Source organism: Zingiber officinale, chromosome 6B (genome assembly GCF_018446385.1).
Source record: "Zingiber officinale cultivar Zhangliang chromosome 6B, Zo_v1.1, whole genome shotgun sequence".
NCBI classification, from domain to species: Eukaryota; Viridiplantae; Streptophyta; class Magnoliopsida; order Zingiberales; family Zingiberaceae; genus Zingiber; species Zingiber officinale.
The window spans coordinates 98,724,058-98,868,236 of NC_055996.1; the positions used below are offsets into that span (position 1 = coordinate 98,724,058).

The window sequence follows — 144,179 nt, forward strand, 5'->3', positions numbered from 1 at the left end:
CCCCCCCCTCTATCGAACCTATCGGTCTTACATATAGCATGTGGACAGTGGCCTTCATGTCGAGCGGCTATCCCGCTCGACCTGGTAACGGGTGACACTTGGACAGTAGACTTTCAGCCGAGCGACTATCCCGCTTGGCTCGACAGTGAATTTTCGGTTGAGCGGCTGTCTCGCTCGGTGCGACAGCAGACATCGCAGGGATAACAAAACTCCGGCCGAACGGGACATTCTGCTCGGCCAAGCAACATACACAGCAGGATATCTTTTGACATCCTTTTGGGAGCTAGTATCGCTGACAGGCGGCATGGTCAGACAGAGGATCGTACGACGGAAGCTTCCATTGTCACTTCAGAGATATGCTCGACTCGTTAAGGTACTGTGTCAGGGACACTTTACTGACATATCTTTTCAGGGAAAGCTTTGAGAGGCGTGCTCTCCTTGGGAAGCGTGCACGCGCGCTTCCGGGGCTCTATATAAAGGGAGTCCAAGCATCGGCGGAGATATGCTTTACACGCGATTTCTACTGTTGCGCTACAGTTCTTGCTTCTTATTTCTTCTTGCATAGTCAGAGACTGACTTGAGCGTCGGAAGGCTATCGCCGGGGACCCCTTCCCTGGCTCTGCACTGACGCTACTTGTGTTGCAGGCGGAAGTGAAATTCATAGGAGATCAGCAAGAGCACCATGTCCCCACTAGGAGTCGAGATGGTTATCTATTTTCGGACTTGTGTTTCCTTGTTAGTGAACTACATACTTGTGATGTGTGTGTTTTGCACTCTTGGATTTTATATCGTGATTCGGGTATGCTGCCTATGTTTTTCGTTGCGAAGGTTTTTCGTTATAGTGGTGTAGGTTTTTATTAAACTGCGTGGTTGTGATTGTCAGTCGAAGGCTATACTATATAAACTGCGTGGATGTTTGTTTATTTTATTATATATGTTCCAACTGTGTTGGGCGAGGATTGAGGGGCCCTGAGGGCTTATAGATAAGTTTCAGATTGTCATCCGTACAGGGAAGATGCTGGCAGAATTTCCTCTGGCAGAGACTTCTTGGGGCGTGACACTTTCTCTCTCATCATACTTTCTCTCTTCTCAATCTCTCCCATCACATTCGGTTTCTCATTTTTTCTCATCACACTTTCTCTCTCATCATACTTTTTATCTCTTCGATCTCTCCCATCAAACTCTCTCTTCTTATTTTTTCTCATTACACTTTCTCTCTTTTCATCCTCTCTCATCATATTTTATTCTCATCATATTTTTTCTCTCATCTTTTATCATCATGCTCTCTCCCATCACACTCTCTTTCCTCATTTTCTCTCATCGCACTTTCTATTTCTTCATTCTTTCCCATCACACTTTTCCTCTCATCAAAATTTCTCTCTCGTCATTCTCTCTTATCAAATTTTTCTCTCACATTCAACTTTCTCTCGCATCTAATTTTTTCTCTTATTTTCTTTTAAGGGTAAAAAAGGAAATTTTAATTTATTCTGATAGAAAAATATTCAACTAACCAAATATTGCTTTTAAGAGTAATATCCATGCTCATACACATTTCCATTCCACAATATTATGATTCTCATTCCGATTCCTATTCTTAAGAAAGAACCAAACACCCCCTCAATACCCAATACAATAAGTAAAAAATTTAAACAATCAAATAATCTTGAATTAAGAGCTTGATAACATCTAAATGAATCAAGTTTAAACTAAGTTTGAATTTAAAGCTAGATAACAGTTAAATGAACTAAGTACAAGTCAAGTTTCAAGAAAGCTCAAACTCATAAAAAATAAACTAAATTAAGTTTGAATAATCATTTTAAAAGCTTGATTCATTTTAAACTCGGCTCGATTTAACTAGATTACCTTAAACAAGTTTAAATACTCTAAGGGTGCATTTGGTTGGAGTTGGAGGTTATCCTTAATAATTTTGGTTATCCATCCAAGGTTATCAACGAATACCCTGTTTGATTCAGATAATCGATGATTCCCAAGTAATATTCCATGCCCGACACGTTAGTAAAAGGGGCATGCAACTTGGAATCGGAAAACTGAGGTTTTTCTTGATTCCGAGGTTAACAAAAAAAATAGAAAAAACATAAAAAATAATAAGAAAAATGTAAAAAAAATAAAAAAACATAAAAGTAAAAAATAAAAAAGTAATTTTTTTTTAAAAAAAATAGAAAAAACATAAAAAATTAAAAAAACTTTTAATAAAACAAAATATAAAAAAATGTAAAAAAGTTTAAGAAAACAAAAAAAAAGAAGAAAAATGTGAAAAAGAAAAAGTAAAAAAACATATAAAAATAAAAAATATACAATTTAATAATAATAATAATAAAAAAGTAAAATATTAAATTAGGTTATTCATTAATTTTCATACAATTTCATTACATTATCTAAGTTAAACCAAATAATATTTAATTATATTTTATTTTCTATTATTTTGATTATATAATTTTAAAATAATTATATAATTAAGATTATACATGATAATTTATTTGCTGTCGTTAACACGGCAGGTCATTTTGGGCCGTGGCGGCCCAATTCCGGTCACGGTCGGCGATTTTGCCACCCCTTCGTTACCAATAGGGTTTAGTCGGGGGAGTCCTCTTTTATCCTCTCCCTCCTCAGCTACACTCTGGTGAATGGCGGACAAAGCTGGAAAGGGATCTGCCTTTCCTGGAGGAAATGATCTAGGTTAGGTTTTCTCTTCCATTTTGTGTTGTTCGCGTCTTTGTGTAAAAAAAAATCATTTTTTTTACTTGAGTCTACAAGCTAATCACGTGTTCTGCATAAAGGTTTAATTTTAGACTTCAGAAAACGAATTCGTTTAGTGCATGTTCGAAGATTTGATAGTTTCATTGAGCACCTAAGCGACTAGGGGGAAAACGCAATTACATTTGTTCTCTTGTAAAATCGTGGCCTGGGGTTGTTGGTAGTCTCATTCGAGAAAGAAATCTATCGTTTGCAGCCTGAGAAAAAGTATTTTCCATCGTTTTTGAAGTTATCTGTGTGAGAGAAGGTTTCTTATGCGGTTGCATTTCTTTGGGAGGCGAAATTTCCCTTATCAGAAGTGTGGTCTATAGATGCGCATCGACAACCCTCTTTGGTGCCGACTCAAATTTTAGCCAAAGTTAAGACGAGTTCTTCATATAATATAATAGTAGCATACCTTCCATGGTGCGCTGCATTGTGTAAAATTTTGATATGTTTCAGTGACTATTCTATACTTCTAGTTATAGTATGATCCTTTATTTTTAAGGTTATGCATTGGTTTTGAATGCGCATAGGTTTAAAACAGCTTTTTTTATTCTTGCAGAATTTTAATAGCAGTATTTTTGGTGCAGGATCACTCAAAGGTAAGAGTGCTGCTGCCCTCAAGGAGTCGCATGTTGAAATTGAATTATCAGATTCTGATGGTGAAGGTAGTAATTTTTTTCCTTTTCTAATTTAGGCGTTAGTTGATATAAAGAACTGTTCTCACTAGGATAGAACATAGCATGCAGCGGAAACCCTAACTTTTCACTGAAGAAAAATCTCACCTAGAAAAAAGCAGGAATGCTTTTATTCAATAGTGAATATTATATAAGACAATGACGTTTATATGGGCCCAATATAAAAAAAAACTTAACAAACAATTACCCCCGGTATTTTGTTACCAATTCAAAATACAAACTACTTGAAGAAAATAACAATCGAATTATTTCCTTTTCTGCATTGGATATTTGTACATGTTTAGTTAGTGACATAGCATACTTGACATCTAGTTTTCTGATTCTTCATTCTTGGTTTTGGTAGGTGTTTATTGTTAATTGATGATTTGTTCATAATGTAGCACAATTTGGTTTTGAACTTGAATGATGCATAAGAACACATGCCAATTATTCAAAGTTAAGGTCATGATTCCTGCCAAATGTCACCGTCCTGGTTAATTGTAATCAATACCATAATTTATGTTCATTTTTTGTTAGGTTTTATTGAAACACCTCTTCCAAGTTCCAAAGGAAAATCATCAGCTGAGGCTAAATCTGGCAAGAAAAGGGTCTCTTTTTCAAGCTTAAAAACAAGTGGTAACAATCTATTCAATAATTCAACTGCAGGTTCATCCTTCCTTTCTTCTTCAAATTCTTTTAGTTTAATATATCACTTATTAACATAGCTCTAGCAGGTGCTATTCATCTTCCCTCCAACCTTTACTATTAAAACATACTTTTTGAGAAAGGTACCATTAATGGAATTTCACCTTGTTTTATTGTATAGGAGATCTTGGTAAAAGTTCCAACGTTGGAAAGGCTGGGGGAAAAGGAAGCTTACCACAAGCAACACCACTCGAGCCTTTGATAGCAGAAACACAATTGAAACTCGAACTAGGTCATTGATGGACCAATATTTAATTATTTTTTCAGCTTTTATTTTTCTTTAACATTTTGCTTAGTATTTTCTTTTCATATTTTTTTTCCTACAGATTGGAGTCAATTTTCTTTTAGTCCATAAAATAAATAGTTGTAGGTTTCATATTTGGCTCCATGAAAATCTCCATTTCTTTTTCTGATCAAAGAATTCATGTTTGTATATTTTTTGGTATCACTCACTCACTGCAGGTTAGACCTGACTATTTTGAAATTCGCAAACAGTATCTCTGTGTAGTGTGGCACTTACAACTAGTTTAGATATGTACATCATTCATTATGTTGACCATGGGTTGAATTAATGCGCAATCTTATTCTTTATATCATTTTTGAGTATCTTAGTTTTTCTCATTCTGACTTGTATTTTTGACTGTTCCGAATTTAGCAGTTGCAGCAACTACTACAGTCTGCATCAAGACTGAAAGTGCTGAATACCCTACCCATGAAATTAACTCTCCTATTACTGATAGAGCTTTTGATAAACAATAGCACTGCTATCTAATTTTCCCTGTATATCCTCATCTGTGCTGCATATCTTTTTGGTGATGCAATCACAGAGGGCCAAATGGTTAAAATAGATTTAAAAAATCTGTAATTTCTTATAATTTGTTTTGCTTAGAACCACTTGTATTATTATCACCATATGTAGGAATTTTGTGCTATCTAACGAACTTAGTTAAGAACCTTGTGCTAATCTGTTGGGGACTCATTTTTTTTGTTGTTGAACTTCTTTCAGAACTTCCAAAAGGTGCTAGATTATTAATGGATTGTGAAGCTGCAGAAGTTTTACAAGATATCCATGAACACATGACTGTTCTATCACAAGATCCCAAGATAAAAATGCCTGAGTACTAGCTCGCAATTACATTGGGACTTTGTTCTTTTCTCTGTGCTTTGTTTGCAGATTATTCATATTTTCATAGTTGATAATTGTTTTTCTTAATGATATAATTTTCTTCTTAGGTCATTTAGCAAGGCATTTCAATATTCCAAAGTCAATGATCATTATAACAATGCCAAGGCTGTGCGACAGGTTTTGGAGTATCCTTCAGTTTTAACATACTATTTTTGGTTAACTTTTGCATTATGTCATTATTTGGAAAGCCTTTTTTAATTGGACCATTAACTCAAGTTTCTAGAACTTTGAAACTAAATGCAGTCACTGATGGCGAGGTTTGTACTTTAGCTTAACTATTCTTGATTTATGCATTTTGATCCCTCTCTATATGCTTGCTTTTGACCCCCCTCGCTCAGATATGCTTGATGGGGAATGTTTGTCCAGAGAATGTAGATGAAGTTTATGCTTTAATACCATCCTTGAAGGTGAGTGTTGTAATTCCTCTCTTTATAGGTGTTGTTTTCACTTGGTACTCTTATGAGATCTGTCCTGCTCGTACACAGTTTAAACTGAAATTTTGGTTAATAAAGCAGAAATTTCTTGCTTCTCTTCGGTGGATTGTATATAGTTTATTCCTTTGACATTTCTCTGATATGATTCTAAGTCATTTACTGCACTTGTATACTTAGGGAAATATAGAAAAGAATGAAGTGGCACTCAAAGATGCCATAGCTAGTCTGGCAAAGTTCCGAACACCAAAATAATTATTGTTGCAGGTAACTTTTGAGCATATTCCACTGCTGGATTCGTTTTTGTTCTCATGCTACTATAATCAATTCAATAAATTGTTATGCCCTTTTGCTTTAAATTCATCTGCAGTTCACTGTGACCAGGATCAGATTTCCTATTACCAGTATCAAAATAGTGGTTCTTCACCTGAGAGTGATTTAGATCACCGCTCTATAAATTTAAGAAGCCACCTCGTTTGATCTGTTCCGGATTTTCATGGCCCATATGAGAAACTGCAGTGGTTTAAGTGTCGGTAGGTTGTGCCTAACTAGGCACAAGAAGTTGGATCTCTAAGTCTAGAACATGATGAGTTCGCTTGTTGCTACCTCTTCCTGTTGGAGCAAACTTACCATTTTATATATATTACTTTTTTTACTAGCAGTGACACTACTGAATGGGCTTGACTGAGCTATGGCTACTTTATTGCTGAGTCGAGCTAGGCTACAGGCAGCACTGTCTATTTGACAAATTTTGAGTCATATTGAAGTTTCAGTTTATGACAGGAATTATACAGTTTCGGTACCGTATTGTGTTATGGCGATATGATTTCGGTATTTTTTAAAATATAAATATATTAACTAAAAATAAAATATTTTAAAAAATAACAAAAGACAATTCGGTGCATAAGCCTCCTGTTAGTGCGAGGTCCCGGAGAAGGATCAAATCACATTGGATCTAGAGCTGTAAATGAATCAAGCGCTCGTGAACAAGCTTGGTGTTCGGTTTGGTAAAAATTTGTTTATATTCGTTTAATATACATAAGATTAATTAAATAAATAAATTTGAACAGCTCGTTAGGCTAAACAAACAAGCTTGAACACATATGTGTTCAGCTTGTCAACGTTCGTGAACAATGTTCACGAACCATATCATTAATAAAATTCTTTTCAATATGCTAAATAAACAATAAAATAAAATAAATAAATTTAAATTATCAAGCTTAATAACCAATCAAATAACTAAGGGGGTGTTTGGTTGATGAGTTTGGGAATGAGGGAATGAAATGATAGTAAAAGATAGTGTTTGGATTGTAAGTTTTGGAATGATTACTAGATTTATGAGAATCAACCAAACCCATATAACTTGATGGGTTTCATTTCCATTCCTATTCCTATTCCTATTCCACCCTACTATCAAACCCATACCCATAGTGATTCCCATCATTTAACCGAACGCCCCCTAAAAGTTTCAAACAATCAAACAAGCTTGAATTGAGAGCTTGATAACATCTAAACAAACTAAGTTTGAACTAAGCTCAAGCCAAGCTTGAATTGAGAGCTTGATAACATCTAAACGAACCAAGCTCAAGCCAAGCTTCAAACAAGCTCAAGCGCATAAAAAATAAACCAAGCCAAGTTTGAACACTCATTTCAAAAGCTTGGTTCATTTTAAGCTCGGCTCGACTTGTTTACCGTCCTAATTGGATTTATTGTACATAGTCTTATCTTGTATTTTGCAAGAGATTGTTTCTGTGACTTAAACTCGTGATCTCAAGGTCACATGACATTCATTTTACCATTGTGTCAAGGCTCTCATTCATTTAAAAAATAAAAAATATTAAAAAAAATGAGATTATGATACTTTCATATGGTAAATAAATAAATAAATAATTTATAATATATTTTTAAAATTAAAATAAATAAAATATATAATTAATGAGATAATTTTATTATGGTTTAATTAAGTCTATTTAAATTATCTATTATAGCTAGGAATTGATTGCAATTATTAAGTTAAGTTTATAAACTTATTAATTTAAAACACCTCCCACTCCACTTCCTTCCTGTCTCTTGATTTCCTCTACATCCAACTTTCGCGATCAACTCACACCTAGCTGCTGCGGACACTCTCCCCCTTCCTTTCCCATCTCCCCCACGTCATGCAACACCCAGCTACAATCAGTGCAGCCCCTCCTGCGGTGCAGGCGGATCCCCCACGTCATGCAGCAGTGATCGGCGCAAGCCCTCCCCCACGTTGCATGTCGATGGTGGATCACTACGTCCCCACGATGTGCAATGCTTCCATGACAGCCGAGGAGCTTCTGTTGGGCGTGTCAGTCAGTGGATAGAATGAAATATTTCACCCGTTTCGCTTGGTATGTCATGAGAGTTTAATCCGCGAGTATCTCAACCATAGCAGTTATGCACTCCCTATCTGAAGTTCTGTTGTTCACGGTAAAATCTCAGTTGTCTTTGTTTCTTTTAGAAGAATATCAATCAGTTCATTTGGCTTATCCTTTCAGGTTGAAGTTGCAAAAATGCTAATCAATGCTGATCGTAGTGAATTCCAAGTCCATGGGCCTCTAACTGACTCATTGCTCGTGGTTTCTGAGCTTGGTGATAGATCATACTCGTATGTTCATTATGCGAATGAAACTTGACTGAAACTTTTGTTCTCGTCAAATTATTTCTTGATGAATCATATTTGCACTCTGTTTTTCTATAGTTTTCTGATTGTTTACCTGTGCTTTTGATTCCGTTTACTTCATTTAAGATTGTTACTAGTAATTCATCATCATTGTTCTTATCCCTATTTCACTGCATCCAAATCTAAAAGCTTCCATGAATGCGGGTTGAGTGGGTAATATGAATTGCTTTCTACGTAGGATTCTTTGAATTGAGCTGGTATATTATGTATGCTCCTTGTGAATGAAAATTTTGTAATATCATTAGTCTTGTTTGTGGTTTGTAATCTCAAGCTGTGTTAGGTGAAATGGTCGAAATATATCATTTCGGTATATTATTGAATTTTGATATCCTTGGGTATCAAAGTTTAAAATCTCTAGTCGTCTAGTTGTGTTGTAGTATCTACTTGTGTTGTAGTATCGATCTTTGACTAAAAAAGTATTACTATTCTAGTGTTAAAGATGTTGAAGGATGGAGGGAGGTGGATGGGAGCTCATGGATGAGACCCGAAAGCCGAGGACTGTAGGGTCGACAGGTCAAGGGTGAATTGGGTAAATTTCACCCTGCTTGTACAGGTACTGTCCCAACCTCTCACAATGAGGTGGTGGGACCCACTATTTAAGTGTGGGTCTTACCATCCAAATGTGAGAGGTTAGGACAGTGCCTGTACAGGTAGGATCGAATTAACCGGCGAATTGCTAAGGCGGCTTGCGATAAATGATTAGGAGTGTGTTTCGTACGAGGAAAAAGCAATATTTGGGTTGAACGGAGTCTTGATTTTATTCGAAAGGATGACGAGAATGGATTCATGAGTAAAACTCACTTGCTCGTTGTGGGTGAAAATAATTTAAGCAAAAATTAAAAGAATATTTTTTTTTATTTTTTAAAGACGATCTCTGAAAATGATTTCCACCACTATATATATATATATATATATATATATATTAATACACTAATAATTCAATCTAAAATTCACATTTGCAAAGATTTTTAATCAATATTAAAGATTATAGAACTCAACTGTGTTTCCAGACGAGCGAATTTGCTTCGGAGCTCTGTTTCTTCTTCCTCCATCCAAGCATTCTCGTGCCGGACCTCCTCCCTCGCTCTCACGACCTGGTTCAGTTCTCTTAGAAGACGGTGGTTTGCCGACCGGAGATGTGCCACCTGTGCCTGAAGCTCGGAGAGCTGCTGCTGCTGACGCACACGTGCACGGCGCGCGGACTCCCTGTTTGACACCATTCTCCTCTGTTTCCTCTGCTCTGCAGTGCTCTGTTGCTGGCGGTCGTTGAATATTTCCGTGGCTCCGACGGCGTTGGGGGAGCAAAAGCTGATGAGATTGTGGAGTAGCTGAGAGTAGTTCTGGAGAGGAGGAGGATTTGAGGGAGAGAATTGCATGGTCGAAAAGAAACAGAGGAGCAAGTTTGAGGGCGTGGTGTTGGAGCAAGGATCAAGTCAATATATAAAAATGACACTAAGTTTCCATCAATACGGCGGGAAAAGATCTATTTTATATATATATATCTCATCTTACTTTATAAAAATTTACTTTTGAGACTCGAACTGACCTTGAAATCATGTAATAATAATTTTACGTTAAGAATGTTGATGGAGTTAATATATAGCTGGCTAAATTTGTTCATCGTAAATAAGACTTTATTTTAGAGGACATGTGACGGACAAAACAGATGAAATACATGACATGCATAATAAGATAATTTAGATGTTGTTTCGATTAAATATCGTGGATGATTAAATTATTAGCCAACGAATCTGTTGACGTGCCCATATTTCGGAGATTGTCGATGAAGATGAAAAGACTTGAGATGTGTTGAATATGTGTGAATAAAGAAGAGGAGAAAGATGATAGAAGTTCTATTGTGAATGAGACTTTAGTTTTATATTGGAAGTTTAAGGTATGTTGGTTAATTTATATTAATTCACATGTATTGAGGATGTGAATAACTATATAAAGACTATATAGTTGAAGAGAAATCGGAGTCCCATTGTCGTTATCTTCGTTAGTGTAATAGACAAAGTAAGGAAGATTCTTAGAATGCATTGTGTATTGAAATATTCGTAGTCTTACAAAGTAAGGATATTAGATCAAAACTGAAAGGATGCCAAGATTCAGTGTCAAGAGAGAGTGTTAATGATTGAGTCCGAGCCTAAGAGATGATGTCAGGATGTTGGGATTTAAACCTAGACAAGGGCCATGATAATTAACTTACCCCTGGTTATTTTGCATCCATAGAAAAAGTGCATTGGATTTAAGTTCCTTTTGTGTGATGAATTTGACTCTCCATAAGTTAAATCCATCGTACCTTAATTTTGACTGATAACACAGCAGACTTTTTATTCGATGGCACACGCAGAACCACAAAACTCCACCGTATCAAATGTACAGCCCTCACCTTGAAAGTAGACTATTTTTCCTCTTACTTTACTTATCATAAATTTGAAGTTCGACTTATATAGACTGCCGACTTAACCGTCGTGAGGCGGTGAAGATAAAGTTAGTGCTTGAAGTACTAGTTGCGTTTACTTTTACTTTTCGTGCCTATCGCATTAAGAATTCAATAGCACTTTATGGTTCTAGACCATGCTATTATACTAATATAAAAGGAACTCGACAAGGAATTTGTGATGATTAATTTATTAATTTTTTCTACAACCATGCGTAATTTGTGATTAGTGAGACGATTGAGGTAATCACTTTTCGTAAAGCCAAAAGCAATGACTATCATGCCAATAATTATCTAGTGGCACAATTGGTTTCGATAGGTTGAATACTTATTAGGCACCCTCAAAAAATCCTCTAGATTATTTGCTAAATTCTTTTGATACAATTATATTATTTTAGAGAATCGATCTTCTAATTAATCATGATTATATTATATTTTTTATCTACTAAATTTTTATTTTGACTATAAGAATTAAAGGCATTAAATCCCTTTTAATAGTGCTGTTTTATAGATCAATTGTTACTGTAATAATTTGAAAATTAAAAAAAAAAGAGTTTTTAATTGAAAACAAAAACAAAAATGAAGGATACAACAAATAAAGCTAAATTTGGGCAAACCCCTCTTTAATCCATCACATCGCATGACTTATTAGTTTTTTATAAAAAGAAATGCATTGGAATGGAATCTTCTTTTTATATTATCTTCTTTGTTTATCTTTTAGCTTGCTTAAGTGGAAATGGCTTTTGTATGCTATCAAGGTTCTTAAAATAGTGCAAATGGGCAGAAGGTTGGTGCAACAAGCTCAATAACTTTGAAAGACAATAAATATTTTTTTTTTTAAAAAAAACACTAATTCAATGTGCTCACAACTAATTAATGGTTATTAGTGGTGTTGTTGCATTTTAGATGGCCGATTATATTTATAAGAAATTAGTTGAGATGGAGCTAATTATCTAGTTTAATTTGATATTTCAACTACCAAATAAATCTGAAAAATAAGGTGGCTCCTAACATGACACTCCGGTGTCACTAATTATTCAAGCGCTACATACATGGATTGTATTATGAGTTTTGTATATTGATTGTTTGGGAAAATGACTCTTCCACTTATTACCCCACCATGCCTTAGGGGCGAGCTAATGTTGTATTCCATGATTGATTAAGATGTGTATTTTTAGATTTGTAATTAAGCATTTGAATAAGCTGAGATTTATTCATAGTTCTCATATAATAAGAATGATAATTGTTTAACACTAAATATTCATAGATTACTAAAGTTTAATCTGACGTTCGTTTAAAATGATCAATAAAATATATAACACACTTCTATGGAGTCAAAATTATCTTAATGCTAATTTGAACTGACACCGTCTGTATCTAACTTATCTAAGTCAGCACACATCTACATCACTCAATCCATCTAGCAAGATTGTCAAATTGGTCGGTTACTCAAGGCCAAGTGGATCATGGGCTCCGAAGAGTTGCCCGAGCTCGAGCCTAAGTAGGAGCACGCAATGATGAGTGTCTGAGTGGTCGAACTCCTGAGCATTAAGTGATGATAGTCTAAGTGACTGAATGTTTGAGTGGCTGAGCAGCCGAGTGGTCAAACACTCAAATGGCAAGGACCCGAGAGATCAAGCTCGAATCTGAATGTTCAATTGCTAGAGCCTTATTTCTGCACGAAGGCTAGTTTGACTCGGCAGTTAAATGGTGACTTTGAATCCACAATAAAATATTTTTTAAAAAACAAAAATATATTTAATTTTGAATCTATGATAAAATAATTTTACAAGTTTGTATATCTAACAAAATAAAAAAAATACAATCATTCATGTCTACGAAAATATGTTAATTTTTATAGGAAAATAAAATGACTGCCATCATAAAATTTAAAAACTAGTTAAATTTTTATATATAGAAAACTACTTTTACAATCATTACTTACAGTTCAATAAATAAAATTTTAAATTTTTATAAAATAAAAATAATCATATTAATAATGCCAACATAAATTACACTTAAAATGTATCACTTTCAATTAGCCGTATATGCCAATTTTAAAGAGATAGTTGGTGTGGAATTGAGGGAGTTATTCGAAACCACTTGGGGTAAATGGTTGTAGCCTTTGGAAGGACAATACCAAAATCAGATCGATTCGACTATAAGGGAAATTAATAATCATTCGAGAGGCCTTCAGTTTGCTCAAGACAAAGGACTTCAACAGATCATCTAACTTACGTTGGTTTATGCGCCATAGAGATAAAGTTTTTAATAGCTCAGTTAGCTATTACTTCTCTACTTTATGTTAGGAGGACAACCAATGCCGTGACTCACTCCTTAGCTAAGTTTTCTTATTCTTCCCCGCTACATTTTATTGGGAGGCTGGGAATTTTCCAAGTTGATTGGTAAAACTTGTAATGTGTGACATTAACATTTCAGAATAAAGGTTACAAGGTTACTTGTAAAAAAAAATGTATAACATATTGATCTTGCACTAAGACCCCTCGAAGGACGAGCCCCCAGTGAACTGTCTGAAATGCTGACGAAGTCGTCATGACCAGAGCAAAGGTGGGACCATCGGATATGTCTACGGAGCTGTAGAAGGAAATCATCAAGCCCACAGGGAGGGATGAATCGCTTGGAGAGCTTGTAAGGAGTAATGGAGCGAATGAGGGATTAGAATGGAAGTCAGGGGTGCCCCGACCCGTCTACTCCGACGCTCAAGTCAGTCTCCAATAGAGTATATGAAGCAGATAAGTAATACTACAATGAAATATATAAAAACTGAATGTAAAACATACTAGGCCCATACAAAAAATGATTAACCAGGCTGGGTAACGTCGAACCTGGGGTAACTGGCCTGCCCCCACAGAAGTTTCCCACCGACCACTAGGGTAAATCGGGAAGCGCTCGCAGCGGGCAACCCAAGAGCTCAACATTCTTTAGTTGCATGCCCCATTTGGAGGAAAAATTCCTACAAATTCGCCATATCTGGGACTCGAATCACGGGTATCTGGGTGACAACCTGGATGCCCTACCACCGCACCATAGCCTTAGGGGCAACATACAAGGCCCACAAGAGCAAGCTGGAGGTGGTGCAGGGTCGGAGGCGACACAGAAACAGAAGGCCGGTGACGAGGCTAGAGGGCCAGAGAGATCGACCTATCGGAACATAACAGGGACTTATAGGTTGAAACATAACAACGGCGCATAAGTCGAAACATAACAATAACTCACAAGTCGGAACATAACAGTGACACATAAGATGAAACATAACAGTGACACACAAGCTGAAATATAACAGCGGCGCAAAGGCTGAAGACTAGTCAGATCGGGGTTTGCAGGCCCAAAAGGGTGTCCGATCAGTGGGGCCGAACGGAGATGCTGGATATGTGGCACAATAGCAGTGTGAATCTAAGGTTAGATCAGCATCAGAAACATATGACAGTGCAGATCTGCGCTGGATCAATGTCGTATCTGAAGGCAAGGGCGCCGACAAGTTAGATTCGACTGCTAGGGGCTATGACAGCTGCCAGAGGCTAGATCGATGTGGAGCACCACAAGGGGTGCACAACATCGACAATTTGGGGGTCGGACAAGCAGCGAAGACTATCGGATTAGTGTGGACGACGTGAGGCGTGAAGGAGCGAAGATGGCGAAGGGGTTGTGGACAACGTCAAACCAAAGGCGATAGAGCCTTGCGAGTAGAAGAGAAGGGGCGACATTGGCGTTTGAAAAAGGGAGAGGTGGTGCGTGCCCCTATGACAACAGTGTCTCCCGGGAGGGAGAAGAGGGAGAGGTGGTGCTAAGGGAGATGGAGGTGGTGCCGGAGGTGATACTTGAGCTATCAGTGTGCAAAGGGAGATGGAGGAGACACTTGGGCTGCTGGTGCTCCTGTGAGGAGGCGACAATGATGGAGGAGGTTGGAGGGTGGCCGTCAGAGTGCCAGAGGGTCGGAGGTGTTAACATCAACTTCCTTGGCGACGACTTGTGTGAGGAGGAAGAGAGAGAGAGAGAGAGGGGGGGGGGGGCAGTGATAGGGGTGGTGATGGAGCGGATCCGACGGTTACTAGTGGCTAGAGAGCAGATCTGGCGGTAGGCTTCTTGTAGGCGGTGTACGCCCAATAAAAGAAAAAAGGGCCTCCTCTGCTTCGTTGAAGTCGAGCCCTAAAAAAAGGGGCATCATCGTGAAATGACCAAAATACTCTCACCCATTATGTATCCACATCCTTACCCCACATCATAAGTTTTTCTGTTGGGACCTTGACATCCGCTAGGGGGGGGGGGGGGGGGGGGGAATAACGTCTTACTCAAATCGTTTGCTTCCTATAATGTTAGTGCACAATGGAATACAAAACAAACTAATAAATAGAAAGCTAAACTAAAATAAGAAGAATGAAGACAAACAAACCACAAAGACACACTCGTTTACGTGGTTCAGAGATAAAGCTCCTACTCCATGGTTGTTCGTAAGGTGGACGATCTTGATCCGTCGGTGGATGACTCCCAGGAAAACTTTGGCTAGCTCAAATCTCCTTCTCGGTGGAGAAACCTCACCATAATCTTGATCCAAACACCCTTAGATCACAAGAGAAGCTTGAAGCACTTAGGAGACTTCTAATAGACTTTAACCAAATATATTTCTTCAACCTTACCCAACACCCTGAGCTCTATTAAATAGAGTTCGGGAGGAAAATATCAAGCTATTTTTTCGCCACCAGTCAACTGGTCCTAAGTGGAATTTAACCGTTACAAGCCAACGGCTCGATACCAATCGAGTACTATAGTGCACCAATCGACTACTGCAATGCACCAGTTGACTGCTACAGTGCACCAGTCGACTGCTATAGTACCCGGTTGACTGCTACAGTGCAGTTTGACTGCTACAATACCACTCGACTGTTTTCACACCCGTCGGGCACAGAAACATTCTGTGCCCTGCCCCAGTCAACTAGTCAAATTCTAAACCTAGGATTTGACCCCAGAATATATTCACTTAGTACTCGTCCTTGCTCGCACAACCTAGACCTAGCATTCTAGCATCCTCTATCAGCCTTGTATTGGTGCAGTTCGCACTAACGGTCTAACTCAGGTTTTGATAACTGATAAGTAAGTTAAGTTAGGTATTGTTGTGATCTAACCATCTTACCAAGTATGTAGGATATTAACCAGATAGGTCAAAGGGTCGACCGGATATCTGGTATGAAGTCTAGATAGGTTAATGAGCTGACCGGATATCTAGCAAGAAGTTCAGCTAGGTCAACGGGCTAACCGGATAGTTGGTACGAAGTTCAGCTAGGTCGACGGACCGACCAGATAGCTGGTGCGAAGTTCAGTTAGTTTGACGAGCCGACCGAATAGCTGGTTCAAAATCCAGATAGGTCGATGGGTTGACCGGATATCTGGCAAGGAAATCTAGTTGGGTCTGCGAATCGGACAACTAGTAAGTTGGTAAGTTAAGGTAAGTCACTGGAGAAGAGTGACCTTGTGAGAACGCGTCCCGGTTGAGGGACAGTAGACGTCGTTCTAGGTTAGGTCCATTTCGGATCCCTAATCTAAGACCTTGACTAGTTCCTGATCTTAGGAGGATAGAAACTAATTCATACTGCTCATTATTATTGTGCTAACATTTGTCTTGCAGGTTATTATTTTGTTTATTGGACTAACATGATCTTGTAGGACAAAGGAGCAAAATTGCCTTCAAATGAACCGTATCCGAAAGCGCCTTCAAGCTTGATGGAAGGCGCCTTCGTACTTTAATAGAAGGCGCCTTCCGCAGGATGAAATTTGGACTTCGTCGTGGATAAGTGACGGGTTGTTCAGGATCGATTTTTTAGGTTAGAGGTGGCTTCAATGACTATGGAAGGCGCCTTCCATGCTCTTTATAAGCTTGCTCACTCAAAGCTTCGATATAGAACACATATACGTGCTACTACGCATTCGATTGAGCTTCCGACTGCTTCTTCTTCCTGCTGTTACTCTAGAAAGTCTGTCTGCCTTTGAGCTACACTTCTGGGACGTCTGAATCATCTTCGGCAGACCGATAGCGACATACCGAGCTCTCTATTTTTGTTGGTAACCTTTTTATTAGTGCTACATTCTTAATTCTGCTGCTTTAAAAGGGAAGTGTTGATTGTTACAATGTGCATATTCTTGTACTCGATTCCCTCTTTCGGAGGTACTAAAGAGGCATTTAGTGGATTACCCATCGATATATCCACGATGTAGGATTGATGACGTGCTAGAGGGGAGGGGGTGAATCATGGCTAATTTGTTTGTTTCGGAAAACTCAGAATAACACAACAGAATAAAGAAGACACAAAAGTAATCACTAACACGATTTCTTTTACTTGATTTGGAGTATGTGACGACTCCTACTCCAAGACCCACGATCGTTAATCACTTTCGGTGGACAATCACTAATAGCTCGAAAATTCTTTACAAGTAAGTAATTACAAGTACAAAACTAAACAAAGTATACCTACAATATAAGTATAAGTAAAAGAGTCATTGAATGTCGGAATAACAGTTGAGCATTGTTGAAGTGTTTGGGAGTAGCACACAGGAGCATAAATAGCCTGATTTTCGGTCTCTCTCAAGTGTTGGTCAAGACCCCTTTTTATAGCCTCTTCAAACCTATCCAGATCCTTTGATCTCGGGATTAAGTTTTGACTTGATCCGGATCGGTCTACCGATCCTCAGGTTCGGTCGACCGAACTTGCTAAATCCTCCCGGCCTTCCATCCAGATGTAGTCTCTCTAGATGAGCCTTTGTTCGGTGGATCAATCCCTTTGTTCAGTCGATCAATCAGTTGATGGTCTCTGCCTTATTTGATGCGATCAACCTGGCTCAATCCGGTCACCGCTTATTCTCGGTTCAGTCGACTGATTTCTAGAGATCAAACTCGGTTTGATCTCTAGAAATCTGATCCTGCTATACTGGGGTTCAGTCGACCAATCCAACCGTTCGGTCAATCAATCAAGGCTAAGTTTGACCCTGCAAAACTTGTTAGTTTCCTGCAAAATAGAGTTAGACAAATAGCAATTAATATGTAAATAAATAACTTGACAACCTTTGGACTGCCCAGTTTTGACTTCGGATTTCCTCCAGAAACCCTAGGTCAAACTAACGTCTATTGTTCCCTCAGCGGAGAATGCGTCCTCACCTACTCCTATCAGGAGAAGTTACCTGTTGCCAGACCGGTCCTCCAGACCGACTGGACTTTTGCTCAGCGCCCGAAGCTTCAGGACTTTCTGATGGACGTCCGCTCCACGACCCGTCCAGACTTCCACCTGGTCCGTGACCACCAGGGTTTTCACCTAGAGTCCCCGATTATAGGGTTTTGTCCAAAGCGATTGATCCGCCAAAACTTTCCGCCTAGGGTTACCGCCCCCTAGGACTTAGGGTTACCACCCTTTAGGGTTTTCCACCTGCCTAACCGCAGCTAGGACTTTCCATCACCTAGGGTTACCGCCCCTAGGACCTAGGGTTACCTCCCCCTAGGGTTTTCCATCTGCCTATAATCCACTAGGACTTTCCATCACCTAGGGTTACCGCCCCTATGACCTAGGGTTACCCCCCTAGGATTTTCCACCTGCCTAGAATCTACTAGGACTTTTGCCTAAGACAACTTAGGACTTTCCTACAAACTCAATCAACCTTGTTAGATCACAAGACAACTTAACTTTGAATCCTTTGCCATAATCAAAATTTAGGTTCGATCATCTGGTGCTCCTTGCACCAATAATCTCTCCCTTTTTGATTATGACAACTTGGTTCAAAGTTAAGTAAAATATAACAATAATTAAAGGAATTTTAGCATGAGCATAAATACAATAATTTGTAAAAACAAACTCCCTTATGCTCCCTCTTTCATAAAAATTATGTTTACCTCTTAACTTTAACTTATGCTCCCCCTTTCATAAAAATTATGTTTTAACTTATAACTTTAACTTTTCTCTCCCCCTTTGACATAAATCAAAAAATAATATAAGTGGAGAGAAGGTTGTTTGACAAAAAAGTTTTTACTCTGTTTAACTTTAAGCTCCTCCTGAAGGGTAGCACTTAAAAAAAATTAGCTAATTTTTAAGCGTTGAAAGTGAGTTAGCTTTTTCAAAAAACTTAGCTAAACATAGATTTGAAAATAATTACTTTAAAAAACACTTAGCTAAATTAGAAATACTTTATTAAATACTTTAGCTTTCTGTAAAGAAATTTTGATAACAACTTTTCTTTTAAAAAGACTTTGATAAAAACTTAGCTTTAAAAGGATTTTAATAAAAACTTAGTTAAGTACTTAGTTTAAAAAAGATTTTGATTAAAGTTTAGTTAAGTAATTAGCTTAAAAAACATTTGATAAAAGCTTAGCTTAAAAAAAAATACTTTTTCAAAAATATTTGAACTTGCTTTTTCAAATACGGTTTATTTTCAAAAATAGAAAAAAACTAAACTTTTTTAAACATTTACAAAATTAACGTTGAAATCTTGAAAAACAATACTTTAATTAAAAAAATTAATTCCTTAAACTTCTTTGCACTTCCCCTTAATTAATGTCAAAAACAAATGAATGCTTCTTAAGGGTATCCTAGAGTCCAAGTATGTAAAATAAATATAAAAGTTATTACTTATCTTCCTAATTTTCCATCTCATCCATTCTATGTTATCAAGCATATTCAACTTATAAGTTTGTGTGAGATGGAGTTAAATATTTATGATATTGAAGAATAATGAATTTGAAAAATAAGTTAAGTTAAATTTGAATTTCAATTGAATTTTGAATTTCATAATATTTAAGTTTGAATTTTAGAATTTGTATTAATTAATTAATTAAAATTTTAAAATTAATTATATTTTTAAAAAATTGATCATAATTTGAAAATTAATTATGATTTAAAAATTAATTATCCTTTAAAAATAATTAAGATTTAAAAAATCTAAAAATTAATTATCATTTAAAAATAATTAAGATTTTGAAAATTAATTATGATTTAAAAATTAATAATCAAATAATTAAAGCTTTTAAAAATTAATTAAGATTTTGAAATTAATTATACTTATGAAATTATTAATTAAAATGAGTTAGATTAATTGAATTAATTTTTAGTTAACTTAATTGTGTTAATTATTTTTTATTTAAACCTAGGTCCATCTCACCCTTTTCTAGATTTTCAATGAGAGAACTTTAATGGTTTTATGAGATGGTTAATTTTATCTTCAATTTAAATTTAAATCTAAAGATTGATCTACATTTGAGTTAGATTAAAGTTTAACAATTAGTCAATTAAATATGTATTTCAATAGTTAGCTTCTAGGTTGTGGCGAGGCACTAGACCTTCTTGGGTATTGGATCATCAACCACTTTTAGACAAAACCTTTTAAAAAAATTAAATATTTAATTTCCTTTTTGAAAATCCTAGGTCTAACTAGTCAAGTATGAATCAAGTCTAAGTCCTTATCTATCTTAATCTAAGCATGAATAATAGAAAGCAGTAGAACATACATCAAACAAGTCTATTTTATGATAAAAATGATCCTTTTATTCGCTCCTCCTAGATCATAGCCTTGATAAGGTCTATCAAGATAATAGATTTGATCCTTAGGGATCAAATATTAGCCAAGTCTAGCTTGATTAATTAAGTTAGACTTGGGGACCCATGCTTGGACTATGTTTCTATTTGATCGATTTACAAAAGACAAATAAGATCTGAATTTATGTTTAGCCTTACATCCAAGTTTGGATCGGTTGTATACGACCCTTTGTTTTCCAAGAATTAGGTCAAGATTCTTGAAACCCAAAGTGAACTATTACAATGAGTCCTTGAGTTCTTTAACCTGCGTTTTTAAATTGGAATTCTCTTCCTGAATTTGCTCAATCAAAGAGCTCGAGTTAGTCGCTTCCTTAAGGGTTGTTACCTCCTATTGGAGTGACTTGACCCGGACGTTGAATTTGGCCAACTTTCTTAATAAATGTGCAACTAAATTTTGTAAGTCATCTATCTGAGTACCAGAAATTAGGGAACTTATAATGTTGTTTGACCCTTCAAAAATGGATACGAATCTGTGGCTTCTCTCAGACTCAGTTTTCGATTCGCTCTCGGTTTTGGAGTCGGACTCGGTTTCGGCAACGTACACTTGTACCGGTAAGCGAGGAAGCTTGTTTGCTTGTGTTCTTCTTCGTCCGACTCTTCTGATGACTTGGACCACGTTTCCTTCAACGCCTTCCTTTTTCCTCACTTCTATTTGAATAGTCAGGCTTGTAGTGTCCCTTCTTGTTGCAGCCATAGTAGGTAACTCCATACTTGACTTTCGTGTTCGATTGAGTCAACTTCTTCTGCTTAAGTGCTTTTCAAACTAGTTTGACTAGTTCGGTGGTGATATTATCTTCGTTTGAGTCCAATTCATCTCCTGACTCGGGTTCAATCTGGTACTTCTTCCTGGTTTCCTTCGTCTTGCTTGTACTTGCAACCAACGCAATACTTATCTCGGCCGAGCATGCATTAATCTGTTCGTATAACTCAAAATCGGAAAATAATTCATCTAATCTAATAATTGAAACATCCTTGGATATTTTGTAAGCATCTATCATCGATGGCCACAAGGCATTCCTTGGAAAAACATTTAGCGCGTACCTAATGACATCGTGATTCTCTAATTTTTTTCCGATCACGTGGAGGTCGTTCAGCAGATCTTGGATCTAGGCGTGTAGTTAACTTGTTGATTCTCCATTCTACATTTTGATGTTATGTAATTTATTTAACAACAAATCTTTCTTACATACCTTAGCATCAGATGTTCCTTCATGAAGTTTGATCAACTTTTGGCAGAGATCCTTTGCACTTCTAAATGGTCCAACTTGATTCAGCTCATCGTTGGTTAGTCCTCATTGTAGGGCTCGAGTTGCCTTTGCATCAGCCTCTATCTTTTTCATCAGGTGTGTGTCCTAGTTTTCGCATGACACGGGTGCTTCGGTGCTGTCGACTGGTAGGAAGAAGCCAGTTTGAATGATGATCCACATCTCTACCTCTGTCTTCAGATAGTACTTCATTCGACCCTTCCAGTAGCCGAAGTCTTCACCGGAGAAAAGAGGCGGACGAGTTGTGCTGTAGCCTTCTTGGTGGGCTATTAAAAAAGAGAAATCTCACATGCAATAAGAAAAATAATGAATGTTCCAAGACTTGGTCTTGGATTAGTAGTGTGAGAGAAAATAAAATATTTCACTAATTTTGAAAATAATAATAAAATATTAATAAAAAAATTATTATTACAAATTTTGGTAAATGTGATATTTTGCTAATACTGACCAATGGTGAAAAGATGAAAAGGAATTTTTCAAAGATAATTTTGGAGGGAAAAACAAAAATGATGTATAATTTTTTTTAAAAAAAACTCTCTGCTCGATTGGTGGTTTCACCAATTTAGAGCGGCATATCTCTAATACCAATTGTAAGATCGATGACGTGCTAGAGGGGGGGGGGTGAATAACACACATGGCTAATTCGTTCATTTCGAAAAACTCAGAATAATGTAGCGGAATAAAGAAAGACACAAAAGCAATCGCTAACACGATTTCTTTTACTTGGTTCGGAACCTATGACGACCCCTACTCCAAGGCCCGCGATTGTTGATCGCTATCGGTGGGCAATCACTGATAGCTCAAAAATTCTTTACAAGTAAGCGATTACAAGTACAAAACTAAACAAAGTATACCGACAATATAAGTATAAGTAAAAGAGTCGTCGATTGTCGGAGCAGCAGTTGAGGGTTGTTGAAGCGTTTCAGAGCAACACATAGGAGCGCAAGTAGTCTGATTTTCGGTCTCTCTCAAGTGCTGGCCGAGACCCCTTTTTATAGCCTCTTCAAACCTGATCCAGATCCTCTGATCTCGGGATCAAGTTTTGACTCGACCCGGATCGGTCGACCGATCCCTAGGTTCGGTCGACTGAACCTGCTCAATCCACCCGACCTTCTGTCCATATGCAGTCTCACTAGATGAGCCTTCGTTCGGTTGACCGATCCCTCCGTTCGATCGACCGATTAGTTGATGGTCTTCGCCTTATCTGATTCGATCAACCTGGCTCGATCCGATCACCACTTATCCTCGGTTTGGTCGACCGATCCGGAGGTTCGATAAACTGATCCCTCGATCAAACCTGGTCTGATCTCTAGAAATTTGATCCTACTGTACTGGGGTTCGGTCAACCGATCCGGTCGTTCGGTTTACCGATCAAGGCTAAGTCCGACCCTGTAAAACTTATTAGTTTTATGCAAAATAGAGTTAGACAAATATCAATTAATATGTAAATAAATAACTTGACAGCTTTCGGACTACCCAGTTCTGACTTTGGATTTCCTCTGGAAACCTTAGGTCGAACACACGTCTACTGTTCCCTTAGCGGGGAATGTGTCCTCACCTACTCCACTCAGGAGAAGTTACCTATTGCCAGACCGGCCCTCCAGATCAACTAAACTTTTGCTCAGCGCCCGAGGCTTCAGGACTTTTTGCTGGACGCTCCACGATCCGTCCAGACTTCCACCTGGTCCGCGACCACCAAGGTTTTCACCTAGAGTCCCCGACTCTAGGGTTTTTCCCAAAGCGCTCGACCCGCTAAGACTTTTCGCCTAGGGTTGCCACCCCCTAGGGTTTTTCACTTGCCTAACCACAGCTATGACTTTCCATCACCTAGGGTTACCACCCCCTAGGACCTAGGGTTACCTCCCCCTAGGGTTTTCCACCTGCCTAGAATTCACTAGGCCTTTTCATCACCTAGGGTTACCGCCTCCTATGACCTAGGGTTACCACCCCTAGGGTTTTCTACCTGGCTAGAATTCACTAGGACTTTTGTCTAAGACAACTTAGGACTTTCTTGCAAGCTCAATCAACCTTATTAGATCACAAGACAACTTAATTTTGGACCCTTTTCCATAATCAAAACTTAGGTTCGATCGTCTGGTGCTCCCTACACCAACACGCGGGACTTGGGTCTTGGAGTAGGAGTCGTCGAAGGCTCCGAACCAAGTAAATTGCTTGTGTTCTCTCTGTTTCATTTTTGTTCATCTATTTTCTTTTTTCTCCGCGCGTACTCGTGATTTTAAAACCAAGAAAATCATTTTTTCAAAACCATGTGATTCACCCCCCTCTCATGTGTGTCTCGATCCAACAAGTGGTATCAGAGTAGGTTTTGCTCTGATTTGGTGCAACCACCAATCAAGCCGGGGGAGTTGTTTTCATATTCCTTTGTTTTTTTTGCATTCTATTTGAATTGGTAAAACTTTACCTATTCAGATAATTTTTTTTCATTCGGTTTTAACTTGAGATTGGTGCAACACTTATCAAATTCTTCTATATATTTTTTATATATATCTCAAACTCTACTAATCCAAGACCAAGTCTTGGTACCTTCTTTAGTTTATCTTTTCAACATTCAAATGGCACAACTTGAAGGGTACACCACCGTACGCCCTCCACTCTTCAACGGGGACGACTTCCCAAACTAGAAGAAGCGGATGAAGGTGTATCTTAAAACTGAATGCGACCAATGGTTTAGCGTCACCAAAGGATACAAGCGCCCGTCGACAACGCCGGAATTATAATGGATCCGGAAAATTGAAATCCAGAAATGAAGAAAAAAGCTCAAATTGATTTCAAAGCCCTCAACACAATCCAGTGCGGGTTAACCGAGGAGGAGTTGAATCGCGTCAACCCACACAAAAATGCCAAAGAACTATGAGACAAACTCATACAATTACACGAGGGAACCAACGACGCAAAGGTAATAAAGAGAGATTTATACTTGAATAAATTATTTAATATAAAAATACAGAAAGGTGAGATTGTCAGTGTTGGAAATGGGGATAGTGGGGAACGTGGCCCATGTTCCCCACTACACATAATGGAAAAGTCCATTATGTCCCTAGTGTATTTCCCTATATAAAGGGGGTCCGTCCAAGGCTCAGGGTGTGTGAAATTGCTATTGTGCAACGACGAGAGTAAGAGGAGAAGATTCAAGGCGGCGGGATTTGGTTTGTGGAATTGCGGAGGGCTTTCCGATCTTGTGATCGCTCTTCCGATAGCGAGTTTCGCCATTGCCGATTGCGGATCTGCGGGAGATCACTGTAAGTTTTTACCGCATTTATTTTTAATTCGTCTTTCATGCATTTAGAACATATATTCTACATTGGTATCAGAGCGCGCGTAGTTATTTCTAAATGCTTATAGACGAATTATAATATTGCCGTTCGAATGTTTCCTCGTTTTGTCATTTCCCGTCGCTGTTTTGCATGACTAATGTGTCGTAGCATACACGTTGTGCCAAATTTGTAAAATCAAGACTGCTGGATTTGCCGGCGACGGCAGTCCGTGGCCGTCGTTGGCGTCCTGGCTGGCCGGTTATGTGTTGGTGGCTAGGACAGGCAGAACCACTGTCGGCGATCTCGTCGGGCCTAAAGATGACTGGTTTATGGTACCGGAAAGGACCGGCTGCCACCGGTAGAAGGCTGGTATGGCCGGCGACTATGTTTGTCGCAGTTGCGGCGTGGGCTACGTGATCGAAGTGGGCGGCTTGGTGGCGTGCGTGAGCGACGTGGGTGCGGCGGAGAAAACGGCAGAAGACGTGTTCGTTTATTTTTCTTTAATCTCTTTGAATAGGATAAGTTCTATTTAAAAGAAAAAAAAAAGGGAAACTGTATGTTTTTTGGTTCGAACAGAACAGTGCAAGCTCACATGCTTTAAAAACTATTTATATATATTAATATATATAAATAATGCATGTTAGAATTAATTAAAATTAAGATTATTGTTTTAATTTTAATTAATTAGATGGGTTTAAATTGGTGGGTCCAATTAGACCCGGTTTAGATTAAATCATTGGGTTTAATCAAATTAATTTGATCCAACCCCAAATCAATTTGGGTTGATTAATTGGACTTGGACCAAATATGATCAGATTTGTTCTAATGGGTCAGATTTGATCAAAACAATTAGATTTGTTCTAATTGGTCAGACTTAAACCAATGGCATTGGTTTGATCAAACGGACCTGAGTTTGATCAATAAGTCTGAAATTGGTTGAAATGGACTTAGAGAAAAATTAACAGAACATAGGTACAAAAATCTCTGTCCAATTAGATTAGTTCTAATTAAGGACAATGGACTGATCTTAGGATCTGGATCCCTAATCAACCGATCCGATGGGTCTGGCCAATTAGATTAGTTCTAATTGTTGACTTAAACTCCTGAAAATCGAGAAGATTTGTTTTTCTTGATTTATTATGTTGGTACTATGCCTGTATAAATTGAAATAAGCCGGTTTTGTACTGGTTAGTCGGTTTTGTACTGACTTATTTATTTTCAATTTTTCAGATGGCACGGACGATTACCACATTGACTCGTCGCGAAGTGCGACGAAATCAGCTCAGGGAGGAGATTCAGGAGATAGAGTATAACTCTGCTTATGGAGTCGACGGACACATTGGACGGCTTGATGATCTGTTTTGGAAACTTGAGCGAGAAGAGTTTCCAGTCCTGGACAGTTATAGGATTTGGGCTTTGATGCAATCATTGCTAGAAAATCCTAGGATGATAGCAGACTATATTTGGGGGCGTCATCAAGGACGCGTCACATATTCTATATTATGTGAGGAGCTGCTTCATCATATGACTGAAGAGGATCCGGAAGAGTTCGAAGAGGACCCGGAAATGATCGAGGAGGAACCAGAAGAGGATCCAATTGTGGATCCAATAGAGAGCCTTGAAGCTATCTTGCCTGGGATTACCCCAAATGAGTCCAGGCTGAGAGGGATTATATTAGCCAATGCACTAGTGTCTATCCTAGTGGGAGTGGTAGTTGCCTATCTAGTTTATTAGAGTTCTGTTATTTTTATTGTCGTTTTGTATGAACAATAGTTAGTCCATTTCATTCATGTCAGTTGGTTATATGTTAACAATTTGCAGCATAATTTTATATTAATGATATGTTCATTTATTTATGCTGTTTGCTTGACATGATGCATGATTAGTTCATGGTATATTAAATGATTAGTTCATTTAATTAAAAAAAACATGATATATTAAATGATTAGTTCATTTAATTAATGAATTCATGATATTATAAATGATTAGTTCATTTGTTGGGATGTATGTAATAGAATTGATTAATATTAATTTGATTGGTCATACGGATGATGAGTGAAAACATAGTTGTCACTTGATTTTGTAAACCAATTCAAAGTAATATTAAGTCAATCATAAATTGCATACATATGATTTACACTGAATACTAAATAATTTGTTTATTTATGATAGATTATGGCAACCAAAAACATAATAGCTGAACTCAACAAAGGTGAAAAAAATTAATGGGGATAACTATAAGATCTGGCACCTCAGGATACAATATGTACTTGAGGAGCAAGAAGTTCTAGAGACTGTAAATCAAGGTTGTACCAACAGATGGTCCCACTGCACAACACAGACGAGATCTTGATGCCTATAAGGCATGGAAGAAAAAGGACTTCACTGCAAAGGGTATATTGATTAGTTCAATGGTAGACGACCTAGCTTTTGAATATGAGTCATATCTTACGGTTCATGAAATCTGGGTTGCCCTTAAAGAAAAATACAGTGGAGTAAGTCTGAGCAAGCTTCGACAGCTGACAATTAAATTTGACAGCTACAAAAAGCGTCCGAATATGTCAATGGTTCAACACCTCAGGGAGATGTCGAACATGATTCGGGAGCTTAAAACTGCTGGTCATGAGTTGACTGATGAACAACAGGTTCAAGCAGTTATTCGTTCACTTCCAGATTCTTGGGAGACCATGAAGCAGACCTTCACTCACAGTGAGAGTATCAAGACTTTCACTGATGTCTCACGCCATGTAGAATTGGAGGCGGAGAGAGTTGAATCCGCAAGGATTTCTGGACAAGCCTATGTGGCTGTAGGTTCTGCTGGATCATTTGGATCCAAGAAAAAAAAATGGTTCAAGAAAGGGAAGGGAAAGAAGCAGGAAACTGTTACTGTGGGACAGGCCCAATCAAGAAGATAGTAAAAAAGACTAGAAATAAACCTAAAAACAAGTTGACTTGTTTTAACTGTGGCAAGAAGGGTCACTTCGCTCGGGAGTGTATTGAGCCGAAAAAGGTAAATCCAAGCGTGTCTTCTTTTCTAGAGCATTTTGTTGCTAGTTCAGTGTTGTTAGCTGATTCTTATCCTTTGTGGATTATAGATTCGGGAGCAACCAACCATGTAGCTTGGGAACGAGTTACATTTATTGAGTACCGTCGGGTACCAGCTGGCAACAAGTGGATCTATGTGGGAAACAATGCAAGAGTTGAAGTCAAAGGAGTCGACACTTGCAAACTCAACCTCCGCGGTGGTAGAGTTTTGTTTCTACATGAACTCTTGTATGCTCCTAAAATGTGACGAAATCTTATTTTCATTACGTGTCTTCTTGATTTAGGGTATTATATTGATTTTTACAGTCGGTGTGTTGAACTTAAGATTGACTCAATGTCAATTAGACATGATTTTTTAACAAATGGCTTTATGCTTCTTAATGTAGAACCATATGTCAATTATGCTATTGATGGTTGTTTTTCAAACATTGCTTTAACTAGTGATGCAGATATAACTGATGAGGTTTGGCCTGCTAGATTAGGACACATAGGATAAGAACGTATGAATCGATTAGCTAAAGAGGGTCTATTGGGCACTCGAGCTAAGATTCAATTGTCTATATGTGAGCATTGTCTTGCTGGAAAAGCAACTAGGAAACCATTTGGTAAGGCTATTAGATCTGAATCAACGTTGCAGTTAATTCATTCGGACATTTGTGGTCCAATGAATGTGAAGGCTAGACATGGAGCTTCCTATTTCATTACATTTATTGATGATTTCTCTAGGTTCGGTCATGTGTATTTGATTTCTCACAAATCCGAAGCATTAGATTGCTTCATTCGTTATATGAACGAAGTTGAAAATCAAACGGAACGTAAAGTTAAGACTTTACGCACTGACCGTGGAGGGGAGTATTTGTCTGATATGTTCAAGACAATATGTAATGATAGAGGGATTATTAGATAATTAACAATCCCTGGAACTCCACAGCAAAATGGGGTAGCTGAAAGAAGAAATAGGACTCTTCTTGAAATGGTTAGGTCTATGATGACGCAAGCTAATTTGCCAATTTCCTATTGGGGAGATGCATTATTAACTGCAGCCTGTATACTTAACAAAGTGCCTTCAAAGTCAGTTCCATCTACCCCATATGAACGTTGGACAGGCAGAAAACCAGATTTGAGTAATCTGAGACCCTGGGGGTCAGCTGCTTATGTTCATGATATTTCTCACAAGTATGGAAAACTAGGGCCTAGAGGTAAGAAATGTATCTTTATAAGATATCATGAGACCTCCAAAGGTTATGTTTTCATAGGTGAGCAACTAGATGAAACCATCTCCGAAATAGACTCGAGAGATGCGACTTTTCTCGAAACAGAGTTCCCAATCAGAGGTGATGTTGATAAAAATGTTCCTCTATTTGAGGAGGATGAGATATTATCAACAAAAGAGGTGTCAAAAGGGATACCTGAGTCTAGTCAACCGAGTGGGAGTGATATGCCGAGTCATGAGTTGACTTCTCAACAGCCCAACTTACGGAGAAGTGTTCGTAAGATCAAACCTAAGAAGAGGTTTGATATTGAGAATGAGGCATTGGTTACACTTCCAATTGACGACGACGAGCCTCAATCCATTGAGGAAGCATTGGGATGTAGAGTTAGAGAAAAATGGAAAGCTGCAATGGTTGAAGAGATGGAGTCCATGATTCAAAGTCATGTTTGGGACTTAGTCGATCTTCCTCCGGGCCGAAGGGCTATTGGGAATAAATGGATTCTCAAAATAAAGAGGAAAGCAGATGGATCGATTAACAGATACAAAGCTCGTTTAGTTACAAAAGGATATACCCAAATGGAGGGTATTGACTTTGAAGAGACATTTTCTCCCGTAGTGAAATTTGTATCAATAAGAGTTATTTTGGCCTTTGTGGCACATTATGACTTAGAATTACATCATATGGATGTAAAAACTGCTTTCCTTAATGGTGATCTTGACGAAGAAATCTATATGGTTCAACCAGAAGGTTTCATTGCTGAAGGCCAAGAGAAAAAAATATGTAGACTTAGAAAGTCTATATATGGGCTAAAGCAAGCGTCAAGACAATGGAACATAAGATTTAAAGAAGTCGTTTTATCTTATGGTTTTGAAATGATCAATGAGGATCATTGTGTTTTCCTGAAACAGGAAAAAGGAAAGTATGTCATTTTATCATTATATGTTGATGATATGCTGATAGCTGGAAATGACATAGGATATGTGAATGAAGTCAAGAAGTGGCTGTCATTACAATTTGATACAACAGATATGGGAGAAGCTGAATACATCTTAGGGGTGAAGATCATAAGAGATCGTCCTAAAAGACTTTTGGGTCTGTCACAAGAGTCTTATATAAATAAGATGTTACATCATTTCAGCATGTCTAATTGCAACATAGAACATACACCTATTGTGAAAGGTACTGTGTTGAGCAAGAGTATGTGTCCTAAAACTCCAGAGGAAATAGCTGAGATGAATAAAAAACCATATGGCAGTGCTATTGGTAGTTTGATGTACACTATGTTGTGTACACGTCCCGATATCAGCTATGTTGTGGGCTTGGTCAGTCGCTTCCAGTCAAACCCAGGACCGAGACACTAGAAGGCAGTAAAAAGGTTATTCAGATATCTGAAGGCGACAACAGATTATTGTCTCTGTTTTCAAGGATCAGATATGAGTCTGAAAGGTTATTCAGATGCAGAGGCTGGGGACCGGATGATAGAAAATCCACATCGGGCTATGCATTCTTGTTGAATGGTGGCGCCATCTCATGGAACGAAGAAACAAGCTTGTGTAACTTTGTCGACTATGGAAGTGAATATGTGGCATGTTCGAATTGCAAGAAGCGATCGGTTGAGAAGGTTTCAAGCATCCGAAAATTCGAGGATAGTGGGAGTCGATCGCTCATCTTGTGATCAGTAATAGCTTTTTCCAAAGATCCCAAATATCATAGCAAAGGCAAGCATATAGAAATTAAATATAATTTTGTAAGGGATATTGTGGCTAAAAGAAAAGTCATTCTTGAGTATGTCCCTACACGTGTTATGCTTGCAGATCCTTTTACTAAGCCAATGACTAAAGAGTCATTTAAAGAACATGTAAAGTCTTTGGGACTTCGTAGAATGTAACAATATTGAAATAACAATCAGACTTTGTGTTATGATTGTGTCATTTGCCATAATTTATTCAGTGTATATGTTGTATTTGTTACATTCATGTAAGATCTCGGTGAGCATGTTGGCAGGTGGAGATTGGTCCACTCACATGGACAATCATCTCTGTTTGTTAAGTACAAATAGGGGTAAGACCGTTACTTATGAAACAACTTACGTAGCTGAAATTATGAAATTAGAGACAGATTCATAAGTTGAGGTCGCCTTGATAATTGTGTCAAGATGAGATCATTTATGTGTAAATAATGATCGAAGTAAATGAACCCACCATTTACTAAACCTGTTGAAAGCCAGATTAGAATTCATATGTTGAATTCAGGATTAGACGTTAGGTATGTCTAGATCGAAATCTGTACGATGTTAAATTTGAAGACAACATGCACTCTTTTTAGTAAAGAGAATAACATCGTAGCATGTGATTCATACCACATGTGCTATTGCGACAATAAAGGTAGTAGGAGAATGAATCCCTGTTTCTCTACTATGTGAGACCTTTGAGATTATATGTTAATCTCAATTTTTGCCTTAGTGACTATTTAGCTGTTTACTTGAAGTTTTAATCAGTGTCTGCTACTTTAGCGTGTATCCTATGGCTATGGATGATTCGGTCTATGGAGCATAACTTGGAAAGCGACTGATTAAAATGAATTGATTCTAGCTAAAAAGGAAGATTAAATATATTTACATCTTTTGTTGTTATTCACAGGTCGACCCATTTCTGTTATGTACGGAAATGAATGTGAATATTGGATATGGAACATGCTCATGACATAATGGTCATTATAAGGGATTAGAGATGTTCATATCGATGTAAATGAAAATTATTTAATCTGGGTAAATAGCAAGACATGGATATCTTCAAGATAATGGTTGTGTGTCATTTGAAGATTGGATGGATCCTGGATAAAGGCTATGTGCCACCAGGAAAGTGGCTAAGTGTCATAAAGAGTGTGTCTCTAATTTATTTGAGTAGCTAAATAAAGTGTAACAACTTTATTAGTATTGATTGCTCAAAGAGCGACTAAGTTAAGGTGTAATAATCTTCTTAGCAACTATCGCTCAGTGTGCTTGCTGTCGCACGAACCATTTTCTCTAAGTATGGATTGGATGTTCTCATTTGGTCTATGTGACCAAACTCTCTAATAGTCTATGTGACTTATTAAGTCTTTGTGACTTACCTGAAAGAACTAGTCTTAGTGACTTACCTTGGACGAGTGGGAGATGTTGGAAATGGGGATAGTGGGGAACGTGGCCCATGTTCCCCACTACACATAATGGAAAAGTCCATTATGTCCCTATTGTATTTCCCTATATAAAGGGGGTCCGTCCAAGGCTCAGGGTGTGTGAAATTGCTATTGTGCAACGACGAGAGTAAGAGGAGAAGATTCAAGGCGGCGGGATTTGGTTTGTGGAAATGCGGAGGGCTTTCCGATCTTGTGATCGCTCTTCCGATAGCGAGTTTCGCCATTGCCGATTGCGGATCTGCGGGAGATCACTGTAAGTTTTTACCGCATTTATTTTTAATTCGTCTTTCATGCATTTAGAACATATATTCTACAGTCAGTCAGTTGCACGCGAGGATAAAAGATATCCTTAACGGACTTCACACAATCGGCCACCAGATGGAGAACCGGGATCTAATCAGGTATGTTCTAAACGCATTTCCTCGGAATGCACTGTAGGCATCCATCGTGGATGCTTATAAGATTTCGAGGAATTTGTCCAAATTAAAATTAGACGAACTCTTTTGTGAATTAGAGCTACATGAATAGACTAACACCAAAATCGAGAAAGGTATTGCTCTTATTGCAGGAACGTCGAAAGAAAAATCCAAGACCAAACTGGAACCTAAAGTCAAGTCTAACCCAGACTCAAAGGATGAAAAATACCTGGTGAACTTGGTAAGGAAGATGTTCACCAGGAGAAAGAAGAACTTCACCAACAAGGACCTGCAGAAGATCAACTCCACCTCTAACTCGAACAGCAAGAACATGACATGCTTTGGATTCAACAAGAAGGGGGCGCTACAAGACCGACTACTCGAGTCTCAAGAAGAAGAAAGTCCTGAAGGCGACTTGGGACGAATTGTTAGGGGAAGACTCAGACAGCGAAGAACCGAAGCACTCCAACTACCTCGCACTGATGACGTAAGAACCAGAATCAGAGAGTGAATCGGAAGACGGGTCCGAACACAAGTCGAAGCACGAGTCCACACTCATTTCTGAAGGTTCCGATGAGGTATATTTTGATTTAAGTATTTTTTTTAAAAAAAATCATTTTATGTTTAAATAAGAAATTAACTACTTCTGAAAATGAAATAATTGAACTAATCCAAGAAAATAAAATACTTAAAGAACAATTATCAGATCCAACAGTTAAATCAATTCAACCTAAAATCCCAACTCAAGTTGCAAAACTTGAAGAGGATAATCTTAGGTTGAAATGCGAAGTAGTCAAACTAAAAGAATTACTGGAAAAATTTACAACTAGATCCAAGTACCTTGACATGATACTTGGATCACAAAGAACTGTGTACAATAAGTTCAAACTCGGATATAACTCCAATCAACCAACAAAACCTTTATTTCTTTAGTTAACCAAAATAAAAATCAAATTAAGGTCTGAGTTCCAAAAGCGTGTCTAACCATGCAAGTAGAACTCAATCAATATTATATACCTAAAGATAAAATTTATTACATAAATAAAAATAAATCAAATGACTCTCCCTTAAATTCTAAAATTAAATCTTCAAAAATAAATATAAATTAAAAAAAAATCTTAAGTTAATTAAACCTAACTTAAATGATTACAACATAAACACAAGCTATAACCAAGTATAATATAACTATAAAACAAATCGAAATAAACCCAAATGTTCAATAATTCAGGGGAGACTCTAAATTAGTTGGCACCTCCAAAAATCAATAACTTATCTAGATGGGTAATAAGGACTAGTCTAAATAGGGACAAAAGTTTAACTTGACCAACGATACTGGTGAAGTTTTGAATGATAGTAGATTAGGGAAACTCTGTCTATACATGTCTAGGAAGATATAGCTTCGACCTGGTGCATTTGACTCAGTAGAACTAACTGAAGCTACCCCTTACAAATCCTAACTAGTTAGACTAAGGTTTTGTACTAAGTTCAGTGGATAGGACTATTTAGAAAACCTCGAAGACATGATTACTCTAATGATGTCCAGGTGACTCATCATGACCCAGAAGTTTATCCAAAGAATGTCTATTTGATGAGCCTAAAGCTAAACTTGAATCTAACACAAAGTTAAATCAAACCTTGAAATTGAATCTAACTCATCTCACAAAATTATAAGATTTTCTGATTGAAAACATAGATCGAGTGAGATGAATAAGGATTAAATTAAATTTTATTAAACCCTAAAATGAAAATTGAATTAAATTAAAAATAATTTAAAAATCCTTTTAAAAATAATTTAAAAATTACTTTAAAATAAAAATATATTTTAAAATTACTTTAAAAATATTTTAAAAATTTCATTAAAAATGTTTTTAAAAATTACTTTAAAATTAAAAAATATTTTAAAATTACTTTAAAATTAAAAAATATTTTAAAATTACTTTAAAATTATTATTTCAAAAATTATTTTAATAACTCCACAAGAACCTTCAAATTAAATTAACTTAAACTAAAATTAAAACTTAAATTAAAAATTTAAACTTAAACTTAAACTAAAATTGAAACTTAAAATTAAAAATTTAAACTTACATTTAAACTTAAACTAAAATTAAAACTTAAATTAAAAATTTAAACTTAAACTTAAACTAAAATTAAAACTTAAATTAAAAATTTAAACTTAAACTTAAACTAAAATTAAAACTTAATTAAAAATTTAAGCTTAAACTAAAATTAAAACTTAAATTAAAATTTTAAACTAAAATTAAACCTAAAACTTAAAAGTAAACCTTTTAAAAAAAAGTCTACCAAAGGCACCTCCAGATCAACTGGAGCACCCTCGGAAGAGCGGGAAAAATCTCGTCCTAATTGACCGAAGGTACTTTTTGAAGCACATGGAAGGCGTCTTCCATTAAGTTTGAAGGCGCCTTCGAGCAAGATTTTTCCAGCGAACAGAGCATTGCTTTGTTCGCGATTACAGAAGTGACAAGGTGCCTTCTAGCCACTCTCTCTCGCGATTTTTCATCCCAAAACCTCAAAATGCCTCCTAGGTATATCTTAACTTAGTTTATCTTATTAATACTTAGTTCATATGTGTTTTCTTTGTCAATTTGTGCTTATATGCTTGTATAAAATTAGGAAAAGACGACGAGTTGCTCCTAGGCCTAGTAATACTCCATCTACTGATGTCAGATTCCCCACTGAGCAACTTAGGTTATTTTTTTACAGCATATATATGTTGCCTTAAAATCTAGGTTTCTGAGTAGGACTTTTTTTACCCAGTACTGTGCACTGATCATAGAAATTATTAATTACTATAAGTTAGATAGACTAGTTTACTGCAACCATGCAGTAAATCTGGACTTATGCGCAAAGTTTTATAACAATCTAATTAAGATTGATGATCTGACCTTTTCCACCAGAGTTGGAGGAAAAGACTTTCACTTTTCCCCTACCTTATTATATGATAGCTTAGAACTTAGGAGATCTGCATGCATATTTTTGTGCTACCCTGGTAGGGATCTGTCATTTGACGAGCCCTACTCTCATATTACATTAGATATTATCTATATGTATTTTTTGGGGGAGGAGAGACTACCTATAGTGCATGACTTTAGGTCACTCTCTCTTAGGGTCCAGGACTATATCCTATATCGAGTCCTGGCTACCTGCATTATGCCAATTACATTTCACGATGTTGCGATGATGCGTCCATCTCATTCATTTTTTCTGTATGCACTATGCCAGCACCTTGACATTGATATTGCATTACACATATTTCACAATGTCATTCATGCATCTAGTCTCATCACTAGGCGTCAAGTTCATATGCCCTATTGTCATATCTTAACATACATATTTTCTACTATAGGAGCAGATATGACTCAGGGTACGTCTAGTTCCTTTAGTGCATATGACGAGATTGGTCAGTGTCAGCTAGCTTTATTACATATAGACATCACTGCTTAGGGGGTTCTAGCTTGGAGAGCTGGGTCGCAGCTAGATATACCAGGTGAGGACGAGGATGAGTTACCCAGCAAGGAGATGCCAGCATTCACGGTCGAGGAGCTCTTCGGATATCCTCTGGCTTCGACCAAGCCCTTGACCTCGACCTAGTCCTCGATGTCATTATCCGTCGAGGATCGACTCGCTCGACTTGAGGAGTCCTCCGCACAACTTCGGTAGTCAGTCTCGTATGGATTCAGCACACTCCGAGAGGAGATGACCACCGGATTTACTTCTCTCTGAGATGACATGACCACTAGATTGGAGCAAATTCTTCAGGTTCTGCGAGCACCTGAGCGACCCCTACCACCACCACCTGCTGACGATGATCAGACCTGATCATGTTACATACACTATTATGCATTATATATTTTACTTACTATCTACAGTTTGTTTTTCCCCTCAATCTATTTGTTAAATTAGGAATGTGTTTAATAGATTAGGACCACTATTTTTAAAATTATTTTTCAAATAATTTATAAATTTTAGGGTAAAATTTGTTCTTATATTGTTCTCAAAATTCCCTTATTTTTAGAATTTTAAAAATCAATTTTAGCCTTAGTCTAGATCAAATTCATAGAAAGTGTATTCCTATAAATTTAGGACTTGAGCATCTCACCAACACATTAGGGCTACCTTGTTTGTGTATAGCCAAACTTAGAAAGGGTGAGATGCATAGGCAGATTGTCTGGACTTAAGATGCTTATATCAGTGCATCAAAACAAGTCTAGGCGTAAAATACCAAATTCATAATAATCAGGTTAAGTAATCTGGTCTAAACAAACACTAATTGGATAAAATGACTTAACCTCACTAACTAAGTGAACACTGCTAGCTTATGTTAGTCTATTAGTAACTAACGGTTAGACAGTTAAGGATAATTTTTAGATGGTCAGATTTTTTTTTAATATCAGGTTCAGGGGGAGAATATTTAAAAATGACTTTCAAGATAATTTCTAAACATACTTTGAATAGATGTTTTCAAAAACATATTTTCAAAAACTCTTTTTCAAAATGCTTTCTTTGACAATCATTCTTGACACATTTTGAAAAATCACATGTTTTGAAAAATTCTAATCATATGTTTTAAAATTTATTTTGAAAACTGACCGCTTCAATTTTTGTAAACTGCTTTTAAAAGTTTCATTTTTTTAAAATCTAGTCATTTGAAAATTTCATTCCTTAAAAGTATTCCTTGAATTTTTTTGAAAAAGTTTCATTCTTACAAAACTTATTTTAAAATTTCCTTAAAACTTTCCATGTTTAAAGCATTTTTTTCTAAAACTTTCTTGTCCAAAGTATTTTGAAAAGTTAGTACCTGTTGAAAATTATTTTAAAAGTTTCTTAATAGCTAGTTTATGTAAAATATTTAAAATTCTTTAAACTCCCCCGATAACTCTAAAATTTTTATTATTAAAACTTCACTACTTTTTCAATCAGGTTGAACAAATTTTAACAAGTTTTTTTTACATTGTCTTTTTTACTCTTGTTTTTTGATGAATACCAAAGGAGGAGAGAGGGCTAGGGATTAAGTTAGTAAACAAAAGAAAAATCAGAATAACTTTACAAATGATCAAAACAATAAAACTAATTTACTCATGTTTTATTGTATACTTATTTTGCATATTTTTTCCTAACTTAACGCAGGTTGTCATTTTATCAAAAAAAAGGAGATTGTTGGTGCAGTTTACACTAACAGTCTAACTCAGATTTTGATAAATGACAAGTAAGTTAAGTTAGGTATTGTTGTGATCTAACCATCTTATCAAGTGTGCAGGATATTAATCAGATAGGTCAACGGACTGACCAGATATCTGGTATAAAGTTCAGATAGGTCAATGAGTCGATCGGATATCTGGCAAGAAGTTCAGCTAGGTCAATGGACCGATCGGATAGTTGGTACGAAGTTCAGCTAGGTAAACGGGCCGATCGGATAGCTGGTGTGAAGTTCAGCTAGGTTGATGGGCTTATCGGATAGCTGGTGTGAAATCCAGATAGGTCGACAGACTGAGCAGATATCTTGAAAGGAAGTCTAGTTAGGTTTGCGGACCAGACAACTAGCAAGTTGGTAAGTTAAGGTAAGTCACTAGAGGAGAGTGACCTTGTGAGGATGCGTCTCAGTTGAGGGACAGTAGACATCGATCCAAGTTAGGTCCATTTCGGATCCCTAATCTAAGACTTTGACTAGTTCCTGGTCTTGGGAGGATAGGAACTAATTCATATTTCTCATTATTATTATGCTAACATTTGTCTTGTAGGTTATTATTTTGTTTATTGGACTAACGTGGTCTTGTAGGACAAAGGAGCAAAATTACCTTCGGATAAATAGTATCCAAAGGCGCCTTCAAGCTTGATAGAAAACGCCTTCATACTGTTCACAGAAGGATCCTTCCACAAGATGAAATTTTAATTTCATCATGGATAATGTCGGGTTGTTCGTGATCGAGTTTTTCAGGTTGGAGGCGCCTTCCATGCTCTTTATAAGCCTGCTCACTCAAAGCTTCGATATAAAACACATATACGAGCTACTACGCATTCGATTGAGCTTCTAATTGCTTCTTCTTCTTGCTGTTACTCTAGAAAGTCTGTCTGCCTTTGAGCTACGCTTCCAAGACATCTGAATTATCTCCGGTAGACCGACAACAACACACCTAGTTCTCCATTTTTGTTGGTAACCTTTTTATTAGTGTTGCATTCTAAATTCTACTGCATTAAAAGGGAAATGTAGGTTGTTACACTACCCCTATTCTTGTACTCAATTCCCTCTTCCGAAGGTACCAGAAGAGGCATTTAGTGAATTACCTATTGATAGATCCGCGAGACCTGGGTCTTGGAGTAGGGGTCGTCGAAGGCTCCGAACCAAGTAAATCGTTTGTGTTCTCTCTGTTTTGTTTTTGTTCATCTATTTTCTTTTTCCGTTGTACGTACTCATGATTTTAAAACCAAGAAAATTAGTTTTTCAAAACCACGTGATTCACCTCCTCTCACGTTCATCTTGATCCAACACCTTGCGTCCCTCGGATGCCTCCCCATCCTTCACGTCTTGCCTTCTGGAGTTTCCATCGGCCTTGTAATCGTTGTCAGGTCTTCATCGCCAAGAGGCCACACCTCTAGGACTTCATCCATTGCTAAATCACACTTGGACTTACGTTGTCAAGACTACATGCTTGGACTTACACCGCCAAGAGTCACACTTGGACTTTCCTCCTTTGCCAAGATCACACTTGGACTTTCTTTGTCGTACCTGTATCCTGCACACTCACAATGTATATCAAATATAACAATAAACCTAACTTAAATCTTTGACCAAATATCAAAACCTAGGGTACCTAGATTGCTCCAATATTCCCTTCAAGTCTAGTTGAAGGAGACGCGAGCCCAACTGATAGAACTTTTATGTTGCGGCAAATTACTATCACAGGAGTATCCACAATTAATGAAGCAAATGAAACCCTAAAAATTGTAGTGAGCAAAGCCCTTAGAGTCGTAGGGGGCGAGACCCTTACGTAATGCTGAATCTTAACCACAAAGCTAGGAAAAGATTGTCAAGCCCTTCGTATGATGTCGAGAAAATAGCTATGGCAATGCCGAGCAAGCAACAATGGTGGTCATGCCATGCGGGCGACTTCGGTGGTCGACCCGAGCAGGCGACTGCATCAATGACATTGTGCTCAATCTGTGACTCCCAAAGGTCCGCGGCATCGAGAGAGAAGAATGATAAGGCTTAGTCGTGCGACTCCCAAGTGACCGTGAAGTTGGGGAGGAATAGTATTGATCGCTCGACTCCCAAATATCTACAAAGTTGGAGACAAAATAGTATCAATCCCTAGACTCCCTAGTATCCACAGAGTCGGGGAGAAAATTACCAACATCATGCTCCAAGGGAGCCTCACCAGCATAAGAGAATTGCAGGTTCGAGACCAGTGGATAATCGTTGGTCCAAGACCAATGGAGAATATGCTTGACCCCAAACAGGGGAGGTTGAGCTCTAAAAGAGACAATATGCTAATCCGCGACTAGTGAAGATATGCTGGTCCGAAACTAGTGGAGATAGCTCAACCCAGAATGAGGGAGGTTGATCTCTAAACAGGACAATGATGTGCGTAGATTTTATACATTTGTTTGGCATGTTTTGACGCACATTTTATATTTTATACATGCTTTGTCTATGCACTTTCATGCTTCTTGCTTAACTTTTAACATAATTACTCTTCTTTGTTCGGAGATTTGCTCTTGTGCATTTTCTATTTTCAGGAGTCGAATTTGGAGAAGAATTGATGCTCGTAATCAATTCAGCAATCAAAATGAAGGAAGTAGACACTAGCTATGAGGGATACACGACCATGCCAAGGGAAATGACCCTGGCCGTGTGGTGATGACAGGGTCGTGCAGCATCAACAGCAAAGGGGAATGCCCTGGCCGTGTGGAGATGACACAGTCGTGCCACCTTTTCAAATCAACCAGTACACGGCCGTGTATGGTTACACGGCCGTGTAGCCTTTCCAGAGCCAAAGAGTGACATGGCCATGTGTGCGACATGGTCGTGTGACACTTCCAGAGACGAAGACCGACTAGGTTGTGTGGATTTGCACGCTCGTGCAAGCTAGCCAGGGATAAAGCTTGGCACGGCCGTGTGAGGGTCACACAACCGTGTAACCTTGGCCGAGAGGGGGAATGCTAAGGCCGTGTGAATATCACACGGCCGTGTCTTGGGCCGTATGGCTCCCAAATTCCCTCTTCTATATATAGGGCTTCTTCCTCTTTGAAAGGGGGAGGCTCTCCCTTTTGGAAAGATCAATTCTTGAGCTCGGCTTCTAGCATTCAAGAGGAGTTTTCCGTCCAAGATTCGACTCCAAGAGCGGTGGATTGGTTCCAAAGATCACTCGTCGGATTGAGATAAGCATTCCTATTCTATCTTCTTGATTGAGATCGGAATGTTGACGATCTTCTTATCTTCGATTCTTTTCTTGTATTCTATGGAGTAGATCCTTTTGTTCTAGAATAGAGGGAGTATTTGCGATGTAAATTGATGTAAGATTCAAGGATTTGTCATCTTCTTGATTCAATGATGTTGTTTTGTTTCGTATCAATCAATCTTGTATGAATTATTTTATTTTGTACCTAATTACCATTCTTGATTGGTTGTTTGTATTTCTTGTGAAATTTTGTAGAGGAATTCTCTAAATTGTATGACCGAGGGGCGTCGTGACAGGAATGCCCTGCTAACGGACGTTTAGGGGATCACCTTGAGGGGTGAAACAAGAACCTACAAAGAAGTTGGATGGATTGACGAGCTGAATTCTATATCTTAATGTGAATTAATTAGTGATGTGTTTCTATGTTGTATGACCGAGGGGCATCGTGATAGGGTTTCCCTGCTAACGAACTCCATAGGAATCATAACTCTTTGATTGCTTAAGGTTTAGATGACAGTCCTTGACCGGTGTTTTCTGCAGGAGATAACCGGGGACTTCTTACAAATATATTGCAATTGAGGATAGGGAATTGGTAGGTTGTATTACATTAGTGAATATCGCAAAGAAACCAAAACTCCTAGAACCTTCACAAAATTGAATTTCTGCATTTAACCTTTACCTTTAATTCTTAGTCATTTTTTAGGTCATATAATTTCTTGTTCAATTGTTCAGCTAATTCGCTTTTGAGACATCCTTAGTGATTATAACCAGACCCTGTGAATTCGATATTTTTTTATTACTGACGATGTAACCATACACTTACGGTGCGTAACAAGTTTTTGGCGCCGTTGTCGGGGACTGCGTCTATAACATTAGGGATAATCATTTGAGTTAGACTAAACTTTTCTTTTCTATTCTTTTCTTACATCTAACTTGTAACTAGTTTTCTAATTCTTTTCTGAATTTTCTTCTTTGTATTCTTTCTTCACATTCGTTATTCTTTAATTCTTTTGTTAATCAAATTCTTTCCATTCTTTATTCTTTGTGAATCAAATTCTTTAATCTTGTTCTTGTATGCGAAGATCTAACTTTGCAGGAGAATTACTTCCTTTTGATCACGAAATTGATAGAACATTTCATAGAAGAAAAATCTGGCAAAGACATCAAGAAGAACAAGAATATTCAAATATGGCGAATAGACCACTTAAGGATTATGCAACACCTTATGCCAGAGGGTTCCGTTCAAGTATTACAAGACTCTCTGTTGAAGCAAATAATTTTGAGATTAAGCCTGCAATAATCAATATGGTTCAGTAAAATCAGTTTGGAGGTGGACCGCATGAAGATCCTAATCAGCATTTGGAAGTCTTTTATGAAATTTATGGTACCATGAAAATGAATGGTGTTCCTTCAGAAGCAGTGAGACTACTATTATTTGGGTTTTCTTTACGAGATAGAGTTAAACAATGGCTGAATTCTTTACTTCCTAATAGCATTACTACTTGTGAACAATGTGAGCAACAATTCTTAGACAAATTCTATCCTCCAAGTAAGATTGCTCATATGAGAAATCTTATTGCAAGCTTTAGACAATCAGATTCGAAATCTTTATTTGAAGCATGTGATAGATACAATAGTATGCTCAGACAATGGTCACATCATGGATTGGAGAAATGGTTGGTGTTACACATATTTTATAATGACATCAATTACCATACTAAGGTGTCCCTTGATTTCGCAGCTGGAGGGACACTTATGAACAAGAGTTTAGATGATGCCGAAGAAATCATTGAAAGTGTAGCGCAGAATCATCATCAATGGGCAACTGAAAGAAGTGGAGGCTATTCTTATACAAACTCAACAAAAGCATCAGGAAAATTTAATGTAGATGCAGTTACCTTAATGACTGCAAAGCTGGATGCCCTTACTAAAAAGCTAGAGAATATGGGAACAAATTCTAACACAGTAAATGTCCTAGTATGTGCTTGTGAAACATGTGGAAGTTCTGAACATTCTCCAGACTCATGTCCTTTAGGAGCAATATCTGCACAAATAAATCAATTAGAGCAATGTGATGCTATCATGGGTTTTAATCAGAGACAGAACAATCCCTATTCTAACACATATAACCCTGGGTGGAAGAATCATCCAAATTTTTTCTACAGAAATAATCAAGAACAAGGATCATCCATGGGAGACAAACCAAATTTCCAATCCGGGCAACAAAGTTTTCAGCAGCATTAACAATCTTCTCAGGGCTTTCAATTTTCTAAAATTGAGAAGATGCTTGAGGAAATTATCTCCAATCAAAACAAAATGAAGCAAGATATTTTGAAACTAACTTAGAGGATGGATAATTTCGACAAGCATCAAAAGATTCAAGATAGCCAATTAATTGCCCAATTAGCTTCATCATCTTCAAGAGCACCACGACAATTTCTTGGAAAACTTGATGTTAACCCAATAGAGCACTGCAATAGAATTGAACTTAGCAGTGGATGAACCTTGGGTGATCCTCAAGTGACTGCTCCACAAGGGATGAAAACTGAAGAAGAACTCTCTCCTCCAGCACGTGAACCAAATCAGATTCAAGATAAAGAGGAGAGTACCATTAAGGTTGAAGAGACTTTTCCACTTAACCCTCAAATTCAAGTAGTCCCTTTCCCTCAAAGATTAGATATGTTAAAGAAGGATGAAGAGTTTGACAGATTTTTGGAAAAAGTTAAAGAAATTTGTGTCGGAGTTCCTCTAATTGATGCAATCATACAAAAGCCAAAGTTTGCCAAATTTCTGAAGGACATCATGTCAAACAAAAAAAGAAGAGGAGAAATATAGCGCTTTATTTGAAAAGAACATTTCCCCAAAGCTTAAAGATCCAGGAAACTTTTATATTCCTTGCAATATAGGATCTGAATTTATAGAAAAAACTTTTTGTGATTTGGGGGCAAGTGTTAGCCTCATTTCATATTCAATCTGTAATAAATTAGGTCTAAAAAACTTTAAACTTACTACAATGACACTACAATTAGGTAACCATTCTTGCAGATATCCTATGGGCATTATTGAAGATGTACTGGTAGAGGTTGGTGGGAATATAATTCCCACAGATTTTGTGGTCCTTGACATGGTTGAAGATCCAAAAATTCCTATCATATTAGGAAAACTCTTCCTTGCTACAGCTGGAACAATCATTGATGTTAAAAACCATAAGCTTTCATCGGTAATCGGTAAGGAAAGGTTGAAATATGATTTATCAAATTCTTTTAACCATGTCTCTTCTCTCTTGGTAAGTGTTTGCAGTGATGTGGACGTTTACAAACTAGAGGATTGGAACTTCTATCCTCATGGGAGGCCACCGGATGAGGAACATGATCTAGCAAGTGATATTGGGAGGAGGCCTCCCGATAAGAATGAAAAATATATCTGCCCTCCTAGGGCAAGAAAAAGAGAAAAGGACTAAGGAGGTTGACCAAGCTAATGACCTTAAACAAGCGCTTCTTGGGAGGCAACTCAAGGGTTCTTTAGTATTTTTCAGTTCAAGTTTTCTTTCATTAGTTAGCACTTTTAAATTTTTGTTACTTTTGTTTTCAGGTTGTAATTTTGCTTCCATGAGCTGACCATGACAACTTCATCGGCATGGAAGCATTGGAGAAGTCGGGAAGGAGTAAAATCATCCAATATTGAGCAAAACAGAGCTCGCCCGTGTGTCAGACACGACCGTGTAAAGTTTACAGAGAAGAAAAGGTATAAGGCCGTGTGACTTGCACGGGCCGTGCAATCCTACTCGAGAAGAAGAACTGTTCGGTCGTGTTCCACACACGACCGTGTGATGATTCCAGAGGAGGGGATGCGCTTGGCCGTGTACTACACACGATTGTGTAAAAATCCAGAGAAGGAATCTGCTCTGCCCGTGCCATTCAGCACGGCCATGCAGAATTACCCGAGAAGAAGAAGGACGAGGCCGTGTCCCCGGCACGGTCGTGCGAACAAGACCGAGAGGAAGATTGCTGTGGCCGTGCAAATCAGCACTACCGTGCAGATTAAACCGAGAAGGAGGAGGTTAGGGCCGTGTAGATCTACACGGCCTGTGTGGAGTGATTTGCCTTGGTCGTGTCTAGAAGACACGGCCATACCCAGACCGTGTCGGCCATACACCCCCAAACCCTCAAGTCACCTCTCTATCCCAAACTCTTCTCTTCTTCAACCTTTCCTCTAATCTTCTCAGATCTGGATCTTAAACTCATTTCTCTCCATAAACTTATCAAGATTTAGATCTTAACAACTCTTTTCTCCTCACTTATCTCCAAAATCTACAACTCCTTGTTCCAAGAATCTTGTTTTTTTTAAAGATCTATTCTTACAAGATCTTACTTCTCCAATAAAACAACACCTTTCCCCACCTAAGATTGACAATATGTCTAATATTTTGAAGAAACTTCGTAAGGGAAGCGGTGGATCAAGCGGAGGAAAAGAGCCAACAAAGGAAAAAGGAAAGCCAACAAAGGGCAAAGGAAAGAGGATAGCACGCGACGAAGGTAACGATAATGAATTCAATATTATTTTTAGAAATGAAGATCATAAATCTAGATTTGAAATTCTTGTCAATAGAAAGATTGTGTGCACGCGTTACATGGACCCAACTGTTTTAGATATGTTAGGAATCAAGGATCATATAGATTGGATGATTGAGTCTCTTGATTGAAATGATATCATGTACACACATCTACCTACATATCCTCGTATTATACTAGAGTTTTTGAGTTCACTAGATGTTCACTTTGCCAATGAAGATGATTATATTGGCAAAATAACTTTTAGATTAATGAATTAGGAATTTCAGTGGCCATTTAGTGATTTCAATAATTGTTTTGGATTGTCTACCAGTAGCTCTCGCAGGTTCTATTCGAGATTCAACTGGAATTAATTTTGGAATTTGATCACTGGATTAGATCAACCTTATGTAGAGCCGTCAATTTGGGTTGGGCCCGTCGGGTTGGCCCGCCCCGCCAAATAATTTAAGCGGGTTGGGTTGAAATTTTATCAACCCAAGTCCGCCGTGGGTCGACCCGCCTAGGCCTGCGACCCGCGCGGGTCAGCCCGCTTGGGCTTGCCCGCGCGGTTGAAAAACACATGTAAACTAAGTTTTAGGCCAATTTATTATCTTTCTTTGTTATAATTTTGAAATAAAAATAGTACTTTTCATCAAACATAAGTACTCGTTTGAGTTCATTTATATTTAAAATACATGTTTATGTATACATTTAATTGTAGAATTTTTTTTTAAAGTAAAATGTTGAAGATATGAAATATTTTTTATTTTTTTTTAAATTTTTGATGGGTCCGCGGGTTGGCCCGCCAAACTCGCAACCCACCTTAGAATGGGTTGGGTTGGAAATTTCCCAACCCGCCAAGTTGACGGGTTGGCCCGCCCCGCCCCGCCCCGCCAAATGGTTAGCCCGCTACGGGCCAACCCGCCCCGCCACGGGTTGGCTCGTCTGATAGTTCTAACCTTATGAGCCCTCTAGAGCTAAAGCTTTCCATATGCAAAACCTCATTTTTAAGTATTTACATCGCGTAATGAGTAAAACTATTTTTGGTAAAGGGGAACGCGATGGAGTCATTAAGAGAGTGGAGCTTTATGTTTTATGGGCTATGTTACATAAGGTTGACTTTGATTCCGATTTCCATTTTTTACAAACTTTGGTAAGAGCTGGGAAGACATCCTCGGGATCGATTGTTTTTGGTGGTCTGATTACTAAAATTGCTATAAGTTTGAATCTTGATCTAGATGGGTTGGAGGTCATTCATGGCAATGACATGATCGATATTGATACATGTCTTGCTATGAAAATGATTTGTCGGGATGAGAATGATTTTACTTTTCCCAGGAAGAATGATTTTCCATTACCCCTTCCCTATCCCGAGAGGACCTCTATTCGCAACCCTGCTAATGGGTAATCACTGATATGGATCCTGAGAATGTTCCTTCCATATCCGGAGACACTGAGCCTCACCTTGAGCCCTCGTCATCTGGACACCCGCAGCCTTCCGGATATCCGGAACCGGCTAGACACTCTTTTACATATGGTACGGGTCATTCTAGATTTGACTTTTTTGATTTTCATGCATCTCTAGACTCGCTCCATAAGAAGCAGGAGGGCCAACGAGTAATGTTGGAGGGTCGCTTTTCCTTATCAGATGATCAGTTTAGAGAAGTACAAGATCATTTTCAGTTTATGAGGAATTTTCAAGGACAGGTGGCCGAATTTGCTCAGGACTATGATATTGATCAAGCTAGAATGAGAGAATTCATGCAGGGCATGAACATTACTAGTCAACAAGTGGATGTCCTCTATGAATATCATAAGATCCTGAGTAAGACTCCAGGTTTTCCTAGTTTTCCTATTGGTCGTCCACGTAGACCTCCTTTCCCTCGTCCACCTCCACCATCATATTAATTTCATCGGGATGATGAAAAGTTTAAGTCTTGGGGGGGGGGGGGGGTTGTAACCTAAATTTTTTTTGCATTTTTGTTCGTGTCTTGCATTTGTTATGTTTGTTTGGATTGTTTTTGACAGTCATTTGATTGTCTTTTAAAGTGTTTTATGGCATCCCTATTGAAGAAACATCAATCCTCACTTTTATGCTTACTTGTCCAAAAGCAAATTGTTAGCACGTCTGTATCTTAATTCATGATATTGTAAATGATGCTAGTATGTTTAGTGTACCTCTTTTCTCTATCTTGAGTAGTTGTGAGCTAAGTATCATATGGAAATAAGTTTGAGTTTTGGCTTAACCTTAAGGATCTTACCTTCACTTCACATAACTTGAGCTTGAATAGTTAATATCATTGAAATAGTCATGATTCATCCTATTTATTTAGTACTTGGTATCCATGATGACTTCTCAAACTTCATTTTGGTTACTGGATGAGACTCGAATTTTGTAAGCTCATTTGGAAAAATCAAAATATCCCAATTTATGTGCTTATGAACTTATGTGTTTAAGTGTTGCATAATGCAATCACTTAATGAATGAAAAAAAGTGGAATGAAAAAAAATGTTGAAAAAAGGGATATAAAAAATAGTTATCGTGAGTGGAAACTAGCAAGTCACCCCTTTGAGACCGAGTTAGGTTACTGGGGAAATGACTGCTATGGTTCTCTTGATATCGAGCACGCCTTTGAGACCTTGGGTTGATTGAGAAGTAAGAACCAAGTGTATGGCAGGTAAGTGTCTATCACTGGAAACATTAGGAACTCAATTGGATGACGACTTGACTAGGACAAAAATTGAAACTTGAAGGGTTTGGGTCATATATTTGCATTGTGCACAAGAGACTTATGCTTAAGCCATACTTGGGTTATTTCTTTGATCATGCTTATTAATGAAACTTGTAAATAGAGTTAAGAAAAGTGCATTAAGGATTATGATGCATTATTGAATACATGAATCTTGATTGAGATATTTTGCTTGAGGACAAGCAAAAGTTTAAGTCTGGGGGTGTGATGTGCGTAGATTTTATACGTTTGTTTGGCACATTTTTGACACACATTTTATATTTTATACATGCTTTGTCTATGCATTTTCATGCTTCTTGCTTAACTTTTAGCATAATTACTCTTCTTTGTTCGGAGATCTGCTCTTGTGCATTTTTTATTTTCAGGAGTTAAATTTGGAGAAGAATTGATACTCATAATCAATTCAGCAATCAAAACGAAGGAAGTAGACACTAACTATGAGGGCTACACGACCATACCAAGGGAAATGACCCTGGCCGTGTGGTGATGACAGGGCCGTGCAGTATCAACAGCAAAGGGGAATGCCCTGGCCGTGTGGAGATGACACAGCCATGCCACCTTTTCAAGTCAACCAGTACACGACCATGTATGGTTACATGTCCGTGTAGCCTTTCCAGAGATAAAGAGTGACATGGCCATGTGTGCCACACAGCCGTGTGCCACTTCCAGAGATGAAGACTGACTAGGTCGTGTGGATCTGCACGGCCGTGCAAGCCAGCCAAGGATAAAGCTTGGCACGACCATGTGAGGGTCACACAGCCGTGTGACCTTGGCCGAGAGGGGGAATGTTAAGGCCGTGTGAATCTCACACAACCGTGTCCTGGGCCGTGTAGCGCTCAAATTCACTCTTCTATATATAAGGCTTCTTCCTTTTTGAAAGGGGGAGGGTCTCCCTTTTGGGGAGATCAATTCTTGGGCGTAGTTTCCAGCATTCAAGAGGAGGTTTTCGTCCAAGATTCGATTCCAAGAGCGGTGGATTAGTTCCGAAGATCACTCGTCGAATTGAGATAAGCATTCCTATTCTATCTTCTTGATTGAGATCAGAATGTTGACGATCTTCTTGTCTTCAGTTCTTTTCTTGTATTCTATGGAGTAGATCCTTTTGTTCTAGGACGGAGGAAATATTTGCGATGTAAATTGATGTAAGATTCAAAGATTTGTCATCTTCTTGATTCAATGATGTTATTTTGTTTCGTATCAATCAATCTTGTATGGATTGTTGTGTTTTGTACCTAATTACCATTCTTAATTGGTTGTTTGCATTTCTTGTGGAATCTTGTAAAGGAATTCTCTAAATTGTATGACCGAGGGGCGTAGTGACAGGGTTGCCCTACTAATGATGTTTAGGGGATCACCTTGAGGAGTGAAATAAGAACCTACAAAGAAGTAGGATGGATTGACGAGCTAAATTCTATATCTTAATGTGAATTAATTAGTGATGTGTTTCTATGTTGTATGACCGAGGGTCGTCGTGACAGGGTTGCCCCGCTAATGGACTTCATAGGAATCATAACTCTTTGATTGCTTAAGGTTTAGATGAGAGTCCTTGACCGGTGTTTTCTGTAGGAGATAATCGGGGACTTCTTACGAATATATTGCAATTGAGGATACTGAATTGGTAGGTTGTATTACATTAGTGAATATCGCAAAGAAATCAAAACTCCTAGAATCTTCACAAAACTGAATTTTTGCATTTAACCTTTACCTCTAATTCTTAGTCATTTCTTAGGTCATATAATCTCTTGTTCGATTGTTTAGCTAATTCACTTTTGAGACATCCTTAGTGATTATAACCAGTCTCTGTGGATTCGATATTCTTTTATTATCGACGACGTAACCGTACACTTGCGGTGCGTAACAGATAATATGATAGTCCGAGACCAATAAAGAATATGTTGATCTAAGACTAGTGGAACTAGCTCGACCCTGAACAGGAGAGGTTGAATCCTGAATATGCTGGTCTGAGACTAGTGGAGAATATGCTGGTCCGAGACCAGTGGAGCTAGCTTGACCATGAATGGGGAAGATTGAGCCCTAAATAGGATAATATATAGGTGGATGCCACTGGTCCAAGATCAGGGGATAATGTAATAGAAAACCAAAATAATATAATGGTTGAGCTCTTAAGAGGACGATAACACTTTATTAGCTTAAGGAGGTTGAGCCACGATGACACTTTGTTAGCTCCCGCTCAGGGAGGTTGAGCCTTGAAAAGGATAATATGTTGGTATAAGACCAGTGGAGCCAGCTCAATTACCCTGAATAGGGGAGGTTGAGCCCCAAGAAGGACAATATGTTGGTCTGAGATTGGTGGTGAATCACTGGTTCGAGAATAGTGGAGACAGTTCGATCCTGAATGGGAGAGATTGAACCCCTGAAAAGGATAATATGTTGGTCCTAGACTAGTGGAGTATGTTGGTCCGAGACTAGTGGAGCTTACTCGACTATGAACGGGGGAGGTTGAGCCTTGAATAGGTCAATATACTGGTCCGAGACCAGTAGAGAATATAAAAACTCAATCTCGACTATGTCCGAGTCAAGGGAGGCAAAAGATCCCCAAGTAAAGCTACGAAGAAGAACTACAATACATATAAAAAAAATAGAACTATATACAATCTAACTTGATGCGTAGTTTGAAGGTGACCCTATAATTATCTTGGAAATAATAGTTTTATACTATGACTCCGCGAAGTCGAGGAGAAAATAGTAATATTATCAATCCTCGTTGGAGATAATATCTCTATCGCTTGACTTCCAAGTGTCCGCAAAGTCGAGTTGATAGTAGAGTACTAATTCACACTGAATATAATAACTCGATTCTCTGACTCCCGAAGATCCATGGAGTCGAGGCGACACTCAATCCTACTGAGAGAGAGAACATAATAAACTCGATCCCGTTAAGGTAAAAAATAACTCTCTCTTATCGAGAGAATAGCCCGATTCGTCTGAAGGAATGACTCGATCCCGTTAGGGGAAAAAACTCTCTCTTATCGAGAGAATAGCCTGATTCATCTTAAGGAATGACTTGATCCCGCTAACATAGAGAATTCGATGAAATTTGGATCTCCTATGCTTACTGAAGATCCTTGCGTTGTAGCGGCGATGAGTTTGTCAGAATTTTTCGGAGATATGGTGATGTTGAATAGTTTTCCATGTCATCCTTCTAAGTGTCTTAGCTTAGGTGTACGCTCCCACAGATGGTGTTAATTTGATCATGCACCGAGACCCCTCGAAGGACGAGCCATTGATGAGCTATTTGAAACGCTAACGATGTTGCCATGACTAGGGGAAAGGTGGGACCATCGGATATCTCTGCGAAGTTGTAGAAGGAAGTCATCAAGCCCACAGGGAGAGAAAAATCACTTAGAGACCCTGTAAGGGGTAATGGAGTGAAGGAGGGATTAGAATAGAGGTCAAGGGTGCCCCGACTCATCCACTCTGATGCTCAAGTCAGTTTTCGACGAAATATATGAAGCATATAATCAATACTGTAATAAAATATATAAAACTAAATGTAAAAGCATACTATATCCGTAGGCCAAAAGGGGTGTCCCATCGACGGGTCGAGCAAAGATGCTAGATCTACAGGTCAACTAAGGGCATCCAGAGTGAGAGGTCCTTCGAAGCTCCCATTGTTTATGTGGCAAATGGGAAGGAGCTCCCTCCCATAGTGGGAGGGAGATTCTTGGATTTAATGAAGAAGCAGCTTTATGGTTATGAAGCCTCTTCTTCAATTATTTTATTATTTTATTTTTTATATTAAAATAATTATTTTAAATATTTGTAAAAAAAAATCAGCCTCAAGAACAACGGCTAATTTTTAGCCATTGAAAAATTTTAGCTGTTCAAAAACCATTAATTTTTAGTTGTTGTTCAATGATTAATTTTTATTTTTTTTATTTATAAAGTTATCTGTAAATATATTCTCAATCTTTCATTATTTTTTATCATTTTCTCAATTCTTTACTTTTTTCAACCATGAAAATATCTTGATTTATTTTAAATGGTTGAAAATCCAGATCGATCTATGCTTCGTGAATTCTAAAGAAATGAATTGATAGAAGATGCGGAGGATATATATGAATAAAGAATGCTTCGGTTATATGAGCAGTGACAAATGGTATGTCAAAGAGCTCAAAGTTCTTCTGGTAGAACACAGAGGAGAATGTATTTAAATCAAGATCGTGAAGTCGGACATGCTCGTCTTTTGAATGATTACTTCTTTGATGAGCCAGTATATCATAATGATATATTTCGACGTCGATTCTGAATGCAAAGAAGGTTATTCCTTTGTATAGTCGATGTCTTGAAAAATTATTCAGAATATTTTCAATGGAAGATCGATGCGACAGGAAAAAATATTCGTCGCCACTTTAGAAATGTACAACGATTATCAGTAAATTGGCGTATGGAGTCCCTGCTAATCATTATGATGAGTACCTATGAATTGCTAAAATAACTACCATCCAATGCTTTTTAACTTTTGTCAATGTGTAATTGAAGTGTTCGTGGCCCAATATTTGAGAAGACTTGATGCTATCCAACACTTACTTGAAATGCATGAGTAGAGATACAACTTCCTTAGTATGTTGAGTAGTCTTGATTGTATGCATTAACAATGGAAAATTTTTTCCATCGCTTGGAAAGGCTGGTTTACTCAGGGAGATCACGACGTCCCAATAATTATGCTTGAAGTAGTTGCATATGCAGACTAATGGATATGACATGCCTTTTTTTAGGATTAAGACGAATCACCTTTATTCAACAACGTCTTACAAGGAAATGCATCCGAGGTTAATTTTACGGTTAACAATACATAATATACAAAAGGATACTATATGACTAATGGGATCTATCTAGAATGAGCTACTTTCGTCAAGAGCTTTCCATGCCTCCAGGATCTCAAGAGAAAAATGTTTAAGGAACGACAAGAGGTTGTGAGAAAGGATGTCGAGTGGACATTTGAAATGCTCTAATCTTGATGGGCAATAATTAGAGGTCCAGGACGATTTTGGTACAAGGATAATTTGAAGAATATCATGTATATATGTATTATTTTACACAACATGATTATTGAGAATGAGGGAGATGCAATAGTCAATTGGTCAGATAATGAAAGAGATCCTCCATAAATATTTCATGGTTCTATCCAAGAATTTCAAGAATACGTTGAAAGAAATTATAAGCTATGTGATAATCAACTGTATTATTAATTCGAGTCGACTTGGTTGAGCATATATGGGCAGGCTATGGTTGTCATTCATGAAAAAATAATTTATTAATTATAATATATTTAATTATCTTATGTTATGTTACATTTAATTATCTTATATTATGTTTAAATAATTTATAAGAAAGGGTGGCATTCATACCAGAGTTGTTGAGAGTTTTTTTTTATAGCGGAGAGATGTGTGAGGTTTTTACTTTTGACGTGAGTTAAACTGTTGGTGTAATTTATATTAATGGTCTAACTCAAGTTTTGATAAATGACAAGTGAGTTGTATTATGTGTTATCATGATCTAATGCATTTATCGAGTGTACAGGGTTGACTAATCTGACGGGTTAAGAGGATCTGACATCAGACAGGAAGTCCAGTCAGGATGTCCAATTCTCAATTGACGAAGTCCAGATGCAGAATTCTGGCAGGAAGTCGGGATGTTCAATTCCCGATGGGAGGAAGTTAGGATGTGCGATTCTGGTTGAAAGACCTGGTGGGTCAGATTGGACGTCGAGAAGGTAACTCAACACTTGGTAAGTGAAGGTAAGTCACTAGAGAAGAGTGACGGGCGCGTCTTGGTTGAGGAGACAACAGGCGTCAGTCTAATTTAGGTCTATTTCGAAAACTTAAATTGAGACCCTGACTAGATCCTGGTCTGGACGACAGGGTCTAAGTTATAAATTAATTATATTAATATTGTGTTAACTTTATTTTGCAAGTTAAATATTTTTTTGTTGAACTAACACATTTTGCAGAGCAAAGGAAGCATAAAATACCTCAAATAAATAGTACCCGATGCACCTTCCAAGAGACAGAAGGTGTCATACTGTTCATGGAAGGCGCTTTTGAAGGCTTGGAAGACGCCTTCTATCGAATAAAATCTGACTTCGTCGGCGATAATGATCAACACTTTTAGGGATAAACTTTTATCTATGGAAGACACCTTCCACACTCTATAAAAGAGTTGCTTGACCAAGGCTTTTATAACATCAACTCTACGAGCTTTTACGCGTCCGATTGGGCTTCCTACTACTGCTATGCTACGACGCTGCTACGCTCGACCACTACTGGGGAGCCATCCAATACCGAGCAATCAGATCATCGTCAAAAGTATTGGGTAACAAATTTAAATTATGTATTTACTTTATGCAAAAGAAAAAGTGTAGTGTGTTACACTTGTTCTACTCTTCTTGTACTTGATTCCCTCTTCTGATAGTTCCAGTAGAGGTACTTAGTGAATTATCAGTTGATAGGTCCGTAGAATCTGGGTCTTGGAGCAGGAGTCACCGAAGGCTCCGAATCAAGTAAAACCGCTTGCGTTCTTGTCCTTTTCTGTTTCTATTTTTATTTCCGCTGCACTTACTTTGATTTTAAAATCAAAAAGAAAAGTTTTTGAAAACCACATGATTTACCTCTTCTCTCACGTGCGTCTTGATCCAACATAAACCACTGTGGATGTTCTAAGCACAACGACAACGTAGATCAAAGGTTAGATTGGAGTTGGAATCTTTTGACAGCGTAGATCGGTGTTGGATCATCAATGTCGAATCTGAAGGCAGGGGCACCGGCAAGTTAGATCCGACAGCTGAGGGCTACTGGCCGAGGCTGTGAAAGCGGCCTGAGGCCAGATTAATGTGAATCACCACAGGGGGTGCACGACAGTGGCTATCCGGGGGCCAGATAGGCGGCGATGGCAGTCGGATCGACATGAGTCATGAAGGAGAGGAGATGGCGAAGGGCTACGGATTGTTGGTTAGTCCTAGGAAAATATACCGGTTCCACTGTACAAAATTTTTTGTACAAGTGTCGAATCTTTCCTTAAATAATCTATTATGTTCTTTAGAAATTAAATTAGGAATCGCAGACGGAACTTAACATCATTGTTTCCAAATTTAACTTATCTGTTCTTAATGGTTTAGATTTGAATCGCAAACGGAACTTAACACTATTGATTTAAATCCACCTATGTTATTAATTCCATTAAATATTAATTCCCAAAATTGACTTCCAGGACTGCATGGCGAGACACATGACCTTCTTGGATATGGGAGCAACCACCACCGCCTAGACAAAGCCTTTTAAGGAAAGCTAATATTTAATTTCCTTAAATAACTCTAGGTTAACCAAAAAGAACCATCGAATCACAAATTTGAAAAATAAAACAAAAGAAACACATCTTCGAAATAAATCCGAAAATCTAGAATCTAATGCCTCTTGTGTTTGGAATTCATACAAAAGAAATACAACTAGTATGATGTGGAAATTAATTACTAATTATACCTTCCTTTTGTATGCAACGACCTCTTGATCTTCTACCATATTCCTCTTCTTATCCCGGACGTTGTGTGGGCAACGATCTACCGAGATGAGAATCCACCTAAGCCACCTTCTTCTCCAAGCATGATTCGGCCACCACAAATATTCCATAAATAGATGTGATTCGGCCACCACCACCAAGCTCCAAGGGATGCTTCCTTTCTCTCCTTCTTCTCCATGCTAAAATCCGGCCATCTTCAAGCTCCATGAGATTACAAGGTCCGGCCAATGAAGAAGAAAGAAAAGGAAGAAGGAAAAATAATAGGGTCGGCCACCATCAAGGAAGAAAAATAATAGAGTCGTTTAAGCCATGAAGGCACCTCTACCCCTTCTTTTATAATCCTTGGTCTTGGCAAATAAGGAAATTTAAATAAAAAATTTCCTTAATTCTTTTGCCATGAAAAGGAAAATTTATTTAATTAAAAATAATTTTCTCTTCTCAATATACATGGCCGGCCACTTATTTCCCCAAAACAAGGAGAGTTTTAATTAAAACTTCCTAATTTATTTCCAGAAATTTATAAAAAATTTCTCCAATAATTTTTCTTTTCATGGTGGGTTATAAAAAGGAAATTTTATACAAATAAGGAAAGATATCAAATCTTTTCTTAATCTTTTGTAGAAACTAATAAAAGAGAATATTTAATTTTTAAAACTCTCTTTTAAATTATGATCATGGTTAAAAAGGAAAGTTTTCTCAAAATTAAAATCTCCTTTCAATCTACAAATAAGGAAAGATTTCAAATCTTTTCTTAATCTTTTGTAGAAAGCTATAAAAGGAAAGATTTAAATTTTAAACTCTCTATTAAAACCATGATATCCACATAAGAAATAATTTTAATAAAAATCCTTTTTAATATTATAGTGGTCGGCCACCTAAGTTTAGGACCCAAGCTTTGGCCGACCACCAACTTGGCTCATCCACTTGGTCTTGGCCGACCCTAGCTTGGGTTCCAAGCTAGTTTGGCCGACCCCATTAGGATGGGTAAGAAGGTGGGTATGTGGTGGGTATAAATCTCTATATACAAGAGGCTACGATAGGGACCGAGAAGAGGAATTGGTTTTGGTCTCCCGATGAAATTAAGCTTCCCGTGTTCGCCCCGAACACACAACTTAACTTCATCAATAATAATTCATACCACTAAAGAATTATTATTGAACTACCGCACCAATCCCAAATTACATTTTTGGGCTCCTTCTTATTATGAGTGTGTTAGTCTCCCTGTGTTTAAGATGTCGAATGTCCACTAATTAAGTGAGTTACTGACAACTCATTTAATTAATATCTTAGTCCAAGAGTAGTACCACTCAACCTTATCTTCATGTCGGACTAAGTCCACCTGCAGGGTTTAACATGACAATCCTTATAAGCTCCTCTTGGGGGCATTATCAACCTAGATCACTAGGACACAGTTTCCTTCTATAATCAACAACACACACTATAAGTGATATAATTTTCCAACTTATCGGGCTTATTGATTTATCGAACTAAATCTCACCCATTGATAAATTAAAGAAATAAATATCAAATATATGTGCTTGTTATTATATTAGGATTAAGAGCACACACTTCCATAATAACTAAGGTCTAGTTCTTTTATCAAGTCAGTATAAAAATAACTTACCTAAAATGGTCCTACTCAATACACTTAGAGTGTACTAGTATAATTTATTAGTCAAGATAAACTAATACCTAATTACACTACGACTATTCCAATGGTTTGTTCCTTTCCATCTTAGTCGTGAGCAATTGTTTATAATTTATAAAGAACCGATAACATGATCTTCTGTGTGTGACACCACACACCATGTTATCTACAATATAAATTAATTGAACAACTACATTTATCATAAATGTAAACATTTAACCAATGTGATTCTTATTTCTAGATAAATGTTTATACCAAAAGCTAGGCTTTTAGTATACATCCGAACACGGACGACGTCAAACCAAAGGCGGTAGAGCCTTGTGCGTCGAAGAGAAGGGGTGGCATCGGCGTCTGAAAATGGGGGAGATGATGAGTGGCCCTGCGATGACAGGGCCTCCCGGGAGAGAGAAAAGGGAGAGGTGGCGCTGAGGGAGATGGAGGTAGAGCCGAAGGCGACGCTTGGGCTACCAGCGTGTAGAGGAAGATGGAGGTGACGCTTGGGTTGCTGGCGCGCCTGTGAGGAGGCGATTGGAGGGTGGTCATCGGAGTACCAAAGGGCCGGAGGCGTTGGCGTCAAGTTCCCTAGCAGCGATGGAAGCGAGAGAGGGGTGGTGATGGAGCGGATCTGGCGGTCATCGGAGGCTAGAGAGAAGATCCAGTGGTCGCCGGTGGCTAGAGAGCAAATCCGGTGGTAGTCATCCAATAGGCAGCTACGCCCAAGAAAAGGAAAAAGGGCCTCAGCTTCGTCAAAGCCAAGCCCTAAAAAAGGGGCATCACTGTGAAATATTCCCTCTCCCATTTTGTATCCACATCCTTACCCCCATCACATATAATTTTTATAAGGTTAAAATACCTTTAACCCCCTATGTTTTTTTTGCCATAGCATTTTGCCCCCTTGCTATGTTTAAAAAATAATATTTAAACCCCTTTGACCAAAAGTCAAATGTGAGAAATCTTATAAAAGATAATTGTGTTTTTATCTTTTTTTAATTAATTTTAATAATAACCTCAAGAGGGAAAAATCACATTGAATTGACTATTATGTCATTGATAAAAATCCTCATGAAATTCATACATGCACCAGTATTAACAATAGAAAATAATAACTCTGAAAAGGATAATCAGCCAAAAACTCATTACACAATCCTCACTAAATGAAAAAAAAAAGAGAGAATTCTAAATTGATGAACTAAAATCAAATGCAAAGGGAACAAAGTTCATCATTAAAAATCTCCTCCTCATCATCAAATGTGGAATACAATGAATAAAAGATAATTGTGTCATTATTTTGTTTATTATTTTTGATAATAATCACATTAAATTGACTATTATATTCTTTGATAAAAATTCTCATAAAATTCATACATGTACCTGCATAAATAACAGAAAAACATCAACTCTGAAAAGGATAACCAACCAAAAACTCATTTCACCACTCTCATCAAATCAAAAAAGAGTCAGATTCTAAATTGATGAATCAAAATCACTACTACTTCAGTGTACGCCATATTTGATGATGAAAAGGGCGCTGGGGGCGAACGTATTCGCCTTTTGCCACAATATTTGATGATGAAAAGGAGATTTTTAATAATGAACTTTGTTCCATCTTCATTTGATTTTGATTTATCAATTTAGAATTCTGACTTTTTTTATTTAGTCAGAGCGATGAAATGAGTATTTGGTTGATTATCCCTTTTAGAGTTGTTACTTTTCTATTGTTATGCCAGTGTATGTATGAATTTTATAAATATTTATATCAAAGAATATAATTTTTAATTTAATATATTTTCCCCTCTTCATGTTATTATTAAAAAATAAAAAAATAAGTGTATAATTATCTTTTAAAAAAATTCTCACATTTGATGTGGCCAAAGGAAAGTTAAATATTATTTTTTTAAACACATGTGGCAAAATGTATTGGATAGAAAACACAATGGTTCAAGCCTTCAAAGTATTTTAGCATTTTTATAATTTTGTAAATTATCTAAAATACTGAAAAAAGATAATCTCTTTGAGGAATAATTCTAAAAAATTCATTTAAGGTCTTTTATTTAATAAATAAATAAAAACATCCATGATTGCAAGAATTAGAGGCTCTTTTGATTTCTTTTATTACAATTTTAAATTGAAATTGGACGACAAATTAATTATTAATTTCTTTCTGTTAATTAGTATTATAATATATATATCTAAAAACCCAAAAACTAATGCATAATAAGTAAAAATTAGTAATTTTGTTATTTTATAGTTGAAATATGTGGTGGTAGCCTGGTAGGGAAGCCAGAGTCACTTGTCATTCACGTGACTAGTACGTGAGATCACGCGGCCCACGATAAGCCGGACCCGTCGACAGCGCGACCATCCAACCGCAACCGATGCAAAACACTTGGTACCTATCTCGATGTACCCGAAAGAACACCAATGTTTCCCTGCTGGCCACGTGTCATGCTGTCCCAAATTCAGTGACACGAACGCGTTACAACCAGGCGTCCGAACGATTTCGGATCTCACTCCCGCTGTCGAACTATACTTTGTGTTTTTAAGGTCGCTAAAAAATCCGCACCAGAGGATGGTGACTGTGCAATACTTTGTGTTTGAGAGATTTAATAACATATTTTAATATATATATATATATATATATAATTGTCCTTGTACAAATACGGTATGTATGTGATTTAGTATTGTCGGTTCCATTACCATTATAAATCATAGGGTAATTTGTTATAATACAGTGATTCTGGAAAGTCGGATAGTATTTTATATCTGTTAAAAATTAATTTCAAAATATCTTTTTGCTTATCAGCACCCTAAAATAATAATAATTAAGAACGAGGTTTCCTTATCACGAGTCAATTGGCGGCTTAAATAGTGAATTAAAAAAAATACTAAATTTTTCAAAAAATTAAATGGAATTTTATTATTGTAATAATTAATTCAACAAAAAGGATCAAATCGGATTTAGAGCATTTAATATGATTAAATAATTTTCAATTGGCGGGTCCTGCCGAATAATAACCCAACAATTATGAATACTTTGAAAGTGAAATGATGAAAATAGTTTGAAAGTGAAATGATGAACTATTTTTTAAAAAATATAAATTATCCTTTAAAATTCATTTATTTTTAAAAATAGTTTTTTATACAATTTTAAAGAGATGTGCTTTTCCCAACCTTATGACACTCTCCCCTCCTGGCCCCACTTATTGTTTTTTTTTTTTTACCCTTAAGAGTATTCATAATAACACTAAATATTTCTCTCAAATATTTATGATTCCTATGTCCACATCATCAATCAAATATCTCATTTCTTAAATATCTCAAATCTCATAATCAAATATCCTCTCAACCAAATATTTATGAGTCTCACCTACCAAATATCTTACTCTCAAATATCTCAAATTATATAATAAAATATCTTTAAAAATTAATCATTACCCCTTGTGGGGCTCACTTACATACCACCTAAAATGAAATCATCGGGCATAAAGTTGATTTCTATTCACCTTTCAAATTTCCTCCACAATAAAGATATTTGAGAGGAGAGATAGTTAGAGAAATATCTCCTCCAATATCCCAATTAGAGATGCCCTTGTACCTCTTCTTATTCTCCTCCACATTTTATTTTATTTTATTTTGTTTTGTTTTGTTTTATTGATTTTTGTTTTTTAATCAGATTTTTTTATCAATTTTATTTTTTTCAATGAATTTTTTTTATTATATATTTATACTCTTTTATTTATTTTTAGTGGTAAATTTTCGCATCACACTCCCTTCCCAACCCCTTTATTATTTACCTTTTTATTTTTTTTTAATTTTTTTTATTTTTTATTAAGTATTTTCTTATCAAGAATGTTATGCTGCTTTTTATATTTGTAATATGAGATCGGATCCTCTGCCCCTAATTTTCTATCCCTATGTCTCAATCGTCATCTTCAGCTCACTATCGGTGCCCTTCGACCGTCGCCTCGACCATAACTATACCCTAAGGGAAAGGTGAACCCAGGGGGGTCACCATCGGCGTCGAAATTTGGCCGAAAAGGGACTCAGATCGACGATGAAGGAAAATCTGCTTAGATCCGGCTGAATTTCGACGCCGAACGTGCCAATGATGACCTCACTGCGTTCACCTTCCCCTATGATATATTTTTAATCGGGATGACGATCGGAGGCCACTAGCGGTGGGCTGGAGTGATGAATAGGATACGGGGACATGTGATATTGGGACAGAGGATTTGATCTCTTATAATTTTTTGATTTTTTTAATAGTAGATTTTAGAGGTTATTATTTGTAAAAAAATTAAAAGTAAAATATGGATAAAAAATAAAAAAAATGATGAAAAAATAATAAATAAAAAAATAAAACTAAAGAAGTAAATAATTTTTTTAAAAAAATAAAACTAAAGAAGTAAATAAAATTGAAAAAATAAAAAAGACTTGTTATTTTTTAAAAAGGGGTAAAAATGTCATTTAACGACGCGGGGCCGGGGAAGCAATTATCAATTTTAAAATTATCAAAAAATTTCATAGGGTTTTCCCTTAGTCTTGTCTAGTGCGTTCGTATTTTTTAAATAATTTTTTTCCAATCAATTTATAGTGTCTTTTATTTTAATTATTTCTGGGTAATTTTTACTGTAATTATAATATATATAAAGTGTATTTTTTTAATATCGATAAACAAAAATTAATCTGAATATTTTTTTTTATTTTCAATCAGATCAACTTTATACTATTCTAAAAAAAAATATTAGCATGGTTAGTCATCTGATAAGATGAAAATATAGTGAATACGCTAGTCTTATCAATGTTTTGTTCATTTCATTTTAAATGTATAATATTTAAAATTGTTCATTTTTTAAATAAGTATTATATTTTCAGAAATAATACATTATGTTAAATATAACTGGGGGCATTTTAAAAAATAGGTAAACTCTGAGAGGTGAAAGTAAATATTGCTAAATTTCTCTTAGATAAGAAATTAATAAATATTAAGGTTTGGTCGTCTTCTCGATTTCCTTCGCGGTGCTCCTCTTTCACAGGGCAGCGGCCGGTTCCCCCTTCCTTCGCCGTCCTAAGAATTTGCTGCAGCTCCGACTGGGTTCTTCCTCTTCCTTCCGTCCCCCCTCCTTTTTGTTCTCCTCTTCGTGCTGCAGTTCGTCTTCTCCGGGTTTCCAAGTGATTAGCTGTTTTGCGCGGGAGCCGCTCGACGCCGGTGGAGAAGAGAGACATGGAGGCTTCTGCTTCTAGATCCAGCAAAGGATTCGATGATGAGGACGAGGAGTCGTCGGAATTTGGCAGGAGGGAAGGCTCCTCGCATAGAGGTGAAACTCCTTTGCCCGGTTAACCCTTGCTTTCTGATCGCGATGCTATGCTTGTTTTGCCTCTTCTATATGTGATCACTACTAGCCTAAGAGTATTGGCTGGTAAATAATGTGGAAATTTATGCTCCGGTTTTCCTGAATGCAAATACATTTTAAGTTGTTGCGAACGGGGAAGGCATTGTTTTGGGGATTTTCTTAGCATTAAATTTGTTGATGGGTGCACTTCAAATGTTTCTCTGGGACGTTGCTTTCTTTTGGTTGTCAAGAGATCTCCTGAATTCTTAATCTTATCTTATCGATGGTAGTAGATTTGACCATCAAAGTAGATGGGAAGGGAAGTGGCACCGATGACCTTCCCACTTCGCCAAGGTCAAAGCATTCTGCGATGGAACAGCGGAGAAGAAACAAAATTAATGACAGGCAAGTAACCGTTCAGTAACGTATGCCTAATTCCAAATTTCATATTGAGCTGTCTTGTCTATTCTCATCCTTCTGACAGTTGATGTAACTGTATGTGATATGCTTTGCTAACTGTTTGTCTTATGTGGAGTGGCATTATATGCAACTTTGCGTACTGCACGAGAGGAATAGTTTACTGACCAATTGATGATTTGCACTTTGGCTTTTTTAATTCTCAATCGGTAAAAGTACTAGACAAAATACAGTTAGATGTGATTTTGGATCCTAATTGTTACTACAGTGTTTTTTTTTTGGTCTTCCGGCAAACTAATCAAGTTGATTTAAGTAAGAAAAGCCAGGAGTGTGGTTATAGTTTGACTTAATGATAAAAAATGGCATTAGTTTTGATACTTTTGGAAATGATTGACTTGCTCAGAGAAAGCCCTGTTTTTCCCTTTCTCTTTGGACGGGAGTCAGCTGGACTATTGATATTGACAGATAAATAACTGTTCCTATGCTCTTTTAGCATAGGAACATATATTGCTAGAATTTTAGTCTTAGTTCACTGAAATGATTGAAGGAAAGGAGTTGAAGAAGCAGATGCCATTTGGCTGTATTCATTTCTTGACCTGAGGTGTGGTACTTTTGCTACTTGTATTGCTATGGTTATTTCAACATACAATAAACTTTCTTAGCTTAGGTGAGAAGATGCCAATATGTATTCTTGGCTGCTATTCTGAGGCATCACGGATTACAAGGGTTGAAATTGATATGTTAAAATGAGCAAACAGTGAGATTTATAGGCATGGGGCATGGTGGTTCAAATTCCCCTCATTCCTCAGTCTAGGTTCACCAAGTTGTGGAGTGTTTGCTCATTTTGCATCTTGTATAGTGGGTCGCTGTTTCTGTCACATTTTTAGAACAAGTAATTGGATTCCATGTGCTGACAATATTCCATGTACAGATGTGATGCGATTGTTTGCCACATAACGCCCAGTCATATTTGGAGTTTCTTTTATTATCTTGGATTCTAAACTTCTTAATGAAAAGATGACCATTTTGCAACTTCTTTTTGACTATAATGTACCATTAATGTATCTTAATTCTTAAATGATGCTCAATGAAGTGCCTTGAACTAATTGGCAGAAGTGTACATGATTAATGATGCAAGGAAAACTAAAAAGTCAGGAAGGGAAGAAAATCAAATCATACTATTAGTTGGATTTAAAGTAAATATTTAAGAAAGAAGAATAAAGAACGAGTCTGGATTTTCCACAAATATGCAATTTCCTTAACCAATATGCAATTTTCCACAAAATTTAAGAAAATCAAATCACACTATTAGTTGCAATTTTCCACAAATATCAGACAAGGTTATGAATCAACATGACTATTTTTTTTTAAAAAAAAAAGTACACAGGAAATTGTTGATGCCCAACTCAAAGTGTTAGTATCAAATGCCACATGTCCAACACAACTATAAAAATGTAAATGAAAAGTTTTAAGTATGAGAGAATGGTACCTTTTAGAGCTTTGAATGATCTAGATAAAGAACTAGGTTAGGCAATTTCTCCTATTCTATTTGTCGTGCTAACAAATCTACTTTGAAGTCTTACAAGGCAACTTGGATAAAGTAGAAGTAATTGGAGAGTTCGTTGTCTATACTTCAAAAAAATCCTTATCACATCTAAATCTCTTTGAGAAGGGAGTGATTCTAGAGCAATCCTATTAGGCCAAGTAGGTGGAAGAATAAATCAATGTTTCAAGGCTAAGTGTTGATTGTCATATTACAACAACAACAACCAAGCCTTATCCACTAAGTGGGGTCGGGTGTATAGATCCTTTTACGTCATTGGGATTCTTCTCCTTGTCATCATCTATACTTAAATAAATTTTATCTAATTTTATTATTACTAACCAAGTCTTTTTTGGTATTCTCTTCTTCGTTTGATGTGCGTATTTGTCATAGTTTCACATCGCCTAACTGGAGCATTTATTAATCATTACATGTACGTACCATCTTAAACGTATCTCTCGAAGTTTTTCTTCAATAGATGTAACTCCGACTTTCTCTCTAATGCTATCATATCTTATTTATCCATCCTCTTATGCCCACACATCTACCTTGACATTCTCATCTCTGCAACTCTTATCTTCTACTCATGTGCTCAAGTCATTGCCTAACATTCAGCGTCATATAACATAACAGGTCTAACGTCATAAAACACTCGACGCTCTTCTCCATTTCAACTATCGTACTTGTATTCTATGTAAGACACGTCTCTCAATCCCTCATCATTTTGCAAAAATGATTCTAAATACTTAAAGCTTTAAGTTTCAGACAACTCGTTGTCTCCTATCTTAACAATTGTCTCATTACGTCTAATATTGTTAAACTTAAATTCTATATATTTTATCTTTACTCTACTAAGCCTAAAACTTTTCACTTCTAATGTTTCCTACCAAGATTCTAGTTTAACATTTACTCTTTCACGTGTCTCATCTACCAAAATAATATCATCTCTAAACAACATACACCACGATACTGTATTTTGAATGTGTCCAGTTTGCTCATAATTAGTATAAAAAGATAGACTTAGAGTTGATCATTGATGTAATCCTATCTTTATTGGAAATGTTTCAGTTAATCCACCTGAATTCTTCACTCTAGTCGTTACATCCTCGTACAGATCCTTAATTAGTTCAATATATGTTACGTTAATACCTCTCTTTTCTAGAATTCTCCATATAATTTCTAAGTCAATGAATTCCATGTGTAGATCTTGTTTTTTTTCAATTAGTTGTTTGAGAAGATGTATAGCTTCTATTGTCAACCTTCTAGGCATGAATCCAAATATTTATTTTTTGGTCACTCTGGTCGTTGCATCCTCATACATATCCTTAATTAGTTCAATATATATTACGTTAATACCTCTCTTTTCTATAATTCTTCATATAATTTCTAAGTCAATGAATTCCATGTGTAGATTTTGTTTTTGCTCATGATACTTTTCTATTAGTTGTTTGAAAAGATGTATAGTTTCTATTGTCAACCTTCTAAGCATGAATCTAAATATTTATTTTCGGTGACTGTGGTCTCCTTAATCTTTTTTCGTTTACTCTTTTCCAAAGTTTGTGTGACTCATTGATTGTCATAGGCTCATAGCTGAAAGATATTGTTTCCTTTGCCAACCAATACAGATACCAATACTATGTCGGCATGAGTAAATGTGATTGTGTTGGCCAATATTGTTTTGGTGATACTGATCGAGGATTATCTTGTCTAGTATAGTATCAATCAAGGTGAAACTTATCTAGGATAGGACAATACTGACAAAAATAGAAAGGTTCTCTTCCTTATTACTCATCCTTCATTTCAGTCTGTCTGTTATAGGGAGAAGATGAAACATTGTAAAACAAGAGGGGAAGGGAGGCACAAAAAAAGAAGCACCACCAGCAACATGTAGAAGTGATATTAGAAGTAGAGGATCGAGATGTTTCTATTTCGTCTACTTGTACTTGCGTTTATTTTATTTCATGTGTTAGTTCAAGTTCAACTCCTTGTAGATAACTGAAATATACTATGGAAATATGGAGAAATCACTTCCAATGTTAAATGTTTTAGAAGTATTATTTAATATGTATCTTAAATTATGAGGTTGATCTAGTCAGGATGTAACAAGAATGAATGTTCTCATGTGATGTACAACTCTCATTTTGGTATTAATCAAATATAATTTGTTATGTTTTTGTAACTTGTTGCTACAAAATTTTAATTCAATTCATTTTCTAACTGCTATAAACATATATTTGAAGATAAACAAATTAGTGAAAGGGGCTTGGAAGGATAGTTTGAAACTTGGAAGGAATGTTATAGGGGATCTCTGACATAACTGCAATACATATTTTCATTAGATATTTCCATTGAACATTTATTTCTAAATTTTACATCGTCTCATGCAGTTTAGCATTTTGAGTGTTTGTTTGCTATTATGATTCATAATTTAGAGTTTTAGAATCCCCACGAGAACTTTCATTTGATTGATGGATCCAACAACTAATTTGATGGGTAATTGAAATTAGACCTTTAGACATTATCTTTGAACTGCTTCTTATTCTTTGATTTGTGAAATGGCATTAACTCATTCTATGATCCACGTAGATATGAATATAAGGTCATGTTTGGTTTTGCACCAATGCTATTTTCTAGTCTTTTCTTATTTGGAATACAAGTGTCAACTGACAGCTTAGTTCTCTATTTGATATGTTTAAGGCCATTTGTTCTTAAATCAGAAATTGGAGAATTCATTTTACAAATTAAAACTTTATCAAACTTGGAACTGAAGAAGATTGATATTAGTGAGTGTTTGACTGAATTTATCTTTATTTCTCTATCAATCCTCTTGTGCTATACCAATGATTTTGATTGTAATTGTATAGTATCTCTGCATAATTTATTCCTCTGTTTATAGTGTTATAGGTATTTCTTTGTTCAGATAAACATGATTCAATACTTGCTATTTTTTTACTTATTTGTATGTGAACTTTTTGTGCTAGTAGATTTCAGATACTTTGTGAACTCATACCACATAGCGATCAAAAGAGAGATAAAGCATCATTCCTTTTGGAGGTATATATGAGGCTGACAATTTCCAGCAAACTTCTCCTTTCATTCTGTTATCCAGTTCTTATATTGCTACACTTCTAATTATATCATGAGCCAGGTCATTGAATACATACAGTTTTTACAAGAGAAGGTACAAAAGTATGAATCATCTTTCCCAGGATGGAATCAGGAGAATCCCAAATTAATGCCTTGGGTAATAGTTCGTTAAGCTCTGTTATGCTTGTACATGACAATGCATAGTATTCCTTGAAATACTCAACTCCTAGTGTCCAGTAGTTTTATTTATTTATTTTCTTTTGAATTTTAATTGTATCAGCTTTGTGTGCTATGGCATTTATGATTTATAGCTGTGATAAAACGTCTGTTAATACATCTTTTTTCCTGAAAAGATCTTTACTTTGAAGGTCAACCTAGTACTAAAATGCAGATTTTGGATTATACTACTAATCCGAAGTAGTTAATATTTTTAAAATAATAGAAAAGAGGAAACACCATATCACCTCGACTGGTGGATCATCTCAGGTCAGCCAGCACAAGAACTATCATGTTTGCTAATTATTACACTAATGGATCACCTTTTGCTAGCATAAAAATACTCTCAAAAGGTTCAGTGACCTTGGCGAACATTACTTCATACATATATATACTATAAACATATATATTGTGCTAGGAACAAGGGAAATACATTTTATATGCTTTATATTGTAAAAGTAAAGTTTGGCATAGCTGTTCTTTCCCTCTACTTCATACTTTTTTACTTTGGGACTCATTTGTTTCGAAGCTAATTATCTTTTGGATCGATCATTCACTTTATGGTTCATCAAAGTCAACAGAATATATTGTCACAACTATTTTGTTGTTTCCGTCTTTGCCTTATGACATCCAGGAGCACATATTTAGTTGGTTGAAGTTTCAAATTTGTTCTTTCTAGATGAGTCCAAATTAGGTTCGAAGTCCTAATTAGTTATGGACATCAAGGGAACCAGACTAATTTTTTTTCTTTGGCTTTTAAATTTCTTTGGCAGGTAAAAGTTTATTTCAGATCATTCTGGAAAAATGCAGAGGTGCCTGTTATTAAAGAACTGGAATATTAGAGATATACATTTTAGTGCATCTCTCTTTATGACTTATCATGAAACCAGTATTTGCAGCGTGCATTGAAATACTCCTACTCACAGGTTAACCAAATCCCTATAGATGGTTTACCTGATCCGTCGCAAGTTATTAGGAGTGGTTCTACTCATGCATTCTCAGGACATTTCGATGAAGGAGATATCCCTGTTACACCAACTTTGATCCCAAATGCACAGAACCAAATAGAATCAGACGCAACTGGTGGTGTACAGTACATGATTGATAGTGCTACAGGTTGTGTTCGTAAGTAGGATGTAATCTCTGTTTTTGCTCCTAAGTTAAATTTCTTTTAATGCAATTGGTCTTTCTACGACACACTGAATATTTACTTTGTATTGCAGCTAACATGCCAGCTCAGGCTCAGTCACTTTGGTTAGGGTCATCCAGCCCTGCTGATTGTGCTGCCAGTAATGAGATGTTGAATGACCAAGACGACATGATAATTGATGAAGGCACAATTAATGCGTCTTCTAACTACTCTCAAAGGTGCGTTCTAAATTAGTCAATAGATTAATCTTCATGCAATAGCACCATTTGCCTTATCTTCATTTCCTTTTTTTTGCTAATTATGAGAGTTATCCTTGAAATATTATAACATTTACTATGATGATGTATTTAACATATTTAGGTACATTTGGTACGGTTTCGTGTGCATAAACTGAATCAAAACTTGTTACACAATTTTCCCTATGTGGCTTGTTCCTTTATGCACTTTATCAGAATTCTATCTAGCCTGAGTTCATGAACTATAACTAAAAATGCATGCTGCCAAACAGCCTTCTGACGACTCTCTCTCAAGCATTACAAAGCTCCGGTATGGATCTATCACAAGTCAGTATCTCCGTTCAGATTAATCTTGGAAAGCGTTCATCCAACAAGCGATCTGATACGGCTGCTACATTGTCCAATTCCAAGGTATAAATTGCATGTACTCTTCTCCATGTTTCCTTTGTTGAAAATTTGAAACAGCAAACAAATATATCTCTTGCATAAGGCATGTAATCTGCGTTTCAATATCTTACATGTATCACAAACCTGTAATATGAGTGATTCACATGATCACTTCACCTTTTCCTTCCCCTTAATGTTCATAGGGTCCTGATGAGACTGCGCTAACTAAACAAGCAGTCGCTGCTGCACCCTCCGTTGCCAGAAACATCAGTGAGGAATCTTCACGAGCATCCAAGAGACTCAAAGCAGCACGCAACAGTTAGTGCTTTCTTCCTTCGTCTTTGTCCAGTCAGTATGTTAATGAATTGTAGAAGAATGTGTACATTCTGATGATCTTGCGACAAGAACTGTTGTCGCCAATGCATTCTGCAAAAAGGCTTTCTTTGCTGTCTGCGAAGCTGCTTCCCTGTTTCCAGTTCTCAGCCTCCTTTCCATTTAAGAAAGTAATTGTTGTTGTAAGATATCAGATAATTGTCCCATTGTCATTGAATTCATGTGAACTTGCACACATGCCTGCTAATCTCGATATGTACTAACCTGCTTGTCGTTAAGATTGAGTTATGATGTTGGATAACAAATGCTGGATGGTTTGATGAAGTTAAATATCTATGTTGTGACAACAAATTCTTTCTTAAAGCTCTTTTTTTAAAATCTTCTTTGATAAGCTAGATCCAAAACTCGTGCAGGGAAAACTGGACAATCACAATTCAGATGCATCTCCAAAGATGTCATGATTTCAATCACAATTGATGGAGACGCTCCGATGTCATGATTTCACCATTAGTTCAATCGCTGTACTCCTTCACACATATTACAAATATGCATCTCCAATTGCATTTGCAAACCCTAAAAAAAACAAAAATCAGTTTGACTTTATGCTATACACAACCAGAAGAAAACTCGAATCTAAAATTCTATTTTTCTTGTGTGTTCCGTTGACTTTATGTCGACCTCTTTGCCGGGAATGAACCCGTGGACGACCACGGTGTAGTCGACGACCACCGTCGCCTTCACCAAATCCAAGCGGCCCAGGCCGAACTGGACCGGGGCCCGCACGTGGATCCTTAGAGCGACGTCACCCTTCCCCTTCTTCCCGCTCACGACCGCCGCCGCGGCTGCTCTGGCGCCCCGCCCGCGCACCGCCACTGCGATCTTCGTCGCGTTGCGCGGCCGCTGGAGGAAGGCCGGCAGGTCGCCGGAGCCAAGCCTGCCCCCCCGGAAGCTCACCGCCACGGAGCCGCCGTGGCTGTACCTGAGGAGCACCCTGCTGCTGGGGTTTACGAGGAGCAGGGCGAGGCCGAGGTCGGCGGAGTTGGCGGCGACGCGGCGGAGCTCGAGGTGCTCGACGAAGATGGCCGGTGCCCGAGGATCGAAGCAGATACCCAGGAGGAGGAGGAAGACGACGACGAAGAGGAGGACGGCAAGGAGGGCGGAGCAGAGGCACCGGCCGCGGCCGCACTTCGAGGAGGAGTGGCGGCCAGAGAGGTAGGAGGGGAGGGCACGGCGGTAGGGAGGTGGGCGCAGGGGAGGGATGGAGACGGGGAGGGCGGAGGCCTTGTCACCGGCGGTAGCTGCGGCGGCGGCGGGCAGAGGAATGTCCAAGGTGTGGGTCATGGCGGGGGTTGGTGGATGGAGGTGGGGTCCATGGGAGGAGAAGAGGAGTAGAGGGAGGTGACGTGGAGAGATACTCCTGCCATTAAGATCGTCTCTACACTTGTTGGGCGAGGAAGAGGGAGGTTTAGAAATTGGAGCAACTTTGGAGGTAGAGGACCTCTTTGCACAACTATTAAGGAAACAATTTAAGAGAGATTTATTTTTAATATAATATTTTTTAATTTTAAGGGCAATTGACCTCAGATATGCCTCGTAAATTATTATCTGAGATAACAGTAGCACCACGGGGCACAGATCAGGGTCCTGATCAGCTTTAAATTCGTCCGATTCAACTCTACCTTTCAAAGCCTGGCGTAGTAGAGCCGCTAGTAGCTCCATGAGATGTGGTCGTTATGTAGGCGGCCAACAACTCCAAAAAATGGAGTTGCTACGCAGGTCGTCATCAGCTCAAGGGACGTGACAGTTATAACAAGTCGCCACAGTTATAATAAGTTGTCAACAGGATTGCGACAATTATAACAAGTATGAATTATGAAAGATAACTTAAGAATCGAGATCACCACTTCATCCCCTAAAAAAGATAACAATGATTACGACACAAGAGAGGGAATAAGCAAGATATTTATTGCTTTTCGCTTTTCACTTTGTCGTTGTTTTTCCTATTCGACTCTTTTTTCGTCGGAGGGGTTACATCAAAGCACCCCATGCTCTCCTAATTTCTTTTCAATCATTCTAATGGTTGGTGATCTTCGCCTGTAGTTCGATCCCCTAATTCTCTCAGACGAGATCCTTTAGTCTCGTCTGAGAGGATCCCGTCTGTCCTGATTCGTCTTTGGATCAGGGGCAGTGATTCGAGGGATTCAATGGTCCCCACCTGTTTAGTAGACGGGGGGCCATTGAATCCCTCCAATCACTGCAATGGACCAGGCGAACCAGAGGATTCTTGCTCTGGTCCTCTACCTTTGCTCTTCTCTTAGTCCCGTACAAAATCGATTCATTTATTTATTTGCGGTACCCATTTTAAAACGCAAAAAATGCAACATCGGTTCATTTAGGCATGTGCAATACCCATTTCAAAAGGCAAAAAAAAATACAAAAATAGTTCATTTACGCATGTGCAGTACCCATTTCAAAACACAAAACGCAAAACTCGTGACTTCCTGTGACCTCCGATGACAATTGAACACAACGGTCCTTCGAAGCTCTGAGAAGCACGTCGTCGACGACCCAAGGCTCTAACTCCTACGACAGCGGCCAGCTCTGAGGCCCCGTCCTTCCCTCGACCCTTGACAACCTAAGCTCCGAGTTCCACCCTCGACGACTGATTTGTAAGTACTTTTTTGCCCTAATTTTGGCCATTACTATTTTTGGATTTTTTTCACTATTTTTATAGCCCTAAATTTATTATTTTTTTCTGCAGGATCAGAGTAATTATCATAGATAGTGAATCTACGAGTTATTGTCATTTGAATTTTGAAGGAAATGAAGATAGTCAGGAAGGTGACTTTGATATTATTGATGAAAGTAATAAGATTCAAGTTGATGAAGGAGACTTTGATATTTTGCATTGTTTGATTGAATATCTGTATTGATTGTTTGAATTTTTTTTACATTGTTTGTTTGATTTTAAAGGCTTGAATAATAAAAAAATTTGGATATTTCACAAATGGGACTGGAATTTGAGACAGAAGAGGATGCATATCAATTTTATTTGACATATACTAAAAAGGTTAGATTTGGCGTAAGAAGAGGTAAAACCACAATGATAAATCGGATAAATTACGTAATAGGATTTTTTTTATTGTTGTGCACAAGGTAAAAGAAGAAAAAACAAATGAGATCTTTATGTCAAAGCAAGTCGTGGTGAAACAAGATTTGGTTGTGATGCTAAAATGAAGATTAGTAATCGAAAAAATGACAAACTTACTGTGATGTAATTTGTTAAAGAGCATAATCATTATCTCTCAGGTCTAAACAAAATGCACCTTTATAAAAGTCATAAGAATATATATTCTTCTGCAACAATACAGATTGAGATGACAAGTGATGTGGGAATCCTCCCAAAAGCATTTCATGATTTTATGATGAGTCAAGTAGGTAGGAGGGAGATTTTAGGTTGTATTTATGAGGATTACAAAAATTACTTGTGATACAAAAGAACAATAAATATGAAACTTGGGGATATAGGGGGTGTATTGGAATATTTACAAAAAATGCAATTCAATTATCCTAATTTTTTTTTATGCTATTCAAGTTGATGAAGATGATTTGATTACTAATATATTTTGGTCTGATGCTAAGATGAGAGCTGATTATGCTAATTTTGAAGATGTTATCTGCTTTGACACAACATACAGAAAGAACAATGAAAGTCGTCTAATTGCGTTGTTTGTAGGTGTTAAGCATCATAAACAATCCATACTTTTTGGTATAGCTTTATTATATGATGAAATCAGTTTGACGTTTGAGTGATTGTTTGATACATTTACTAAAGCTATTCTTACAGATCAAGATATAGCAATGACAAAGACATTAGCTTTCAGATGGCCTGAAACACATCATCGTTTGTGCATTTGACACATTTACCACAATGTCGTCATACATTTGAGTAGAGTTTTTTCTCAATTTAGGGAGTTTGCTAAAGATTTTACTTCATGTGTATATGATTTTGATGAAGAGGAAGATTTTATTTCAGTATGGAACATGATGTTAACCAAGTATGCACTTGAAGACAATGATGGGTTGAGACACATGTACAACATCAAGGAAAAATGTGCTTTAGTATATGGGCAGCAAATATTTTGTGTGGATATGACTACAACCTAAAGAAGTGAGAGCATGAATAGTATTGTGAAAAGGTATGTCACTTATAAACACAAGTTTTTAGACTTCTTCAATCACTTCCAAAGATTCCTTGATGATCATCAATATGAAAAATTAAAAGTTGATTTTAGATCAAGTATAATTGTTCCATGCATGTTTAATGTTTCCAATTGATATTTTAAGGCATGCTAGTGAAATTTATACTCCTAAAGCATACAAATATTTTCAATAGGACTGGTGCTTATCTCATGATTGACTAGAAATTTATGAGGATGTTGATACATTTACAAAATATAAAAGTATTTTTTACAAGAAGAGAAACTATCATATAGTTACACTAATAAGAGTGTGAAAAAATTGTGTAGCAGTAGAAAAATATGAATTTGCTGGGATTTTGTGGATCGAAAAGAATTTAGATATCTCCACAATAGTATGATATTGTCCACTTTGGGCCTAAGCCTCATGATTTTGCTATTGGGCTCTACCCAAGAAGCTTCATGCCAATGAAAATATCTTTTCTCTTACAAACCCATGATCTTTCCCATGTGTTTTCAATGTGGGACTATGTTTGCAACTTTGCAATCCCAACAATCTCCTCAAACAAAGGATCGACCCACCAGGTTTTCCTGCCGTTGCCCCTCCGTCCACCTGACCTACTAGAACTTCCTGCCTGGTGTCTGGTCCTCTTGATTCGACCATAGGAGCCCCCACTTTCTTTATTTGAGGTCAATATTGTACCCACATGGCTCAATCAGACCATAGCTCTTATACACAATCGACGGTTAAACCTTCTGGCAGTTCTGGCTCTGATACCAATTGAAGATTAAAAAAAATTTAGCTATCTCCACAATGATATGATATTATCCACTTTGGGCCTAAGTCCTTATGATTTTGCTCTTCGGCTTTACCCAAAAGGCCTCATGCCAATGTATTATTACTCGACCATTTTGATTATGTATTAATCTCGAATTTACACCCCCTACGTACCCATGCATGAGAGAGAGTATCTCTCCATGTATTTGTTTACATTCTCAATGCATGTGAATCAATATAAACCAACTAATATATCAAGAAATTTTCAATGTAGGACCAATATAAAATCACATTCATAATGGAGCTTTTAACTTCTTCCACTTCATCTTCATTCACACATATTCAATTTAAATAATTTGGAATAATGCTACAAAGGTAGTTATTGGGAACCAAAAGAGAAAATTTGTAAAGCTACTGAGGAGACTATGCTTCGGATGGCAGATGAGATATCCAATAGAAGTAAGACAAGAAAACATATATAGATGTTATTTAATTTGTAATCAATTTTCATACTTGTTTGTTGTCTTAACATGGATCGATGCTTCTTCTTAGGTTTGTATGGTGAAATGGTGTTAGTGGCTTAGGACGTGGGCTTGTGTTTTGTCCATGGAGTTGATAGGAGAAGTTATTTTGACGTTCTCTCTTATAGACTGCAGCTTCAATTGCAATCTGTAGACGCTCCCTCCAGTCTAGTGTGTTTTGGCAGTTGTAGTATTCTCTAAAGCAAATTAAACCAATGCAGCAATTTAAAAAAAAACGTCAAGTGAGGAGATTATGTTTTGACAGTTGATCTTATATATGCTTTCTTTTAATTCAAACTGATGTCTTCCTCTTTTAATTAACACGCATGGTGTGTGAAGTGGGCAGAAATTTGGCATGATAAATATAGATTTTGTGGAGCTTGTGATTTGAGAAAATTGAGTGCCGACGATGACTTGACATGACAAGGGCAACACACTCAATTGCTTGAAAATCCGATGTAGTTCAGAGAAAGATGCATGAGACATTCGAGAAACTGCAATATAAAAAATTTTGAGGTGGTGTTAACTCAGCTTGATCGTAGAACATGCATGACTTTGCTATTTGCCAAGCGGGTTGGCTTGATGGCTCCAGATCAGTTGGAGAATGGAGAATGGAGAACAGAGAACACTTCATATTACCTGCATATTCTTCAATTCAAACACGATTTGTGAGGAAGCAGCACTTTGATTAAACTGCTAAACACCAACTAAATTATCATCTTCGGTAAAGAAAGGCATATAAACCTATAAAACATGCAAAACGATGTTACAAACCTGATCTATTCTAGACTTTGATGCAAAGAAATTGGTTTAATTTTGTTACTTAGCTTGCTTCTCTTTCTGGTTATGATATGTAAGTTGTAAGCAATCTTAAACAGAACATGATGAGCGGATCAAGGAACTTAAAACTTTGCATTTGTTTCCTAGTTGTAAAAATATAAGTTACAACACAATACAAGTTACATCAACCACAATCTTAAACAAAGCATGATGAGCGAAAAGGAACTTAAAGCTTCACATTTGTTTCCTAGTTGTAAAAATACAAGTTACTTCACAATACAAGTTACATCAACCACATTCTCATCATCACAATCCAAGCAAATACAATTACAACGATAACAATTCTAAATTTTTTATTCAATGAACATATTTCATCACTCAAGTGCATAGTTACATCATTATTATTCTCATTATCCAGAATATCATTGTATTCAACTGCACTCTCGTAACTTAGTATATTTCTTCAATTCACTAATATTCAACTTTAATTTTTTGTTATTACTCTTCAACTCGTTAATAATTATCTTATTTTTCTCTGACGGCTCTAGGTCATGCTATAAGAAGAAGTCATATATCATTTCCTGAATTTTAAATCAACTTAATAAAAACTCAATATAGTTAAAAAACTCACAACAATACAGAGTTGGTATAACGAAAACTTACTCTAAATTTTGGACATGAAAAAAAAATCATCTTTCTTGATTGGATTCCGTCCATGATGTTCAGAGATTAGCTCTTAACTCATAATAACATAATATGTGGGGAGTTTCACATTGCTCATCGTTCATGTTTCGTCGAGTGAAAGATGATGCTGATGAAGAGCCGACTGCCATGATTTTTCTTTGCTTTTACCTTAATAGCACTAATTTACGAAAAAGACATAAATTTTATTAAAGCATATAAATTTTGACAAAAAAATTAACAACCCCCAACGTGTATAAAATACCTCAATTATATCAAAGAATATCACACTTAACATATCTAAGCTTAAAATAAAAACAATTTGTGAAAAGGCACAAAAGCAGAAGTAAGTACATTTACTAAATATAGATCCAAGTCATAATCTATTATTCATCATAATATAATGTATGTTGAATGGCTGAGACTATGAATCTATTTGTCCAATCTCTAAGCCAGTTTGTATTCAAACATCTTGGCTAGAAGTCTTATTCCATTTAGACTATATGGTTTGCTCGAATAAATCGAACTCGCCAAATTCTTCTGTTGGTCATCCATATTATGTAGTTATGCCAACTATTATGGTTATTGATTATAAAGTTTCAGAGTTTGTTGATAATTACATGTAATAACTTGGTCAATTTTTTGACAAATTGGTATCACAGTTCGATCTTTTCTAATTTTATGTCAATTTTCTGCATGTCAATGTTATCTTTAGTTATCAAATGCTTCGGATCCTCTCTCAAGAACAGCAATGGCCAAAATTAGGACAAAACAGAAATGGCCAAAATTATTATAAATAGTACTTACAAATCAGGAGTAGAGGGCGGAGCTTGGAGCTTGGGTCGTTGAGGGTCGAGGATAGGACAAGGCCTCAGAGCTGGCCATCATCGTAGGAGTCAGAGCCTTGGGCCGTCGACGGCATGCTGCTTGAAGCTTCAGAGCTTCAGAGGACGATTGTGTTCAAATGTCGTCGGAGGTCGCGGAGATAGTGGTCGGTCGAAGGTCGCAATAGGTTGCAGGAGGTTTAGGGTTTTGCATTTTGAAATGAATACTGCACATGCGTAAATGAACTGATTTTGCGTTTTGAAATGGGTATTGCACATGAATAAATGAACCAGTTTTGTATGGGACCAACAGAGAGCCAACGATAAGCAACTCAGAGCCTCTGGTCCGCAAAACGCGGACTAGAGGATGGGCATTGGTGGAGAGTGATGGTCCCACATGTCAAATAAGTGGGGGCCATCACTCTCCAGCGATGGTGGAGAGTGGCCCAACCTCTGATTTGTGTTTTGGGGACCAGAGGATCTGAGTTGTTCAGAATGAGTTTACTCTTGAATGTACTTGCAGTCGAGCTCTTTCGATAGGTTAGATGCATATCATGTTGATTTTTATTGGATCAATTGTGTCGATTATCATAAAGACTGGGTGAAACAGTTCAGATTCCCTGATCTCTTACCCCTGGTCCCTTATCCTTGAGCGCGGATCCTTTGGTCCGTAAAACGTGGATTAGAAGATGGACTACTCTACATCATTGGTGGAGAGTGATGATCTCATGTGTAAAATAAGTAGAGCCATCACTCTCCACCAATGATAGAGAATGACCCATTCTTTAATCCACATTTTACGGATCAAAAGATCCACGCTCCATTCTGAACTCAGACGGGATCATCATATTTTTTATTTACCAAGAAAAGGTATTTTTAATCATACTTATAGTACTGATGATAAAACGATAATGATGAAATGACAGGGGTAGTTACAAAAAGCGAAAAATGTTGGGGGTAAGGTAAAATTTTCCAACAAATAAGTGAAATGTCAGTTCCAAAATGTTCTTTCTCCTTAAAAATTGAAGCCATGAAGAAGCGGCAGCAGCTCTGGTCGTTTCCACTCTCTCCATTCGCTTCCTCTCCCTCCTTATTCTCCTTCCTCTCCCCCTACTACTCTTCCTCCCCCGCAGCCTCCGCCGCCATTCCGGACGCCTTCGACTCTTCCTCCACCTCCTCCGAAACCGACGCCGGCCACCTCCTTCCCCTCTCCTCGATCTTACTCAAGGACCTCCTCCTCAAGAGTCCGCGTGGGCTCCTCGTCCTCGACCTCCTCGATTCGGGCTCCCTCCGTCCCACCGCCGACCTCTACTCCCTCCTCTTTAAGCGATGCGGCGACTCGAAGCGGATCGAAGAGGGAAGGCTCGCCCATTCCCACCTTCTTCGGTCCCGATTCCACTCCGATATCTTCCTCCACAACTCGATCGTCAATATGTACTGCAAATGCGGAAGCTTGGACGAGGCGCGTAAAGCGTTCGATGATATGCCCCTGAGGGACATGGTCACCTGGACCGCCCTCATCACGGGCTACGCCCAGAACAACAGGCCGAATGAAGCGCTGGCGTTGCTTCCGGAGATGCTTCGGCTTCGGATGGCTCCGAATGGGTTCACCTTCGCCAGCCTCTTCAAAGCCTGTGGAGCTGCTTCAGTTGATAAGCATGGGGAAGAGATCCATGCTCTGAGCGTGAAGTCTGGCTGCACCTCGGATGTGTACGTGGGCAGCGCAATACTAGACATGTACGCTCGTCGTGGAAGGATGAAAGATGCCTGCTTGGTGTTCGACCGGTTGCAATCAAAGAACGAGGTATCATGGAATGCGTTGATTGCAGGCTACGCGAGGAGAGAAGAAGGCGAAATGACCATGAGAAAGTTCTCAGAGATGCAAAGGAGCTGTTTTAAGGCCACACATTTCACCTACTCGAGCATCTTTAGCGCTTGCGCTGGTCTTGGTGCACTAGAGCAAGGAAAGTGGGTGCATGCTCATATGATAAAATCTGGACAGAAGCTTACAGCTTTCGTCGGCAATACACTTTTAGACATGTATGCAAAGTCGGGAAGCATTCAAGATGCGAAGAAAATCTTCGATCGACTGTCTAAGCGAGATGTTGTTTCTTGGAATTCAATGCTTACTGGGTATGCTCAGCATGGGCTTGTCAAGGAAGCAATCCACTGGTTTGAGGAGATGCGTAGGCTTGGAGTCCAGCCAAATCAAATTACCTTCCTCTGCATCCTTACTGCTTGCAGCCATGGTGGAATGGTGAGGGAAGGACAGTACTACTTCAACTTGATGGTAAGATGCAGCGTGGAACCGGAGATTGAGCATTATGTAACAATTGTTGATCTTCTTGGCCGAGCTGGTCTTCTTGCTCGTGCACGGACATTCATTGATGAAATGCCCATTCCATCTACTGCTGCTGTTTGGGGAGCTTTGCTTGGTGCTTGTAGGATGCACAAGAATGCAGAGTTAGGGAAATTTGCCGCTGAGAAGCTATTTGAACTCGACCCGCATGATGCCGGTCCTCATGTGTTGCTTTACAACCTCTATGCGTGTACTGGTAGATGGACTGATGCAGCTGAAGTGAGGAAAATGATGAAAGTTGGTGGAGTTAAGAAGGAGCCTGCTTGTAGTTGGGTGGTGATCGAAAACTCTACCCACATGTTTGTAGCAAATGATGATTCCCATCCAAGAATGAAGGAGATAAATGACATGTGGGAGAAAATTGATGCAAAAATCAAGGAAGTGGGATATGTTCCGGACACAAATTATGTGCTATTACATGTGGATGAACATGAACGGGAAGCAAAATTGCAATACCACAGTGAGAAACTGGCTCTTGCATTTGCTCTACTCAACAAGCCCCCTGGGGCACCTATTCTAATTATGAAAAACATCAGGATGTGCGGCGATTGTCATTCCGCAATTAAGCATGTCTCCAAGGTAATGGAGAGGGAGATCACTGTGAGGGACACCAATCGGTTTCATCATTTCAGCAGAGGTTCTTGTTCATGTAATGACTACTGGTAAGAAGAAACTACTTAAGAATGGCTTGAGAGGATATCATATTGTTCAATGGAACAGGCATGCAATATCATCTAGCTTATGAATTATTTGAAGCTGTGCATGATTAGCCAAGAAAGATGATTGCCCAGATTATTTGAGCTAGCTTTCTGCTGCCTTTGTCAGGATACCTCACAGTTTACCTTCCATATCCTAACGTTATCTAGCAACTCTGAAGAAGGAATACCAGTGATTCCCTTGTCAAGAAGAGAATGGAGCTCTTCAACCCATATGCCAAACTAGTCGGAAGTTTTACAAGGTAAGCTGTTGTCTTTTGTTCGAACTTGTTATACATGCATATGAATCTACAATTTGAACTCTCCTACTGTTTAGATTTGTCGAGCCTGTTACCTAACGCGGTAAATTTTTCAATGAATATGAATGCTAAGACTTGCTTGATATTGGAAAGTCCTCCGCAACAGAAATTGTCTGAATGCATACTGAATCTGTCAATGTCCACCTCCTATGAACAAGTACCCTAGATACAATCGTTAAGCTGGTGTTGAATATTAGATCAAAGCATTTTTGAGATTTTGGATTAAATGAAAAGAATACTTAAGGCTATTGGGTCAATTAAATTTATTAGTTTACTGAATTTAACAAAAAAAAACTTGGTAAGTTGTTCAATGAACTATAGAGACAGTGTACATTGTCGTCTTCATCTCCCATTTCATTGCTTTACTCTTTGTTTTACAAAATGCTCTATGGTTATGCTTCCCAATATCCACTATGAACTTACTGGAGTTGATATCCACTATCAACTGATACAAAATATAACTCCACCCAAGTTCGCATTTCTTGAGTATCAGAAGCTTGAGGGCATTCACGACATGCATCTAACTTCATTTTGGTTAGGACCACCTATATTAATTTACTCCATTCCTAATGGATAACCTTCTTTAGTTTTCATTATCGCAAACTGTGAACATTCGAATTACTTGTCCGGTCATTTAAGGGTTATTTATTTTTGATAATCTAGGTATCCAACCGATTAATCTTAGAGGCGATTAATTTAGTTCCATGAAAGTTTTTCAAGCCACCAAGATAAATCCAGAAAACACCAAGTGGTCTGACAATCCAGCCGAACTTTCTGAAATTAATCACACTGTGCGAATACCTTGCTAGGAATTGATCCTAGATGTTCTGTGCCACTATTACCTTGCCACTTGAGCGGTGCCCGGGGGCCATTTAAGGGTTTACTTGGAACTAGCATCAGTTGCCAAGTGATAATATGTGAGTAAAGAAGTAATGAGATTGCTAAGATCAAATAGAGTTTCACGTTGTCTATATTTTCTTTAAGTGAGTTATTCTTCTTCTTTATGTTTTGTAGGTGATGTTTGAAGAGAGAGGCCTATGCAATGCACAATGCTCTTTTGTGCTTCATTTTTTGTGGATGCTGCCTCAGGCTGTTCTCAGTTTAGCTGATTGCTCCGGATCATCATCTTTGTTGGTTTCATAATGAGGTCAGATTTTGATATGTTGTTCTTAGCAATTACTTATTTCAATTCTAAGGCTAGAAAGTATAAATATTTTGAAGATACATGGCAAATCATACAAGTCATAAAAAATGAAGATACTATCATACTAGATACAAAGAACAAGATTAAATTGCAGGATAAGTTAAATATCAGCTAATCCAACAAGAACACACTTTACAAACCGCCAAAAAAAGCTAAAACCAAAATCCATGATGACTTCTGGTGGATTTGAGGTTTGGCTAATTAAAATATCGGAGTTTCCTTGGAGCTAAAACAGCCTTGCTTGCTGTCTTGAGCATAAATAGTATTGACAATAACAGCAAGGTATTTGAACATAAGCTGATGCAGAAATAAAATCTGAAAATTGATGAGGCTAACGACCACGGCCTCGTCCACGACCGCGCCCCCGGCCACGACCACGGCCCAGTGATCTCCCTGGGTTTCGGACGAAACATAACATAGATGTGAATACTGATAGATTGAAATAATATTGAAGTGGGAAAACATCGAGAGAGAAGCATACCAGCAGTAGGCTTTTTCGGCTTCACCCGAGGTGTTTCCTCGACAAGTAAAGTCTCAAGGTTCAGGCTGTCAGGTAGGATATAGTACCGAATGTTATTGCCTCTCACACTGAGGTGATCAAGGGAAACAGGATTTTTCCCCTTGAATGTTAGTTTCACAGTCTTCAAGTGTGTGTTCATGCTGATATCCACACCTGTAATAAGCAGAAAAGATTAAGCGTGATTAAACAATGAGGGTTGTTAAACTTGATTGTGAAGAATTGTATGTGTTAGCTTCTTAAAGCATAACATCGTGAGTTTGACAATTTGAATCTAATGAAACTCCTGAAAGTTCAAAAATTGTCAAATTTCCCAAAATTCGGAAAATCAAAGAACCTAAAATATATTGAAAGAACTCAAGCTCTAAAAGAAAAGATATGACACGCTACTTTCACTACCACAATAGAAACCCGATCCGAAAAGGCAAGGATCTAAAGGTTGAACGGGGAAACATGTAATATTTGCTCAAAAAGTCAAAATTAGTTTGCTTGAACATTTATCTGATAGTTTATAGCTCAATCAATCTAAAGAAATCAATAACTATCTCTAGTGACTTTGAATGATAAAAAGATTGAATTCCAACTTAGTGAAGGAGTGACTAATCCAACTTTATGGGTGAACAAAATATTAATAACAATAGAAACCCGATCCCAAAAAAATCAATAACTATCTCTTTGTTATTTTTTTAAAAATTAATTTTTATTTTTTTGAAAAAAAATTAAAATAGAAAAAGAGAGTTGAACAATGGCAAAAATTAGCCATTGTTTAACGACTAATTTTTAGCCATTGTTTTTCATTATTTCAGCAGTTAATTATTTTTTTTAAAAAAAAACCTTATAAATACATCTTCAAATCTTTATTTTTTCATTCATTGTATCACTTTCTACATCTTTTTTCTTCCTTCCATTCTATATTTATATTTTTATTCGAAATGGATGAAAATTTTAGTGCTTCTTTTACAAATCTTTTAAATTCTCCCAATAGGGAAGAAAACACCTCTTGCCAAAATTTTTCACATTCATCCAAATGTCCAATATTCTCAATTTTCCTCTCGCACATAATACCCTCTAAATTTTCAAAATATTTCATATGTTCCACAATATCCTCTAAATTTCTAAAGTTTTTTTAAAAAAATTTGACAAATCTGAGTAATGTCGTTCCGGCTCCATTTGGTATGTATCCACCCCAAGATTGGTCAACCATAGGTAGCCAATTTAGGATGGCATCTCTGTTGTACGTATTTCTTCTCCTTAACCATCAATCATGCCTTCAAATGAATCAAGAAGGGCTAGTGTTAATGCATCTGTCAACGACAAAGAACCCGTAACACCATATTCTATTCCAAGAACTCAGTGGCCACCATACTCATCACATATAGAGCACAAATACAAATCGAAAATAGAGCACTCAAAACGAACAATTTGCGCTCTCGATGAAGACGTGATCCTTGCGAAGTTATGGGTCACTATCAGCACCGACACAGGCAAGGACATCCGAATCAAGGGCCAGACTTCCACATCAAATCCAAATACAAGTGTTAATGTGGATAACTGTGAAGTCCACATTCGTCCAATAGGACAAAAGGCAACGAAAAGGACAAGTAATTTGAAAGTCAGATAGAGCGACAAAATGGAACAAAGCAACAACATGGATTGACGATATATTAAAGAATTTCAAATATAAAAAAATAGCTTTGCAGCTGAGGTTTTTCATAAGATTATAAAATTCTTATGAAAGATAAAAATGAGAAGGCACTGAGACAACTTTGTATACATGAAAAAATAGATAAAAAAAAATACACAGTAGGTGTGTTTAACTTATCTTTATATACTGTTATAATTTGTCTTTTATTTGATTGACTACAGTATTTATGTACTCCACTTTTTAATTATTAATGTCATTCAATGCTAGCAATTATATGAATTTAAATTTTATAAAATTGTAATTATATTTTGTAATTGTATAGCTATCCGTGAATACTTAAGTGTTATTTTTATAAAAAAAAATCAGGATTTAGGATATAATATTTAGGCTAAATGTAGTGAAATTAAAAAAAATAATATTAGGTGTTCCCTGGGTGCTACATGTCATCCCTAAATGAACTGAAAATTAAAATTCAGAGGTGTTCTCTGGGTGAGATTGTTGTTTTGACGTGACATTGATGAGGATCCAAGAGCTCAGATGCTCTAAGGGCATCCACAATGCTATAATATTATAATACCCATCACCTCATCAAAAAGCATGGGGTCCACTGTCACATATTCATTATAACATCCTTCTTTTATCCACATCCTTTTTAATATTAACACTCATTATTTATGGATCCCACAATCCACTCAATCATCTTAAAATTATATCATATTAAATAAATATATTTTAAATATATTTTAAAATATTTAAATTATTATTATTATTTTTAATAATAATATTACTTTTCAAAATATAATTTTATTATTTTTCAAAAATAATATTAATTTTTTAAAATATATTTATTAAATAAAATATATGGCTGTGAGAAAACGAAATTACAATGTTAGGAAAACGAAATTATAAAATTGGGAAAAAGAAATTATAATTGAACGGCTAAAATTACAAAGCTGGGAAAATAAAATTTCTTTTAAATTACCATGTAATTATGAAATTGAAATGTAATAATCACTTAAATAAATCATACAATTATGAAATTAAAAATAATATATGAAATACTAATTCACGGATTGTTGTTGTATTGCCCCCAGATATGCTCAACTAAGTCGGCGCGAAGTTGGTGGTGAACTTGAGTGTCACGTAGCTCAGAATTTGTTCGAAAATAATCTTAAAATCCTCGGTTTGAGCCATGGATAGGTTGTGCGAGTTCGTCACTTTCATCGTTGTACCAATTTATCACGTGACCTCCCTCATCTTCAACAATCATATTATGCAAAATAATGCATGCTAACATGATTTGTTTTAACTTTTTCCTATACTAATAACGAACTGGACCTCTGACAATTGCCCATCGAGATTGGAACACCCCAAATGCCCGTTCAACATCTTTTTGCAGACTCCTGTCTTTCCTTAAACAACTTCCTCTTGGGATCCTTCGGGCAAGGAAAAGTCTTAACAAAAGTAACCCACTCGGGATATATTCCATCTGTTAGATGATAGCCCTTCGTATATGCAGTGTCGTTCACTGTGAAACTAATCTCCGACATATTTCTTTGCAAGACGTTGAATATGGGAGATTCATATAACACGTTAATATCGTTACGTGAACCGACGACCCCAAAAAATGCATGTCATATCCACAAGTCATGAGACGCAACCGCTTCAAGTACGATTGTTGGTGACCCATGTCCCCTTGTAAATTGACCTTTCCAAACAACTGGACAATTTTTTCATTTCCAGTGCATACAATCAAGGCTACCTAACATGCCAGGGAAGCCATGTCTCTCATCATACATTTGAAGAAGACGTTGAACATCATCAGCATTTGAGCAGTTGATTCACCCATACGTAATATGTAGGTATTCGTCAAGATGATCGGCAGGGACTCCGTAAGCTAGTTGACGAATCACGGTGGTGCGTTTTTGTAGTGGTGACAACCCTTTTCTTCTGACAGAGCATCCTATGTTGAAAATCTTGTTGATTCTCTATCATTCACCATGCGAAGTAATAACTCTCTTCGCATTGAAATATCTTTATAATACAGGGTTATATAATCATTGTTCTCGGGTTCCTCACGATTTCTTTGGGCTTACCATCTGTCCCTCCTCGATATGCTTCCATAAGTTGTTGGTGTTATTGAAAAACCAATAACATATTCTTCACCGAATCATAAGCTCTCGACGAAAGCCACTATGAACCTGGCAAATTGAAGAAAAAAAATGATTTGGAAACGTTTAGTATATGTGTTTGAGAAATGATATTATAGTTGAATGAAAATCTTGTAGCACAATGTGTTTATATATATTATTTTTCTCATGCAACGGCTAGTTTCCAACGGTAAGTTTGCAACGACTAATTTGCAACGCCTAGTTTCCAACAGCTAGTTGTAACAGCTAATTTCCCAGGCTTGTTTATAATGATTATTTTGTAAAATTATAATAATTAAAAATCACATTAATCGAAATGAGAAATACAATAATTAAAAATTACAATCACTCAAAAATATAATAATATTAGAAAATGAACGTTGAGTAAACAATTTAAATATTCCATCTCGACCTAATATCCTGGCATAGGCATGTATGATAAGCTGCTCCTTTGTCATCTGCGAGGTGTCTTTGTTTAATATTTCATACTCTTTCAACTTCAAGCGACGATTCTTAGCTTCAGATTTAGACAATGCAACTTTTGCCTTAATCTCCTCTACTTCAAGTTATTTTTGTTTCAAATCGACTTCGGACTTCTTCACGCTTGTGTACTCAGTGATGATATTATTGTAGTTTACTGTCAGATCCTCCATGATCGATTTTACTTTATCTTTTCCCTTTCTTTTTGCTACCTTTTGTCCCATTAGACAAGCATCTTCATAATCCAGGTCTATACTCACATCTTGGTTGGAGGAGGTGTTGCTTGCTCCCGGCTCTGAGGTCCTCGTCTTCTTTGTGGTCACAAAGTGATCAACGAACTGTGGAGTAAACATTGGGCGATTTTTGACAATTCTCCACACATGTTTGAGATTGAATGCAACGCCATTGTTTTCGGATCGATATTTTTCGTACGCAAATCTCAATATATCTTCATCACTGTGACCACTTCGATATGAACTATTGTAATTTGCGTTGAATCGATATACCTTATTTTGGATTGTATTGTGTCAATGTGACCGTATAACATTTGTAATTCTGATGTTTGAACATAGGGAAATATTTTCATTTTTCTAAATTGACCACCTCAATTGGGGATTCACGGTCGGAAAGTTGAGTTTCCGGGATAAAAGTCGAAGTTGCAGGTTCATTCGACATCAAAGGAGTGAAAGACATACCAATTGTGAGTGGGGTACCATATCCATGAACAACCGACGACGTGAAATACGGATGACTCATGTTTTGCCAATATTCGGCTGGAAGCGGTTGATATGGACCTCGAGAGGCATAATTCAGATGATTCATAAAATTTCCAAAACCTTGAAAATTTAGAAGATTTTGGGGAGGAAACGACATTATTCGGAAATGGATGTGAGTATTGATAATTTGATGGAATTTGGGAAGATGAATATTCTTGCGAATTGTTTGTAGAATTCAAGAAATTTATAAAAAATGCCCTATTATTTTCATCCATTTCGGATAGAAAATAAGATGGTAGGAACTTGAAAAAATAGATGGGGAGAGAATTTAGATAGTAGAATTGAAAGAGTAGTGAGTTGGAATGAAAATATGTGTACATATTGATGGATATTTATAGATGAAATTTCGAATTAACCGTTAAAAAATAACCGTTAAAAAACTAACCATTTTATTACCTTTTTAATTTTAAAATTTATAAATTTTTTAATAAATAAAATTAAAAAATTATATATATAACATGGGGTGGCCCACCCATGCATCTTGAACGCGTTCAAGCGATGAATATTAGATCGCTGTAGTTTTAACGCGGCGTTGCAGATCGCCGCGTTAATATTCATCGCTTGAAGGCGTTCAGAAGCTTGAACGTGTTCACCCCATGTATATATATAATTTTTTAATTTTATTTATTTAAAAATTTATAAATTTTAAAATTAAAAAGGTAATAAAACGGTTAATTTTTTAACGGTTATTTTTTAACGGCTAATTCGAAATTTCATCTATAAATATCCATCAATATGTATACATATTTTCAATCCAACTCACTACTTTTTCAATTCTACTCTCTAAATTCTCTCCCCATCTATTTTTTCAAGTTCCTATCATCTTATTTTCTATCCGAAATGGATGAAAATAATAGGGTATTTTTTACAAATTTCTTGAACTTTACAAACAACTCGCAAGAATATTTATCTTCCCAAAATCCATAAATTCCACCAAATTATCAATACTCACATCCATTTCCGAATATGTCGTTTCCTCCACAAAATCTTCAAATTGGAAATTTTATGAATCATCTGAATTATGCCCCTCGAGGTCCATATCAACCGCTTCCAGCCGAATATTGGCAAAACATAAGTCATCTGTATTTCACGTCGTCGATTGTTCATGGATATAGTACCCCACTCACAATTGGTATGTCTTTCACTCCTTCGATGTCGAATGAACCTGCAACTCCGACTTTTATCCCGGAAACTCAACTTTCCGACCATGAATCCTCAATTGAGGTGGTCAATATAGAAAAGGCGGTTTCAAATGCTGAGGGTATAAGAAAGCGTTCAAGTTGGACAAAAGTTGAAGACGAGGTCTTAGCGAGAAGTTTTGTCACTATCAATGATGATCCAATAATCTGCAATGATCAAAAGGCGGATGTTTTTTGGGGACGGGTTGCAAGCTACTACAATGAGAATCTTCCCCTAGGTTCAAACACCATAAGTACCAATGTTATACGGTCACATTGACACAATACAATCCAAAAGAAGGTATATCGATTCAACGTAAATTACAATAGTGTTTATAGTTCATATCGAAGTGGTCACAGTGATGAAGATATATTGAAATTTGCGTACGAAAAATATCGATCCAAAAACAATGGTGTTGCATTCAATCTCGAACATGTGTGGAGAATTATCAAAGATCGCCCAATGTTTACTCCACAGTTCGCTGATCACTTTGTGACCACAAAGAAGACAAGGACCTCAGAGTCGGGAACAAGCAACACCTCCTCCAACCAAGATGTCAGTATAGACCTGGATTATGAAGATACTCATCCAATGGGACAAAAGGCAGCAAAAAGAAAGGGAAAATATAAAGTAAAATCGACCATGGAGGATCTGACAGTAAACTATAACAATATTATCACAGAGTTCACTGAGTACACAAGCGTGAAGAAGTCCGAAGTCGATTTGAAACAAAGACAACTCGAAGTAGAGGAGATTAAGGCAAAAACTGCCTTGTCCAAATCTGAAGCTAAGAATCGTCGCTTGAAGTTGGAGTACGAAATATTGAACAAAGACACCTCACAGATGACAAAGAAACAACTTATCATACATAAATGCCTATGCCATGATATTAGGTAGAGATGAAATATCTAAATTATTTACTCAACGTTCATTTTCTAGTATTATTATATTTTCAACGTTCATTTTCTAGTATTATTATATTTTCAAGTAATTGTAATTTTTAATTATTATATTTCTCATTTCGATTAATGTGATTTTTAATTATTATAATTTTGCAAAAATATTCGTTATAAACTAGGCGTTACAAACTAACCGTTGCAAATTAGCCGTTGCAAACTTACAGTTGGAAACTTACCGTTGCAAACTAGCTGTTGCATGAGAAAAACAATATATATAGACACATTGTGCTACAAGATTTTCATTCGACTATCATACCATTTCTCAAATACATATACTAAAACGTGTTTCCTCCAAAAATATCTCATTCTACAGGCAGCTCTAACTCAAGTTCCAGCTCGACAAGCGAAGACGAAGGCCATGTTGAAATCGATGAGCAAGCTTATGATCCGGGTGAAGAATTGATGTTATTGGTTCTTCAACAACGCCAACAACTTATGGAAGCATATCAGAGGAGGGACACGCGCAGAAGAAGGTTCATCCAAAGAAATCGTGAAGCTGGACATGAGAGACTCGTCAATGATTATTTCTCTATAACTCCGATGTATCATGATGAAATATTTCGAAGATGATTTCAAATGCGAAGAGAGTTATTCCTCCGCATAGTGAATGTATTAGAGAATCATTCAGCATTTTTTCAACATAGGGACGATGTTGTACGAAGAAAAGGGTTGTCACTACTATAAAAATGCACAGCCGCGATTCGTCAACTAACTTACGAAGTCCCTGCCGATCATCATGATGAGTACCTATGTATGGGTGAATCAACTGCCATCAAGTGTCTTTTCAAGTTCTGCGAATACGTGGTTAAAATATTTGGTGATAGGTACTTGAGAAGGCCAAATGTTGATGATGTTCAACGTCTTCTTCAAACGTATGATGAGAGATATGGCTTCCCTGGCATGTTAGGTAGCCTTGATTGTATGCACTGGAAATGAAAAAATTGTCCAGTTGTTTGGAAAAGTCAATTTACAAAGGGACATGGGTCACCAACAATCGTACTTGAAGCAGTTGCGTCTCATGACTTGTGGATATGTCATGCATTTTTTGGGGTCGCCGGTTCACGTAACGATATTAACATGTTATATGAATCTTCCATATTCAACAACGTCTTACAAAGAAATATGTCGGAGATTAATTTCGCAGTGAACGACACTGCATATACGAAGGACTATTATCTAACAGATGAAATATCTACCAAGTGGGCTACTTTTGTTAAGACTTTTCCTTGCCCGGAGGATCCCAAGAGGAAGTTGTTTAAGGAAAGACAGGAGTCTGCAAGAAAAGATGTTGAACGGGCATTTGAGGTGCTCCAGTCTCGATGGGCAATTGTCAGAGGTCCAACTCGTTATTGGTATAGGAAAAAGTTAAAACAAATTATGTTAGCATGCATTATTTTGCATAATATGATTGTTGAGGATGAGGGAGGTCACATGACAAATTGATACAACGATGAAGGTGACAAACCTGCACAACTTATCCATGGCTCAAACCGAGGATTTCAAGATTATCTTCGAACAAATTCTGAGCTACGTGACACTCAAGTTCATCACCAACTTCGCGCCGACTTAGTTGAGCATATCGAGGGTAATACAACAATAATCCGTGAATTAGTATTTCATATATTAGTTTTAATTTCATAATTGTATGATTTATTTAAGTGATTGTTACATTTCAATTTCATAATTACATGGTAATTTAAAAGAAATTTTGTTTTCCTAGCTTTGTAATTTTAACCGCTCAGTTATAATTTTGTTTTCCCAACTCAGTTGTAATTTCGTTTTCTCAATTTTATAATTTCGTTTCCTAACAACCATATATTTTATTTAATAAATATATTTTAAAAAATTAATATTATTTTTGAAAAAATAATAAAATTATATTTTAAAAAGTAATATTATTATTAAAAATAATAATAATAATTTAAATATTTTAAAATATATTTAAAATATATTTATTTAATATGATATAATTTTAAGTTGGTTGAGTAGATTGTGGGACCCATAAATAATGTGTGTTAATGTTAAAAGGGATGTGGGTGAAAGAAGAAGGTTGTTATAATGAGTATGTGACAGTGGACTCCATGCTTTTTGATGAGGTGGTGAGTATTATAACATTATAGCATTATGGATGCCCTTAACGTGGCGATCTGCAACGCCACGTTAAAGCTACAGTGTAATTATAACGCGGCTTTAACGCGGCGTTGCAGATGTTCTAAAAACCAACACCTCTGAAGCAGAAACCAAGCTTATGCACCTCAGATCCCAATCCATACCAGAACCAAACCTCTAAAACAATCGCTTCTAAATTGTTGTACGACGTTGAAACCATATAGAATTAGCACGAATAAAAAACCCTAAACCCTGGCGAAGGGTCTCGCTAAAAACTCAGCTTTTGACCAACAAGAGGGAGCGAAGAGACATACCGGTGACGGTGCCATGGACAATGGTCCCGTTCTTGAGCTCAATCGAGACAGTTTCGTTGCTCAGCTTCATCAGAAACCTAGCGCCATTTCGAGCGGGAGATCCATCAGAGGCCAGAAAATGAATAAAAATGCAGGAAAATCACGATAAACAAAGCAACGAAGAGGTTGAGGGCGGCTCACCTGACGAGCTTCATCTTGGACCAATCACAGAAGAGCCGAAAAGGAGAGCAGTCGTGAGCTAGGGTTCCAAAAAATAGCTCTTGGGCCTGGCCGCCTGGGAGTCAGGAACGGAAGCTTAAAAAGAGTGGAATAGATCCTACCGTGCTCGAAAACGAAGCTACCGTCCGATCGTTCTGCAGATCATCTGGAGCGTTAATTACATTTACTCGGAATTTCCTCTGTCTGCATTGTTTTTCAATATTATCAACAAAACCTTCACTTTCAAAATTATTAAGAAAACTCATCACATCTAAATAGATAATGTTTTTTTAAAGAAATATATATTTTAAAAGTATAATTGTTGTGTCTTTTATATTTTATCTTAATATATAGATATTTATTAGAGAAAACAACTTTTATTTGTGATTGGGTTACTTTGAGTTGTAGTTTAAGATAGGTGTTTTTTTCACTCTAAATCTTTAGGGTACGTTTGATTTAAATTATCATGTATAATTTTGATTATGTGATTATGATAATCAAATAATCAAAGTTATAGAGAATAAAACATAATCAAATATTGTTTTGTTCAACATAGTAATGCAACAAAAATTTATTTATTTAAAAGTTTTAATGAATAACCTACTTTAATATTTTACTATATTACCTTCATTTACAAAATTAACCTTACATTATTATTATTATTATTATTATTATTATTATTACTATTATTATTTAAATTCTACGTTTTTTACTTTTTCTTTTTCCTCTTTTTCTTCATTTTTATGTATTTTTTTTTTATTTTTTTTCCTTTTTTACGTTTTTTTTATTTTTTATATTTTTTGTACATTTTTTATTCATTTTCCATTTTTTTATTTTTACGTTTTTTTAATTTTTTTCTATTTGTTAATATTTTTTTATTTTTTTCTATTATTTTATTTTTCTATTTATTATTTTTTAAAAAAAATTAAAAACCTTTTTTATTATTTTTAAAATTTTTTTACAATTATTCTATTTTTATTTATTTTATTTATTTTTATGTTTTTTTTATTTTTTATTTTTGATTTTTTTCATTTTTATTATTTTTTATGTTTATTCTATATTTTTTATTTTTTATGTTTTTTTTATGTCTTTTTCTTTTTTTTTTAAGTTATTTTATTTTATTTTTTATATTTTTCATTCTTTTCTTTGCAATTTTATGTTTTTTCACATTTTTCTCTTATCCTAGGGTATTTTAGGTAAAAAAAATTCGTTAATCCCGGAATCAAGAAAAACCTCAGTTTTTCGATTCCGGATTGCATGCCCCTTTTATTGACGTGTCGGACATGGAACATTACTCGGGAATTATCGATTACCTAAATCAAACATGATTTTCGTTGATAACCTTGGATGAATAACCAAGGTTATTAAGGATAACCCTCAATCAAACGCATCCTTAGGTTTAAGAAAACAAAGGTGCTCACATATAGGTATGTAACATAAAATTTTCTTGTGTCTATATATACAAAATCTAAAAAATATTACTGATATTCCTATATTAATTCATGATTATGGAGTCAGAAAGTCCAAGAAAAATAGGATATGTGATGGGGGTTGAAAGATGGATTTGATTGGATTGAACCAAGAGATAGAGGGAGGATACGATGCTTGACACTCGGGCATTGGGTAAGTGCGTACTTGGGGTTGTTTGAGCTTGGTGCTCGAAAATCATGTATATACTCCAAGAATGTTGGGTACTAAACATCTTAAACTTAGTCACTTAGAGCATCTTCAATGTAAGTTTTGTTAAAGGTTTGTAAAATTGAAAAACTTCATAAAAAAACTTTTATGACTATGTAAGTGAGATTTGGGGTTTTTAATTCAAGAGCATGTTTAAATTTTCAAATCTATTTTTTCTTTCAAAGGTGAAGCCATTAATTAATGTACATGATTGACTGTTTTCAAATAATTAAAAATATATATATTTGATGAAACATTTAATTATAATGTTTCATTTCATAAATACTTAGTAATATTATAGTGGTATTTTTTTCTTTTGAAAATAAATATATTTGAGATAAATTTAAAAATATATTATTGATTATAATTAAATAAATTTATAAGTTAATTAAATATTAAATGAAAATTATAAATTAAATTAAATTTAAAATCATAAATTAATTAATTTATTAATTATAAATAAATTAAATTAAAGATCATAATTAATTAAAATATCAAATGAAAATTATATAGAGATATTAAATGAAAAAAATAATAAATAAAAATATGTGATTTATAATGTGAACATTATAAAAAAAAAATTATTGAGGGATTTAATCATTGAAGATGCCCTAAAAGATTTTTATACTTGTGATATGTTATTCATATGACATATTGGGAATTGTAAAAAAGCTTATTAAGAGATTTGACCATTAAAGATGCTCTTAAATTTGAAGGAGTTCATGAACGAAAATCTAATCTTAAGATGACAAATGTTACGAAAGGGACGATCGGTAATAAAGATAGTTAGTAATGGAGAACATTTGTCATTATGTAGAGGAGTGAATGTTGGAGCCGTTGTGAGGAGGAAGCCATTAATGGAGGTTGACGGTGGTTGAAGAAGAAATATCATAATGAGAGTCATTTCTGGGTAAAAGCTATAAAAGAAGAATGATGATCGAAAAATGAGATATATATACATGTGTTGAGTATCTATGTTTTTTTTACTCTTTCACCATCTCATTTAAAGGCATCTCCAATGAAAAGTTTACGAGAGATTTATAAAATTTAAAAAGTTGAATAAAAAGTTTTAAATTATTTTAGAGGTAAAGTTTAGGGTTTGTAGTTTAAGAACGGTAGTGAAAAATATAAATCTATTTTTTTATTTCGAATTTGATGCAATATGTATGAAGTCATGTAACTCATGCTATGAATGAGATCATAAAAAAAACTCATTTAGAGCTTTGATCATTGGAAATATTTTAATAAGTTTTCATATTATTGATGTGGCATGTTTAAATCATGAAAAAAGTTCATTTAGGACTTTAACTATTGAAAATGTCCTAAGCATGAGAGGACCTACAGCGGGACAATATGTGTTGACCTTGGCACGAACTTGTCTTTTGGATTTAGAGATCATGAGAAGCACTTGACAACGAGCATCCAGATTTCATCGTAATAATTATAATCAATTATTGAAAATTTATAAAATTCTGAAATATGATCCTCCTCTACCTCTTTTTGAAGATGTCATGAGCCAAAAAATTGACAAGTAGATAAGATAAGCATCAAGATGAATTTTGCAAAGTCTAACTCGAAGACCCTTATCTTTTCAAGAAACACCAAATGCATCACAACTTTGAGCATTTAGCGAAATTCTATCTTGGAATCTTTCATGTAGAATCTTGTAAAGCAGGTAACAAACTCAAAATGTAAATAGTTACATCGATGGATGGCGACCGATAGATCTGGTTCTTCGTACAGCAATCACAAACGAACCGAAGAACCCTTCAAGCTTCACAAACCAAATGCCGAACTGAACCTTATCGTCTTTGTGTTCTTCTTCTTCTCTTTTATAACTTGGACGTTGTATACGTTACGTGCGTGTAGTAAGAGGTTGTAATTGCCTTATATTACTGCCGCAGCAGTAAATGCCATGGAGGAGAGCTTGGCAAGATGTGTTTTAAGCACATAGTAATGGCAACATCTTCCACTCGTCCAAGTTAAACTACAAAGGTGAATGATCACAAAGATCATGAAGAATAAAGACCGATGGTCACAAAGGTCATATAAGAACACTCAATTCATACTTCTAGGAAAATAGTTCGTACGACAGCAAGCACACTGAACAATTAATGCTAAGAAAATTGTTACACTTAGCTTAGCTGCTTTATAGAACGAATATGAGACATTAAAAACTTGTCTTTACTCCAGATTAATCATTTACATATGAACACCTCTAATCCCTCATAATAACTATTGTGTCGAGAGCATGTTCCACATCTTCAATCAATACAATTATTCATAATCTCATTTTAAGTACTCAATAAAAAATGTAACTGGTCGACCATTGAATAAATGCCAAAGATATAAATCAATATTAATTTTCCTTTTTAGCTAGAATTTATCTATTTTAATCATTCGCTTTCCTAGTTATGCTCCATAGACTGAATCATCCATATCCAATAGGAAACATGCTAAAATAGCGGACGTTAATCAGAATTTTAAGTAGACAGCTAAAAAGTCACTTAGGGTAAGATTGAGATTAACGTATAATCTCAAGGGTCTCACATAGTAGAGAAGTAGAGATTTATTTATAGGGATCTTATGTATAAAATAATACATAGCACAGCGAAAAAAGAATCCCTCCATAGATCCTTGTGAATACTGTATATTACGTTTTCCTACTTTATCACATAGAATCGTTACCTTTGGTGTGTGAACCAGTACTCCCGATAGCAACTTTGACTCGGATGCATATCTCACCGCGATCAGTACGCTCGCGCCTCTACGGTATCCACATGAGCACGTTTTCTGTCCGTCTCATGAACTCACGACTTGGAGAAGAAAACAACCTTGTTGTACTAGCAACAAGTGAAGTTCGACCAAGAGAGGAAGGAGAGGAAGAAGAATCAAATTCATTTACATGAAAATGAATTCCAAAAAGTCTTTTGTACTCATCCAAGGAATACCAAAAGTTTTTGCCTCTTGGTCTTCTTTTGATTAATGCTCCATTAAGTTATTTAATAGACATCAATCCTTAGTGGTTAAGTCAAATCTATTGAATCTAATTCGGATTAGACTCAATCCAATGATCCAATGGTTGGATTCATTTAAGTCTAACTCAACTCAATCCAATAATCTTAGGGTTTACCACATTTTAGTCAAATTAAAATAAATGATCTATCTTTAAATCAACATGTTCTTTGTGTGTGACCCAATAGATTGTCATAACGTTAGAAATATATTTAAAACCATTTTAGATACATAAGCAATGAGTGACATCTAGCAATGCATCATTGCTACCCATGTGACAAGAATGTTGAGATCCAACCTAACCTTTCTGTGTCTATTATCTTATATAACTCTGTCCTCCTATCCTCAATATCTAAATTGATCAATGAGGCATAGACCGTGTCATTCTCTTATCAATCTTTATATTTTTTTGATCTCTAAGTAGACTCATTTTACCAAATAAGCTCAATATCTCATATTGACTTATTTAAGCATGACTATGCATTTTAGTAATCCTACTTAATCAAGGGGTCCATAGATATCACTTCTGTCATATAGAAGGGATACATCCCATCTACATCACTCATATATCTTCACATAACTTATTACATATCCAGTGATCGACTTTATAGTCCATCTTATTATATGTGACGTTTATTGATACCAAAGTATACAACTCATTATGTAGGAAACCATTGTGACTTCAGGTCTAAGAACTATTCATACCAATATCACATGAGAATGTTTATGACACTCATATAATGATCTATGAAATATTCTCATGGTGGATCAATTCAGTACATATTCTCTAATATATACCCATGTATCAACTTGATATCTTATATCCATGACTTGTGAGATTAAGTTATCAATTGACCTACATGCTAGTCTCAACACATTAATATTATCCTTGTATATTAATGTTATCAAGGCGACCTTAACTTATGGGTATGTCTCTATTCACAGCCACATAAGTTGTCCCATAAGTAACAGTCTTACATCTATTTATACTTAACAAATAGAGATGATTGTCCATGTGAGTGGACCAATCTCAATTTACTAACATGCTTATCGAGACTTTATTCAAATGTATCAGAGACATATACACTGAATAGATCATGATATTTATATATATATAATTATCTTTACAATATGTTACATTCTTTGAAGTCCGAAAGACTTTATATATTCTTGAAATGAATCTTTAGTTAATGATTTAGTAAAAGAATCTATAAACATATTACGAGTAAGGATGTACTCAAAAATTATATTTTTCTTGTCAATAATATATCTTACAAAATTATACTTAATTTCTATATGTTTACCTTTTCTCTAATATTTGAGATCATTGAAAAAAAGCTATAGTAGTTTGACTGTTACAGTACACTGTAACAGGGCTCCCATTGTCCTCAGCAATCTTCAGATGCTTCAGAAACCTTCTTAACCAGACAATCTCTTGTACAACCGCTACACAAGCCACATACTCAACTTCCATTGCTGACAACACTACACAAGCATGTTTCTTGCTATTTCATGAGATGACTCCACCATTTAGTAAGGTATAGCTAAATGTTGATTTTCTATCATTAAGGTCTTCCATCCAATCTGCATTTGTGTAGCCACTTAGGCTCAAATTTAATCCTTAGAAATAGAGATAATAATATGTTGTCCCTTTGAAATATCTGAATATCCTCTTCACCGCTGAAAGAGGTAGCTAGCGGTCGACACAACTGACCTGTGCCAGCTGCCAGCACCTGCTATACCGACGACAGTAGCAGTTTTGTTGGTACCCCGTGGTAGTTTTGATCTGATCAACCAAGTCATGTTAGGTCATGTTAGTATTTAAGCCTTGTGTCTAAGTGTATAGGAGCTTAGGAACACAAGAAGTCAAGCGGAAGACGCAGCTAGCGAGAGGGATGCCACGGGAAGGGAGCCGACGGGCTTGGTGCATCCGATGGACAAGGTGCTGTGGAAGAGTACACCGGTGAACAAGAAGGGCCTGTGCGACGTTTGAGGGACGAGAAGTCGGAGTGGAAGCCTGCTCGAGGAGAAGGCAAGAAATTGAGTTCGAGTGAACCCTATTTCGGTTGGCCAAAATCACCCAGGCGATCAGAGCAGCGGAAGAGCTAAAATTGAGCTATGAAGCTGCTGGAGGCACCTTCAACAGGAGTTGAAGGCGCCTCGACGACCTTTAGGCAGAAGGCACCTTCAGTTGGGTTGAAGGCGCCTTCAACTAGCCATAGAAGGCGCCTTCCAGCCCATGGAAGGCGCCTTCGACCAAGAAGATTTTACCGTTGACAGTGGATAAATTTTTATCCACCGCGCCTCACTGGAGACGCCTTCCAACCACGGATAAGATTTTACAGGGACTATAAAAATACCCCTGGACTTAAGAAATAGGTAACAATTGCTATATTCATTTCCTAGCTACTTTCTGAGCTTCCAACGAGTGTAAGAGGCTTCTCTGCCTTTAAAGAAGGAGATGCATTTACTTGCCTTGGATTAATTGTTAGAGTGTATACTAAAAGCCTAGCTTTTTGTAAATATTTATTTTTGAAATAAAGAATCACATTGGTCAAATGTCTACATTTATGTGCCAAGTGTAGTTGTTCAATTAATTTATATTGTAGATAACATGGTGTGTAGTGTCACACACAGAAAATCATGTTATCAATTCTTTATAAATTATAAACAATAGCTCACGACTAAGATAGAAAGGAATAAACTATTGGAATAGTTGTAGTGTAATTTGGTATTAGTTTATCTTAACTATAAAATTACACTAGTACACTCAGAGTGTATTAAGCTAAGACCATTTAAGATAAGTTCTTTTTATACTGAATATATAAAAGAACAAGACCTTTGTTATTATGGAAGTATGTGCTCTTAATCCTGATATAATAACAAGCATATATATCTAATATTTATTTTTTTGACTTATCAAAGGGTGCGATTTAGTTCGATAAATCAATAGGCCCGATAAGTTAGGAAATGATATTATTTATAGTGTGTATTGTTGATTATAGAAGGAAATTGTGTCATAGTAATCTAAGTTGATGATGTTCCCAAGAGGAGCTCATAGGGATTGTCATGTAAACTCTGCAGGTGGACTTAGTCCGACATGACGATAAGGTTGAGTGGTACTACTCTTGGAGCTAGATATTAATTAAGTGAGTTGTCAGTAACTCATTTAATTAGTGGGCATTCTATATCTTAAACGCAGGGAGAAACTCCTCCAATTTACAATTCAGTCAAAAACCAGGGGCTGGCGGCATTCTACATGTCCTCCGATTATGACCCAGTTGTTTGCACCTGCTACATTTGATTTTTACCTTCCCATTATGTTTCTACTCGATCCTTGTCTTCTTTCGCCTACTATGCTGCACAAGGCTACGGGGACATAGCGCTATAATGTTGTTGACTCCCCTAGGCCAAAATTCCTTGCTTCGACAGGGGTAAATACGATCCATGTATGTCGTTTTCCAATTCTGTGAATGAAAATAATGCTCACAATATGGGAGTGTATCCATGTTCCGGTGAATTATGACGACAATTGCATGTGAGCAAGGCAATTCTGAAATTTGAAACTCCCCACAGTTACAATATTTTATCTCCAAATCAACGATGTATGAAGCACCCCATGTCTCTACTTCCATTTCGGATTGAGAGTAGGGGTGGACTTTATATCGTCTAGCTTTCTTCCTCCTTGATTCCATTTCTTTGGTAGCATGAGGTGTCAACGCAACATACCATTTCGACGCTTCCTCCTTACGGTTAAAGAACCATTGAGCTACATTTCTTCTGGTATTATCAATTAACCTGTTTATCGGAAGTTCACGTGTCTCCTTGAACAAAGCATTTAAACTCTCTACACAATTGGTGGTTAGCATTGTGTACCTTCTGCCACTAAAGTGTGCATTAACTCGTCTTTTAGGGTCAATGTTCTGAAGTCACTTATGAGCATCTGGATGTTTTTCAAGCATGGACTGCATTATGAGATCATATTGTAGTGTTGTGTTTGCTCGAGCTGCTGCCCAAAACAACCCTAAACCTGACCTACTGCTAGTATCTGTTACCATATTGCAAGACATGTGGTGACAACAAAAAGCATGATGGGCAGTAGGGTAGACTATCCTAACTGCTGCTATAATGCCACGATGTCTATCTGATACTATACTCATTGACTTTGGATCAACATTAAAGAATCTCTTCGTATGATCCAGAAATCACTCCCATGCGAACCCACATTCAACTTCAGCGATTTCAAAGGCTACTGGGAGGACATTGTCATTAGCATCTATTGATGTAGCCATCAACAACACACCCGGATATTTGCCTCTTAGGTGTGTGGCATCAATTCCAATTAATTTACGAAAATAAGACCTGAATACTCTTCTACAAGCTCCAAAACCCCAAAAACAGCGTTGGAACTGATTAACCCCATTCCTGTGTAGTGCCACATAGGTTTCAGGATCCCTGACTCTTAACTCACGCAGATATAGTGGAAGATCTCTATATGCTTGGTCATAATCTCCAACAACCTTCTTCATCGCTTTCTCTCGAGCTATGTATGCTTTTCTGTAGGATATGGTCACTCCAAACCTGGCTTTTATATCTGCTATAATCATACTTGGCTTGTATTGTTCATTAGCAAGAAATTGCTCTTCAACAAAAGAAGCTATAAAGGATGAAGAGCTTGCTTGATGATCAACACTTTCCCTAATGGTGCCACATTGGTGTTCCTTTATATATTTCGTAACAATGAACTCTACATCCCCCCGGACAACTACTCTCCACTTATACGGTTGATTGAAGAAGACAACTTTTACTTTATTTTTCCGAGTGTCAACTGGGTTATATCTCATATGTTTAACAATGGCATGCTTCACAAGTTCATTCTTGAACTCTTGTCGAGACGGAAATATCTGTCCTACAAAAAATTCATGCTGATCTGTTGCCTCTTCAATTGGCCTTTGGAGCAATCGAGAATTTAGAATATATGGATCATCAGCTATTGAGAACTCCTCCTCTAAGTCACTGTACTGTTCTTGAGATATTTCATATTGTTCAATCTGCATATCATCAGCAAAGAATTCTTGTACATCTGTATTGCATTGCATTTCATCTCCATTTCGGTTATAATACCCTTCCTCCTCACTCCAAGTAGGCTCATAGTAATCAACAAGTGTTGCACACGGGTTCAGAACCTCATCTTCTTGAATACTAGCTTCTTCATTTAGATCAAATGTGAAATTATTGTTTGTATTTCTATTTGTGTTAGACACACAACTATACTGCGAAGATGATGGAATATTTGTTCTGGATACTTCTCTTACATTAGCTGCATGTCCAATGCTAGAATTTGCATCAAGAGTATTCCATATCTCAGAGAGAATTTCTTCAGTTATATGATCATCCCTGATAAATAAATTACAAACTATTTTAGTAAATTTGCAACTACATAATCTACTGATGTAGTTAAATTGTAATTTTGCTCAAAGTAAGAAGGGTCTGATGTAAAAGTAAAGTTTTAACCACATAACACTTCATAGATATCAGACCCCTTTTGAAGCATATACTTCTTGTAAACTAGGACCACCACTGACTAAACCCTAAACCAAAAATAAATAATTTTTAGCCTAACTTAACTATCAACGTCAGAAACTAACATGACTTAAATCGATTAAGTCTTCTATTACATCATAATTCAGGTGTTGTTGAATATTATTGCCCACACAACCAAAATAAACCATAACAACACTTTTTGCCGCTACCCTTCCCACCAATACTGTCATTTTTATTTACCATAAATACCTTAATTTACAGTAAAAAAATCAATACATACATATCTAAATCTTTAAATGTGTGCTTCTACTAATTTCCCTCTTGCAAGAAGTTTGTCCTTCTCGGCTGACGTTCTTAACTTAATTTGTCCTTGGTCTCCTCTAGCAACTCTTACGCCATTATGCCATAAACCTAACTGGTCTATTGTAATCCCGCTAACCAGCACGAGCAGTAATGGCAAGCGCAGGGTTCATATTTCTTTCAAGTTTATAACACCACGTAGAGGGATGGAGGGAGAGAGACGGTGACAAGACGTGTATCCGAACCACAAATTATTTTTCAATTCTATTTTCGACTTGGATGCTTGGAAAAATGTGTTTGAAAAAGGCGGTTGCCAGGTTAGCCAGAGGGGTAATCTGGGAATATATTTTGGTAAACTGCGCCTTTTGGTAAATACCAAACGATGATACGTCTTTTGATAAATACATTAAACCTAATACGTCTTTTGGTAAATTGCCGTTTAAAATTCGAATACGTGATTTAGATATTTTAAACTTTTACATACGTCGTTAGGTAATTTGTCAAATGTAAGTTACTAAATTAAAGAGCCAAAGTGAAAACTTCTCTATTATTTTTTTTAATTTAGCAAAATAAAATCAGTGTTTATGTCAATATTAATATTATATTTATTATTTCCCTAATTTCTTGTCCAGTAAGAACATGGGGGAAAAAAATTAAAAATAATTAAAAAAAAAGACTGAAAAGGTACAGCTACCTTCTTCGTTGTTTCCCTCCTGGCACCATCTTCGTTGCTTCCTCCTGCGTTTTTGTTTCGCCTCCTTTCCCAATCCATCTTCCCCCTCCGATTAGGGTTCTGATCACTGGTCGTCTAGCGCGATCCATGGAGCCATCAAAGGGGAAGGGCGGCCTCAAGAGTAAGCGTGGCCGGATGCTGAAGCCCGCGGCCGCCGGCACGATGGACCTCGCGTCTCCGTCGCCGTCGCCATCGCCTTCAGAGTCTTCCCCGTCTCCAGCGCCGCTGCCTCCTTCCACCAGAGGCAGCAGGAAGAACCCCATCCACCTTCAGGATCCTTCCGGCGCCGAGGCCTCCCCACCCAGTGCTTCTCCCAAGGTAGATAGCGAGTCCGGTCTCGACCTCGTTGTGGCGGTTGACCCGCAAATTCCACCCCCCAGGTGGGGTCAAGTGGTGCGCGTGGTGCCGTCCATGGACGCCGTGGTCAAGGTGTTCTGCGTGCACACGGAGCCCAACTTTTCGTTGCCCTGGCAACGGAAGCGGCAATACAGCTCGAGCAGCAGCGGGTTTGTCATCTCCGGAAGGAGGGTGCTTACTAACGCCCACTCGGTGGAGCACTACACCCAGGTCAAACTTAAGAAGCGTGGTTCGGATACCAAGTATGTCGCCACGGTCCTAGCCATTGGAACCGAGTGCGATATAGGTATGGACCACTGTTCTGTCGCTTTAGTCATTAACTGCTTTTATCGATGCAGTGGATATTAGTCTGATTGTTCTTATGGCATCATTCTTATTCTTGCTTAGGGATTAAGACGCTACTGTTGTTGAACTAAATCTATTCCTCCGTTTAACACTTTCAAGTTTGCATTCTATACCGAAAAATATATTCAATTCTTCATATTAGCTGAGATTTGTATCTTATACTTTTGAGTATGATGATATTCACGATGTTTATACGTTATATTTAGTTTTCTGGCTAGTGCTGTAAATTTGATTGGCAGAATAGAACTAATGGTTAGAATTTTTTGGTCTATGTAGTGCTTTGTTTTAGCTTCACGAACCACTATTTAGATTGCTGATTTTGAACCATGTCAGGTACATCCTAACATCCATAAAGAGCAATTGTTTTTGATATATTCATTGAGTATTTCATAAATAAATAAAAATATAAGGACCGAATGGAGAGTATATGAGTTTGTTCCCTTCCTCAATCCAACATCAAAAGTATTGAACCAAAAAAATATATCCATTGAAACCTTAAACGTATTCGATGTGAGTTGAAGAGTTGAGCGGTCTTAGAACAGTCCACTTCTATTCTTCTTTTTCTTTACCTTCTTCATTTTGTTTGTTTGTTTGTTTGTTTGTTTGTGTGTGTGTGATCTAACAAATTTCCCTTTAATGGATAATCAATTTGGATAATGATAATAAACTGCTTGAGATACGTCGTGTGTTTTCTCCCCATATGAGAAGAGAGATACAATCTATGCAGTTGACTGGAAGAATTGGTTGACCCGTTATAAGCTAAGGCATTAATGCAATTGTTTTAATTGGGGATTGATAGAAAAACTGTGGGTTGATATATACACTTTGGTTCAAATAACAGAAAGAAATTGGACTTTAGTTTTAGTATATTCTTATTTTGTTGCTCTTTGAATTTGTATGAACATAGTCAACTTACATGGCACACATTTTGATAACCAAACTGCTTGTATGCTTATTTTCCTTATTATGTACCCAACTGCTGATTGTTACCTGATTAGACATCTAAGTGATTTCTTCCAAATTGACTGGATGTGCATGTCATTGATGGTTAATATTGAGTCCATGTGACTTTTTGAATTAGTACATTTAAAATCTTAAATTTCTGGTCGCAGCCATGCTAACGGTTGAAAATGATGAGTTCTGGGAGGGTGTTTCTCCTGTTGAATTTGGTTCATTGCCTGCGCTTCAAGATGCTGTAACTGTAGTTGGATATCCAATTGGAGGGGATACAATCTCTGTTACAAGTGGTGTTGTCTCTCGTATTGAGATACTTCCCTATGTCCATGGCTCCACAGAACTCTTGGGCCTACAGGTTTAAATTGAAAGTATCCCATCTTGCAGATTTTTGTTTGTGCAGTCAGTTCCAGTTGTGCCATATCAGTTCAGAAACATGCCCATTTATTGGGAATAAAAATGCGCTTCTTTACTTCAATTGCTTCATGTTGTCATTGCCAGATAGATGCTGCTATAAACTCAGGCAATTCTGGAGGCCCTGCTTTTAGCGACGAAGGAAAATGTGTTGGTATCGCATTTCAATCTCTTAAACATGAAGATGCTGAGAATATTGGCTATGTCATTCCAACTCCTGTCATCATGCATTTCATTCAGGATTTTGAGAAGTCAGGGGAATATACAGGTATTTGAGAGATATACATAACTATTTCTTCTCTTGCTTTTTTGGTGATTTTAATCAGCCTTTCCTCTTAATTAGTTGCACACTGTTCCTACTCTGAGGCCTTTTGTTGTCTATGTATAGTTTATCATTGAAAATTAAGTTAGATCGTTTTAGTAAAGAAGTTTCTTCTAGAATCTCACTGCCCGAGAATTGATGATGATTTCCATTATCATGTGCCACAAAATTCCAACCGTCACTGGTCATCTTTATCTGCTTAAGGTTTCTGAAATGGTAGAATCTAATGAATCAATTATGTCCCAATTTGCGACTTGTTCATACAAAAACCAAGGTATTCTAAAGAAATTTGGAATTTTTATAAAGGAATCTTTCAATCAAGTGAAGACAGTTGACACATTACTTATTTATGATACTTTCTTCGAAAATCTAACCATACTACAAAACTCTGGTTTGCATATTTTTTCCTGTTCTGGATTTTGACATTGCAAGATCCAACCTGTCAAATTGGTTCTGCATGACATTTTTGTGGCTCAAATTTCAACTATTTGTACCTCTTAACTTCACAAGTCGTTTGTTCATGAAAATATCTGTAATCCACCATGATTTGCTTTCAGCTCCTCCTTCAAGTGTCATCTATTATATTGTCACATATGATGCTACAAAATTGATATGAATGGTAATGCTGACTGGATTAAATCTTTCTTATTCTATATGTTTATTTATCACTCAATAATAGTAAATTTCAGTGTAACAAAACCTACTTGTGTTTTTTTTTTGCTTGGAATATCTCATCATAAATGTTCTTTTTTGTTTTATTATTTATTTTGAATTCACTCTTACAGGATTTCCTATATTTGGGGTTGAGTGGCAGAAAATGGAAAATCCGGATCTACGGAAGGCAATGGGAATGACCTCTGATCAAAAAGGTGTGCGTGTTAGAAGAATAGAACCGACTGCACCTGAAGTTCAGTTCCTGAAGTCATCTGACATTATCTTGAGCTTTGATGGAGTCAACATTGCTAATGATGGAACTAGTAAGACAACTGATGGCTATGATAATTTCTTGTGCATTTGTTGCTTTTTTAATTGTTAATTATCAGTTTATAAGATTTTACACATAACAATCTATGCAATATTCATATAGATGACCCTTGGTTGATTCTCAGTTTGAACCAATCATGTGTAGCTTAAGGCTGAAGAATCAATTCTAACTCTTTAGTTTGGTTTATTTAATCCACATTTCTAAAGGGAAAAATATCTGAATAAGCATGAGCGTTTTATCACATCTTTGCATGGTTTGGTACCATGTAGCTAACATAGCATCACTAATGGGATTTTATAGAGGGGTCTAGGCTATCAAGCTTTGCTTTTTTACTAGTAAAAGTTAAACAACTGATGGTGAAGCTTTGGCTATTCCTTTGTCAGCTGTTAATTTATAGTAAAACTGTGAGATTGGAGTTGAGCATCATAGGTTCCTTCTATTGATCATATTTCTAATTAAATAGACATTAAACTGAATGAGTAGTCTTTAGTTCTAGTTGACACCGTCCAAACCCTGAAAAATATTGAACTTAGTTGGCAGGGATGACATCAATGTGGTGCAAGTTGCTGCAATGCGCACCAACCAAGTTAATCGTTTACATCCTTTATAAGTATCTGTTTAATTCCAATGACTACCACTTCAGTAATTATGCAAAGTGTAGCTTATTCTCTATTGAAAATTTATATTGTCAAATAATTTATTTCTAAAGTCAATGAAGAGAAGTAGGGTAGTTAAAGGAACTTAGCTTGTCATAGTTCTATTCTTTTTTTCAAGGACCTACAGAAATCTGGATTTGATTATTTTTCTGTCTGGAAATATTTGAGTGATCATGGAAAGATACTATCCTTTAAAATTTTTTTCTTAGAGGAACAATGAATAGAAGTTTAAACATATTCTATGATACCAAGAAGAACCTCTGCGTGGAGCAGGCAAAAATTCTGAGGTTGCATGTTTGTTTCAAGGTACCTTGGTTTTGGGTTTTGCTTTGCACAACCCTTACTTCATTGTATGAACATAATGTGATTCTTTGAAATTTTGATGATTGTTAAAAGTTTGGATGATAAATACATCAAGGATGCTAACAATTTCCCCCCTTTTTTTGGGAAAAAAAACTGTTAAATTCGTATTGCATGGTTACTTATTGTCTTCACGGTGATTGTAGTTCCTTTTAGGCATGGTGAACGAATTGGATTCAGTTATCTGGTTTCTCAGAAGTTCACTGGGGAGAATGCTGTGATAAAAGTTCTACGAGAATCTAAAGTTTTTGAGTTCAACATAAAACTTGCAGCACACAAGAGACTTGTTCCAGCTCACATCAATGGGAAGCCTCCATCTTATTATATAATTGCTGGTTTCGTGTTTACAGCCATATCTGTTCCATATCTTCGCTCTGAGGTGCACTGAAAATAGACTCTTATATACGAACAACTTTCTTTATGTAGCATTCTTTGACTAAATACGATTTGTTCTTTTTTACATCTCATTTCTTTTATATAGCCCTGTCATCTTCAATCACATAGTTACAAATTGCATGGACAAGAATTATGTAACGGTAAATATTTTAGGCATCAACAAGACTGCTTTTATTCTGAGCAGTAAGTTCTTTACCAGTTCCTTTTGTATTGTCTGCACTGTTCTGAGTGGACTGTAGGTTATCATATATGACAGCTATTCCTGAACCCTGAAGTAATTAGCCTGGATTTTTTTCTTGGATATGGAATCTCTAAACTTTTGTCGTCTTGATATTTTCTTTGATCAGTAGGTTAGAGTCTGCTATTATTTACTTGCAAGTTAGTATTGCATTTACATTTTGCACTTCACTTTTTGCTCCTTAGCAACTGTCTTCTAATTGGCTTCTGATTCCTTGCCACGTTTTAATACTCATACTAAAATTAGGTAACTATGGAATATGCTTGAAAGATCTGTCCATACTCTTTAACCAAACACCTCAGGACCTCCCACTTTGGGGGCCATGATAGGTTTATGGACTCATCAGTAAGGCATGGTTCACATGCAAGTGTTGGACTAATAGAGAAGGATTTTGTAAACCATTAATTAAATAATATGGGGAATGAAAGGTATATGCTTGCATGAAAATCTATACTTCTGTCCCTTGAGTGTTTTAGATTTTTCAGTATCAAACATAGGGAGAAGAATGATCTGAGCAAATATCATGCTTTCGTTGATATATCATCCAGGATGTAATAATTGTTGAACTTTTCTATGATATTACCTAACAGATTATGCCACCCACTATGGAAAAAGTTTCATTTGTGTCTGTTGGCTGGTATGTTTCATATAAGATAGTTGGCTCTGTCTATGTTTTCTAAATTTATTCTTATTCTTCAGTATGGGAAGGACTACGAGTATGATGCACCAGTGAAGTTGTTGGAGAAACATTTACATGCAATGGCACAATCCCATGACGAAGAGCTGGTGGTTATCTCCCAGGTTTTTGTTTATTCCATGAAATTGTTTTATTATCTTTTTGGTTTTGGGGAATGTTATATTGCACTATATATGTTACTTATTTTGCAAAATGTCAGGAGTTTAATAATCTGAAAACAACCTCAGGTTTTTTTTTAAAAAAAAATTAAACTCACTTTACTCTGCTAGTAGTTCAATATCAACAAAATACCCATAGAGTTCATGAACCCTATAGTCTTGCAAAGCTACAGGTTATTATGTGCACACACACATACATTATATTTGGTTTTTGGCTCTACATAGGAAGCGCATAATTTCTATAATTTTGTTTTACAACTCAATGCAAGAAAGCTTCTGATTAATTAGCCTTTTATTTCAGGTGCTTGTGGCTGATATTAATATTGGTTACGAAGGCATTGCCAACACTCAGGTGAAATGAAGTTCCTGTATATTTTATTCTGTCATTGCATTTAATTGACTATGATGGCAGTCTATGGTGCACTTTTGACAAAATTACCATTTTTTTAAAAGATAAGACTGATTTCATAGTGACTGTGCTATTTTCAATGTCTTTTAGGTAATGGCTTTCAATGGTAAACCTGTCAAAAATCTTAAAAGCTTGGCAAACATGGTAGAGACCTGTAATGAGGAGTTTTTGAAATTTGAGTTGGAATATCAGCAGGTATGTCACTCGTAAGCACCAATTGGATTCTAAACTTCTTAATTCTTATTGCTACTATGGTGTCAGCTTGGATTAATATATTAGTTTATGTGTGCTTTCACTTCTTAATCTTGATTCCCTACATTTCTTTTCCGTGGTCCATAACCTACCCTGGAAACCTTGAAATTAATTTTGATTGGTTAATGTTAGCAGCTAAAGAAGTTCTGTTATATATGTTGACAGATTGCAGTCCTCCAGACTAGTAATGCAAAGGCAGCCACACTGGATATCCTTACAATGCACTGTATATCTTCTGCAATGTCTGATGATTTGAAGTCATGAATGTGGTGTCAGAAACCCTTTCCCAGCATTTTTTTGTCCAAGTTAACTAGTCAATTGGTTGGATGCCAAAGAACAGGCAACTTATTTCTTGAGTCAGAACAGCAGTCCTCTCCTATATAGTTATACTTAGGAATCCATTGTCTAGCTTGTTTCCCAATCGTATTTTTATCCTTCATCAAGGAGTTCTAGCTTCTTTTGTGCAGAGAGAAACCACCTCATTTGTTAAGATCCACAGCACTAATGATGGCTACGGAGGAACTTAAATTTGTTATTTGGTTTGCATAATCAATTCGAAGAAATAGGATTTTAGGCCTGGGGAAGTCTCAATCCTGGTGTTTTTATATCTTTTACCATTGTTAAGCTATTCTCAGAGTGTCTGAGTCTTGACAACTAAATGTAAATTGCAAACAACCTACCACTATGTATATTGGTGATTCTCTAAATCAAATATGAGGCTCATTCTGGGTGTATTATACCAATTGTCCAAACTATACTTTTGACTGCTATTTGCCAATAGATTCATGTAAAGCCTTTGCCAATTCCAAGATAATCCTGCATTGTGTCTATCAAAGGAAGGAACAAATGCGAAGACGTTTGGTTTACATATGAGCAAACTAATAGCTCCATGGAATATTTTCTCTGTATTCTATAATTTTGTCATTTTGTTTCAAAAAAATCTGATTCAATCTTGAGGCTGTCCAGATGCATCATATTCTTGCACTATTTGTCACTTTCGTCGCCTTTTGGTCTTTTGCATTGATTCGGAGACATATATGCAGTAGTTCAGCTGCGCATCTTGCTGCTTCAGCCATTTGCTTAGAATTTTAAACTGCTTTGGAATGCAAAATTTTTGCCATTTTACCATTTAGTTGCTTCTAACATTTGCACACTTCATTGTGGAAACAATCCGGTGGGTTTTTTGAAGTTGTAAAGTTTAAGAGAAATCTCAAGACTGACAAATTGTGGGGTCGGATGAGTTCTTTGTTCAGTTAGTATTATCGATATCTTTGTTCTTCATCCTGATCAAATAAATAGTTCTGGAAAAACTTTTGGGAAACCTCCTGACTGTTAAATGTTGTTTGTTATCTCTGATCCTTGCTTGAGTTCTGGTAAATCAAATAATATTTTTTAAAATAATTTTAAAAAATTAATTGTTTTGAAGAAAAATTAATTAAATAATCTTCTTTCTCTCAATAGTCTTTGGGTATTTTATTATTTTGAAGGATTATTGTGTTATATTATATTCTATTAATGTAGTACATGGTTAAACCTAAATAATCAACTATATTATTTTAACCATACGAGACTGTTTTTTTTTAAGTGTAGTAAATTTTTAAAATGCAAATATATTTTGTTGAGATTTTTTAAATAAGGGTACATTTATTTTACTAAAATTTATCAGATGAGTTATCTATTAATGTATATACACAACTTCTTGATAACTATTTATGAAATACATTAACAATAAGTCTATTGTATTATTTTAAAATAATTATTACATCAAAATTGAAGCTGTCGTCTTAGCATTCTCTCCCAGAAGGCCCAACATGTATGATCGAAAGTGCCCAACATGTGAATAGCGTTTGTAATTTTTTTATTTTTTTCATTAAAAGTTAGCAGAGTAAACACACTGGAAATAAAGATGAAAATAATATAAATCAAGTTAACACTTTTGATTTTACTTAGTTCGGAGCTTATGACAATTCTTATTTTAAGGTTCGCGATCGACGATCACTTTTATTGAGCAATCCACTAATAGTTTTGAATAAGTATAAGTACAATAATTTATATGCTATCAATGAAATTATACTGACAACTAAGGATTAGAAGTTCTGGGGTTTTGATTGTCAGAGTTGTGTTATAGCGTCGTAAAGTCGTCTTTGAAGCAACGAGCAAAAAACAAGTCATAGAAAACTTGAATTGAAGTTGTGTCTTGTTAGCTGCTCGAACAGGAGTTTTATAAACTATAGAAGGCACCTCTAGCCTTGTCTAAGGTGCCTCTAGCAGTAAATATTATCCCCTAAGCTTCGGTCACGATAATTACTGCAATCTATGATTTTTATCCTCTGGAGGGCACCTTCTATGCTCTTCGATGCGCCTCCGCGCCCAGCTCCAAGGTGCCTCTAGCTGTATGGGAAGAGCCTCCGCGCCCTTCCACATGGTGTCTTCGACCAGGGTGTCTGAGGCGCCTCAAGCAGCACAGGAGGCGCCTCGAGCACTGTTCACCTGAAGTTTCCCTTTATTTTTGCTCTTGCAAAAACATGTTAGGTGGCGTTTGGTTAAATGATGGGAATGACTACGGGTATGACTTTGATAGTAAAGTATAATGGGAATGTAAATGAAACCCACCTAGTTATATGAGTTTGGTTGATTCCCATAAATCTAGTAATCATTCCCAAATTATTATTTCCAAACCCATAATCCAAACACTATCTTTTACTATCATTCCATTCTTTCATTCCCAAACCCATCAACCAAACACTTCCTTAGTCTAGCAGAAACATATTTAACCCGCAAAACAGAGTTAGCACAATAAAATTATAGTGTGTTGATAGTCTTAGACTATCCGGTTCTGACTTTCGTATTTCCTAGAAATTCTAGGTCGAACCGATATCTACTGTTCCCTCTATGAGAAATACGTCCTTGTCTACTCCTCTCAGGAGAATGTACTTGATGCCAACCGATCCTCCAGACTATTTGGACTTTTGCTCAACATATGAGACTCAGGATTTTCTGTTAGACGTCCGAACCCTGACTCGTTCAGTCTTTCGCCAGGTGTGACTTTCACCTAGTGTCCTCAATCCTAGGATTTTTGTCTAACGTCCTCGATCTACCAAGACTTCCTCATGGTTTTCTCTTGGGCTCTATCCATGTCCGATCATCGATCCACCAAGTCTTCCTGTCCCTCGGTCCACCCGACTTACTAGGACTTCCTTGCCTAGTCACAACTAGGACTTCCTGCCTGGTGTCTGGTCCTCTTGATCCAAACATAGGAGCCCCCACTTCCTTTGTTCGAGGTCAATATTATACCCACATGACTCAATCTGACCATAGCTCTTGTGCACTGGCAGTCCGGGCTCTGATACCAATTGTAGGATCGAAAAGAATTTAGATATCTCCACAATTGCATGATATTGCCCACTTTGGGCCTAAGCCCTCATGGTTTTGCTCTTGGGCTCTCCCCAAAAGGTCTTATGCCAATGAAGATATCTTTTCTCTTATAAACCCATGATCTTTCCCATGTGTTTCCAATATGAGACTATGTTTGCAACCTTACAACCCCAACAGTTACAACTAAGACTTTTCACATGCCTAGTGTCCACTAGGGCTTCTTTGCCTAGCCTCAACTAAGATTTTTCACCTTGCCTAAGATCACTTAGGACTTTCCTGCATAGTTGGCGAGGATGCTAGGGGCGAATGAATCACCTTTTATCACACTTAGGAATTTCCTACCCACTTAGTAAAACTTATTAGGACAACAACAAATCTTAATTTTAAATCTTTTACCATTATCAAAACTTAAGTTCAATTATCTGGTGCTTCATGCACTAACATCACATACTCTGAAAGGGGAAGGGGATAAATCACGAGAAGTATTTGTCCTGTGTAACATCCCTTTGTATGAGGGAGATCAGCCACCTAACGAGATATTTTTATATCCATTGAAAATTAATTTCAAATTCTATTGTATTAAATGTTCATGCATGTATCAAATGTGTCAATTATAAGAGTTATTTTAAAATAATTATGTGGTAAAAGATGATTCGCTCGTCTAACGCTCCCGCTAATTCATTTATGTGCCAATATGAAAAAAATAAATTATGAATGCCTATTAATCATTGATACTCCAGACATATGAAAAAATATATTTGAACAACTCAAATTTTAATTCTATAACTTAATATGATAACTTTGTATGTCTTAACGACTGCAAACATCTGAGGGGACATTATTTTAAAATAATTATGCACATGGTCTAAATGAATTTTTATTATGGATATTGATCCGGTAGTAAGAGCAGGGGGCCCCGCCCTGTGAAGTCAACGCCACGTGGAAGCCACAGTGGTAGTCGTCCATCCGGAGAGGGCCAGGTCCGACCGGACGGCCGGAGAGGGCAGGGTCCAACCGGACGTCCGGCCGGCCGATGGAATCGAATGCCCGGAGAGGGATGGGTCCGATCGGCTTGCCGACCGGACGATATACGGCTGAGGGATGGGTCCGATCGGCTTGCCGACCGGACGATATACGACTGATGGTTAAAGGCGCCCTGTCGAAATCAGGGTTCCGGCGCTCAGTGGAAAAGGTCGTGGGCCGAGCGGACCTCACGCTCGGCCAAACCCATAAGGTAACACTGCTAATAGTCCCCATAAAGCACGTGATGGAGGATCTCCCCAAGTAAACCATCGCATATGTCCGGTCGGATGTTGAGGGAGCTGTCCGCCCGGAAGCCAGATTTGGAGTAAAGGGGAAAAGGACAAGGAACGTCTTTTTCTGACAGCAGGTATGTTTCACGTGGGGGCCATACTCCAAATCTTGTGACAGGGGATTCCGCTGTCCCATCGAGGACATGCTAAGATTGTAGCAGTATGAGTTAGGGAAGCTCACTGACAAGTCCTTACTGGAGTATGGGCTATGGACACGTGTGCACCTCGGAAGGTGTACACTCACTTCTTCGCTGCCCTATATAAAGGCCCTTATTCTTCGCCGGAGGTACGTTTTCTACGAGTTCTGGAGCCACTTTTTCTCTCTTGAGCTTCGCCTAACTTGAGCGTCGGAGGGTCACCGCCGGGAACCCCTTCCCGGCCCGGCTTCTGTGCAGGTTCGCCGGAGCTGTGTTACCAGTCGAAGGTCCACGTCGACAGCCGGAGAGCGCCCCGTGCCCAGCGTCCGTTGGTTCAGCATTCAGACAGGATCAATTTGGCGCCGTCTGTGGGAACGCTCCTGCGTCCGAACGGGAACAATGGACGAGGCTGGACGACAACACACGGTGACGCTCTCGACGGAGGAACTAGACGCTCTGATCGAGATAAGGGCCGCTAAGCTTGTGGAGCAAAAACAGAAAGCCACAGCCGAGCGGCCGGAGCAGCAAGCAACGTCTGCTTCTGGTGGCCGAGCGGAAGCACCTCAAGCCACCGTTGCATTTCATCGAGCCCTATTCCGCACTCCAGAAGCCGCAGCAGCTCATAGAGATCGGGGATCTTATTCGGACGAAATGCCTAGACGAGATGCCAGGAAAGGGAAAGCCCCTCGAGCGGACGCATCGCCTGAGAGGATCAATCGCCAATTTTCGGAGGCTATTCTACGAGATCCTCTGCCGAAGCACTACGTGGCTCCGACGATCGGCGAGTATAATGGGACAACTGACCCAGATGATCATCTGGGTAAGTTTGATAACACAGCTACGCTCCATCAATACACAGATGGAGTAAAATGCCGAGTTTTTCTTACCACTCTCTCGGGATCGGCTCAACGGTGGTTTCGGAAGTTGCCGGACGGATCCATCACGAGCTTCAAGGAGTTCCGAACGGCCTTCCTCCACCATTTTGCAAGCAGTCGACGCTACCAGAAAACAAGCGTGAGCCTGTTCGCCATCAAGCAAGAAGCCCGTGAATCACTCCGAGCTTACATTCAGCGGTTCAACAAAGTGGCGATGGACATTCCAACGGCCACCTCGGAAACCATGATGAATGCCTTTACACAAGGCCTAGTGGATGGGGATTTCTTCCGATCACTCATCCGAAAGCCGCCCCGAGACTATGATCACATGCTACACCGGGCGAACGAATACATCAACGTGGAAGAAGCGCAAGCGGCCAGGAAAAAAGAAACTCCAACCGAGCGGGCTCCCCGGAAACAGCACGCCGCTCATCAGCCGCCTAGAGGACCAAGGGCCGAAGCAATCCGATCCCCCCACGCCAGGTCCCATGTGCAAGAGGTAGCTGCCGCCCGGCCCAAGCCAAAGAAGAGATGGACCCCGATGTTCTGCTCCTTCCACCGGACGGATACGCACAACACAAGGGATTGTCGAAGTCTTCCCTTCGTGACTCATCCTGTGCCCCGGAATGCCGGACGACGGTCTCCCTCAGTCGACAGGCGACAGAGAACTCATGAAGCCGATCGGACGCGAGCTGATAGGCCACAGCAGCAACAGACTCCCGATCGGCATCGTTCTCCAAGGCAGGAGAATCGCCGAGCGTCCAGAGAACGGTCCCGACCGTCCGCTCGGGAAGAGGAAAATAGAAGCAATACTTCCCGAGGCGAGATTAACGTTATTGCTGGCGGGCCGACCGGAGGAGACTCCAACCGAGCTAGAAAGGCGAGCGTCCGGCAGCTCCAGATTCATGCAGTCGGCTGTAGCCGAGAACGAGCGGAAGGACTCGAAATTAGTTTCGGGCCCGGGGACTTTGAAGGAGTTGAAGTACCCCACGACGACGCTCTACTCATCAAAGCGGTAATAGCTAACTACACTATTCACCGCGTATTCATTGACACAGGAAGCTCGGTCAACATCATATTTAAGAAGGTGTTCGATCAACTACAAATTGACCGAGCCGAGCTGTTACCCATGACAACTCCGCTCTACGGGTTTACGGGTAACGAAGTTCAGCCGGTCGGACAGATCCGGCTGGCTACCTCGCTGGGAGAAGAGCCGCTCAGGAGGACAAGGACGATAAACTTCGTGGTGGTCGACTCTCCCTCGTCCTACAATGTCATTTTGGGACGACCGGCGCTCAGCGAATTCCGAGCGGTCGTCTCAACCTTCCACCAGAAGATCAAGTTCCCCGTGGAGGACAAAGTGGGAGAAGTACGGGGAGACCAACTAGCAGCTCGGCGATGCTACATCGAGATGGTCCGAGTAGAGGCCAATTCCGCTCGGAAGGCGTCCCGGATCGAGGTAAACGCCATCACCGAAAAGCCACCCTCTTTAATTTATGAAGAAAAAGAGGAAGTGCATATTCACCCAACCCGATCGGAGGCCACAACCTTTATAGCGTCCGATCTGGAGGAGAAACAGAAAGAAGAACTGATCCAATGCCTCCGAAGAAATCATGATGTCTTCGTTTGGTCGACACATGAGCTGCCCGGAATTTTGCCGAGCATAGCGCAACACGAGCTACATGTCCGACCGGACGCACGGCCAGTAAAGCAAAGAAAAAGGGACTTCAGCGCCGAGCAGAATTCCATCATCCGAGCGGAGGTGGAAAAACTTCTGGAGGCCGGCCATATACGCGAGGTGCAGTTCCCAAGATGGTTGGCTAACGTAGTATTAGTCTCCAAGCCAGGCAACAAGTGGAGAGTGTGCATAGATTTTCGGGATCTCAACAAAGCTTGCCCGAAAGATTTTTATCCTCTGCCCCGGATAGATCAGCTGGTGGACTCTACAGCCGGCTGCGAATTAATCTGTATGCTCGACGCCTACCAGGGCTATCACCAAGTGCCGCTCGCCCGTGAAGATCAAGAAAAGGTCAGCTTCGTGATGGTCGACGGCACTTATTGCTATAATATAATGTCGTTCGGATTAAAGAATGCGGGGGCCACATATCAGCGCTTGATGAATAAAGTGTTCAGAGAGCAGATCGGAAGGAATCTAGAAGTTTATGTGGACGACATTCTCATTAAGTCCGTCCGAGCGGCCGATCTCTTCAAAGACATGGAGGAAACATTCCGAACGCTGCGCAAATATGGAGTCAAGCTAAATCCCCAGAAGTGCCTGTTCGGAGCAAAAGGAGGGCGCTTTCTGGGGTACATAGTGACAGAGCGGGGAATCGAAGCAAATCCCAGCAAGGTGAAAGCTCTACAAGATATGCCGCCTCCAAGAAATACAAGGGAAGTGCAGCGTTTGACCGGTCGGATAACCGCTCTGTCCAGGTTCATCTCCAAAACCGCCGACCGGAGCCTTCCTTTTTTCAAGATCTTACGCAAAGCTACAAAATTTCACTGGGACGAAGAATGCGACCGGGCGTTCGAAGATTTGAAGGCATATTTGAACTCTCTCCCGGTATTAGCCAAGCCGACTGCGGGTGAGCCGCTTCATATGTACTTGTCTTCAACCGAGCATGCAATCGGCTCAGCTTTAGTGAGGTCGAGCGGAGAAGAGCCTGTGTATTTCCTTAGTCACATTTTAAAAGATGCTGAATCTCGCTACACTGGGCTCGAGAAGCTGGCTTTCGCTCTGGTCCTTGCCGCTCGGCGCCTTCGTCCATACTTCCTGGCGCATACGATCATTGTCAAAACCAATAGCCCGCTCGGACGTGTTCTACTAAATCCAGAGGCATCCGGACGGCTCATCAAATGGACGACGGAGTTAAGTGAATTTGATATCCAATACCAGCCCCGCTCGGCGATCAAAGCGCAATCCTTGGCCGATTTTGTGACTGAGGTGCAAAGGTCGGAGCCGGAAGCTATGTGGAGAATATATGTGGATGGGTCGTCCACTCGGCTCGGAAGCGGGATTGGAATATTGTTACTCTCCCCTCAAGAAGAGAAGATGCACTTATCCGTCCGGCTGGATTATAAAGCTACCAACAATGAAGCAGAGTATGAGGCCCTCATAGCCGGCTTGCAGGCAGCTCGGCATGTGGGAGCCGGTCGGGTAACACTTCACTCGGATTCGCAGTTGGCCGCTCAGCAGCTCTCTGGTACCTTCGAAATCAATAGTGCTCGGCTCAAGCTCTACGCTGAAGCCTTCGAGAAGCTCAAAGCTGACTTTAGAGAAGTTATTGTCCAGAAGATACCCAGAGCATAAAATCAAGCAGCCGATGAGTTAGCCAAACTCGTGAGCTCAATAACGTCGGTCACCATTCAGCAATCAATTGAAAAAGTACTGTTGGTGGCGCACGTCGACCGGATGGAAGGCCTCACATTTCCATACGACTGGCGGACACCCATCATAGAGTTCCTCCGCTCGGGAGCCACACCGTCCGACCGGAATGAAGCCCAGCTGCTAAGGAGAAGAGCCGGTCGGTTCACACTCATCGGCGATCAGCTTTACAAAAAGGCTTTCTCACGCCCGCTGTTGAAATGCGTGAGCTCGGAAGACTCGGCTTACATCCTCCAAGAAGTACATCAAGGATCATGCGGAGGACATTCGGGCGGACGGTCACTAGCTAAGAAGATCCTGCTAGCCGGATACTTTTGGCCGACCTTACAAGCAGACGCCGCTCGGACAGTATCTACGTGCCTTTCGTGCCAGAAGTACCATAACTTCTCCCACCGACCGACCAAGGAAATGAAGGAATCAACCGTGTCATGTCCGTTCGATCAATGGGGAATGGATATTGTCGGTCCATTTTCGATGGCGACCGGGCAGAGGAAATTTTTGCTAGTGGCGGTCGATTATTTTTCCAAGTGGGTGGAGGCCGAGCCGCTGGCAAAGATCACCGAACAGATGGTCAAAAAATTCATCTGGCAACACATCATCTGTCGATTCGGCATCCCTCGCCGATTGGTTTCCGACAATGGGAGGCAATTCACAGGGAAGGTGTTAGAGGATTGGTGCAAAAGCTACGGCATCGAGCAACACTTCACGTCCGTGGCTTATCCCCAAAGCAACGGTCAAGCCGAATTAGCCAATCGGGAAATTCTTCGTATTCTGCGCGCTCGGCTCGACCATTTGGGAGGAAATTGGCCGGATGAAGTGTCGGGCGTCTTATGGGCCATCCGAACGACTCCGAAGGAAGGGACGGGCGTCACACCGTTCTATTTGGTGTATGGCGGCGAGGCGGTTATTCCGGTTGAAGTCGGCGTCGAGTCCGTCCGAATCCAGAGCTATGATGATGACAACGCCGAACGGAGAAACATGGAGTTGGATTTGGTCGACGAGGAGCGAGCCAAGGCGTCCGTTCGGTTGATGGCGTACCGACAGCGGATGAAGCAAAATTACAACCGTCGTGTAATCCCCAAATCATTCCAGGTTGGTGATCTTGTCTGGAAGAAGGTCAAGCCGGTCGGCGACGTCGGCAAACTGGAGACACCGTGGGCAGGCCCCTTCAAGGTTATTGAAAAACTCCGATCGGGCGCATATTATTTGGAGGATGAAGACGGGCGGTAGCTGGATCGACCGTGGAGTGCGAATCATCTCCAGCCTTATCGAGCGGGGTGAAAGATGCACGAATATAAATCATTTTTGTATATGTTAGTCGGCCATGTCCTTGTAATGCAGGAAGCAAAATTAATGCAAAGGATGGCCAATGGATTCTCCTATCGGCAGCGTAAAAATTAACCTGCAAGACCGTCGAGCTCCGACGTTAAATATCGAGAGACGAGCCGGCGTCTATAAACGTCCGAGCGCAAGACCGTCGAGCTCCGACGTTAAATATCGAGAGACGAGCCGGCGTCTATAAACGTCCGAGCACAAGACCGTCGAGCTCCGACGTTAAATATCGAGAGACGAGCCGACGTCTATAAACGTCCGAGCACAAGACCATCGAGCTCCGACGTTAAATATCGAGAAACGAGCCGGCGTCTATAAACGTCCGAGCGCAAGACCGTCGAGCTCCGACGTTAAATATCGAGAGACGAGCCGGCGTCTATAAACGGCCGAGCGCAAGACCGTCGAGCTCCGACGTTAAATATCGAGAGACGGCTTGAGCTCCGACGTTAAATATCGAGAGACGAGCCGACGTCTATAAACGTCCGAGCGCAAGACCGTCGAGCTCCGACGTTAAATATCGAGAGACGAGCCGGCGTCTATAAACGTCCGAGAGACGAGCCGAGCTCGACGTTAAATATCGAGAGACGAGCCGACGCCTATAAACGTCCGAGCGCAAGACCGCCGAGCCCGACGCTAAATATCGAGACGAGCCGCGCTATAAACGCCCGAAAGGTAAGACCGCCGAGCCCGACGTTAAATATTGAGAGACGAGCCGCTATAAACGCCCGAGCGCAAGACCGCCGAGCTCCGACGTAATATCGAGAGACGAGCCGTTTATAAACGTCCGAGCGAAGACCTCGAGCCCGACGCGTTAAATATCGAGACGAAGCCGCGTCTATAAACGCCCGAAGCGCAAGACCGTCGAGCTCCGACGTTAAATATCGAGAGACGAGCCGACGTCTATAAACGTCCGAGCGCAAGACCGTCGAGCTCCGACGTTAAATATCGAGAGACGAGCCGGCGTCTATAAACGGCCGAGCGCAAGACCGTCGAGCTCCGACGTTAAATATCGAGAGACGAGCCGGCGTCTATAAACGTCCGAGCGCAAGACCGTCGAGCTCCGACGTTAAATATCGAGAGACGAGCCGGCGTCTATAAACGGCCGAGCGCAAGACCGTCGAGCTCCGACGTTAAATATCGAGACGAGCCGGCGTCTATAAACGTCCGAGCGCAAGACCGTCGAGCTCCGACGTTAAATATCGAGAGACGAGCCGGCGTCTATAAACGTCCGAGCGCAAGACCGTCGAGCTCCGACGTTAAATATCGAGAGACGAGCCGGCGTCTATAAACGTCCGAGCGGAAGACCGTTGAGCTCCGACTGCAAGTGTCCGAGAAGTTCGCCGCCAATATTGTTCGACCGACTCTACGCTCCGCTCGGCTCAATGCCCAAAGGTACTGGTCGACTTATAGCGAGCGATCCTTGCTAGCAAAGCAGAATGTTACGCGTCCGGAATATTTGCCCGAGCGGAAGGGCATGGCCTAGTACTTCGCAAGAATGCCTTTCGAATGCCAGGGGTGTGATAATAGGGGAGCGGGCAACACACATATTAATTAGCAAAAGGACAAAGTGCAAAAAGATAGAGTGCGTGAAAGGAAAGCATTGCATTAAAAATAATATCTCAGGCCGGGCGGCCTAAGTACAAAAGGGATCATATTTAGCCGAGTGGCCAAATTACAAGAATTACTCGATATAATCGTAGAGGGTCTTGGGGATGTTATCTAGGAGCGCCACCTGATCGCCGGCCGGAATATTGGTGGACTCCGGAAGAAGGCCCTTCGACTTCAGATAGGTCATAGTGGCAGTCATGGCCAAGTCGAAGGCTGAGTACATCCGCTCGCAAATTTTCTCCGAGAATTCGGGCGATCGGATGTAGCTCTGTCGTAGAGCGGCGACTCGGCTCGGCTCGGCATCCTGATATTCTTTGAAAGCCGCCTGGGAGCCTGTGAGGGCCTCGTTCAGATTCTTAAGCTTTTCCGCGTCGGCCGAGCGGCCCGCCTTCTCCCTGTCGAGCTGCTCCGTCAACTCTTTTATCTTCAGCTCCAGGCCCCGAGCCTCAACGTTCTTCTTCTCCAGATCGGAGATAGCTGTATTCTTCCGAGTGGTGGCCAGGGTTATCTTTGTGTCAAGCGACTTGACTTGTCGCTCGGACTCGGCCAAGGCGTGGGCAGCTCGGAATAGGAAGGGCCCTGAAGGCCGGACGGACCAACTGCGGCCTTCAGTTGCCGTAGCTCTTCATCCACCAAGGCCAAGCGGTTGGAAACCGCAATTTCCTCCACCCATCTCTGGCAAAAGAAAATTATAGCTATTAGAGGCCGATCGGAAAAAATGAACACCAAAGTTTGTAGATTACAAACTTACCCCTGTGGCCTGCTGCATATGGTTGTTAGCCAAATTTCCGAGGGGTATCAGCGCAGTGCGGGCCCGAGCATCGGCCCACATCTCAGCTAGGGGCCCTTTCAAGGTGATGGTGTGCTCGGGCGCAGATGGACGGTCGGCCTCTGGAATCAGCTCTTCAGTCGAAAGATCCGACCGGCAGTCGGAAGGGGATCAGAAGCCGGCGCAGAAAATTGCGAATGAATGGTCGAGCGTTGGACTGAGTGACGAGCGGGCGGAAGGGTGCTGATTGGAATAGCCTCCACTGGAGCAGCGGGCTCGTCCCAATCCGAAGGCGTCCGGTCGGACGAGATGGTTTCGGTCTCGGGCACCTTGCCCCAAGCAGTTACAGTGACCCGCTCGGAGGGTTGGACAGCTGAGGTAGCCGAGCGCAGGGGAGTCTCCACTCGACGCCTCTTTTGTAAGGGCTGCTCCTCCTCCCGAGCGGAACCTTCCTCGGGGCAGTTTGTTCTCTTGAGGAGTGGCTCCGCTGGCGGAGCGGTCGACTCAGCCTGAGTCCCGCTCTCTCCTTCGTGGGATCCGACCGGCTGGATACCCAAAGCTTCCATTTCTCTGGCCGCCGCGGCTTCCAGAGCGGCCGCCTTCCTCTTCAAAACACCGGCCATGACCGAATCCATAACGATGTCCGCTGCAAAGAAAGGAAAAGAAATCAGTTAGCAATCAAAGCAAATGCCCAACCAAAGTTCTTACCGAAGCCGGCCGGAAGAGGAGTCCGTATAGGACTCAGCCCGAAGATGTACATCACTCCCTCGTGGAGAAGTTTGTTGATGTCAAGTCGCAGACCGGCCAGTATATTTGCAGCGTGGAGGTAGTCCGGTCGGGTCTTGAACTTCTTCAACTCGGGAGTGGGGGGCAGACTGACTTGCCACTGGGTCGGGAAGCTTGCCTGATTGGGCATACGGATGTAGAAAAAATAATCCTTCCAATGTTTATTGGAAGTAGGGAGTTTGTTGAAAAAGACCAAGCCGGGCCGAGCTTGGAACATGAAGGTGCCCGGCTCGGCTTGCTTGGGGTAATAAAAATAAAAAAAGACCTCCGGTCGGAGGGGGATGTTGTGAATCTTAAACAAAATGACAACACCGCAGAGGAGACGGAAGGTATTGGGTACTAAAGTGCCGAGCGGCACCCCGAAAAAATTACAGACATCTATAATGAAGGGGTGCACAGGAAAACGAAGACCAACGGTAAACTGGTCTCGGAAGACACAGAAAGCTCCGCGCGGCGGCCTGTGAGGCCGAGCGGAAGGACCAACTAAACGAATTTCGAAATCCTCTGGGATTTCAAAATTGTCTGTCAAATTATCGAAGTCCCGCTGTTCGAATCGGGACTGCATGGTGGTGTACCATGGGCCGAGCGACTGATCTGCGGGATTGGAAGAACTAGCCATGGGCCGATCGGAAGGAATCAAAAGGCAAAAAGGCAGGAAAAGAACAACAGCAAATGAAAGGAGGTTTCAAGGATCGAAACTGAGGAAGAAATGCGGAGGAAACACCGGAAAGGAGGAAGGAAAGCTATAAAACCTTACTGCGGGGAAAGGGATCGCGAAAGAGGCGCCGGAGAGCGTCGGGGAGTAGAAACAGGATCGCCGGAGCTCCAAAGCGCAGGGGGCAATGGTTGGAATCGCGGAGGCAAATGAGGAAGAGAAGGAAAAACGAAGAATTTATAGGGTGAGGGTCGGGCGGCCTCCACCGTTGGATCCAGGTCACGGGAATCAAAGCATGCATCGAGCCGTCCATTTCGAATCGCTTCGATCACATCAAAACACCATGCCACCGCCGCCGTACACCGATGGCAGTGCTCCACGTGGCATTCAATCATTCGGAGCATTTAATGAAAGCATGCTCAACCTTATTGTCGAAGATTGACGCAGAATACGAGGAGATCCGGTGAAGACCATTGTTGATTCGCTTAAGGCTGCCTCTATGGTCGGCCGAGCGGATGATACAAGCACGGAGGAACCGCTCGGCCGGATTCTTAGTCCAGTCAGTCGGACTATCCGCCTCCTTCGACTAGACTTGAAGGGGAGGCAAGTGATCCGGTAGTAAGAGCAGGGGGCCCCGCCCTGTGAAGTCAACGCCACGTGGAAGCCACAGTGGCAGTCGTCCATCCGGAGAGGGCCGGGTCCGACCGGACGGCCGGAGAGGGCAGGGTCCGACCGGACGTCCGGCCGGCCGATGGAATCGAACGCCCGGAGAGGGATGGGTCCGATCGGCTTGCCGACCGGACGATATACGGCTGAGGGATGGGTCCGATCGGCTTGCCGACCGGACGATATACGGCTGATGGTTAAAGGCGCTCTGTCGAAATCAGGGTTCCGGCGCTCAGTGGAAAAGGTCGTGGGCCGAGCGGACCTCACGCTCGGCCAAACCCATAAGGTAACACTGCTAATAGTCCCCATAAAGCACGTGATGGAGGATCTCCCCAAGTAAACCATCGCATATGTCCGGCCGGATGTTGAGGGAGCTGTCCGCCCGGAAGCCAGATTTGGAGTAAAGGGGAAAAGGACAAGGAACGTCTTTTTCTGACAGCAGGTATGTTTCACGTGGGGTCATACTCCAAATCTTGTGACAGGGGATTCCGCTGTCCCATCGAGGACATGCTAAGATTGTAGCAGTATGGGTTAGGGAAGCTCACTGATAAGTCCTTACTGGAGTATGGGCAATGGACACGTGTGCACCTCGGAAGATGTACACTCACTTCTTCGCTGCCCTATATAAAAGCCCTTATTCTTCGCCGGAGGTACGTTTTCTACGAGTTCTGGAGCCACTTTTTCTCTCTTGAGCTTCGCCTGACTTGAGCGTCGGAGGGTCGCCGCCGGGTACCCCTTCCCGGCCCGACTTCTGTGCAGGTTCACCGGAGCTGTGTTACCAGTCGAAGGTCCACGTCGACAGCCGGAGAGCGCCCCGTGCATAGCGTCCGTTGGTTCAGCATTCGGACAGGATCATATATGATGAAATTGACTTTAAGCTGTGATATGCTTGGTTTTGAGAGAAAAGGATTAGAAAATAACTTAGCTATGTGAAAACTGACTAGCACAGCGAGATAAAAGGAGTAATTTATAATGACCGAACGGTCTCGGGTGGGATTTTATTCTCCAATCTCTCAAGAATTTAATCTACCTTCCAAATACGATTATGACCTGCCAGGCAAATAATAATAATAATAATAATAATAATAAAAAATAAAATAATAAATAATTAAAGTCCGTTGGTCCTTCAGCCAGTTTCATTGCTTGCATTTGAGATGATAACAAATGGAATCGAGTGATAAAAAATAAATTCTTTCTATTTTTGCTCAAAGGTATAGCAAAAGGAAGTGAACGTCGTGACTTTCCTACCTGAATAAGTTTCATAGTTAGCTTCGCTCGTGACTTTTCTTAGATTCTCATCCTGTTCGAGCGATCCACAAGAAGATAGAAATATCTAAAGAGAAAGAATCTGGAGTTGGAAATCACGAACCTGGGCATACCATAAAGACAACAAACAAGAATGTCAGATCGAGAATTAAAGAGGGGTCCTTAGCGTAGGTACTCATGCTGAAGTCAGAATTATAGCCCCAACGAAAAATAAAGATGAGCAGTAGAACAGTAGTATCGATGTATGTACGTGCACGTATGTATACCTGGCCAACCGAGAGAATCTCTTTCTATACCTCTTCTCATAACTTCGACAATAATGAGACATTAGAGAATGTCTGACGTAAGAGAATGTCTGACGTCAGAATAGGTCGGGTAGTGGAGGACGTACAACAACCTTCCCCTAGGCAAAGGAAGGTTCTGTTACGTATATATGTTAGAATAGTGAAATATTCTTTGGTTAGTAGCTATTATTCTCTGTCAGATGATTGTAATTTTCTGATAATGCTGTCTTCTAGAGGGAGTCTGACCGGTTCTGGGGTCGATCGAGTTATGTTGGGAGTCATGCCCATGAGAAGTTAGGAGCTGAGTCTCGGAGGTCCGACTGACTCTAGGGTCAATCGAGTTTACGCTGGGAGCCATGCTCATGAGAAGTGGGAAGTTGAACCCTGGAGGTCCGACCGACTCTGGGGCTGATCGGTTTTACATTGAAAGTTATGCCCATTAGAAGTGGGGAGTTGAGCCCTGGAGGTCCAACCGGCTCTGGGACCAATCGAGTTTACGCTGGGAGCCATGTCCATGAGAAGTGGGAAGCTGAACCCCGGTGAGTTGATGCTAGGAGTCATACCCAAGTGAATTGTGTTGGTGCAGTTTGCACTAACAATCTAACTCAGGTTTTGATGAATGATAAGTAAGTTAAGTTAGGTATTTTGTGATCTAATTGCTTTATCAAGTGTGCAGGAATTGATAAGTCCGAAGGACTGGACACCAGGTTGAAATCCATCTAGGTCCGCAGGACTGGATAGCTAGTGCGAAGACCAGATAGGTCAACGGGCTGACCAGATATTTGGAAAAAAAGTCCGGTTGGGTCTAAGGGACAGGACAACTGGCAGAAGTCTAGTTGGGTCTGTGGATCGGATAGCTAGCATAAAGACCTGGTGGGTTAGAAGACTAGTTAACCGACTGCAAGATGGTAAGTAAAGGTAAGTCATTGGAGGAGAGTGACTTTGTGAGGACGCATCCCGGTTGAAGAACAGTAGGGGTCGGCCCAGGTTCTATTTTGGATCTCTAATATGAGACCTTGACTAGTTCCTGGTCAGAGCCGTAACTTTCATAAGGCCAGAGAGGCAACCGCCTCAGGGCCCAGCCTAATGAAGGGCTCATTTTTTTTTAATTATACTAAAAAAATGAGAGACATGGACCTTAAATGGCCGTTAAACTTATTCTCATGGCTCTGAGGCACACACCAATGCATGACTCTTCTTTGCACGCAATTTCTTCTCCGGTGTTGCTCTTCTTTGCACGCAATTTCTTCTCTGGCGTTCTTTCTACCAAGGCATGGATCCACGGAACAAGAGGTAATCATAATCTTCTTATTCAACCATCTTCTTCGTCATGCAACACGTGACACTAATTGTAACCTAATCGTTCAACAAGGATTGTTTGTGCGACCTAATTGCGTTGATTCTCGCAGTGGCTATCTCACTCGGCGTAGGCTGGCAGTTGGCCTTTTCTCGCGTGACCTAATTGAGTAGCACAGGGCTGTTACACGCTACCTCAGTCACTTGTGAGAACTATGACTTAATTTCATGGTGGTTACTACTTGTCACCTTGTTACTGCCTGCGGCCACCGCATTGGTCTCAGTGTTACAGGATACACTAAATGAGTTATCAATGTTATCGATTGAGAAAGAAAGAGTTCGACGAGTAGTGTTTATATAATTATTTTAAATATTTATTAACTTTTTATTTATGTAATATATTTATTTTTAGTTTATTTATATATTTAGTATATATATTATTTGTAAATTGAACTTTATTATTATTTACCTTAGCAAAAAGTCATTTTTTTAGTATGCGCTTCAGGCCCCGTCGAACGTAAGTATGGCTCTATTCCTAGTCCTAGGAGGACAAAAGCTAATTACTACTTTTTATGTTCACTGTGCTAACTTTGTTTTGCAGGTTAGATGTTTTAGTTTTGGACTAACACAACTTGCAGGGCAAAAGGAGTAAAAAGCCTTCGGATGAAATAGTACCCGAAGGCACCTTCACACTGTTCATGGAAGGCGCCTTCCAAGGGATAAAATTTGGATCTCGACGCAGATAAGGCACAACAAAGTCAGGATAAAATTTCTCTCATTGGAGGTGCCTTCAACACCTATGGAAGGCGTCTTCCATGCCCTATTTAAGGCAGTCTCGACCAAGCTTCATTCAACAACTATTATATGGGCTACTATGCGTCTATTTGAGGTTCCGACTGCTTCGACATCCTGCTGTGACTCTGCTGCGAAGGTGTTGCGCCTGACTATTGCTCCGAGGACTTCTGATCACGTCCGGCACATCGACACCGATACTCGAGCACTCTCACTTCGATTCATACGTGTCAGTAACGAAAGTTTTTTTGTAATTAATTATTGCAAAAGAACAAGCGCAGAGTGTTGCACTTGTTCTAACTTTCTTTGTACTCAATTCCCTCTTCTGGAGGTACCGGAAGAGGCATTTTAGTGGATTACCCGTCGATAGGTCCATGGGACCTGGGTCTTGGAGTAAGAGTCACCGAAGACTCCGAACCAAGTAAAATCGACCGTGTTTTCTTGTGTTCTTTTTCTTCTTAATTTTTCATTGTGTGCTTATCTTTTAAATTTCAAAAAGACACAAGTCTTCAAAACCATGTGATTCACCCTCCCCCCCTCTCACGTGTGACTCAATCCAACAAGTGGTATCAGAGCAGGTTCTGCTCTGAATTGGTGCAACCACCAATCTAGCTAGGGGAATTGTTTTATTTTCTTTTCAAATTTTAGTTTTTCGTACTCAATTTGAATCGGTAGAATTTACCCTTTCAAATAATGATTTTTCATTCGATTTTTAACTCGAAGTTGGTGCAACACCACTCGAGTTCCTCGAAGTTTTTTTATTCTTCTTCTCAAACTCTGCTAATCCAAGACCAAGTCTTGGTACCTTTCTTCAGTTTTCTATCTACAGTTCTAAATGGCTTAAAACAAAGGGTACAAGACCATTTGTCCCCCACTCTTTAATGGGGGTGATTTCCTATACTAGAAGAAGCGGATGGAGGTGTACCTAAAAACTAACTTCGACCAATGGTTCAATGTCACCAAAGGGTATAAGGTGCCAATTGACAATGTCGGGATTCTAATGGACCCTTAACACAATCTAGTGCGGGTTAAAAAAAGAGGAGCTGAACCGCGTCGGTCCACACGAAAATGTCAAGGAGCTATGGGACAAACTCATAGAACTACACAAGGGAACTAATGACGCAAAGGTAACTAAAAGAGATCTCTATTTAAATAAATTATTTAATATAAAAATACAGGAATGTGAGACTGTAAATTAGCTACATGCGAGGATAAAGGACGTCCTTAACGGACTTCACATGATCGACCACCAGATGAAGAATCGTGATCTTATAAAGTACACTCTAAATGCATTTCCTCGAAATGCACTGTAGGCATCCATTGTGGATGCCTATAAGATTTCGAGGAACTTATCCAAGTTAAAGTTAGATGAACTTTTTTGTAAATTAGAGCTACACGGACAGACTAACGCTAAACCCGAGAAAGGTGTTGCCTTTATTGCAGGAACATCAAAAGAAAAGTCCAGAACCAAACCAGAACCTAAAGTTGAGTTTGATCAAGACCCAGACGATGAAGAATACCCAGTGAACCTGGTAAGGAAAATGTTCACCAGGAGACAGAAGAATTTCACCAAAAAGGACTTGCAGAAGATCAACTCCACCTCTAACCCCAGCAACAAGTCAAACATCACATACTTTGGATGCAACAAGAAGGGGCACTACAAGGTTGACTGACCAAATCTCAAGAAGAAGAAAGCCCTCAAGGCGACTTGGGACGAATCATCTGTAGAGGAATCAGATGGCGACGAATCGAAGCACACCAACTACCTCGCGCTGATGGCTTACGAACCAAAATCGAAAAGCGACCTAGAAGATAAATCCAAACTCGAATCGAGCCACAAGTCCGCACTCGTTTCTGAAGGTTCCGATGAGGTATAATTTACTTTAAACAAAAAGTTATTTAAAATAATAACATGTTTAAATAAAAAAATTAATTAATTCTAAAAAAAATAAATGAACTAATCAAAGAAAATAAAATACTTAATAATCAACTAAATTCGGATTCAACAACTGAGCCAAGTCAAGCTGAAATATCAATTCAAGTTGCAAAACTTAAAAAGGATAATTCTAGATTGAAAGGCAAAATAGCTAAACTAAAAGAACTACTAGAGAAATTCATAACTAGATCCAAGTACCTCGACATGATACTTGGATCATAAAGAGATGTATACAATAAATCTGGACTCAGATACAAGTCTAGCTCGACTAACAAAATGTTTATATCACTAATAACTCAAAATAAGAAACTAACTAAAGCATGGGTTCCGAAAGCGTGCTTAGCCACGCAAATAGGACTCAATCATTTTTATATACCTAAAAATGAAATTCATTATTTAAAATCAAATCCAACTAAACCTATTAATTCAAAACCAAATCAAAATAAACCTTCAAAACTTTATTCTAAACTAAAAAATAAGATAAAATCAAACAATGCAAATTCAAATAAACTTAAATCAAATAACTACAAAACTAACTCAAATTACCACCGAGTCTACTATTATTATAATAGTAATCGACACAAACCCAAAACTTAAAGCTAGCCAAATAATTCAGGGGGAGACTCCAAATTAGTTGTTATATCCAAAATAATAGTTTACCCGGTTGGGTAATTAGGATTAGTCAACAAGGGATAAAAGTTTAACTTGATCAACGGTATTGGTGAAGTTTTAGATGATAGTAGGTTAGGGAAACTCTGTCTATGCATGTCTAGGAAGATATGACTTCGACCTGGTACATTTGGCTTAGTGGAACTAACTGAAGCTACCCTTTACGAATCCTAACTAGTTAGACCAAAGTTTTGTACTAAATTCAGTGGATAGGATTATTTCAAAAACCTCGAAGGCATGGTTACTCTAATGATGTCCTCATGACTCATCATAACCCAGAAGTTTATCCGAATAATGTATATTTGTTAAACCTAAAACTAAGCTTGAATCTAACACAAAGTTAAATTCAACCCTAAAAATTCCATCTAAACTCATCTCAAAAAATTATAAAATACCCTGATTGAAAACATAGATCAAGTGACATGACTAAGGATCAAAAATTAAATTAAATAAATTAAAATAAATTAATTTAAATTTAAATTAAACTAAACTAAACTAAATTAAGTTAAATTAAAATAAAATAAAATAAAATAAAAATAAAAATAAATTAAATAAATGAAATTAAAATAAATCAAAATAAAATAAAATAAATAAAAATTTAAATTAAATTAAATTAAATTACAATTAAAAATAAAAATTAAATTTAAAACTTAACCTAAAACTAATTTAAAACTCAATGTAAAATTAACTTTAAACTTAACCTAAAACTAATTAAAAAAATTAACTTAAAACTAAAATTAAATTAAAACTAAACTCAAATTAAAATCAAATCAAAATTAAAATTAAAATTTATTTAAAAATAAATTATTTTAAAAATTGTTTAAAAATTCATTTAAAAACTATTTTAAAAATTATTTTAAAAATTATTTTAATTTTTAAAAAAACTTTAATGAAATCCTAAAGTTAAAGTTTAATTAATTTAATTAACTTAAACCTAAATATTAATTCAACAAATAATTAAATCAACTAAAATTTAATCAACTTAACCAAAAATCCAGTGCATCATTCAAGAACCAAACATATTAAAATTAAACATTACTTTATTAGAGATGACGTCACCAGAGAAGACATTGAACTCAACTATATTGAGTCCAAGTTAAATTTGGCTGATATTTTCATCAAACCACTATCACAATTTGAATTCAATAATTTACAAAGATGACTAGGAATGTGTACGATAGACTAGGACTTTTATTATCAAATAACTTTTCAAATGATTTACAAATTCTAGAAAAATTATTCATTTATGTTTTCAAAAATTTTCCCATTTCTCTAGTGTTGCAAAAATTAATTTGGCCTTTGATCCTGTCCGGAATTTGAGTTAGACGGAGGCCGGCGGAGATGACGTTGGTGTTGACGAAGAGGTGATTTTGACGCACCATGTGTATCTGTGTCGGAAAAGTAAATCCCCATGTGGAACCCCAAGGTCTGTAGTATGGGAACTAGTGGTACTTAGACTCTGCACACACTCAGACAAGCACATGGAGCGGTAGAGATCAGAAACTAGGGAAAAAATCCTCGGTGCAGGCCCTCCGATTCTCAAGTCAGGTCCTTTTTCCCGGGAAAAGTAGTGTATGATGGAAGAAAAAAGAATTGTTGAAGACGAATGTGGATGCGTGCGTACCTAGCCAAGGAAGAGGACCTCCCTTTTTATATGACGCTACATACCTTTAGAGCCTCACCGTTGTCAGAGAATGTTGAGTGTCATGGCTTGTTGGGTGAGAGAGGATGTACGACGACCTCCTATTGGTAGAAGGAAGGTTTCACTCTCAGGGAGTGACAGATCATTGGAATATTCCCTAGCGTCTAGCAGTTATTCTCTGATAGGAGGTTACGATTCTCTGATATTATTGTTGCTCAGTGCTTTTCATCCCGCCCAGGTTCAACTACTGCCAACTCGGGATGACCCCTTTGATATGCTACTAGGACTGAGCTTTGATGATAAGCTGTGGTAGATCGACCAGGTTTAAAACTGTGGCAACGGACCCATCTTTCATGATTTGACCACTGAAGAGCCGGTCGAGAGTTTTCTTAGTAAAAGTACCAGGATCATCTACAAAGCCTAAGCTAGGGAAATCCGATCAGTCGAGGGCAGGTCAGGAACTAGTCCAAGCTTCATCTTATGTCTCAGATATGGGGGCCTGCCCTGACTGTGACTGACTAGGAATTATGCGGCTGGTGATGGGAGGCAGTACGAATTCTCATTTTCCCTTAACTGTTGACTGTCATATCCTCTTGACTATTGACTAACACATCCTCTTGAATTTTGACTTTTCGACCTTATCAAGCCCCTCCTTTACGCACCGTATCATAAGCCTCCCCTCCAAGTCTAGTCGAAGGAGGCTCAAGTCTGACTGCTAGCATGCTTGTGACTCAACCTGCATACAAGGGACTGCCATGTGGCTGGTTATCTTTGTAAAGACTGAAACTTGTATCACTATCCCAGTGTTGTTATTAGCCGGGTGACGGTGGCGATGTTTGAACAGATGAGGGCAAAACAAACGCTCATGTTATTAACAAGTGATCATGAGAGCCATGTTTGCTTATACCTCGTACTGGGGTGAGAGTCTGAGATGTCAACCGAGAGGTCATTGGTTGCGAGAGCATGCCCACTTATAACTCACACTGAGGCGAGAGTCTGTAATGCCAACTGAGAGGTCGTTGGTCGCGAGAGCATGTTCGCTTATAACTTGCACTGAGGTGAGAGTCTGGAATGCCGACCGAGAGGTCGTTGGTCATGAGAGCATGCTCGCTTTTATCTCGCACTGAGACGAGAGTATGGAATGCCGACTGAGAGGTCATTAATTGCGAGAGCATGCTTGCTTATAACCCTCGCTGGGACGAGAGTATACAACACCGACCGAGAGGTCGTTGGTCGCGAGAGCATGTTCGCTTATAACTCGCATTGGGACGAGAGTCTGGAATGTCGGCTGAGAGATCGTTGGTCGCAAGAGCATGATCGCTTATAACTCGCGCTGGGGTGAGAGTTTGGAACACCGATCGAGAGATCATTGGTCATAAGAGCATGCTCACTTATACTCGCACTGAGGCGAGAGTTAGGAATGCCGACCTAGAGGTCATTGGTCGTGAGAGTATGCTCGCTTAAAACTTGCGCTGGGGCGAGAGTCTAGAACACCGACAGAGAGGTCATTGGTTGTGAGAGCATACTTGCTTATAACCCGCGTTGGGGCGAGAGTCTGGAACGCCGACTAAGAGGTTGTTGGTTACTAGAGCATGCTCGCTTATAACTCACACTGGGGTGAGATTTGGAATGCCGACCAAGAGGTCGTTGGTCGCGAGAGTACGCTCACTTATAACTCGCGCTGAGGTGAGAGTCTGGAACGTAGACCGAGAGGTCGTTGGTCGCGAGAGCATGCTCGCTTATAAGTTGCACTGGGGTGAGAGTCTAGAATGCTGACCGAGAGGTCATTGGTCACGAGAGCATGCTTGCTTATAACTCATACTAAGGTAAGAGTCTGGAATGCTGACCGAGAGGTCGTTGGTCGCGAGAGTATTCTCGCTTATAACTTGCTTTGGGGCGAGAGTCTGAAACGCTGACCGAGAGGTCATTGGTCATGAGAGCATGCTCTCTTATAACCCGCACTGGGACAAGAGTCTGGAATGCTGATCAAGAGGTCATTGGTCGCGAGAGCATGCTCACTTATAACTTGCGCTGGGACGGGAATCTAGAACGCCGACGGAGAGGTCGTTGGTCGCGAGAGTATGCTCGCTTATAACTCGCGTTGAGGCGAGAGTCTGGAACACCGATTGAGAAGTTGTTGGTCGCGAGAGCATGCTCTCTTATAACTTGTCCTGGGGCGAGAGTCTATAACGCCGACTGAGAGGTCATTAGTCGTGAGAGCATGCTCGAAGGAAACACGCCCGTGGACTTTTCTTCTGTGGCATTTGGAGCAACTTGTGGTCATGACTCCTACTCGGTAATTAGCCCTTGGCCAAATTTAAATCTTACTCTGGTTCCGAGGCTGGGACGAGGCATCGAATTTTGAGCAATGCTTCCCACCTCTTTCTACTCCTGTTCCCAAGGTAACTGCATGAAATTGTTGGCCCTCGAGGCATGGTGCTAGTGTCCCCATATCAGCCTCATGATTTCCCTATCTTTTTCATCATAAATGTTATTTCATAGGAAGATGACATGTGTCTGACTATCTTCCTTTGATATGACACCTGATGCACTCTTTCTACAAGGGACTCGATAGTGCTTCCCTTCTGGTGATCCTATGGCTATCCTTCGCAACATCGATTTGATTATCCGGCTCACATCCCTATATCCCTTAATGGTTTTAGTTAAAACCCTAAAGGCATCGAGCGGTTGTTCATCAATGCTTCTTCTTCCCCATTCTTCCTCTCTGCTTGCTTCCCTTAGCTTCCATGCATTTCCTTTGTAAGTGTTCATTTACCTTTTCCCATGCTTCTACGTTTTTTGATTATGGCCGGAAAGACTTTAGTCCCCTGGTATGTCTTCTTTCACTCTGATTTTGATAGGAGTGATCTTAGATCAGTGTAATATAGTCTAAAGCTTTCTGAAGCCTACAACCTTCGCATCTTTGGGGTTGATGATCATCCCTATTATCCTCCTCCTGATTTTGTAACTTTCTTCAAGGACCAATTTCTTGGTGGTCTGTGGCTCCCTATCCTTTTTTTATTTTTGGAATTGAGTCAGTATTTTTGCATCCATTTGTCTCAGTTTGCTCCCAATGCCTTCTGCGCTATGTGTGGGATGGTAATCCTATGCTGTATATATGACATACCTTTAACTCCTCAACTTTTCTATCATTTTTATTCCCTCAAATGATTGGAGCCCGACGTCTTCATGGTGCAGTCTCTGCCCGTGTGTAAGTTCTTCACGGGCATGCATTTTTCTAATAAAGGCTGGAAGTCCCATTTTTTCTATGTGCAACTACCCGAACCTGTGGCTTGGACCACTGAGTGGCACTCAAGTCTTCCCCTTTCCTCTGAGCTAAGCGATCATCAGCACAAGACATATTGCTTTACTACTTTTGGAAATTGGACAGGGTGCAACTCCAACTCCTTTCCTTACTACAGGAGAGCGTGTTGTATATCTTCGGGCTAAGTCCCATCCGGACGCCCTTGACTACACCTTTTGGTAAGATCAAACAACTCCTCCCTCATATCTTCACTAATGAAAGTATCTTCTTTTACCTGAAGAAATCATCATGTTCAGAGCTTTTGCCCTCGACTCCTCTACGATGCCCAGTGACATTCTGTAGAAACGTGGAAAAGAGATTATGTCCGATTAGGAGGTTCCCCGGGCCAGCACCTCAGCAGGAGCCTCCTCTCAGCAATCGGGAGAACATGAGGTCCTTGAAGATGAATCTCGCCTTTTGGTGGAACCTCCCGCCATCGCTGTTGCTAGTGAGAAGACCTCTTTTCCAACCTCTGAGCGCCCCTTGTGCCTTTAATGCAAGAGACAATGTGTTACTCCCTCCGTCTAGTCTTCCCTTAAGAGGTCGCCCCTGTTGCGGGTGTCGACCCAGGAAAAGACTCCTTCCCGGCCAAGCACTCCAGCCTCCTTGAAGGTCGCAGCCTTTTCTCCTGTCCCCGCTTAGCTTAAAGAACAGACACCCTCCCGGCCAGGGAGCCAACCCGCGACTTCCACGCCTTCTCTACCTCCAGCGTCCTCGGCTCAGCCATCTTCTGTGGCTCCTGCGCCTTCCTCCCGCTCTAAAGACCGCTCCAAGGGGTGGTTTGTATTTGCTTCCTCTTTTCACTACCGTCCTTCCAAGTGTTGGGCCCTGCCCTTCTTCCAGCACTTCCCCCAACTGTGGCCAGGTGCAGCTACATGGTGCCCTGACCGACTCATGGAAGAATACAGCCAATCAGATTTTGGAATGACCTCAGTTGGACTTGTCTGACACGTTTTTCCAACAGATGGTATCGGTAAGTTTTAGCTACTCTCTCTCTCTATATCCTCAAAACGTTGCTGATCATGTGCTCTTTACAGACCTGTGTTATAGGGCTGAGCATCTCTCAGTTTGTGGCTGGTCTTCGTCGAGAAAATGAGTCTTTATGGGCTCATATTCAAGAATTGGCGTCTCCTACGACAGCGGGTCGAATTTTTGACTTGACAACCCTGAAGACTTTACTACAGTCCCACTTGCAAATAGTGAAGTACTAAACTCGAACTGCCCGGGATCTGGATGGTGTCGAGTCTGACAAGGTAAAGTCACTAGAGGCCGCCTTAAAGACCAATGCGGCTAAACTTAAGTCCAAGGGTCTGAAGCACGACCAAATCCTGGCTGAGTTGGAGGCGAAGGACACAGAGGTTGTCAACCTATCCTCCCAACTACAAGACCTCCAAGAGGCCCACGCCTCCCTACGGATGGACTTGGCCACTAAAACGGCTAAACTATCTGCCAGTGCTAATCGGAAAGTCGTCCTTTAGAAACAAGTGGATGCGGCCCAGACTACCATCAAGTCTATGCGGGCAGAGCTTTCGGTGGCCCAGACTGAGGAAACAACTACACACAGGAGCTAACCGGGGCACGAATTAACCTGAACAAGGTCCAGGAAGAGCTAAAGGAGTACCAGGCAGGGGAGGACTCTCATCTTGCAGCTCACAAGACGTCCTTCTTAGCTTCCAAGGATTTTGGGGCTAAGGTAGGCTGCCTCATCGACTAGATGCTTTGCTATGGCAGTGAAGGGGCTCTGGTGCAGCTACAAGAGAAGGGTCTGCTATGATCAGCCCCTCCCGAAGACTTCTTAGACCACACCCGCCCACTCAACGAGCTCCTCGAAGAAGCTTTCCTTGTTTTTGAATAGCTTGGAGCGTCTTGTAACTATCTTCCTTTGTTTAACATCGATGTTGTTGGTTAGTCCTAGGAAGATCGTACCGGTTCCACTGTACAAAAATTTTGTACAAATGTCGAACTTTTCCTAATAACCTATTGTGTTCTTTAGAAGTTAAATTAGGAATCGCAAATGGAACTTAACATTATTGATTCCAAATTTAACTTATCTGTTCTTAATGGTTTAGACTTAGATCGCAAGCGGAACTTAACACTGATTGATCCGGTGGTAAGAACGGGGGACCTCCTTTTTTGGGGAAGTCAACGCCACGGGGAGGTCAAAGTATCTAATGTCCGACCGGAGAAGTGGAGACCGGTCGGCCGAACGGGGTCACAACTGAACCAAAGATGACCCGATGGGACTAGGGGTTCCGACGCTCGTTGAACAGAGGCATATGGCCGAGCGGACCCTCATGGGCGGAGGGTCAAAGACACGTGGAGGTCAACCCCAAGTTCGCGCCGAACGGAAGCATGCCGGGCCGAACGGAAGGATGCCGGGCCGAACGGAAGGATGCCGAGCCGACCTGACATTCGGCCAGGAGCTTCCCGGGCCGGACAGAAGACAACCCGACTATGGGCGGGTTTCCGACGCTCATAGTGAAAAGGGTCACCTGGCCGAGCGGGCTACCCGCTCGGCCGAAGCATAGAGCATCGTTGCTGTAGAACACTCTCAGCCGAGCACCCGGTCGGACCGATACCTACGCCCGGTCAGATCTATGCCTACCGAGCGGCTGGCCGCTCGGCGCGGGAACAGAAGAGACAAGGACAAAGGAAACATCGGGGGAACTTCTCCTGACAGCGGGTATGTTCAACGACCAGGCCATACGCAAGATCTTACAACAGAGGATCCCGCTGTCCCATCATAGATGTGCTCGGACTGTAGCAGTATGGTGTCAGGTAAGCTCTTCTGATAAGCCCATACCGAGGTATGGACAGAGGACACGTATGCATCTCGGTATGTGTGCCCTAGCCTCTTCACAACTCTATATAAAGGGTCCTCACCCTTCGCCGGAGGTACGCATTCTCGAAGATTTGGAGCCACTTCTTTGTTGTCCACTTGCTTGACTTGAGCGTCGGAGGGTCATCGCCGGGAACCCCTTCCCGGCCCGACTTCTTTGTAGGTTCACCGGAGCGCCGTCCGACCGGCCGAAGATCTACGTCAACGACAAGGAGAGCACCACGTTCCCAGCGTCCGTTGACTCAGCGATTCGAACAGGATCAATTTGGCGTCGTCTGTGGGAACGCACTTGCATCCGAGCGGAAGCAATGGATGAGGCTGGACGACCGCCCACGGTGATGCTCTCCATGAAGGAACTCGACGCTCTAATCAAGGCAAGAGCAGCTAAGCTCGTGGAGCAACAGAGAGAGAATGCGCAAGCCGAGCGGCTGAAGCAACAAACAACGTCAGCATCAGGTGGCCGAGCGGAGGTAATGATCCCCGAGCGGAGGCAATGATCCCCGAGCAGACGCCTCCCCCGAGACAATGATCCAACCGACATTCAAGGGGGAGCACCGCCGAGCGGATGAAGATGGATTGGGACTTGGATCAACCATGAAGCGTAAATCATCTCCAGCCGTACCGAGCTAGGTGAGAGGTGCGCTGATGTAATTTTATATACGTTTTGATCGCCTATGTCCTTGTAATGCAGGAAGCAGAAATAATTAAAGGATGACAAATAGCTTCGCCGAACGGCAGTGTCAAAATTAGCCTTAATGGTCGTCGAGCTCCGACGTTAAATATCGAGAGACGAGCCGGCAGATATAAATCATCCGAGCGGAAGACCGTCGAGCTCCGACGTTAAATATCGAGAGATGAGCCGGCGTCTATAAACCCTCCGAGCGGAAGACCATCGAGCTCCGACGTTAAATATCGAGAGACGAGCCGGCGTCTATAAACCCTCCGAGCGGAAGACCATCGAGCTCCGACGTTAAATATCGAGAGACGAGCCGGCGTCTATCAATCCTCCGAGCGGAAGACCGTCGAGCTCCGACGTTAAATATCGAGAGACGAGCCGGCGTCTATAAATCATCCGAGTGGAAGACCGTCGAGCTCCGACGTTAAATATCGAGAGACGAGCCGACGTCTATAAATCATCCGAGTGGAAGACCGTCGAGCTCCGACGTTAAATATCGAGAGACGAGCCGGCGTCTATAAACCCTCCGAGCAGAAGACCGTCGAGCTCCGACGTTAAATAACGAGAGACGAGTGGCCTATAAATCCTCCGAGCGGAAGACCGTCGAGCTCCGACGTTAAATATCGAGAGACAAGCCGGCGTCTATAAATCATCCGAGCGGAAGACCGCCGAGCTCCGACGTTAAATATCGAGACGAGCCGGCGTCTAAACCCCGAGCGGAAGACCATCGAGCTCCGACGTTAAAAATCGAGACGCCGCCTATAAACCCTCCGAGCGGAAGACCGCCGAGCTCCGACGTTAAAAATCGAGAGACGAGCCGCCTATAAACCCCGAGCGGAAGACCGCCGAGCTCCGACGTTAAATATCGAGAGACGAGCCGGCTTATAAACCCTCCGAGCGGAAGGCCGCCGAGCTCGACGTTAAAATCGAGAGACGAGCCGGCCTATAAACCATCCGAGCGGAAGACCGCCGAGCTCCGACGTTAAAATCGAGAGACGAGCCGGCCTATAAAACCCCGAGTGGAAGACCGAGAGTCACGTTAAATATCGAGAGACGAGCCGACGTCTATAAACCCTCCGAGCGGAAGGTCGTCGAGCTCCGACGTTAAAAATCGAGAGACGAGCCGGCGTCTATAAACCCTCCGAGTGGAAAAAGGCGATCAAGGGGACTCGTACTCGCCGTCAATATCGTTCGACCACCTACGTGTTCCGCTCGGTTCAGTACCCAAAGAGACTTCACCAACATCCAGTGAATAACCTCTTCTGTCGAAGCAGAATATATTCGTCCGAGCGGATGGTATTTTCATGGCGCCGCTCGGCCGAACTGATGGTCCAGCCAGTCGGACTAATCGCCTCCTTCGACTAGACTTGAAGGGGAGGCAAGTGATCCGGTGGTAAGAACGGGGGACCCCCTTTTTTGGGGAAGTCAACGCCATGGGGAGGTCAAAGTATCTGATGTCCGACCGGAGAAGCGGAGACCTGTCGGCCGAACGGGGTCACAGCTGAACCAAAGATGACCCGACGGGACTAGGGGTTCCGACGCTCGTTGAACAGAGGCATATGGCCGAGCGGACCCTCATGGGCGGAGGGTCAAAGACACGTGGAGGTCAACCCCAAGTTCGCACCGAACGGAAGCATGCCGGGCCGAACGGAAGCATGCCGGGCCGAACGGAAGGATGCAGGGCCGAACGGAAGCATGCCGGGCCGAACGGAAGGATGCCGGGCCGAACGGAAGGATGCCGAGCCAACCTGACATTCGGCCAGGAGCTTCCCGGGCCGGACAGAAGACAACCCGACTATGGGCGGGTTTCCGACGCTCATAGTGAAAAGGGTCACCTGGCCGAGCGGGCTACCCGCTCGGCCGAAGCATAGAGCATCGTTGCTGTGGAACACTCTCAGCCGAGCACCCGGTCAGACCTATGCCTGCCGAGCGGCTGGCCGCTCGGCGCGGGAACAGAAGAGACAAGGACAAAGGAAACATCGGGGGAACTTCTCCTGACAGCGGGTATGTTCAACGACCAGGCCATACGCAAGATCTTACAACAGAGGATCCCGCTGTCCCATCATAGATGTGCTCGGACTGTAGCAGTATGGTGTCAGGTAAGCTCTTCTGATAAGCCCATACCGAGGTATGGACAGAGGACACGTATGCACCTCGGTATGTGTGCCCGAGCCTCTTCACAGCTCTATATAAAGGGTCCTCACCCTTCACCGGAGGTACGCATTCTCGGAGATTTGGAGCCACTTCTTTGTTGTCCACTTGCCTGACTTGAGCGTCGGAGGGTCGTCGCTGGGAACCCCTTCTCGGCCCGACTTCTTTGCAGGTTCGCCGGAGCGCCGTCCGACCGGCCGAAGAACTACGTCAGCGACAAGGAGAGCACCACATGCCCAGCGTCCGTTGACTCAGCGATTCGGACAGGATCACTGATCCTGTCCGAAAGCTGAATCAACGGACGCTGGGCACGTGGCGCTCTCCGGGTTGCTGATGTAGGTCTATGTCTGGTCGCACGCACCTCCAGCGAACCTGCACAGAAGTCAGGCTGGGAAGGGGTTCCCGGCGATGACCCTCCGACGCTCAAGTCAGGCAAAGCTCAACAAGAAAGTGGCTTCAAGAATCATAGAATGCGTACCTCCGTCGAGGGATGAGAGCCTTTATATAGGGTTGTGGAGAAGCGGGTGTGCGCATGCCGAGGTGTACACATGTCTTTAGCCCATACCCAAGTAAAGGCCTGTCAGTGAGCTTACCTGACCCCATACTGCTACAGTCCAAGCACGTCTTCGATGGGACAGCGGAACCCCCTGTCATAAGGTTTGGAGTACGGCCTAGTCCTAGAGCATGACAGCTGTCAGAAGATGTCCCTTGTCCTTTTCTCCTTACTCCCTGTCGGGCGTCCGACCGGCCAACATTCTCCTTACGCCCGGCCGGCCCTATATAGAGGTCTACTTGGGAGATTCTTGATAACGTGTTCTGTGGAGACTGTCAGCAGTATGCTACCTTATGTCTTTGGCTGAGCGTGACATCCGCTCGGCCCTTCGATCCTGTTCAATGAGCGCCGGAACCCTGACTTTCGCCAGGGTGCCTTTAACCATCAACTAGACCCCGGCCGGCCGGCCGGTCGACCCCCCCTCTCCGGCCGGCCACCTGCCCTTTGACTCCCACGTGGCGTTGACCCCACAGAACAGGGGTCCCCTGTTCTTACCGCCGGGTCACTTGCCTCCCCTTCAAGTCTAGTCGAAGGAGGCAATTAGTTCGACTGACTGGACTACGGGTCCAGCCGGGCGGCACCTTAGTGCCCTTATCCTCCGCTCGGCCTGCCGCCTGGATGGCCTTTAAGATTATTCCACAGCAACATCTCTTTAACCTCCTCGTTCTCTGCGCCAATCTTCGACATTAAGGTTGAGCATGCGCTCATTAAATGCTTCGAATGGAGGAATGCCACGTGGCACACTGTCGTCATCGTACGACAGCGGCAATGTGGTGCTTTGACGGGATCGAGGCGGTTCGAAATGGACGGCGCGATGCGCGCTTTGATTCCCGTGACCTGGATCCAACGGTGGAGGCCGTCCGGCCTTCACCCTATAAAGCCTTC

General features: G+C 39.2%; 6 protein-coding genes and 1 non-coding gene across 18 annotated transcripts; 4 read left to right on the top strand and 3 right to left on the bottom strand.

Moving 5' to 3' along the window:
* Window positions 1-2,516: 2,516 nt before the first annotated feature.
* LOC121988410 (DNA-directed RNA polymerases IV and V subunit 4-like) lies at window positions 2,517-8,480 on the top strand. 3 transcript variants are annotated; one of them, XM_042541827.1, is made up of 10 exons: window positions 2,517-2,697; window positions 3,348-3,425; window positions 3,972-4,100; window positions 4,261-4,371; window positions 5,146-5,257; window positions 5,373-5,450; window positions 5,549-5,582; window positions 5,664-5,732; window positions 5,937-6,023; window positions 8,279-8,480. In XM_042541827.1, exons 1-9 carry the CDS (start codon window positions 2,646-2,648, stop codon window positions 6,009-6,011), a joined length of 738 nt encoding a protein of 245 aa, XP_042397761.1. In that variant the 5' UTR covers window positions 2,517-2,645; the 3' UTR covers window positions 6,012-6,023; window positions 8,279-8,480. The 3 variants fall into 3 exon arrangements, with proteins under 3 accessions (XP_042397761.1, XP_042397760.1, XP_042397762.1); XM_042541826.1 differs by lacking the exon at window positions 8,279-8,480 and adding an exon at window positions 6,127-6,558 and having other exon boundaries at window positions 2,518-2,697; XM_042541828.1 differs by lacking the exon at window positions 8,279-8,480 and adding an exon at window positions 6,127-6,558 and having other exon boundaries at window positions 2,520-2,697; window positions 3,972-4,070.
* A 951-nt stretch (window positions 8,481-9,431) lies between these two features.
* Window positions 9,432-9,847, bottom strand: LOC121991279 (basic leucine zipper 43-like). Its single transcript, XM_042545290.1, has one exon. The coding sequence runs from the start codon at window positions 9,837-9,839 to the stop codon at window positions 9,432-9,434; it is 408 nt and encodes a 135-aa protein (XP_042401224.1). The 5' UTR covers window positions 9,840-9,847.
* Window positions 9,848-42,859: 33,012 nt separating this feature from the next.
* On the bottom strand, window positions 42,860-42,966 carry LOC121993424. Its single transcript, XR_006115270.1, has one exon. It is a non-coding gene; the product is annotated as a small nucleolar RNA R71 (small nucleolar RNA).
* Window positions 42,967-62,770: 19,804 nt separating this feature from the next.
* On the top strand, window positions 62,771-70,815 carry LOC121988411 (transcription factor BIM2-like). 9 transcript variants are annotated; one of them, XM_042541833.1, is made up of 9 exons: window positions 62,771-63,101; window positions 63,407-63,521; window positions 68,061-68,130; window positions 68,243-68,320; window positions 69,153-69,191; window positions 69,270-69,504; window positions 69,603-69,747; window positions 70,038-70,176; window positions 70,356-70,815. In XM_042541833.1, the coding sequence occupies exons 1-9, from the start codon at window positions 63,008-63,010 to the stop codon at window positions 70,473-70,475; spliced, it is 1,035 nt and encodes a 344-aa protein (XP_042397767.1). In that variant the 5' UTR covers window positions 62,771-63,007; the 3' UTR covers window positions 70,476-70,815. The 9 variants fall into 9 exon arrangements, with proteins under 9 accessions (XP_042397767.1, XP_042397768.1, XP_042397763.1 ...); XM_042541834.1 differs by having other exon boundaries at window positions 69,279-69,504; XM_042541829.1 differs by having other exon boundaries at window positions 62,772-63,101; window positions 68,225-68,320.
* An 8,470-nt stretch (window positions 70,816-79,285) lies between these two features.
* LOC121988413 (pentatricopeptide repeat-containing protein At3g24000, mitochondrial-like) lies at window positions 79,286-83,083 on the top strand. Of its 2 annotated transcripts, XM_042541839.1 has the most exons (3): window positions 79,286-81,585; window positions 82,306-82,559; window positions 82,657-83,083. In XM_042541839.1, exon 1 carries the CDS (start codon window positions 79,299-79,301, stop codon window positions 81,291-81,293), a length of 1,995 nt encoding a protein of 664 aa, XP_042397773.1. In that variant the 5' UTR covers window positions 79,286-79,298; the 3' UTR covers window positions 81,294-81,585; window positions 82,306-82,559; window positions 82,657-83,083. The 2 variants fall into 2 exon arrangements, with proteins under 2 accessions (XP_042397773.1, XP_042397774.1); XM_042541840.1 differs by lacking the exon at window positions 82,306-82,559.
* On the bottom strand, window positions 82,888-93,307 carry LOC121988414 (small nuclear ribonucleoprotein SmD1a-like). Its single transcript, XM_042541841.1, has 4 exons — window positions 93,156-93,307; window positions 92,976-93,052; window positions 83,328-83,519; window positions 82,888-83,239 (listed from the first exon to the last, which is right to left on the bottom strand). The coding sequence occupies exons 1-4, from the start codon at window positions 93,167-93,169 to the stop codon at window positions 83,178-83,180; spliced, it is 345 nt and encodes a 114-aa protein (XP_042397775.1). The 5' UTR covers window positions 93,170-93,307; the 3' UTR covers window positions 82,888-83,177.
* A 10,999-nt stretch (window positions 93,308-104,306) lies between these two features.
* Window positions 104,307-111,722, top strand: LOC121988415 (protease Do-like 9). The gene is made up of 9 exons (XM_042541842.1): window positions 104,307-105,085; window positions 106,257-106,456; window positions 106,600-106,780; window positions 107,620-107,811; window positions 108,982-109,214; window positions 110,169-110,270; window positions 110,626-110,676; window positions 110,824-110,928; window positions 111,151-111,722. The coding sequence occupies exons 1-9, from the start codon at window positions 104,530-104,532 to the stop codon at window positions 111,247-111,249; spliced, it is 1,719 nt and encodes a 572-aa protein (XP_042397776.1). The 5' UTR covers window positions 104,307-104,529; the 3' UTR covers window positions 111,250-111,722.
* The last annotated feature ends 32,457 nt before the right edge of the window (window positions 111,723-144,179 follow it).

Bases quoted from the DNA above. Each gene is read 5' to 3' on its own strand.
- LOC121988415 (XM_042541842.1), top strand. From the start codon at position 104,530: ATGGAGCCATCAAAGGGGAAGGGCGGCCTCAAGAGTAAGCGTGGCCGG. The intron at 107,812-108,981 runs GTAAGACAACTG...CGGTGATTGTAG, and splicing joins CATTGCTAATGATGGAACTA to TTCCTTTTAGGCATGGTGAA. The intron at 109,215-110,168 runs GTGCACTGAAAA...CTTATTCTTCAG, and splicing joins TTCCATATCTTCGCTCTGAG to TATGGGAAGGACTACGAGTA.
- LOC121988413 (XM_042541839.1), top strand. From the start codon at position 79,299: ATGAAGAAGCGGCAGCAGCTCTGGTCGTTTCCACTCTCTCCATTCGCT.
- LOC121991279 (XM_042545290.1), bottom strand. From the start codon at position 9,839: ATGCAATTCTCTCCCTCAAATCCTCCTCCTCTCCAGAACTACTCTCAG.
- LOC121988410 (XM_042541827.1), top strand. From the start codon at position 2,646: ATGGCGGACAAAGCTGGAAAGGGATCTGCCTTTCCTGGAGGAAATGAT. The intron at 3,426-3,971 runs GTAGTAATTTTT...ATTTTTTGTTAG, and splicing joins ATCAGATTCTGATGGTGAAG to GTTTTATTGAAACACCTCTT. The intron at 5,258-5,372 runs GTACTAGCTCGC...TTTTCTTCTTAG, and splicing joins CCCAAGATAAAAATGCCTGA to GTCATTTAGCAAGGCATTTC.
- LOC121988414 (XM_042541841.1), bottom strand. The intron at 83,520-92,975 runs GTATGTCTCTTC...TGCTTATTACAG, and splicing joins TGTCCATGGCACCGTCACCG to GTGTGGATATCAGCATGAAC. The intron at 83,240-83,327 runs GTATGCTTCTCT...TCCGAAACCCAG, and splicing joins GCCGAAAAAGCCTACTGCTG to GGAGATCACTGGGCCGTGGT.
- LOC121988411 (XM_042541829.1), top strand. From the start codon at position 63,008: ATGGAGGCTTCTGCTTCTAGATCCAGCAAAGGATTCGATGATGAGGAC. The intron at 69,505-69,602 runs GTAAGTAGGATG...TTTGTATTGCAG, and splicing joins TAGTGCTACAGGTTGTGTTC to CTAACATGCCAGCTCAGGCT. The intron at 69,748-70,037 runs GTGCGTTCTAAA...GCTGCCAAACAG, and splicing joins TCTTCTAACTACTCTCAAAG to CCTTCTGACGACTCTCTCTC.